Here is a 122,532-nt window from a genome sequence, read left to right as displayed (position 1 = left end):
ATAGACGAGAGACAAAAACTAACAAAAATAAATGAAAGATGTTTAAAAGCGATATAAAGTTGCCTCCTCGAAATAGCGAACGAATTTTCTCAAAGAGCCTCTGTCGAAATAAATATTTTTATGGAAAAAATTTCACAATAGTTAAATAGTTATTTCACAATAGTCAGTTTTAAGTTTTTTTAATAAAGCAAAAAGCACATACACATTGTAAAATTTGTCGCATTTGTCGATAAAACAGTTGTACGTTCTCACTTTGTGGTAAAGCAGTTTATCGACGGAATCAATGATTGCATGAACATTTTCGATCGAAAATCTTTATCGTATCGAAATCGAATTCGCTGCGGATTCAATGATTAGGCCCAATATATACAGTTATGTGAAGTTCGTGTTTATGTATGTATGTGATTGGCGTTGCAACCGTTTAGCCGGTTATAGCCGAATCGATGATAGCGCCCTACTTCTCTCCAAGTGTAACCAGGTCGCTCTCCACCTGGGTCCCTCCAACGGAGTGGAGGCCTTCCCTTTCCTCGGCTTCCTCCGGCGGGTACTGCATCGAACACTTTCAGAGCTGGAGTGTTTTCGTCCATTCGAACAACATGACCTAGGCAGCGTAGCCGCTGTCTTTTTATTCGCTGACGACCATCGCTGAACTATGTCAATGTCGTCGTATAACTCGTACAGCTCATAGTTCCTTCGTCTGCGGTATTCGCCGTTGCCAATGTTCTGAAGACCGTAAATCTTGCGCAAAATTTTCCTGTCGAGAACTTCTAGTGTCGTCTCATCTGATGTTGACATCGTCCAAGCTTCTGCACCATAAAGTAGGACGGGAATGATGAGGGACTTGTAGAATTTAGTTTTTGTTCGTCGAGAGAGGACTTTACTTTTCAATTGCCTACTCAGTTCATAGTAGTGATTGGCAAAAGTGATTCTGTGCTGGATTTCGATGCTGACATTGTTGGTGTTGTTGATGTTGGTTGCCAGATAGACGAAATTATTTACAACTTCAAAGTTATGACTGTTAACAGTGACGTGGGTGCCAACTCGCGAATGCTCTGACTATTTGTTTGATGACAGGAGATATTTCGTCTTGTCCTCATTCACCTCCAGACCCATTCGCTTCGCTTATCGCTTATCGCTTATCCAGTCGGGGAAAGTGAGAACTAACGGCGCGGTTGTTGCTTCCGATGATACCAATATCATCGGCGTACTCCAGTCGCTGTACACTCTTATAGAAGATTGTACCTTCGTGCTGTCGAAAGCAGCTTTAAAATCGACAAAAATGTGGTGTGTGTCGATCCTCTTTTCACGGGTCTTCTCCAAGAATTTGCGCATGGTGAATATTTGGTCAGTTGTGGATTTTTTAGGTCTAAAGCCACACTGATAAGGTCCAATCAGTTTGTTGACGGTAGGATTTAGTCTTTCACACAGTACGCTCGATAGATCGGAGAAATGTTCCCTCCATAGTCCCAGTATGCCTTGGACATCAGTTACCAGATTACCACCTTGGTCTCTACATGAGGATGCTCCGGTCTTGAAACCTTCGTTAAGTCCCCTCATTTTTTTTAAGCCATAAACTTATAGAAGAAATAAGGTATACCCTAATATATTATTCACATATGTACATGCATACTAAACTCACTCAAACAACTTGGCTAACGAATGAGTACTCTAGCTATGTACACTCGTACATGCATATTATACGCTTTATCAATGTTTGAAAATCGTTATTTCAAAACACTCTCTTTAGCAAAGTTTTCTATGTACGAGTACTTCCGCGCGGGTGAGAGAATTCAAAAGCACAAATTCTTAACAAAATATTCATTATTGCAACAGGCGGCTTTCCGTACAGTATTCGATTGAAAAAATAACGGATATACACCGGACTACCTTAGAATTTACCTACTTTTTTACTATGGGTGAACATAATAAGGGAGAAATATTTGAAACATCACAAGAATAAATAAATAAATAACTAACTTGAGAAGAATTCCTTTTTGTACTCGATAAAGACAGCAAGTTGTGGCAGGAAGGCAACATCTTACTTTAAGATCCGTGTATTACAGGTTAATTCACTTAAACGCTGGCGCTTGAAACGTTTGTGGATGTTTTCACGTAAGGCATGGGTTTTTTGGGTATGGGTTTCCCAGCAAAGGAAGAAGGGTTGATCACTGTGTGGGTTCGCTTCGAAATTTGATATTTCAGTGCACCGGCTACTGTTTTTTAGTTCTCACTTAGATGAGCCCCGAGCCGCACCAAGGTAGTTAGTGTGTGGCCAATTGGTACAGAAAGTGCATAGCAAACTCAAGGCGCAGATCAACGAATCATATTGAGGTTCGGCCGTCTACGGCACTCGTTGTATAAATGGATGTAAGTTTTGCCCACTTGTGGTCGTTACTTCTTTATAATTTATAATTTAGAGTAAGACGAGCCTTTGGCCAAAAAATATCTATAACTTCATACTGTTTAGAATACTTATTAAGAATTTTCCCTTCCGAGTCCATGGAGCATAACATAACCATACCTTTTTAAAACTATAGAAAGTTAAGATTGAAAATTAGAACTGGAAGAGTTCTAGTCGATGGAGTTATGTTCTGCTTTTTCCAGACTTGATCAAGAAGCGAAGCGAATGCGTCTGCCCTCTGAATGAGGCCAATATGACATTTCCTGTCATCAAACAGTCAGCGCATTCGCGTCTCGGTTCCCATGTCACTGTTGACAGTCATAACTTTAAAGTTGTAGATAATTTAATATACCTTGGAATCAGCATCAACAACACCAACAATGTCAGCCTCGAAACCAACAGGCAGGATCACTCTTGCCAACAGGTGCAACTTTGGACTGAGTAGACAATTGAAAAGTAAAGTCTTCTCTGGACGAAGCAAAACCAAACTCTACAAGTCGGTCATTATTCCCGTCCTAATGATTCGTGCATATGCGTGGAGAAAGGTTTCGGGTTAAATTTATGGACCTTTTAAAATTGCTAGCGGTGAATACCTCAGACGATGGAACAATGAGCTGTGCGAGTATAAAAAGAAACCGGCTTCGCTGGCTTGGACATATTGTTCGAGTGGACGAAAGCGCTCCAGCTTTGAAAGTGTTCGATGCAGTACCCGCTGTTGGTAGCCGAGAAATAGGAAGACCTCCACTCCGTTGGAAAGACCAGGTCTAGAAAGACATGGCAACACTTGGGACTTTAAACTGGCGCCAAACTGCTAAAAGGAGGAGCAATTAAATGCGCACTCTAATAGACGCCAACGCCAAATATATACATATGTATACCCGATTGCTTTTCAGCACTATATATCTATTAAATTGTGAAGTCACACTCATATGTATGTATGTATGTATAACGGATTGTATATAAGATTAGCTGAATTTTGATAATTTTTGTAATCGGTGTTAGATGCCAGTTCGTCACTGTTTACTTGCTCTGTAAGCTTTCAATTTGCCGAACAAAAACAAAAATTACAAATTTATGTACATATAACGGTACGTGTAAAGTGTAAACTGCATTTTGCCGCACTTTGAGTTTCTCAGAATTTTATTTCACGCACTGTTACATGCATATATAGACAGGAAGAGAGAACGCTTAAATATAAATGTGTGTATGTATGTCTAAATTTATGCATTAATCTGAAAAAAGAGAATTGCATCAGTAAGCTCATATAGGCATATACATATACATACATATGTACATATATGCCATATTTGTAATATTTGCAAATGCAAAATAGAAGTTCGAAGAACAGCAAATTCCCAGAATTGCACTGCGCTGTATTTTCAGCGTTCAGTTGCCGCTGTGGCGGCGAGAAAACTATTTCGTTTTGTTGTGAGTTCGTCACAGATACCCGTTAATTGTTCGCATATATGTACAAGTGTAATGTGTATATTATCTATTATTATTTAAAATAATATTGAGACAAAATATTCGCAGTATTACTATTACACTAGCCGGGAATATACAAAGTGAAAATTGTGAAATTTGTACAAGTGGACAAGTGGACAAATTTGTGTTTGAAAAATTGGTATTGAAATTAAAAGCCAGTAACGCTTGAAAATCTACGTACATACCTCCGATTTGTTTACAAAACGCAAAAAGAACAAAGTTTCAAGGTAAATGTCAATGATACAACGAAAATGTGGTGAATAAGAAATGTATGGACATAAATGTTAATCATACGCCTAGTACGCACAACAAGCGAGTGAGTGAATGCTTTGCAGAGCTAGTTAGTGCAGTTTTCCGAAAAGAAACTTCATTCAGTAAGAAGAAATATTGTAGCGTAAAAGAATTAGGTCACACATCTAATATACAGTGCGTAATTGTATTTTAGAAATTATCCGGGGTAATACTCGAATGGCTTAAAATAAAAAAATTACGAAGTTGCCACCTGTTTCAAAAATATGAAATATGAAATGCGTAAGGTTAATAAGTTTTCAGTTCAAAACAGTTTTTAAAGGGGTTTTTAAACATTTAAATTCAATAAAGTGGATATGATTAATAAATGCAACCTGTTTGCAATTTTTTATTAAATGTATAGGATTAAGATATTTTATAAATAAAATTTTTTAAATAACTAAATATGAACATTGACACGTTTGAGAAAATTAATGGTACATACAAGCGTCGAAACGACAACAGTTGTTTCATTTGCTTCCTGTTTGAAACTTTGAATATTTATATAATTCATGTTCAAAATAAAGAAAATAAATACACAATTAAAGACATTTAAGAAAACTTACATATGAAATCTTCCTTGGAGGGGTTGCCACTTGTTTAAGTTTTTTAATAAATATCCACATTCATATATTTGGTGTTGACATTAAATGGAACATATGCATAAATGTTACCAAAATAATCAGCTGTTTATATATCGACCTTCAGTGTGTCAAAAACCATTCCAATCATGCCTATAATATAAGGAAATAATTAATAAAATATATTATTAAACAATGGATTTGTGTAATAATCCTAGTATTATATTCATCCTACTCTTCATTGAATTCAGTTTTAACGTCACACTCAGGGAAGTGACACTTGCCGCGTTCAAGAATTCTATTGACTCTTGACGTAACAATTCAAATGTTTTCATATATGTAGAAACTCTCTTTCTTTAATGTTCACACTATTTGTGATCGTAAAAGCGATAATTATATATTATCTATGCCTATATGCTTGTTCCGCTTACCTTTTGGCAAATTGTGATTAGGTGTGAACCACCTTTGTATGGGAACTTATCACAAGTGAGGCTATGCGCGGAAGTGAGTCGAACATAGATAATATGCAGACATTAATATTAATATTTGTACATATGTATATTATTAAAATATAGATGAATACATGAAGAATATTGATAATTTAATATATTGTAACTAAAATCAGCTAATTTTTATGCGTCATTCTTGTTTTTTAGACATGTATGTACATATATAGATGGAACCATTTGTTTTTTAATCTTCAAGTGTTTGTATATTTTAACTAGTGGCAGTGAGTTTATTTTGAGGCATTAGGTTCTTTAGAATTTTGTGTATGAATATAGACACAAATGTATCTTTTTTTACTGTTGAGGTTGAGGAAGTCACCTCGAACTTCGGCACACACTGGAAATCCAGATCAAACCATTTCGAGTTTCAAAAAGTACTTTACAAACTGTTGGAGTTAAATCAGCAAAACTTAGTGAAAACACCATGCTTCACTATCCTATCTAATGGAAATGTGTCATATGTTTGAAAAAATTGTTTGAGAATATTTCGCTTAGCCAACAGAACCAAACTAGGTTAAATCGGTTCATAACTTCTCTAATTTTTATTGATCTTATTACAAAGTATATATGATAGATGGATAGATCTACGATAATTCAAAATTCTATTTTATTCTGTATACGATACATTAGCTGCCATCGATTGGTCACTTCTCTGCTCGCTATCTTTGGGCGCTGCTCGCCTATCAAAAATTTTACATGTGAAAGCAACAACAAAGATATCTAGTTGAATTCGTGCTGGAGAGTATGCGAATACCTCATTAAAATTCCAATCGTCGCTTGCTGAGTACTACCAAGTTTTGTTTTACTCATTTTGGAACAATTTTACTATTGTGAACGGCTCAAAGGACAAATTACTGTCAAAATAATAAAAATTGTTATACACAAATTGAAATTGTGGTTGAAGAGTTCAGTGCGAACAAGTATATACAATTCGATTTCAGTGCTGCCAGTTTATATGGAAATTTGGAAAGTTTGTTCGATTGGCTTGTCTATAGCAGTTAGCCAATCGATGACAGCTATTGTAATCGATAAATACATCAAGATATGCAGGAAACTCAATTCTGTCTTTTGTAGTTGTTAAAGATGTGCTACTATCGATCCGCAGTGCCAAACTTTTATCCAAATTTTCTGAAAACAATATAATAGTTTTAACCGTTGGGCGAAACAGTCGTTAGTACATAATGTCCATTAATTGCTTTATCTTTCACTGTATGTGTAGTAATTTCATAATATTTACGCACTTAATGTACTTTTGGTAATTTTAGTCTCGTCTCTTTGATGATACCATTGTTGATATTATATATGTACATATAAATATGTATATGTATATGTATATAACATTTCACATAAGAGTATGCACATATTATATGAAGGATGTCGATTTTGGCACCTACAGAACAAGAGTTTAATAAGTTCTGAAAATCCCGAACAGTTTGCAGAAATTGTTCGAATAAATTTTTAATATTTTTGTATCGAAATACTTCTAATTTGTATTAATATATATTTTAATTATATAGTTGGACCTCGATTACAAATAAAATTCAAATTTTTTTGCATCGAATTACCGTGTTTATTTCTATTATCTACAATTTTGTGTACTTACTTAACCTTCTGTTTTTTTTTTCATTTCTGTTTTTTGTTCGACTGCAAACTTTTTGTCTTTACATAATTTCCCCATGGACATAAAATGCATTTACATTATTATATCATTGAAAAAAAAAAAATAAACGTTGTATGTATAACTAAAATTAAATAAGTAAAAAAATACAAAAAAACTGATATCTCCATTAACTGGAAATATCGATTATACAGAGAGCTTCCGGCCCAGACCGTCCCGGATGATCGAGGTTCAACTTTATTTTATTTTTAATTACTTTTTTATATCTGTTTCACAATGATTTGTTGCAATATCAATGAAAATATAGATAATTTTATTATCCGGTTATGAAATTATTAATTAAATCCTGTAATATCCGGATGGGTATTAAAAAACATACACAGAAAGGAAGGACTAAGTTCGAGAGTAATCGAACATTTTATATTCTCGAAATTTATTGATATAATTATATTAAGGTAACACATTTGAGCCTTCGAGTTGTAGAAGGTTTCATTTTAACATACAATTTTTCAAAAAGCTGGAAAATATAGATTTATACGCATTTACTTCGCATAACGTTTTATTTAAATGCGTTAAAAATGTATTCTTTAATTTTGTTTGTTGTATTTTGCTATTGTTGCTTTTCTTAGAAGATGTATGCAATCCTTGAGTGTAATATCATATTTTTGTTCGCCTCCATACGATAAATAAATACTCTTTTAAAATACTGCCTCGATATAAAAGTTTTGAATTATGTCCTGGTCGAAAAGTTCGATTTATGGAAAGATATTTGTATGAAAGTTGCCTTCTATTGCCACTTCAAGAGTTCGACGGAGAACTTCGAGTTAGGGAAGTTTGAGTTATGGAAGGAAATTAGTATGAAATTTGATTTCTAAACGCTATGTTTCCAGCAGAAATGTTTTGAGTGTACCACCACTCTTAATGAAGTGTTAGTGCAAAGTTCCATTCCGATATCTTCGTTGGTTCTTAAGATATATATTGTAAAGTGAACGAATCAGATGGAATTAAAAATTTTGTTATATGGGAAGTAGGCGTGGTTGGTAACCGACTTCGCCCATTTTTCATCGGCAATATCAGGGTGTTAAGAAAATATTATGTACACAATTTCAATGAAAGCAGTCGAGCACTTCCTGCGATATGGATTTTTTTCACATTTTTTTTTTAATCTGAGTGCAGCACATTTTCGCCATTTCTTCTGTAAAATTTCATATTTCTGACGTTTTTTGTTAATAATTTTACGAAAATTTAATTTTTAGTTGTTTCCGATTTAACCCTCTATTATACTCTCTGTGCAACATGTTGCAAGAGTAAAAAAACTTGGCGACGCTAAAAAGCGTATTCCATATTTACTGTGTCTTTTGCGTCCTTGCGGAGTCATAGGATTCAATGTACATATTCATATTTCCAGTGTCAAGGTATTTAATAACATTGAGCTTACGCAGTCATATACTTACAGCTTTGCATTGCACATAAAGTCTTATTTATATACATACATAAATACATTAGCCATATACCAACTTATATGTACATATGTACATATGTATGTGTGTATGCTTTTATTGCATTTCTGCTATTATACACGAATGCAATTAAACGTCGAATATTTATTTCAGACAAATAAGCAAATATTTTTAAAAGCTCAAAAGCAGTAGTCATATACCATATGAATGTACACATGTTTATGTACACTTTACACCGCCCATAGTATGTACTGGTGCTTGTCTTGCGCTAGTAAGTAACCGTCCGAATTATGGTCCGTCTGAGCTTTTGAGAATTTCTTAGAAGTGCAGTAACCAGCTATTATGCAATGCGGAAGCTTTAGCAAAGCAGTTTCTTGAGAAATGTGGAATTTTCTGTACTACTTAGTTCACATTTATATGGTTTTCTAAATATGCATGCGTTTTTAGATAAAATCATAATGTTAGGCTTTTCCAAGCAAATACGACTCCTTGCACTAGATTTATAACACATTACTGCATTCGATATTAAGCAGCAACAGAATGTGTATTGTATGAGCTGCTTCTGAGAAAGTAGATAACAGAAATTACAAGAATATACGGATTTCCCTTTTATTATGCTTCATAAAAGTGATGTTTACCGTTTAGTAGAAGATTTTAATAGTTGTAAATGGTTATACGGCACGGCTCTGTACAGCTTGGTATCGGAGGTTGAGGATGCATTTGCGACCGGTGAGGTGGTCCTGTGTGCCTTTCTAGACATAGAGGGTGGGTTTGGTAACACCTCCCACGTAAGTGTCACTAGAGCCCTAAACAGGAGGCGGATCGATCCATCGATCGTAAGATGGGTTAGTGCAGTACAAGAATCGCAGAAACGCAGATAGGCTCACGCAGTATACGTCTAGGCACGACAAAAGGCTGTCCCCAGGGTGGGGTTATCTCACCGCTTCTGTGGAGTCTAGTCGTGGACGAGCTATTAGAGGTGCTATCAGAAAAAGGAATACGATGTCAGGGATATGCGGATGACATCGTAATCATCGTCAGAGGCAAATTTGAAAGCACTCTTGGAGACATTGTCCAAAGAGGACTAACCCTAGCGAGGAAATGGTGTATTAATGTTGGACTGAACATCAATCCATCAAAAACAGCCCAGCCCTGGGTTCCATTACACTCAATGGCGAACTGGTAGCTAGGGTAGAGGAAATAAAATATCTTGGAGTATTATTAGATACGAAACTGAGGTGGAAGAAGCATGTGGACTCCGTGATAGCGAAGGCCACCAAGGCACTAATGGTATGCAAACGCCTGGCAGGCAAATCTTGGCGCTGTAGCCCGCACATAATGCGATGGATGTACACCATGATTGTGAGGACTGTAACCACCTATGGAGCGGTGGTTTGGTCTTCAAGGATCTCCCTGGCCACAGCTGAAAAGCAACTGGTCAAACTGCAGCGGTTGGCTTGTATATGCATCACTGGTGCTATGCGCACGTGTCCAACTGCAGCTTTGGAGGCAATCCTAAACCTTACCCCACTTCATTTGGTGGTTGGCACTATGGCCAAGAAAACCTTACTGGCGCTAACAAGGCCAGGTTTAGGAAACAGCAGGATGTTAAGCGCCCGGCAACTGGATATCATCGGTAGGAAGCTTCCAATGACTCTCCTGCCGAGGGACGATATCACTAAAAGGGTTCATCTTGTGAGACGTTTCAAAACAGTAGTATCCAACAAAAGGGAATGGGAGGACTCAACTCTCAAGGAACACGTAAGTAGAAGCAACAACAATGGTACACTGACGAATCAAAGACAGCAGTTGGTATAGGCGCCGGGATAACGGGGCCACGCCTGAAGCTGTCCTTATCCATGGGCAATTTCCCCAGCATCTTCCAAGCTGAAGTCTATGCCATTACCAAGTGTGCAGAGGTAATATTGGACAGGGGATATCATAAGGAACGCATAGCCATTATCAGCGATAGCCAAGCAGCTCTTAAGGCACTATCATCCTTCGAGGTGGACTCGGGGCTGGTCATGGACTGCATAGATACTCTGAACAGGATTTGCAGAAATAACAGCATAACGAATTCGCGGACCAACAGGCAAGGAAGGCCGCGGCCACCAACCCAATCGGGCCAGAACCCTTTATTGCGGTTGGTCGGCATGTTCTTACAACCCGCCTGAAAGAGGAGGAGGCAGTAAGCAGGAATCGCTGTTGGTTGCACATGCAGGGACTTCGCCACTCAAAACTGTTCCTGGCAGGATACAATCTGAAAATATTCAAACAGTTAATGGCGCTCCCCAGGAACAAGCTGAGACAATTGGTGGCACTATATACCGGCCACTGCAGACTACGGTGTCATCTGCACAAAATGGGAATACACTCGTCGGACCTTTGCCGATTTTGTGACTTAGAGGCGGAGACACCAGAGCACCTACTCCTTGACTGCCCGGCGATCGCGAAGGATAGGGGACAGTCGATTGGGGATCTTTATCCCCAAAGAGGAAGTATCGCATGCATCAGCCCTGCAACACTGTTAAGATTTCTTAACGTGACGGGGTTGGAGGGGGTGCTGTGATAACTGGAGAGGGCACAATAGACCTTAGGTCGCGGTGCAATCCTCACAATATAATCTAATCTAATCTAAATGGTTATATGACAAAGGGTGTGAGAAAGACATTTGAAGTCTTACATACATACATATATACATATGTCGTCGTTATACTGTCTGCGGACGGTCGGAAATCAGTATATTCTATTTACAGTAGTTTTCCGAAATAACCAACACATTAATTGTCAGGCCTGTTCGTTACATCGAATTTTTCGTTAATTCGAGTACTCACTTAGAGGTAAGTATGTTTTTCAATAAAAATGAGTTAAATATCCGTAAATTGCGGTTTAATAAATTGTTTTATTAAGTATTTGTTAAAAAATGAGAAACATTAACAAAACAATTCAAATCAGCTAAATTCTTCAAAAATTGACCAATTCTGCCACTTATACTTCTATTTGGAGCTCATCAATAATTTTAAGCTTTTTGATAAAATTGCACATTTTTTTTCAATTTGCACATTTCTTTTCAATTGAGCCTTTGAATTTTTAATTCTGGTTCGATGTTAATTGATTCTTTTTCTCTTTCTTCATATGTTTTCTTCATGTTGTTTGTTAAACCGAGTACTTACAAATCTCCGATGTTCGTTATTTAAGGTACTCAATGTAACAAATTTGTTTGTTCGTTATAAGCTGCTTTCGTTAAAACCAATATTCTTTATTTCGGAAAACTACTGTATTTATAAATTTACCTAGTTCTTCTAAGAGACTAATTAATGAGAATAATATAATAAATTAAGCCTTTAATTAAATCTGTACATATGTACATTTGTATATTTATATTGACATCACAATTTCTCTATTTGAAATAATTTCGAGAAATAGTCAAGATTGTCCGAGTTATCTCGAAGTACTATATAAATAACTATATAAACTAAACTAAACTAAACTAAACTAAACTAAACTACTATATAAAAACTAAACTAAACTACTATATAAATAAATAAGTTAGCTGAGAACACCTGCAGAGCCGGTTTTAGATGCAATGATGCCCCAGATTTTTTTATGCAAAAGTTGTCAAAATTTTTAGATTTTTTAATTTTTATTATAATCAAATTTAAAAAAAAAAACTTATTTGCTTTAGATAAATCGAGCTCATTCACAATTTCGTTTTCGAACGATACGATTTCCAAAGAGTTTAATCTTTCTTGAACATTATAGATCTGAGGTACATAGGTACGTCTTGATTAGCTTCAATTTTGAAAACCTTCTCTCTCCACAGGCGATAGTCATTGGCAAAGTCAACATAATTTTGAGAGAAATCCAAACATTCATCTGTAACATATTTCTTGGTGATATATATATATTTCTGGCCTAATCCTCCATAATGGAAGATGGAGTCATATGAAGAAGTTCACGCAAGTGAGGAAAGTTTCTGACTGTCATTCACTTGGGAGTGGCCAGGAACGATTCTTTTACATGTGGCTCAAGCAGCTCACGACTTCTTAGACCAAGTATCCTCTGGGTAGCTAACAAACATCCGTTTGAAGGCGAGCTAAAGTGAGAAGGCGAAACCCGCTTATGCGGTTGTGCGTAGGGTTTGGGCCCCACCACATAAAAACACCCCCCCAATGAAAAGAACAAAACAGCCTCGGATGAGAGACCCCAGTTTTGATGACGACCACTGCAAACGTTTAAAGGACTACGAAATAGGGGCATGCACCTGGAATGTCCGGACCCTTAATTGGGAAGGTGCCTCTGCCCAGCTGGTTGATGTCCTCGTAAGAGTAAAGGCTGACATCACCGCAGTCCAAGAAATGCGATGGACGGGACAAGGACGGAAGAAGGTGGGTCCTTGTGACATCAAGCTACTTGGCTGTCCCCGGATCGAATCACTCGCAACCAGATCGATCATGTTGTGATAAATGGACGACATGTCTCCAGTGTTTTTGATGTGCGTACGCTTCGTGGTCCCAACATCGACTCGGACCACTATCTTGTAGCAGCTAAGATACGCACCCGCCTCTGTGTAGAAAAGCGCACACGTCAACAAACACAAGGAAGGTTCGACATCGAGAAGCTGCAATCACAACCGACAGCCGAACAATTTTCTACTCGACTTGCACTCCTGCTCTCTGAGAGCACTCATCAGCATCTCGGTGTAATGGAACTGTGGGACGGCATATCAAACTCCTTACGTACAGCTGCAACCGAAACCATTGGTTTTCGGAAAAGTCAAAAAAACAGCTGGTATGATGAGGATTGTCGTCTCGCAGTGGAGAGAAAACAGACTGCCTACCTCGCAATATTGCGATCGACCGCAACACGAGCGGGATGGGAAAGATACCGAGAGCTGAAGAGGGAAGCGAGACGCATTTGCAGACAAAAAAAGAAAGAGGCCGAAATGCGTGAGTATGAAGAGCTTGACAAGCTGGCCGACAGGGGTAATGCTCGAAAATTTTACGAAAAGATCCGGCGACTAACTGAAGGTTTCAAGACCGGAGCACACTCCTGTAGGACCCCCAGAGGTGATCTAGTTATTAATGACCAGAGTATACTGAGTTTGTGGAGGGAACACTTCTCCAGCCTGCTGAATGGCAGTGAAAGTACAACACCAGGAGATGGCAAACCCGATACCCCAATCGATGACGATGGAATAGATGTTCCATTACCCGACCATGAAGAAATTCGAATAGCAATTACCCGCTTGAAGAACAACAAACTGGCGGGGGGCGATGGATTACCGGCCGAGCTATTCAAATACGGCGGCGAAGAGCTGATAAGGTGCATGCATCAGCTTCTTTGCAGAATATGGTCGGAAGAAAGCATGCCTGACGATTGGAATCTCAGTGTACTCTGCCCAATACACAAAAAAGGAGACCCCACAATTTGCGCCAATTACCGTGGGATAAGCCTCCTCAACATCGCGGTTCTGTCGAGCGTATTGTGTGAAAAACTAAAGCCCACCGTCAACAAACTGATTGGACCTTATCAGTGTGGCTTTAGACCTGGAAAATCAACAACAGACCAGATATTCACCATGCGCCAAATTTTTGAGAAGACCCGTGAAAATAGGATCGACACACACCATCTCTTTGTCGACTTTAAAGCTGCTTTCGACAGCACGAAAAGGAGTTGCCTTTATGCCGCGATGTCTGAATTTGGTATCCCCGCAAAACTAATACGGCTGTGTCAGCTGACGTTGAGCAGCACCAAAAGCTCCGTCAGGATCGGGAAGGACCTCTCCGAGCCGTTCGATACCAGACGAGGTTTCAGACAAGGTGACTCACTATCGTGCGACTTCTTTACCTTGATGCTGGAGAAAATTATAAGAGCTGCAGAGCTAAATAGAGAAGGTACAATGTTCTTCAAGAGTGTACAGCTACTGGCGTACGCCGATGATATCGATATCATTGGAAACAACACCCGCGCCGTTAGTTCTGCTTTCTCCAGACTGGATAAGGAAGCGAAGCGTATGGGTTTGGTGGTGAACGAGGACAAGACGAAATATCTCCTGTCGTCAAACAAACAGTCAGCGCATTCGCGTCTTGGCTCCCATGTCACTGTTGACAGTCATAACTTTGAAGTTGTAGATAATTTCGTCTACCTGGGAACCAGCATTAATAGCAATAACAATGTCAGCCTGGAAATCCAACGCAGAATCACTCTTGCCAACAGGTGCTACTATGGACTAAGTAGGCAATTGAAAAGTAAAGTCCTCTCTCAACGAACAAAAACCAAACTCTACAAGTCTCTCATCATTCCCGTCCTACTTTACGGTGCAGAAGCGTGGACGATGTCAACATCCGATGAGACGGCACTAGGAGTTTTCGAGAGAAAGGTTTTGCGGAAGATTTATGGTCCCTTAAGAATTGGCAACGGCGAATACCGCAGACGATGGAACGATGAGCTGTATGTGTTATTCGACGACATAGACATAGTCCAGCGAATAAAAAAACAGCGGCTACGCTGGCTAGGTCATGTTGTTCGAATGGATGAAAGTGCTCCATCTCTGAAAGTATTCGATGCAGTACCCGCTGGTGGAAGCCGAGGAAGAGGGAGACCTCCACTCCGATGGAAGGACCAGATGGAGAGGGACCTGGCTTAGCTTGGAATAACCAATTGGCGCCAAACTGCCAGAAGGAGGGATACGTGGCGCGCTGTTTTGGACTCGGGTATAACCGCGTAAGCGGTGTCTACGCCAGTCAAGAAGAAGAAAAATAATGAAAATAGGAATATTTATCAACGAAAATGGTTTTATTGTTTTTCAAAATATTCTCCATCAAGATTTATACACTTTTGCATGCGCTCAAACCAATTTTCGAAGCACTTTTTTGAGCCTTTTTTTTAGGGGTTGTCAAATTGTGCGGGATCCAACGAGAACAAACCTTTCTTACGGCCAGGTGTTCATGCAATATCGAATGTATGCTGGTGGGAGAAATGCATAGGCATGCCTCTATCTGAAGGTATGTTACATGACGGTCTTGCATTATCAGTTCACGTACGGCATCGAAAAAAAAAAAGCTCCGTCAGGATCGGGAAGGACCTCTCCGAGCCGTTCGATACCAGACGAGGTTTCAGACAAGGTGACTCACTATCGTGCGACTTCTTTACCTTGATGCTGGAGAAAATTATAAGAGCTGCAGAGCTAAATAGAGAAGGTACAATGTTCTTCAAGAGTGTACAGCTACTGGCGTACGCCGATGATATCGATATCATTGGAAACAACACCCGCGCCGTTAGTTCTGCTTTCTCCAGACTGGATAAGGAAGCGAAGCGTATGGGTTTGGTGGTGAACGAGGACAAGACGAAATATCTCCTGTCGTCAAACAAACAGTCAGCGCATTCGCGTCTTGGCTCCCATGTCACTGTTGACAGTCATAACTTTGAAGTTGTAGATAATTTCGTCTACCTGGGAACCAGCATTAATAGCAATAACAATGTCAGCCTGGAAATCCAACGCAGAATCACTCTTGCCAACAGGTGCTACTATGGACTAAGTAGGCAATTGAAAAGTAAAGTCCTCTCTCAACGAACAAAAACCAAACTCTACAAGTCTCTCATCATTCCCGTCCTACTTTACGGTGCAGAAGCGTGGACGATGTCAACATCCGATGAGACGGCACTAGGAGTTTTCGAGAGAAAGGTTTTGCGGAAGATTTATGGTCCCTTAAGAATTGGCAACGGCGAATACCGCAGACGATGGAACGATGAGCTGTATGTGTTATTCGACGACATAGACATAGTCCAGCGAATAAAAAAACAGCGGCTACGCTGGCTAGGTCATGTTGTTCGAATGGATGAAAGTGCTCCATCTCTGAAAGTATTCGATGCAGTACCCGCTGGTGGAAGCCGAGGAAGAGGGAGACCTCCACTCCGATGGAAGGACCAGATGGAGAGGGACCTGGCTTAGCTTGGAATAACCAATTGGCGCCAAACTGCCAGAAGGAGGGATACGTGGCGCGCTGTTTTGGACTCGGGTATAACCGCGTAAGCGGTGTCTACGCCAGTCAAGAAGAAGAAAAATAATGAAAATAGGAATATTTATCAACGAAAATGGTTTTATTGTTTTTCAAAATATTCTCCATCAAGATTTATACACTTTTGCATGCGCTCAAACCAATTTTCGAAGCACTTTTTTGAGCCTTTTTTTTAGGGGTTGTCAAATTGTGCGGGATCCAACGAGAACAAACCTTTCTTACGGCCAGGTGTTCATGCAATATCGAATGTATGCTGGTGGGAGAAATGCATAGGCATGCCTCTATCTGAAGGTATGTTACATGACGGTCTTGCATTATCAGTTCACGTACGGCATCGATGTTTTCTGGCACAACGGCTGTTTTTGCACGACCTTCACGCAATTCGTCTTTGAGCGAGCGTCGGCCACGATTGAATTCGTTGTACCAGTTTTTCACAATGCTATAGGATGGTGCTTCCTAGCCATACAAAGATTTTAGTTCATCGATGCACTCTTGCACTTAGTGTTGCCTAGGCCAAAAATATATATAGCAGCCCTCGTATATTGATGTACTTTCAGCGGCCTTTTGATGGTTAAAGGTTCGATACGCCGTAATTGTTTCAACTATTCATACAGTTCCAATCCTTTATGTCCGAGTTGTCTTCAGTTGTGAAAGTGGACCTCAGTTTTCGACATTTTGTCAACAAGAAAGGGTTAGATCTGAGCAATATTGTGATTGCGAGAAACGTGATGTAAATAGTCCTTTGGTCGCAAGACATACTAATTTCTAATTTAATATGAAGACAAAAACAGCTCACTGGGGCAGTTCAAATTTTTATTAACGATTTTCAAGTTTTTTTGTGTAGTTTCTTTTAAATTCAATGGTCTTGGCCTTGCTCAAACTGTCATGCGAAACTATAACCTGTCACCCCGCCCGATCTGCCCTAAATCCGGACATGAACTCCTGATATGAGCATTCAATTTATTTTAGGCAAAGAAGAAGTGAAGAGTAAATTTTACACTCATGTAACGTGTGAATTCCAAACAATTGGCATCTATGTTGTATGAATTAAGTTAAACTTAACATACGAATAAAACAATGAAAAATATTTTTTTAAACCTTTTTGGATACTTGCAGATCACACAACACATCATCATGACATGAGTTCCATGTGTATTAAGAATATGCAAATTTTCTCCTTACACTAACATGAAGTAAGGAAATTTTAAAGACAAAGTGTTTTTAATGTTCTCTTGGTTACTTATTAACATGTATCTCTTGGTAACATATTTTCTTTGAAAATGTTCCCAAAAATTCACAAAATATTATAGGCAACTTGAGCTATTGTCTGAATTTTCATTTATCTAAACTATAACATAATATATACAAAAAAGCGGCTACAAATCGCGCTAATCGCCATACGTATACGTAATAGGGGTGTTGTCCTTTGACATTTAATCTATACATGTTCTAACTTGAGCGATAGCAAATTTTTCATCTCTTCAATACATGTTGCTATTTGTAAAGTAAAGTAAATTTGATTTAAGAATAAAATATGTATTTAATAAAAAAGTGCTGCATAACATTGATTTCAAGTATAAATTAGTTAGCACAGTGTTCTCTAATGTTGTCACCAAGAATCTTCACCAAAACCCAGCTTACTTTTACTTGTAAACAAATATTTTAATGACACATAGCCACTTTAAAACTATCGATTCAACTTTTCCCTGAACCCAGATTGTGCATCATAAGAAATTGCTAGTTAATTATCGTGAAACTCTTACTCATGGGTCTCGACATAAACGGCGGGAATAAACAAATCAATATGTGATTCATGATACACGTTTCTTTTTCTAGTTTTCTCGTTTATTTTGTTTAGTAGAATGATTACGTTTTTTATAATTTGTTTTATGTAATCGCTGTAGTTGTACATTATTTGCATCTTTTTGTTGGCAAGTGACGATTAAATTTACAAATTCTTAGGAAATGTGAACGATTACAAATACAAAACATCACAACAAAATAAAAAACAAACAAATGTCATCAATTAAAATGAATTCACGTGAATATACGCGACAGTTGTACGTATGTACGTATATAAATACATGTATGTAAATATGTATGTATGTGTGTAAAATTGCATTTAAATTCATATTATTAATTCGTTTGCATCGAGAGCATATTTGAGTGTACACATGTTCATAAATATATACAATGGAGAGATATATGCGCATATGTAGGTAATCATGGACTGATTCTAAACTCGCCTGGAACTCACTTTAGACAGAGCTGTCATACACCCATATTTTCATGACGTACTTACTACATATGTATATCTCCAACCAGACCGAATAGCTTTAAATTGGAAGTGAGTGTGGCTGTAACAAGCTTTCTACCAAATTATGTAACAGTGAAAAGAGAATGTTGCGATCAAGTTTCGTTCTAATCAGTCAAGTTTGTGATATATTTTGTAATTCTAATTATATTGAGGGCGATACCATAAATATTGTGTTCATTAAATATATTTATTTGAAAATAAACATACAAAAAAGTTTGGGTTCTAACCTGAGGGTCTTACTATGTGTACCTTATGTTTATGGGGTCGCTTATTCCGAATGCAAGGTTCATTTATCTCCATTAGATCAGTGTTTTGACATAACCTCGAAAATAATAAAAACAGATAAGGAAGGGATGTAACCGAACATTTTGAACTCTCGCAATTTATTTATTTAACTTTATTTATATTATATAATATACAATTTGACCCACATATTCGTCATATATATTGTATAAAGGCCATTGAAAGTTGGAAACCATAATATTAGGTTAGAAGCACCGAGGTCCTCGTGTTCGATATATGGGGCCTTAAGAACCTATGGTCCGATTTTGGTGAATTTAGAAGCGGGCTGACACACTATAAACATAGTATTTGTGCAAAGTTCTGCACCGATATCTTCACTAGTGCTTACTTTATATATTGTAAAGTAAACGATTCAGATCGTCTTCAAAGTTCTGGTATATAGGTATAGAAGTAGGCATGGTTGTGAAGCGATTTGGCATATTTTCACAACATATCATTGGGAAGTAAGGAAACCATTACAAACCAAGTTTCATTGAAATCGGTCGAGTAGTTCCTGAGATATGGTTTTTAATCCATAAGTGGGCGACGCCACGCCAATTTTCCATTTTGTAAAAAAATCTGAGTGCAGCTTCCATCTGCCATTTCTTATGTGAAATTTAGTGTTTCTGACGTTTTTCTTTAGTGAGTTAACCCACTTTTAGTAATTTTCAACCTAACCTTTGTATGGGAGGTGGGCGTGGTTATTATCTGATTTCTTTAGCAACTTTGTTGCGAGAGTATAAAAACATCGGATTTTTCAAAAAGGCGGATCCAATGTTGAGCGATTTTTTTTAAATGAATGAACGAATCCGAGTTTGAAACTCGTTGCATGGGGGTTTTCGTAGTACCTGATTACGAATTTGAAGTTTATTTTCAAAATGGCGGAACAATATGAATTTATTTTTAAAATGTGTCCGCTATATTGATACGACATGTTAAATTTTTCATTAATTTCTTTCTTATAAATAACTACCGGACCGGTCCGGCTTCGCACGGGTTTAAACCAACATTTCAAAAGTTATAAGTTTTTACACACTTAGGTGCTGAACACAAAGACGACGACACGACACGACGTAGCGACGGCTGACCACAAATGTCGCTTTGAAGCCTGCGTCTTGAACATTTTGAAGACGGCAGCAACATATCAAACATCAATTTCATTGTTGCCGTACTAACATTTTTCACTTCAATAAAATTTACATATTTAGTTTAAAGTGAAATTATTTACGCAAAAAATGTAAAAATTGGCGATTGTGGCTAAGGCATACATTAAATTAGGAAATCTTACAATGCAGAGGAAAAATTCTTACGCATAAAGACGAAAACGTTATAGCCGATAAATTTTAAAATGATTGATAGACATTATTGTAGATCTGTATTAAGCGTAAATCATCATAGTTTGTAAAACTTTGATTTTTTTAATCGTATATTGAAGAAAGTAACAAATGACCAAATTTCATAGTTGGCTTTATCTTGGCTTTGGTGACGATATTGATTACCTTCTTCACAGCCAATCTTGTTCTTTTGCAAAGTTTGATGTTGATTTATGTTACGCAGCATGATGACAACTCACACTACTTTTAATTGCATGTGAGTGGGGATAGTCCAGCAATTTAAAATAGTCTGTGGGATAATTGAATACGTCATCCTGGTTTGTAGCTGTGTCAATTCTCCTTTAACGAAATTCTAAATTGTCGCAATAAGATCAAAGAGATCCTTGTTTTTTTACCACCAATATAGGTCATTCAATCAGCCATTTATGTTTATTATATTATGGTTTCATGTCAGAAAAAACACGATGAATAAGCTCCTCTTTCGAGACCATGAAGTGACAGAAACCCGTTAAAAATGTTATTAATCCATCGAGGTGTCAACCATTTGCAACTATTTCTACAATCGCAGCAACAATATCATAGTTGGAAAAACACTCGTATGTTATTTGTTAATTGGCGATTCTTTATGTGTGCCACAAATTAGATGATTTTAGGAATGTGATTAGTTCGTCAGCAACAGTTGATCCAGGAATAGTCTGGCGAAAATCACCTGCCCACAGAATCATGGCTTCACCAAAAATATTTTCGTTGTCGCGTAAATCTTTTAAAGTCCTGTGCAGTACCTCCAGCGACTTGAATATCTGGAAAATCTTCTTTATAGCTCTGTTTTTTGGCGATTTTGCAGACTGGTGTTTCGATGATTTGCAATTTAGGAGTAGTTTCAAGGCCGAATTGCCGTTTTTCCCATTATAACCGTGCGTTGAAAATGGGTGAAATCGGTTCAGGAATTACCTCAACCCTCATATACTATATATGCTGATTTTCGGTATTCTATTGGACTTTATTTCAAATTGTGTGTAATAAAATTACATGAATAAATTGCAAGAGTATAAAATGATCGGTTGCCTTTCCCTACTTGTTACAAATTGTTTTGGGCTATCGACACAGCCTTATACAATTGAACAATGATAAAAATATTTTAACAAAGCAACAATGACAACTTTCAAAATATTATTATTTTTTGTTTTGTGTTTTTTTATAATTTTGTTGTCAATTCAAATAAAATCATTTTCTTGTTATCTTCCTCACAATTTTTCGATATATACTTACTTTCTAATCCTTCCCTGGCCTTCCATAAATATTTCAAAACTAAAATTAGCCAGAACGGTTTGACCCTTCTCGACTTTTTTCGAGACTAACGACACAAATTGTTTGTATGGGTGATTAGGGAAATTGTGGATTTAAGACTTTTTCAAGCAATTTTTCTAATTTTTCTCTCCGTAAGAACCATCCCGGTACCTCTAAAAACATTCTAAACAAAGAATTTGCGAAATCGGTTCAGCGGTTCTCGAGTTATGCGCTTAGCAACACATTTTGCGATTAATTTTTATATTATAGATGAGCTAAAACTTGATTACGACCTCTAGTCTTTGGTATCCATTGTCTTTCACTCTGATTATGAAGGCGTTGGGAACGCTCAGAGCTCGACGCCCTAGTGCGAGCTTGTATATTATTAACCGAAACCCTCACCTGTGAACTATTTCCAGAAAAATGAGATTCTAGCAATAAATATAGCCTATGTTACTCGGGGTGAGTGTATCTTTTCAATGGTGAAAGAATTTTTGAAATCGGCACAGTAGTTTTTGAGTTTATTCATTACAAACATACATACAAATCTTTCCTCTTTATAATAGTAGTATAGATATTATTTAATTTTTGGAAGGCATAAAACAAATAACAAGCTAATTTTAAGAGAGTTAGTTGTTGACAATTCTAAAGTGGGCACATTTCTAATTTTGAGAAACGCGGCAAGTTTCCTTTTCTATAAGTTTCTTTAATATTTTCATACTCATGAAACTATAATTGATAGGTTTGCCTCAATTAATTCCTTTATTTGGCTATACCTCGACAGCCAGACTGCCAATATACAGTTATATACACATATTTTATTTGCTTCCATATGCTTAATAACTGCAACTTTTGAAAAAAAAAACATTATATGATGCGTTTATTTATGAGATTGGCAATACGTTCGATACGTTTTATAAATATTGCAGTGAATAGCTAATCAAATAATTTTATTGTTTTATTTCTGCGGCGTACCACGTTTTATGTGTGTATGTATGGCTGTATGTGAATGCATATATGTACGTGCTATATTTTGATTTGAATATATAAGTCTGGAGAACAAAATGCAGTTTTCTACCACTTTTTAAAAGCTCCATTACGAATTGCAACTTTTATGATATGAATATTTATTAGCATGTTTATGAATAGTCTGCGATAAATAATCATAAATAATTAAAAAAAAAAAACAGTTTAATCTGTTTACAATCGGAGTAAATAAAAGACTATATACAAATATGTATATACATATGTGTAAAAAGTCTTTGGCCTAACTTTGATCTCGACGGCTAATCGACATAATGACATAAAAATAAGATTTTAGTCAATAAAAGAGTGTAGTATTAAACAATCTCACCGCATCTTATACTGTATGTACTGTACAAACGTATGTATATATTTTTGTCAGAACTTTTCCGACTAATATTCGTTTAATAAAATAGCGAACGTTTGATTGATTCTAAAATAAGTCTTTCAAGACCGAACTTTATTCGCTGGATTGACATTGATCGATGTCCGACTGCTACAATAAATAAAATATCGAATAATCAAGATTTCGTTATACAACGTTGAAAAAATGTAGGTGCAGATAATCGCTATAAACGGAATGACTAAAACTCTATAGCTGCTGGGTCTGTTCGTTGATTGATATGAGGAAACAGTATATCATGGAAATCGACTTTGTTCTTTTATTAATCCATATTAATATTATAAATGCGAAAGTAACTCTGTCTGTCTGTTACTCTTTCAAGCATAAACGGCTGAACGGACTTTGATGAAATTTGGTATGGTGATTTAGCTCTTGGTTGCGACTAAATGAGGCCAAATTTCGACCCAACCCAATCACATGAAAATTTTAACGAGAAATGGTTACCATTTCTCTGAATTTCTTCATCAGATACATAGAGCTCCACATATTGTGTTACTCAAAATAGGTAAACTGACTTTTTATTAACACCACTTTGACTTTGCTTAGAAATTAAGGAATAAAACGAAAGGTTTCGGCTCTTTTAGACTCTTCTGATAAAGAAGAAGCTTAGCTGTTCCATCGTACGAAAATTATGAGTTAGGAAAACTTTTTAGTTCTTATTGATTTGCTGTTGCTATTTGGAAACTGTCAATTAATTAAAACAGCGCTTAATTGTAGTTTAAATGTATGAATGAATGTACATATATACACACATGCATAAAAATATTATGAAATTCCATAGAACGCATGAATATGCCAAAACTGCATTCTCACTTAGCTACAAAAATACATATGTGTATGTATGTATCTACTATTTATAAAAATAATTTTTCTAATGCCGAAAGACGCACCCAATCCATTTCCTTCTATTACTTCAAACGTAAACAAATTGAGAGTCGCTGCGCAAAAGTGCACTCAAGGTTATTTTTATATAAATATACACATATCTATGTATGTATGTATGTACATAGAGACATATAAAATCACATAAATATTTCTAGAAATGCATATTGCATTTGAGTGACTAGCGCCACATACCAAACAATGCAATGTGTAGAGCGCCAAAAGTGCGGCGTGCAACTTTTCTCCAACAGCCTCGAAAGCTCTAGTCACCATATACGGGCCAAAAGAGTGTAACAATCAGCTGATTGGCTGACATACAACCATATGAAACTATCTCAATGTATGACGTACACGTGTGTCTCCACTAACATTGGCACTGATTCTCTCATAGCCGACCTTGGTAATGGCGCTCTCAAAGTTCTACAAGCACATGAGTACTTAGTAGTGTTTTGTCTCCGTTAGAGCTTATTTAGGTTTAAAAACGTCTGTATGTTAGCATATATTCACATATTGTACGTATGTATGGGATTTTCAAAATGACATCAGTTCGCCTTCAATTTTATGACCACGTTGGTTAGAACTTCTGCTAGGAAAATAGTTCAGTGCGCTTCCGAGTGTAGTGCCGGTCAGTTGTGCCGTCTTTCGGCAATCCGTCTACAAAAATAGTTGATCAAACTACTTGTGTAGCGACTGAATATTCATACAAGTGTTCATTTCAAAAATAATATACATAAATATATTATAAAAGTAATCTAAGTATCTAATTTATTTATACTTTGATTTCGTGTTGCAAGACTGATTCACAAGCATTTTGACATTTCGCGTTGCATTTCTACACCTCATACATAAATAAATAAATATATAAATACATACATACATATTTGTATAATATGTCGGGATTTTATTTTTCGCTTTGACAGTCTGACGTATTCATATTACCAAAACAAAATAAACACGAAGTGGAAAGTAAAAACAAACGTGTTGGCAGCGGCGAACATTAATTGCTGAATTGGCAAGAATTGTAAATAAAAGATAATATTGTGCTTAAAGTATATAGTCTTTAAGTAGTGAATTTACGAAGGAGTGTATGCAAAGCAAACGATAAAATAGTTGATTGAACTGATTGTCAAAAAAAGTTGGATTGGAAGAAAAACAGAAAAAGGTAATTACATTTGTGGAGCAAACCGAAAATTGGTAGACATACATATGTACGAAGTATGTCCTTGAAAATTGGCTGAAAACACTTCAAATAGGATAATTCACATCCTATACAGCCATAATTAATCTAATCTACACAGTAACTAATACTGTATATTAAAAGTATGTGTGGTTTATTAAATATTAAAAAAAAAGTATTTTTTGACAAATTTCGTATGAATAAAAAGTTGTTTTGATTTTAAAAGCTGTTTCTTTTTCGTAAGCTTTTGAAATATTGTTTTATGAAAGTGATGTGGACTAAGCTCTTCTATAGTGTGTATTAAAATTATTAAATTGTTAGAAATGCCGAGGAAGCTAAATAAGGTCCTTGAAAATATGTTACTAAAAGTTATAAGAAGAAAACGTTCTTAAAGTGTTAGGGAGTGCTAGAAATTGGCAAAAAAACGATTAAAACTTTTTTGTTTTGTTTGTTTCTCAAAAAATTTACTTAATTATATTGAAAGAAGGTTATTATTGCATATTAATTATGCAAAATTTTTAAAGCACATCCTTCATTTAAAAATAATATCTATATCCGCAATTTTACCCATAAGTGCTATAAAGAACATTTTTACTAGTTTCAAGTTTCAAGTCAACCATATGTACAATATGAGTTAGTGAAAAAATCAATTCAAGCTTTATATAAAATATGGAGAGGGATTATAAACCCTTTCCATAATTATCGGAAACTGTTTACCTCACATAAAATACTTTTTATATACATATGTACTTATCGTAATACTTTATTGTAATATATTAATAGTATTGAAGAAATCCGCTATATAGGAGATTATCAAGTCAAGTAAAGTTTTGATTTTACAAGTACGATAAACGTGTATATACATATGTACATACATTTATCTTTAAGAAACGTGACTAAGGAAATTTTTTTAGTATGAGTCAATATGTCGGCTTCAGAAATACAGCACTTTCAAATACGTGGCTGTAATGCTTATTAAATTTTCTACATATAATAACAACCTATCTTGTGGTTCAATTGTATATAGACAGACATACAATAATATTCGATTCGAATTTTTTTCGAAATCACAAATTTGATGTTTAAACTAGCACTAGGAAATGCAAGTTTATTCCTTTCTAACCAATTCAATTCAAACTAAAAAATTTAAAATGTTATTCATCCTGCTGCTCAATTCCATCAATATTGCTCAATTTGATACAAGATATCTCAATTCTTTCTGCAGATATCCGTGTTGCCTTCATACACTGGCTAAATTTATATTTCAGTATTTCTTGAGATCTTTATCTAATATATAAAATTCTCGTGTCACGGTGTACGTTATTGAACTCCTCAGAAACCGCTCGACCGATTTTCGTGAATCTTAGCGTGCATATCGGCTAGGGTGGAGAATCGGACAACATCTATTTTTCATCCTCCTAAATGTTAAGGGTGGTCCATCCCTAAATTTTTTTAATTTTCCGCGAAGAAAATTAAAATTTTTTTAAAATAGAGAAGTTATTGGTTGTTGAAGTTCAAACCGATCTGGCTAATTTTAGTCTTGAAATATTCGTGGAAGGCCAGAAAAAGATTATAAAGTGAGTAAATATGGAAAAATTGCGAGGAAGATATCAATAAGAGAATTTAATTCGAGTTGACAAGAAAAATATAAAAGGAGAAAACAAAAAAATAATATTTTGAAAGTTGTCATTGTTGCTTTGTTAAAATATTATTGTTATTGTTCAATTGTATAAGGTTGTGTCGATAGCCCAAAACAATTTGTAAAAAATAAGGGAAGGCTAAGTTCACGTCCAACCGAACATTTTACACTCTCGCAATTTATTGCTGTAATTTTATTAAGATAACACACAATATGACCTATATATTCGGCATAAAGTCCAATAGAAAATCATCATATATAGTATATGAGGGCTGATGTAATTCCAGAACCAATTTCACTCATTTTCACCAAGGTTGCAAGGTTTCCAAGGTTAACGGGAATAGGCACCTGTTAGTAGGCAAACAAACGGCACATTCGGCCTTGAAATTACTCCTAAATTGCAAATGAACGAAACACCAGTCGGCAAAATCGCTAAAAATAGCACTATAACGAAGATTTTCCAAATATTCAAGAAGTCGCTGCAGGTACTGCACAGGACTTTAAAAGATCTTGATTGTCGATAAATGTTTTTGGTGGAGCCAGGATTCTGTTAACAGGTGATTTACGCCGGACTCTTCCAATTATTCCTGGATCAACTGTTACTGACGGGCTAATCGCATGCCTAAAGTCATTTAATATGTGGCGATACATAAAGAATCGCCAATTAACAACTAACATATGAGTGTTTTTGCAACAATATCAAATTGCGATTGTAGAAGTAGTTGGCAGTTGACACCTCGATGGATTAATAGCATTTCCATCATATTTCTGTCACTTCATTGGCTTGGAAGAGAAGATTTCCTGACATGAAACCTCAATATGATAACCATAAATGAATGATTGAATGACCTATATTGGTGGTAAAAAAACAAAGATATCGATGATCTTAATGCGACAATTTAGAATTTCGGTCCAGGAGAGTTGACACAGCTACAAACCAGGATGACGTAGTCAATTATTCCAAACTATTTAAAATTGCCTGTACTATCACCACTCACTTTGCAATTAAAAATAGTGTGAGTTGTCATCATGCTGCGTAACATAAATCGACCTCGAGTAATCAATATCGTCGCCGAAGCCAAGATTGGACCAACTTAATTTAATGTATACCTTAGCCACAGCAACGTGTGGCCGGGTCTGCTAGTACATAATTATGTACCGTTATTTGAACAAAACTTGTATACTCTGTGTAACAATTACTTTCTAGTTATTTAAAATGGTATAAACTGATCGATAATTTCACTTACTCCTATAAAAAATGCTTAATTTAGTGGATTTCATAAGACTATTTTTTGGTTGGTTCTGATAGTAAGCTGCTGTAAAAGTAAAGAAATAAAGCTATAAACTAACGCGCTAATATATGTATAATATAACTGACAACTTTAAATTTTGCCATGTCATGCATGGGCGATATGATTACATTATGGTAGACAGCTAATCAGCCGGGAAGTTGGTATTTTGTTCGAAGTTGACGTCGAACAAGATATCTTTGTTCCACTTTGGGGAATAGATGAATTCTTATACAACTGAAGAACGGACACATGTGACTCAATTATTTGTTTATGTTTTTATTACATGCAAACCGTTGGACGAAAATAGGAATTATAAATTTGCGAAAATTCTACTTTGCCGATTCAGTATGTATTGAATAGCCAGCCACGGCGCGCGTTAGTTTTTAATATGCAGTGCGTTCGATAGTGTTTACATTTGTAGGTGTAGAGGCTTGTGTGTGTGAAAATAATTGTTATCCGATCAATGCATGTGTACAGAAGTTAGTAGTCTAAACGTGTGTATGTATTTTTTAACGACAGAATAAAAGCGCGTTAGACTTGTGTACATACATACATACGTACAAATAAATGTTGCAAGTATGCGATGGTATCGCACAATAATTAAATGAAATTTTATTATTTTCTCATGCTATATGCATGTGTGTACTGTCTAAGTCATACATATATATAATGTATGTTTGTAGAATTGATAGATGATGAATGTACAATGTTGATTACGGATTACATACATTTAATTCGAAGTTTGTGAAGGTATGACTAACCTGTAGGAAAATAAAATGTGTTAGGAATGGTGAAATTTGTACTTACAACAACAAATGTATTATTTTTCCAGTGAAATTAAAAAAAAAATAAAATTAAAAAAAAAATAACGGGAATTGCCAAATTTGAAATTTCACTGGTTTTTTGCTTGGTCAAAACTAATACTGTAATGATGCCCCAACTAAAATACGCGCCGAACATAACTCCGAGTGACTTTTTCCTTTTTCAAAAAAGAAAGAGAACCTGAGAGGACTATCGTTTTACAAGAATAAGAGAAATCGCTGCAAGAGCCAAAGCCTATCCCAAAAATCGTGTTTGAGAAGTATTTCCACGATTTCAAGAATTGCTGGCATAAGTGCATAATATCGAATGTGGAGAATTAAAGGCGAATATTACCGTTATTGTTGAACATATCGCATATGCATATGTATACCAAGTCGAGCTATTTCTTTCTGTTTCGGAAACATTTAAATTGATGCTAAAAACATTAGGAATCGAATGTTCGTACTTAGAAATCAAATTTAAAAACAATACAGATATGCATTGGAATTTATTCTTTTTTGCCGAAATATTTCGACTGTTCGAAATGCAGGAAACCCTATTTTGAATAAAAAATATTCCAAAAAGTGTAAAAGTTTTAAGGTATTTTGCTAATAAAATAATAACAAGTCTAAAAACATTAATGATATCATAGGGTTGATAATGTGAAATTAATATATTTGGTAAAACAATTTTTTCATGAAAAATTCTATAAATCATTTCATAACACTGTATAAACCTCGGCTGGGTATAAAAGCAAACTAACTTTTTCCGGGAGATTTAGTCATAAGTTAAAAGTGTGTGCTCTATGATTTTTTTGAAGTTAGCCTCCAATATCGAAATATTTGCCTTCGAAGTTCGAAAAATACCCTTTAAAAATATTATTAATTACAGGATATAGCGACTCAAAAATCCAAAATGTGGATATAAATTTTCGAAAAAATAAAAGCAAACTAGTCCAGATTTTGATTATATTTAATTTCAATATAAATCTTCCAGTAAAAAACACTTAAATGAGAAATTATATATCTTTGAATTATTTTTTTCAAAAATTGTGCCAGTAAGTTAACCACAATGGCACGCTTATTAACTAAAAATTTCCAGCAGGGTATTGTTTTTCGCACACGCAACTTATGCATGTTTTTGTATATACATACATATATATAATGTTGAACAGGCATATTAAGGTGGTTAGTAATAATTTTGTGAGGAAGGAAGCATATCTGCGAGATTCTAGAATCAACGTCAGTCGTAGAAGACATCGTCAAATGTCAATATATAAATCCTGGAAGAGAGAAATTTAAGTATTTTCTTCTTACTCCCAAAAATGGCAAAATTATGTCTATTTTGAGGGATATAAACTGGCCCAACCCCTTAAACAAGTTTTCTGGATACCTGTATTAATATTATTCAAAGTGCTTGCTACTCTCCGAAGATATAATTTGGTCTTAGAATCCAGGGTTTTTCCGTCCTTGTAAAAAAATAATAGACTGCAAGGCACATAAAATTATCCATAGTTAGTTCATAAAATAATATATTAAACCACCAATAATATTAATGATGAAGAGTGCACTTCAAAGTCATTTATTACTGTTATGTAACAAAATGTATATCTTTATTGCAATTTTTACGAGTCTTTGCAATTTGTACACTCTCTTTTTGGTATTCTTTGCATTCAACACTGTCCCTAATGTAGTATCTATATACTGGAAGGAAGGTCTTAATATCCACGTATTCATATACAGATATATGCATTTACTTTGTATATATGGTATTTACATATGTGTTGAAAGAAATTCTCATTATCTGTGAACTTGCACCTGAATGAACGTTTGCCAAGGATTCAATTGTAGTTGTTAGTCATAAATAATCTATAATCGACAAGTTCAAAGTTTCAGACTCAATCTATACACAAGAAACTGTCATATTGGGTTAGTGACTGGAATCCTGAAACAGTGTTAACACCATAACTTATTTTTAGGTTATCGAGATCTAAGAATATTGACATACAAAAAAATAATATTTTCCTATAAAACTAAAAGCAAAGATTTTCGAACGGAAGAAAATTCTTAAGTGAGCGGGATTTAATATATTACCGAGTTATGATTTCTTCACTGATCTGAAAAGTGTGTTGGACTTTTCAAATATTTCTCGTAGAATAACGTATTAGTGATGTTTAAACTTAAACGAAAATGACAAATCAGCTGATTTGCATAGTTAACCGCAGAAATATGAAAAAGAGGTCGGGAACACCAGCTTGACCTAAAGTTTTATACACCATTGAATTAAGAGGAAAATGTGGATATTTTGGATTTTTAAGTGGGTATATCCTGTAATTAATATTATTTTTTAAAGCCTTATTTCGAACGTCGAATCAAAATTTTTTGCTTGTGGAGGCTAACTTCGAACATCGAAGAATACACCCCTTTTATTTATGATTTAATCTCCTGAAAATATTTTTTGGTCATCTACCAAAAAAGAGTCGATTTTGTCGTGTAGTGTTATTAAGAGAGTTATCTTAAGAATTTCGATTATTAATTTTAAGTTAACAAATATTGCCGCATTGGCTTAAAAAAATGTGTAATCCCGAAATACCGTTATTCGCATCGCTGTTCAGTATACATACACATATTTGTAGTTACTCGTATATCGCCCACTTATCTGGCTATCACGTGTAGTCAACTGATATCGCAATGGTCGCTAAACGAAAAAGTCAAAGAACTTCCAAATAGCTCAGCAGACTCATATTGTATTTAAATATTAATCAATAATGTAGTTGGAGTATAATAAATAGCGTTATTATGTATTTATATGGACTTATTGATGAATGAAGAAAAGTAATAGTAGGTGTTTCGGACAAATTTTTAATTTGTACGATTAAAAACTGTTCCGTATGCGTGCACTTTTATAATACTTGTTATCGTTTATTTTGTAGGGTGATTATGTTAAAAGGATAATAGAGTCAAGAACTGAAGTTCCTATAGTACATAATTAAAAACCGAGTGGGGTTGCACTCCGGGAGTGCAGGCAGAAGTGAAAACTTGAACTTATGGCGCGTTGGGCACTTTTTTGGGTGAGAATTTTTAGGTGCGCTCGCGACATGAGAAATTGTACCAAAAAAATAAATTTTTTCAAAGCAATGTGTGCACTTTTTGAATGGACATGAAGTATAATAATATAGAAACTATATTCGAAGGAAGTGGTTTTATTTAAATGAGTAAATATTAGTAAATAGTAAATGCAAAATTGATCAATTCTCATCCATAATTTCAATGAGAATTGAGGTATATAAGGCACATCTCTGGTAGATGGACCAGCGATTTGAGGAGGTACACTTTGTTGTACAAACGTTTGGTCATTTGATAATAAATTTAACGTTCTTCGTTTATCTATATATCGTTTACAATAATCTTTGTTCGCTTGTTTCGCCAAGTCTGACTTATGTGGGTGTTTCTCTCTATAGCGATTATCATATTCTTTTCTTTTTTGTTTTCTTTTTTCTACTTCATCCTCATAAGTGGAGTCATCTATCGAGTATTTTCTTTTAATCAAAAATAAAAGTGTAAGGGTTTACCTGCTTTTCCGGCTTTCCCATAATTTTTAGCGATTTTCCTACCGTCGATTCACGTCCCTAGTGAAATTCTCTACTAAATTGAGTATATTTTCTATTTTTCGGGTTTACCTACTTTTCCGGCGTCCCATAATTTTTAGCGATTTTCCAATCATCGAATCACGTCCCTAGTGAAATTCTCTAGTAGAATGAGTATATTTTCGATTTTTCAGGTTTTCCTACTTTTCCGGCTTTCCGATAATTTTTAATTCTTAGCTGAAATGAGCATAGAGTTGATTTTCCTAATTTCCCAAAATTTCGAGATTTTCTGTAATTTAGTAAAAATTTATCAATTTCAAACTTTAAATGCAGCGCCTTTTAAAACGCTAGCGTAAGAAAAAACCGAAGAAAGAGACAGCTGATATATACCAATGCGTATACAATAGTATTGTACACTATTGTAAACATATATGTACCCCACGTGTTCTCATTTTTTAGATGATTTTATTTAATAACGTGTTGCATTTGTTTATGTATCATGTACGTAACAAAATTTACCAAATAAAATAATAATTTACTTATGTGATGACGAGCAGCAGTTGTAATAATGTATACAAAATATAATAACATTATAGTATACAAAAGCACTACAACATTTTTTTATTAATTCTATTAACATTTTAGATTTGTTTTTTAACACAATACCATAGCAACAACACAACTCAAATGAAAGGTTTAAATAAAGAAATTTTCCGTTTAATATTCATTTATAAAATAAATATAAACAAGTAAGGACGGGCTAAGTTCGGGTGTAACCGAACATTTTATACTCTCGGAAGTTAATTATTTAACTTTATTTATATTATATAATACACAATTTGACCCACATATTCGCCATATATATTGTATAAAGTCCATTGAAAGTTGGAAACCATAATATTAGGTTAGAAGCACCGAGGTCCTCGTGTTCGATATATGGGGCCTTAAAAACCTATGGTCCAATTTCGGCGATTTTTTAGAATGGGACTGCCACACTATAAACATAGTATTTGTGCAAAGTTCTGCACCGATATCTTCACTAGTGCTTACTTTATATATTGTAAAGTAAACGATTCAGATCGTCTTCAAAGTTCTGGTATATAGGAAGTAGGCGTGGTTGTGAAGCGATTTGGCTATTTTGACAACATATCATTGGAATGTAAGGAAACTATTACAAACCAAGTTTCATTGAAATCGGTCGAGTAGTTCATGAGATATGGGGCCTCATGCATAAAACGTGAGCTTGAGCTCGGACTCGATTTTTTGAGTAAAAGGTGCTTGTCGTATGCATAATAAAATTTGATGTGTTTGCTTTTTCTCGCTGCTTCGGTTTGATCTCATCTTGCTCAGTTTGAACGAAGTTAGATGAGCTAGTGCTCATTGTCATATGCATAAAAACAAGCTTTTGCTTTCTTTTGTGAGCTCTTGCTCAAATTTTGTTGAGGCTGCCTTATAGTTGACTCGCGTACACTCGGAGTCGCGTTTTTGAGGAGTCAGAAGAATAACATAGTGGTGCCCTCAGTAACATTGATAAAATTTGACTAAATTTAATATTTTGTGCAGATCCTGTATTCCAAACTGGTATAATCACAAAGTTGCTACGAGAGTATAATAGTTTTGTTCACAAACTAAACGAGTTAGATATAGAGTTATACATATATACCAAAGTGATCAGGGTGACGAGTAGAGTTCAAATCCGGATATCTGTCTTTCTGTCCGTCCGTCCGTCCGTCTAACTTGAGTAAAAATAGTCACATATCTTGTTTAAAATTGGTACACGTGTTTCTTGGCACCATAGGAAAGTTGTTTTCGAAGGTGGGCTAAATCGGACCACTGCCACGTCCACAAAATGGCGGACCCCGAAAAGGCAAAAAGTGCCATAACTAAGCCATAAATAAAGCTATGAAAGTAAATTAGGTTATTTTTGTACATATCTCGTAAACTACTAAAGCTATACCAACCAAATTTTCTACAACCATTTCTTTTAATCGGATTATAACCATGCCCACCTCCTATACAAAAGTTATGTTGAAAACTACTAAAAATGCTTTAATTCAGTAAGGAAAACCACCAGAAATTTCATTAAAAAGATGGCACAGAAGAGCTGCACTTAAAATGGTATACAAAATTTTAAATGGGTGTGGTACCACTTATGGGTCCAAAACCTTATCACAGAAACTAATCCTCCAATTCCAATGAAATTCGGTTCATATTAATTTCCTGCCATCCCAATAATATGTTGTGAAAATAGGCCAAATCGGTTGTGAAGTCAATCTGAATCGTTTACTATAAAGTAAACACTAGTGAAGATATCGGAACAGAACTTTGCACAATTACTACATATTTAGTGTGGCCCTTCTAAAAACCGAAATTGGACCATAAGTTTAAAATTTATAGGGAATATTTTTCTTCTAATAATATGTCTCCGTGACAAAAATGGGTTAAATCGGGTCATAACTTCACCTAGCTCCCATATATCTAATATTAAGGTTTCCAACTTTGAATGTACTTTATACCATATATATGTCGAATATGTGAGTCAAATTGTGTGTTATAGAATAACATTAAATGATTAATCGCAATTTAGAGAGTATAAAATGTTCGGTCACACCCGATCGTAGTGCTTTCCCTGTTAATTTAATTTTTGCTCAATTTCTTTTACACATGTTTATAGTATTTTTTTTTTTTTAATGCTTGGTAATTTACCCTTTTCTAGCAAATATTTAGTTTGTTTTAGTTTTTCTACTAATAATTTAGAAAGGTCGTAAGTTTCTATTTTATTATTATTATTTGATCCTACTTCTACTTCACTTTCACTTGACGACACGTTCGAACTTCTATAACAATTAGATGTTTGATCTCCTTTTGCTCAAGTAATTGCAATTTGTTTGAACTCATTTTTATGCATACGAAATTTAGAAAAAGCTGTTGCTGTTTGATCGAACTCGACTTACGAGCAATTGCTCACATGCCTCAACTCAGCGCTTTTACTCGTTTTTATGCATGAGGCCCATGGTTTTTGACCCATAAGTGGGCGACGCCACGCCCATTTTCCATTTTGTAAAAAAATCTGAGTGCAGCTTCCATCTGCCATTTCTCATGTAAAATTTAGTGTTTCTGACGTTTTTCTTTAGTGACTGCAGAAAGTTTGGTTTATATAGCTCTATATAGCTTTATTATAGGCTTAGTATCTGTCGCGAAAACGGCTGAAAATGCTCACCCACAAAAGTGCCCAACGCGCCATAAGAAGTTTTCACTTCAAAAATTTAAAAGGCACACTTGCGTATCGGATATTTACGGTTTAAGTCGGGGAAATTAACTATGTGTTTGAAATTGGACATAAAGAATAATATGAAACTAAAATCCGATTCGACATTAGTTGGAACCATAAATTCGCATACGTTTCTGTGAACATATCCAGTTCGCTCACACTCTTCATTCAAATTGTCGACTGGTAATGGTTCATTCTCTTATCGAGCAAAGCTAATAAATATCGTGATTGCGCTCATTTGACTATGAGCAAAGGCGTGTGTCCATTTCAAAATTATGGGAGTGTTTTCTATATGAATGTGCAGTAAAGAAGGTCAAGGTGATTCTGTCCGCCCACAATGTCAAGGAGAAGGTGATTTGCAATGCAAACGGTGTGAATTACTGGTAGCCTTCAAAAGGTCGAAAAGCGCGGCAAATATTATTTTTACACATGTCAAATTGTAACGACATTGTTAACGTATTGACGAGCTTGAAAAAACATATGTTCGAATTTTCTTGAGTCAAATTGAATGAGTTATTTATGTTGAGGTGCGGGAAAATGGAGAAAATATAGATTTTCTGTAGAGGTACATATGTAGCCATATTTATTTGGTATACGTCTTGCATAATACAATATCTAATCTGTAAAATCAGCTCAAGAACATAAAATATTACTAATAATTGTCAAAGAGGTTAGTCGTGACTACGATTTTAGTCCTTCAGCTCAACTGAAAGCATATAATCAAATAAATTTCGTTTCTGCAACCGGGGACGATTTTGTCAAAAATGCTACTTTTTTCAACTGATGAAGTGTATTGAAAAGCTCATAACATTGATATGAAAATTTGAAAAAAAAAAATTGAAATCGGTTGAAAATTCTTTCGGCAAACTAATAGCGTTTTCTTTTCTCGATGAAAATGCTGCCTTCTTATATTTCAACATTATACACATGCTACATTACCTCTTTGAATGTGTTCCATTTTTTACATGATAAAAGAACAATAAAATGACTTTCTATTAAGTAATAAGCCGAGTACAGGGCAGAAAAAATGTTACATTTTTTGAGAAAAGAAAACGCTATAAGTCACTGCAACGACGTTATCGGAAAAACTTGATTTCGAGATAATCGCGTTCAAAGATTCAAGTACACTTTTGTCTAGTGTAGCGAAGCAAGTTTTTTCATCATACGTAGGGATGGCAAAAAAAAATTTTTAATCGATTAAATAATCAAATTATTAATTGCAAGATATAAAAAAATAATTGCAATTAATTGCAATTAATGTAAAAAAATCGAATAATCGATTAATTCCAATGTTTGCAACTTTGCGTAAAAATAAAACCAATAAAATATAGGAGACTATATTCTTATTTCAGACATTCAAATTGTGTTCGTATATACACAAAAACAAAAACGGAAATAAAATTAAAATATCGTATTAAAAATTCATTTGTCTTAGCATAAAGGAAAATATATTCATTGAAGTCAAGCAAATTTAGAAGTCTGTTCAACCAAGTTTGAAGAAAAAGCAATTTCGATAAACGTTTTGTTGTCAAACGATTGCGTTTTTCGGTCGCAGTTGCACCCGCTTTTGAGAAAAGCCGCTCAGCTCGTTCTGAGGTACCAAGTAGATGACAATACTTTTTTGAAAGTCCATACAGTTTGGGTAAACGGTTTTCATTTCTTCCCAAGCCTAAATAGTGTTTCAACTTAGTTCTAATACCTGACAATTCAAATAAAAGCTCAATTCATCTTGTGGATATGTAAAATCGGTGTCCTTCCTCCTTCTTTTGTGCACTAGAGTGCACAAAATGGTGTCAGTGTCATCATCACTTAGGGAAACATTGCCTTTACTCCTAGATTGCAGAGTCTAATTTGTACACATATATTTATATATAACTAGAAGAAATTTAAAATGTAATACTGATTGCTCCAACTTACCACCAATTTGCAGGCTACAGTTGCATGCTTTAATTTTAAATGCTGCAACATATTTTATGTGTTATTAGAAAATTTTAAATTTTTACAGCAAAGTTGACATTTAACGTAGTTATTGCTTATTTTATTAAAAAAATGTCCACACTTCGCTTTTAACTGGCGCCATTGCTCTTTAAACAACTGAACGTAAAATGCGTTTGACTTAACTGTAAATGCAGTGTTACCAGACATTCATTTGTTGATATTAAACTACGTTGACATATTAGAATTTAACTATGTTTACACCGTTTGCAATTTCGACCCTTGTATCTAACTTAGATGAACATAAAATGTATTAAATTTCAAAATGCTGTTGGCGATTATTTTGCAATTACTCGAGTAATAGTCGAGTAATTAGAAAAGGTGTTTCGATGCAATTAAATCGTAAATTGAATGAAAATAATCGATTAATTTAATCAAATGATTAATCGTTGCCATCCCTAATCATACGATACTTGAATTTACTATGAGCTAACGTGTAGATCAAATACAAAATCAATTTATTGCTAATGGTTGCTTTTTTCATTCCTTTTGACATTTTCGGCTAAGAAGACCTATACATATTAAAATAATCCAAATAAAATATTTCAACTTTTTTGGAAATTAGAATTTAATTTTTTTTATTTTTTTTTTGAAGCAAGTATCAATAAATTCATAGTAAAATAGAGGCTAAATTTCACTATGACTTTGTTAAGATTTTATGAAGATCAAATGATTAATCTGGTATTATTTGAAAATAAAAATGAACTTTGAACAATAAGAGATCTATCTATGAAAATATCAATGAAAAAAACATTGTTACGAACTGTATAGGATATCAAGAACATAATTTAGAACTTAGTTCTATACATTTTAAATTGGTTGCTTGGTTTTACTATTTCTACATAGCGATTTTTGAAACAATAGAAAAATAGAGCGGTTTGAAATTTGTTTCAAAGTTTGTGCTGATTTTACCTATATATCAGAAGCTTTACTAAGCGTCAATTTTTTTCGATTACGATAATAAATAAGCTAATATTTTCGAAATTAATGTTCTCTTAAAATACTGTCACGATGAAATCACTCAATAAAGATTAATTTTGTAACGCGCAAACAGTTCCGCAAATATCAGTTGGCTATACATATATCAGTTATTAATAGCTTTATTACATTATGAATTTTATTGCCTTATTTATGATTGTGCGTGATACTCGTTGACGATGACTTTTATAACTAAAATTTTCACTTACTATTTTCAGTCTCAACGCTTAGAAATTAAAAGTTTCAAAATACTCAGCGGTTACAAGTCACCTCACTGCATTTACTGCCTCGGTTTATACTATAACCTTATATTTACTAGTGATTAGAATACCAAAGAGCTGTACGCAATGGATGCGTCCAGCAGTAACCTGAAAGTTACCAATTGGGAGAAGTTCAAACTATTATTATGGAAAAACTGGACGCTACAATGGAATCACAAACTAGAACTGGGCGTAGAACTTGTCTTACCCGCCGTTTTCTCACTGCTATTGGTGCTGGTGCGTGTGCTGGTGGAGGTGGATACAATGGATGTGACCACCTACCCGGCATTAAATATTTCTAATTTAGATGTTTTCGAGTGAGTAGCGTAGTAGTTTGTATTTTATATCTTTATAAAAAATTAATAATAATTTGCTTTGTGTGCGAAAATTGGTGGAAAATGTGACAGCGAAAAAAATTATATGCTATTTATTGTTTGTCCTGTACTTCATTGGCTTTCAAAACTACCGAAATTTATTTACAGTATTTATTTAAATCGTACGCAAGGAATTATTATATATTACATACCATTTACAAATCAAAGTGTGATTATAAACCATGTGCTTGGAATAAGTAAATGGGAACACTGGTGGCTATAAAAGAATTATGGATATTTTTAAATATTGTATTACATACATAAAATTTTTATATAGTACAAAAGTACCACGTATAAGATTATTCTAAAGCCACACAATATACATAAATGTAATAGTCGATTAATGAATATCAATCTATGATATAAATGTTCGTGAATATTTTATTTGTTGCTGAAAAAAAAACAGTGGCTACACCCTTTGGTTGTATGGATTTAAATATGAGACTACGCGGCTTTAAAAATGTGTACAAATAATGTGAAATAAAACGAAAAATTTATACATTTTTAAATTTCTTAAATTTTTCAAATCAGTTTTATTAAATTGTAAATTTAATATAGTTTTGTAATTAATTACTGCAATGACTACATTTCTTAAAAATCGATTTAATCCCATCTATTTATTTGCCGGCAATATAATAAACAGTTATTGTTAAAAAATTGTCGAAAAGATAGAATTATACTTCTAAGAAAACTTTAAACAAGAATTACAAGTTCAAGAAAAATAGAAAATTATGTTTTATATTACAATAGTTTATGAAACCTTTGCTTTAGAGTCATAATTAATTAGTACTTTAGTTTTTTTGATTCCATTTTTTTTTTAATTATTTTGTATATCATTATATGCACAATCTTTTTAGCCATCAGTGTATATTTGACTATATAAAGGCAAGTTTTCACGCATTGCAATGAAGGCTTTAAAGTTTTTAGTACATAAATTAGGAATATAAATTAAAATTAATATTGCATTTTTTGTTTTTATTTTCTTATTAGAGTTACCTGAATTTAAAAAAAACAACTACATTATAACGCTAATTATATTCATTGTTTATAAATATATTATTATTTCTTCTATTTTACTATTAAATTTTAACAGAGAAGAATTAGCAAACGCTCGACGATTGAAGCAAATTATGGGTTTATACAAAGGGGACAGGTAAATGTTCAAATAAATAAAAAAGTAACTAACCGATTATCACACCCAATTGGCAAAAACGCACATTAAACCACAGCTGCTTGCTCTTTAAAAGTTTTATTTTTAACCTGAATTAAGAAATTTAACCTATCCACACTTTCACTAAATATTTACTTATCTACATATGAATGAATGTCTTTACAGTAGTTTTGCTATATATATGTAGTATAAACAAGTAAGGAAAGGCTAAGTTCGGGTGCAACCGAACATTTTATACTGTCGCAATTTATTGATATAGTTTTATTAAGACAACACAAAATTTGATCCATATATTCGGCATAAAGTCCAATAGAATAACGAAAATCATCATATATAGTGTGTGAGGGCTGAGGTAATTCCTGAACCGATTTAACTCATTTTCACCACCAAGGTACACTATATCCAGGACTACAAGGTCACTTAATTTTGCTAAGATATCTCACATATTATCCAATATATGCGGAATTAAGCGCACTGTATTTTTGAAAACCCTATAATTGGGTATATGGGAGCTAGGAGAAGCTATGACCCGATTTTAATAATTTTTAACAGAGACACACTATTAGAAAGAAAATATACTCTTTGAATTACATTAAAATATTTGAGAGATTTACCCATATTCTCGGTTAAAAATTACCCTCAGGCGCTGAGTACAACATGTTCGATAAACGGGGCCTTGAAAAGTTATAGTCCGACAGTATTTGTGTAAAGTTTTATTCCGCTATCTTCGTTGGTTCCTTATGTATACATTATAAAGTGAAGGAATCAGATGGAATTCAAAATTGAGTTATATGGAAAGTAGTCGTAATTGTAAACCGAGTTCGACAATTTTCCATCCGTGTTATGTACCGAATTTCATTGTAATCGGTCGAGTAGTTCTTGAGATATGGTTTTTGACCCATAAGTGGTCTACGCCACGTCCATTTTCCATTTGGTAAAAAAATCTTAGAGCGGCTTTCTTCTGTAATTTCTTCTGTAAAATTTAGCGTTTCTGACGTTTTCCATTAATGATTTAACGCACTTTTAGTAATTTTCAACCTAACCTTTGTTTAGGAGGTGGGCGTGGCTATTATCCCATTATATCAATGTTTGGTTTATATAGCTTTATTGGTTTGCGAGATATTCACATAAAACTTACTTGGGGCCGGGGCCACGCTGATCATTATGATATATATAAACCTATATCTAACTCGATTAGTTTTATGACTTACAAACAAACAAAAAAAGCAAAAGAACCAACTTAAGTCTTCAAAACGTTGTACATACATACTTCACCTTCTTTGTCTTTTCTTAAACCTAACTAGAGAAAAATTAAACTACATGAGTAGCTTTGACTTCTGGTTTGACAACTAAACCTCTATGAAATCTTTTACATATATCTAAAATACATCCTATAATAAGCCTATACAGCCTTGACAAATGTTTTTTTGGTTTTGAGAATGGCTGACATCAGCAGTTTTCAGATACATCGGTGAGGTGGTGCAAACTTTGAACTTCTCATTTCAGCGGTGAGCTTTGGCATTGGATCTACTTTGTAAAATAAAAACCATCATTCAAATAGCTTAAAGTCATTAAAGTTATGGAGTATATAAATATTACTTAGGTCTGAACCTAACTATTTTTAAACTAAAAAGTGTATATATTCTAAAATGTGTTCTCTTCATAATATATCTGGATATCCATTCATTTATAATTTTATTAAATAAATTACCATAATTATATATTAATTAATGATATGGTCATAGGGCAGAACCACTTAAGTCGACTTAAATCTATGTAATCGGAATTGTCCGTTACAGTCATCTACATACAAATATGTTTTCTTCACTTAAATATGTCTTCACCTTTTCACTGGACTACTATCTAATACAGCTGTGCAAACTATTACAGTGTTCACCTCAAAATTTCACAAAATCGAATTTTTGTGGCCAAAGATCTGCATGTATCTATGTAGCTTGCTTATATCTGTATGTTATTGCGCGTGAAATAAAAATGTTTGTCCTTTTAAAAGTATATGTACATTCTCTAAGGGCTTTATGAACTAACAAATTTCGAATTATGTAAATTTTTTGTATAATAAAAACACATTATAATCCCACAGTGAAGCATTGAGCACCAAGAGTAGAGCCAATAAACCCATCTATAAATTGGCCTTCTCGCCCAACAACACATTTCTGGAGGCTATAATTATAGAGGCTACCGAAAGTTTGAATCTAGAAGGTTATGTGATGTATCCGAATGCAACCGCTTTGGAGACCTCCTTTACCACCAATAACTATTTGGCAGGCGTTCAGTTTGACGATTCTCTAAGCAACATCACCAGTTATCCACGTGACTTTGTGTTTTCTTTACGTTTTCCAAGTGAATTACGTACAGCGACACGTGCATTGGGTTGGACATGGTTGACTTCGAAGTTATTTCCGCTTATTGATATTGCCGGTCCGCGAAATCCGGATGCTGATGATGGCGGTCTGCCGGTGGGCTATCTAAGAGAGGGTTTTCTACCGGTTCAACAGGCACTTTCAATGGCTTACTTGAAGTTGGCTGGCAATAAGGAGACTTTGCCCTATGTGGAAATGCAACGTTATCCCTATCCGAAATATATCAGTGATCCATTAATAGAGGCTTTGGAGACAATATTGTCTTTGATAGTGGTTTTGAGTTTCATTTATCCATGCACCTCGATAACAAAGGTAAGTATTATATTTATACCGTAAAATACTTAATTTATGAGCTTAAGTAACTGCACTCTGTCACTTTGACACCATCCTAAATATATTCGGGAATTTACAATTAGCTGAAATTTCGTTCCATAGAACCGATGGGAACATATACATTTCCCTAGAGTTGTTATAAGGACATGATAGTAACTGTATCTATCATTTATTCCATGAAATCTGGAAACAAATTTTATAAAACCATGTAAAACTAACTCAATTTTACAGAACATCACAGTCGAAAAGGAGAAACAGCTGAAAGAAGTGATGAAGATTATGGGTCTGGACAACTGGTTACATTGGACTGCCTGGTTCTTAAAATCATTTGTAATGTTAGGCATATCCTCATTGCTGATCGTACTCTTGATTAAGGTATATTTAAAAAAAGTTAAATAAGATTACACCGTTAAGCGGTTTTAAGGGTTTGAGATACAAACATATATATATATATGTATATACATATCATTGCGTATTTAGATTCGATGGTTTGAAGGCGTTGCTGTGCTCACGTTTAGCAATTGGTCAGTGCTGTTGGTGTTCTTACTTATCTACACGATAGCCAGTATTTGTTTCTGCTTCATGATGGCGACCTTCTTCTCAAGTGCCAGCACAGCCGCGGCTGTCACTGGCTTGGTTTGGTTCATTACATACCTGCCATTATCGTTTACGGTAAAAACCTACGAACAAATGTCACTAGGCTCAAAGTTGGGCTGGTGTTTGATCTCAAATACCGCCATGGGCTTCGGTTTCAAAGAAATACTCGGTTTTGAGGGCAACGGCGAGGGTCTGCAATGGAGTAATTTGTTTAAAACTGTTTCTGTGGACTCTAATCTTACAGTCGGCGCCATTATGTTGATGATGTTGCTCTCTTCCGTCCTTTATATGATTATTTGTTTGTATGTGGAGCAAATTATGCCTGGCGACTTTGGTGTGCCGAAGAAGTGGAACTTTCCGTTCACCTACAGCTTTTGGTGTGGCCAAAAGGATTATGCTGGTATTGAGGATATGTCGAACGGTTCGATGGAGAATAAAAATCCTGATGCCTTTGAGCGGGAACCTGCTGGCAAACATGTGGGTTTACAAGTGAAAAATCTAAAGAAACGTTTCGGCGATAAATACGCCGTCAAAGGCTTGTCTGTAAATATGTATGAAGATGAGATAACAGTGCTGTTAGGACACAACGGTGCTGGTAAAACGACGACAATCTCTATGCTGACTGGTATGTTCCCACCAACGGCCGGTACGGCCATAATCAATGGCAGCGATATACGCACCAATATTGATGGCGCGCGTATGTCACTGGGCATTTGTCCACAGCACAATGTGCTGTTCGATGATATGAGTGTGGCGAATCACATAGTCTTCTACAGCCGTTTGAAAGGTCTGCGTGGTGATGAAATTAAGGATGAGATAGACAAGTACTTGCGCATGATCGAGTTGGAAGATAAAGCAAATGTGGCATCGTCGAAACTGTCTGGTGGCATGAAGCGCAAGCTATCGGTTTGCTGTGCGTTATGTGGCGGTACAAAAGTGGTGCTTTGCGATGAGCCAAGTTCGGGTATGGACCCCGCGGCCAGACGTCAATTGTGGGATCTATTGCAGGCGGAGAAAATCGGACGCACATTACTACTGACAACGCATTTTATGGATGAAGCCGATGTGTTGGGTGATCGCATTGCGATAATGTGTGATGGTGAACTCAAATGTCATGGCACATCGTTCTTCCTGAAGAAGAAATATGGTTCTGGCTATCGGCTGATTTGCGTTAAGCGTGAAGGCTGCAAGGCGAGTGAGGTAACCGCTTTGCTAAATCAGTATATACCCGGCATACGACCAGAAGCCGATATTGGCGCTGAGTTATCCTATCAGTTGCCGGATAACTACTCCGCGAAATTCGAAGAAATGTTTAGCGACTTGGAAACACAGTCCGATGATTTGATGCTTGGTGGTTACGGTGTCGGTATTACCTCAATGGAGGAGGTGTTTATGAAAGTGGGCGCCGAGAATTCCGGCAATGGCACAAAAAAAGAGCAAATGGCCATCATGAATGGTAGTTCCGGGCTCAATGAAGACGATGTCGAATCGATGAGCTGTAAGTACACATTTCCTTAATAATATTGACAATTTCTACTAATTCTATTCATTTATACACAGCTGATAACATGTTTTCGGAGAATACTCGTTTACTAAAAGGCAGAGATCTTTTCCTCAATCAATGGCACGCAATGTTGCTCAAAAAGTTTCTTTACACTTTTCGTAAAAAGTTTCTTTTCCTCATACAAAATTTGCTACCCATATTTTTCGTGATCATCACCATCTTGATATCGCGCAACGCCAGCACATTTCGTCAACTGCCTGCCATCAAGATTAGCTTGGCACAGTATCCCAAAACATTTACGGTGCTGGAGACGACCAGTAACATCGCACCGGGTTCCATCGAGCAGCGTATCGCAGCTGAATACAAAAACATTGTGAATTCTTATGGCGCCAATCATCAGTTACAACTCACAGGCGAAAGTAATTTCACCAAATATATTTTGAATTTGGGCGAAACCGAACAAGTGCGCATCAACTCGCGTTACATGGCTGCGGCGACAGTGAACGATAGCAAAATTACAGCTTGGTTGAATAATCAACCGCTTCACACGGCGCCGTTGACTGTCAATCTTGTGCACAATGCTATGGCAAAGTACGTTTTTGAGTTTATGTGCTAATAAAAAAGTATTAATTCAAATTTTACATCTTAGAGTACTTATTGGTCCAGAAGCATCGATAACCGTTATCAATGCACCTTTGCCGTATTCCATCGAAACAAAATTGGCACAATTGAATGCGGGCACAAATGTGGGCACCCAGTTAGCTACGAATGTTGGCTTTTGCATGTGTTTTGTGAGTGCCTTCTATATACTGTTCCTGATTAAGGAGCGTGAGACGCGCTCGAAACTGTTGCAATTTGTGGGTGGCGTGCGTGTTTGGACTTTCTGGATGACACAAATGCTCTGGGACATGACCACATATGCTATAACTGCCTTGATAGTGATTATAACGTTGGCTTGTTTCCAAGAGGAGGGCTATGCTAACTTCTCCGATTTGAGTAAGTCACACACATTTCGTAATTGTTTAATGTGCCAACAAATAAAAGTTGTTCATTTAAATTTTTATTACAGTACGCTATTTCTTCCTGCTAATAATGTTCGGGTTCTCCGTTCTACCGTTCACCTATTTGCTATCATTCTTATTCAGTGAGCCAGCTACTGGATTTTCTCGCGCCTCGACTATAAACATCTTTGCAGGTAAATATAAAAATTATTATAAGTAATCTCAATTGCAAAAACGTTTATTAAATACAATTTTTGATTGTTTTTATACTCTCGCAACATGTTGCAAATAGTGTCTGTATGTCTGTTTGTAAGTCGTTGAGTGAAAATGGAGAAATCTTAAAGAAACTTATTACACGTGTTCCTTGACACCATAAGAAGTTGCTTTCGTAAATAGGCGAAATCGCCCACAAAATGGCGAAAACCGAAAACGTATAAAATGCTATAACTAAACCATAAATAAAGTTACGAAAGTACAATTTGATACAGAGGATCACCCAAGAGGGGCATATTTTGATGAAATTTGAGGTGGTCCCGCCCCTATTAGTTTTTTTGTACATATCTCGTAAACTACTAAAGCTATGTTAACAAAACTTACTGGAGTAAATTCCATTAGGCTGTTTATTATGTAGAAGGAAAATAGATGAACTCGGATTATAAACACGCCTACCTATAAAGGTTTTGACTAATATCAACAAAATTCGGTTCTTATAGTTTTTTGATACCCCAATGCTATAGTTTGGAAATGGACAAAATCGGTTCACAACCACGCCTACTTTTACTATACCCCAAATTTAATAAAATTAAATAAACAATTGGCGAGAGTATAAAATATTCGGTTACACCCGAACTTAGCCCTTCTTTGTATATTTTGCTTGGGCAGAAATGTATTTTCTATTAATATAAACTAATGGCTTTCAATAACAAACCAGATCTAATAACTACTCCAGCAAGTAATCTACAAAAAAATATCAGAGAACATTATAATTAATTTTGATAATATTATTTTGAACATATCGAAATAAAAACTATTGAAGTTCGTATGATATTTCTTTTGATGTATAGGCAATATTGCTGTTAATTCGAAATTTATTGAGGTTTTGAAAACAGAAAGTTTGAACATACGATAATCTATACTTTAGAAAATATATTTGTTGAGTATTCTGAAGCTGTGAGGAAAATATTTTAATTTTTATAGCATTTACTACATTGCGTTTTAGAATTGGGAACTAAAATAACTAAATTTCTACGCTTACAGGTGTGGCGCTTTTCGTTGTTATTGTAATAATGTCATATGAGGTCTTCGATACCAAGGATGTTGCGGACGGTCTGCAATGGTTCTTTAGAATATTTCCACACTTTTCACTTGCAATGGGCTGGAATAAATTATATGTTAATTGGGCTACACGAAATACCTGCAACAGCGAGGTGCTACAAGTTCTACCCGATAAATTGCGTTGCACTTTATTGCCAAAGTGTTGCTGTAAGTCACCGTTAAAATATTTTTAAGTTAAAAATAATAATTTCATTTAAAATTTCTTTTATGCAGCCACAATTCCTTATTTTGCATACAAAGAACCAGGTATTTTGCTGGAAATCTTGTATCTGGCCGCCACTACGGTGGTGTTCTTCCTCATTATCATTACACGCGAATATGGCATCATAGATGAGATCATGTACATGATCAGAAAGCGTGCTTTGTAAGTCAAACATTGAATTATTTGTGTTAGAACCATTTCATTAGGTTTGATTTGAATTTACACATCTACAGTAAACCACCACCGCCACCCGAGGACGGTTACTTTGATGATGATGTTGACAACGAGAAGAATCGCATACTGAAAATGTCCAGTGAACAACTAGCTAATCAAAATCTGGTGCTTAATGGTGTCACTAAGTATTATGGCAATTTCTTGGCGGTCAATCAGGTCTCACTGTGTGTCCAAGAGTAAGCGAAAATATTTTTACTTTCTGGTTATAAAATATATAACTTTATAACAATTTTATTTGACATTTTAGAAACGAGTGCTTTGGGTTGCTGGGTGTTAATGGCGCCGGCAAGACGACAACATTTAAAATGATGACCGGTGACGAACGCATCACTTACGGTTCGGCTTATATTAAGGGCATGTCGCTGGAATCCGAAATGAGTAAAATTTATCAGGATATCGGTTACTGTCCACAATTCGATGCCTTACTAGACGATCTAACCGGCCGTGAGACGCTGCACATCTTTTGTCTACTACGTGGCGTACGCCGTGCGCGTATCAACCGTATTATTGAAGATTTAGCGAAATCATTCGGTTTTACAAAGCATTTGGACAAGCCTACCATGACGTACAGCGGTGGCAATAAACGTAAGTTAAGCACAGCGATTGCCGTAATTGGTAGTCCCAGCGTCATATATCTCGATGAACCGACAACCGGTATGGATCCGGCTGCTAGACGTCAACTCTGGAATATGGTTTGCCGCATACGCGATTCGGGCAAATCAATAGTGCTGACATCGCATAGTATGGAGGAGTGTGAGGCGTTATGCACACGGTTGGCAATCATGGTTAATGGCGAATTCAAGTGTATTGGCTCAACGCAGCATTTGAAGAATAAGTTTTCCAAGGGTTTGATACTGAAAATCAAAGTACGACGCGCACCAGAACAGTCTAGACAATCATTAAGAAGGTAAATAATAAGAGTTTTAGTATCTGCATGGAAAATTTAACCATTTTGTATTACTTTATGTAGTTCCAGAAGCGGTCGCGGAGATCTTTCACCTACCGCAGTGAAGATGCAACAGGACATTTTCTCGGTGAAGGAGTTTGTTGAGCGCATGTTCTCGCAGGCAATACTACAGTATGTATATTTTAAACGACTAGACAATATATTTTTAAGTGCTGGATGCAACTTCGAACTATAGACCGTCTCGTCCTTTAGTAATTGTATTAGCTTTATCATTTGTTTAAACTAAAAAAATACCTTCTAAGCCTCGTAAAAAGTCCATTCCTTCATATTCCCCTATTTTTGCAATATACACACAACGTTATAGACATAACGAAGACACTAGGTGTTGCCTAGCCTTAGATTCATTAGTCTTCTTAATTAAGGAGCCCAATGTAACGGTTGTTTCTGTCACCTAGAACTAATAGGTTATATATACCATAGTGATCAGGGTGACGAGTAGACTTGAAATCCAGATGCCTGTCCGTCCGTTTGTCCGCGCCAACGATAACTTGAGATATCTTGAGAAAGCTTAGTGTTCCTTGGCACCGTAAGAGTGAAAATATTGTTGATGGGTGAAATCCGACCACTTCCACGCCCACAAATTGGCGCAACCGCAATCTTATAAAGTGCTATAACTAAGCCAAATTGAATTTTATGAAAGTAAAATTTGGTATACAAAAAAAAAAAAATTGGATCAGACTATATTTTTATGATTTTTTGTATAGCAATGATTGACATAAATTCTCGGTAAAAAGTATCGGGGGCTTTGATCCAATAAGAACAGTTTTTAGAATAGAATATCCACACTTTGAAGCCACTACAACCTTATTACATGGTTTTATCCGACATATTAATGTGATTTTGATTTCTATATTGTAAAATTACAAAATCTGGTCGAATTCCGTACAATGAGAAATCTGGTCGAAAATCCGTATTATATGAGAAGTAGGTGTCGTTGTAATTAAATTTCCTGTTATATTTTATATTTTGTGGGGGTGGAAATGTTTCGATTTAGCACTTTCAAAATGGAACACATATACCAAGTATTATGAAGATATCTCAATTTTATAGCTTGAATGGTCGAAATGAGTCACGTCATTTTAATCATTTGCTGTATATAGGCATAACCTCATATCTATCTCCATTACTTTTAGCTGTTACATCCAATCGTTAGGTGACCAAAAAATATTACTCTGCGAAACATACTGACAGAGTATAACATACCATACACTCGGGCGCAACGAAAAACAATTAATTTTTCTCGTTTTTTTTTGATAGTTCTGCTGAATACAGTTTAACAAAATTGTATTTTTATTATCATTTATTAATGCATAAGTATTTCTTCAATTGCAGAGAGGAGTACCAGGGCATACTCACATTCTACATTCCACTCTCAAGTATTAAGTGGTCAAGCATATTCGGTCTAATGGAACAGAATCGCAATTCACTCAACATCGAAGATTACTCCATCAGCCAGACAACGCTGGAAGAGATCTTCTTGGAGTTTGCGAAGTATCAGCGTGAAGATCCACGCACGCTTAAGTGAGCAATACACTTAATAATATCGTAGTTGATACCTTCCGTATATTTGTCTGTCACCCTTAACGCCATAGTTAAAGTTGACTAATCATTAATTCACCTAAATTAATTGTTTTTAATTTAAGAACAAAATTTCTAGAACTTGTAGTAATACTCGTGATTGGCTTACTCATAACATACAAATGTACATATTTACTTACATATCAACATGAGATCCCTTAGTAAGCGCGAAAGCAAGCGAAATACCCATACTAACCAACCAAAACTGCGCTTTTTCGTACCCTCCCCCACAAACACCTAAAAGTACATAAATGCTCCTGTAAATATAACCACACATTTACCTTTGTATGTATTTTTTTCCCGCAAATCTTTGCATGTAGCTGTTATGCATGCCATCTTTTTGCATGTATGTATTTGAAAAAATAATTTGTAAATATGTATGCAAAAATTGTAATAATTTATTCTTCTTACAAAATTCATAATTTCGAAAAAAAAGCATTAAGAAAAAGCGTTTTCCGATCTGGCAAATAACGCGAAATTGGATAAGGGGACCCGATACGCATAAAAACGAATGTCGACTGCAGGAACGTGAGCTGCATGAGCTAACAAAAGGGCAATTTAGGGATAACGGAGTTGCAGTATAAATATACACACATACATACAATGAGTGTGTACCGTAGTTTTAGCTGATAGTGTTATGTGATGTGGAAAAATGTGAACCGAAGAGCTTTAGTGCACTTAAGTGCAGAAAAATAGCGCCCAAAGGGTAAACAATGTTGCAAAGCGTGACTACAACATACAAACGAACAAGTAAATTTACTAAAAATTAAATTAAAACTAAAAATCAATGTGCCTGTATATGTATATATGTGCATACATATACACAAATATACATATATACTTATATATGAACTATATAATTTTTAACAAAAATATTTATTTTTCTTTATATATAGTAATGTATGTATATATGCACAAACGTAATTAAAATACGAAAATATGTATGTGCATATGTCTTTTAGACGAAAATTCGCTTATTTACTGGCATAAGTATACATATGTATGTATTTATTATGTATTTTACTTATATATAGGTGTGTGCGCCCAAAAATATTGCACAAAAGCGCATTTTACTTGTGCAAAGCACTATTCGAAACGAAAATAGCTAGTTTAATTTAATTTATAAAAATATGCATTGCAAAACTAAAAATTTGTTTAACAAAAATATCATAATTTTTAAATAAAAAAAATATATTTAAAACTTTTTCAAAAATTTTGAATTTTTCATTAGTATTTTACATTAATTTATGTTAATGTATTACAAGTGAAACATGAAATCCGCACGATTTTAGTTTTAATTCTACAAGTATTATATAAAATAATATTTTGGTACTAGTTTCTTAACAAATGTATTTTCAATAAGTTAAGCCAGTAAAACTATTGCAAAATTAATCAACAATATGCAAAAAATAATGAATAAATATATATTAAAAAGCAGGCGATATTTGTATAAAAATATAGATGTGCAGTTAGCTTTGCATATACAATATAATTAATACTATTTTGAAACATTTTTACAAAATACCTGAGGTCAGTAATTGACAGTACTCTTTAACGACAAATTTTTACTTAAAAATTTACACGAAAAACGAATGTCAAAATAACTGTGTGATGTTGCTATTTATTCTAATAAAATTATGATTTGCTGATCCCAGCAAAAAGAGGCAGTTGTTTCATTTTTAATTTAAATATAAACGGTAATAACTCGAACTTTCACAAAGAAAGCATAAAAGGCACAGATTACCAAATTTCCGTAGGACAGAAAATATGTTTCTTTCGTTTTTTTTTTTAATTATTTGATTTGCCGTTATTTAGCAACTGAGAAAATAAATTGAAGAGGATAAGAAAATACAACGAAATCACTAGCTGCCTACGACAAAAATATAAACCTGACATAATTAAATACAAATCTTTTAGAATTGAAATTAATTTCACTAGTGGCGAATCGAATCTATGCTGGTACAAGTAAGTCTTAAACTACTGTAAACAAACTAGCATAATCAAATACAGAAGTCGTCTAAAATGTGCTCAACCTTGGCTAGAGGCGAATCTAACAAATAATGGGCACGAATTATGTGAACTGGCATACGTCAAATAAACTGACATAAATCGAATAAACTGTCATGTTTAAATGGAAGTCATCTGAGACTTGACCAACTTTTAAATAAAAGAGACATAAGGGCATTGAAACAAAGGACTGGCATAAACTAAACAGACTGAAATAATTTTAATAAATAACACTGGCCCACACAAAGCAAAAAAAAAATGGTGCAGGGATAGTGTCAACGGTTTTGGACTAAGTGCCAATTGGTAAAACTAAATTATTTTTAATTTTCTTTCCTACGTGTCGTTTGCTATATAAGCCCACTTTTGAATATTGGCTGTTTTTGCTAACTTATCGGAAGATTTGTGTAAATATATTTATTCTAACTTCATGTCTTCATCAGGAACAAGTTGTCTTAATGTTAATAGTTAAACAAGTAAGAAAAGGCTAAGTTCGGGTGCAACCGAACATTTTATACTCTCGCAATTTATTGAAGAAATTTTATTAAGACAACACACAAATTTACCTATAAATTCGGCACAAAGTTTAATAGAATAACGAAAATCGTCCTATATAGTGTATGAGGGCTGAGGTAATTCCTGAACCGATTTCATTCATTTTCACCAGCTAGGTACACTATATCCAAAACTATACACTCACTTAATTTCGCAAAGATACTATATCTCACATATGAACCAATACATATATGTAGATTAAAGCCCACCGTATTTTTGAAAAACCTATAATTAGGTATATGGGACCTATAAGATGTTATTATCCGATTTTAATAATTTTTGGAACAGAGAAACACTATTAGAAGAAAACAATTTTCTCTGAATTACATTAAATTATCTAAGAGATTACCCATATTTTCGGTTAAAATTTACCCTTAGGCGCAGAGTTCAACATGTCCGATATCTGGGATCTTGAAAAGTTATAGTCCGTTTTCGACAATTTTTTCTCAAGTGAAGCCAGAGATGATATGCACTACTGTGTAAAGTTTTATTCCGCTATCTTCATTGGTTCCTTATGTATACATTATAAAGTGAAGGAATCAGATGGAATTCACAATTGAGTTATATGGGAAGTTGTCGTGGTTATGAACCGATTTCATCCATTTTTCACATGTGTCATCAGGGTGTCAAGAAGGTATTATGTACCGAATTTCATTGAAATCTGTCGAGTAGTTCCTGAGATATGGTTTTTGACCCATAAGTGGGCGATGCCACGCCCATTTTTCATTTGTTAAAAAAATCTGAATGTAGCTTCCTTCTACTATTTCTTCTGTAAAATTTAGTGTTTCTGATGTTTCTCATTAGTGAGTTAACCTACTTTTAGTCATTTTCAACCTAACCTTTGTATGGGAGGTGGGCGCGGTTATTATCGATTTCTTTTATTTTTGGACTGTATAAGGAAATTGCTAAAAGAAACGACTGCAGAAAGTTTGGTTTATATAGCTTTATTGGTTTGCGAGTTCTATATAAAAAACCTATTTGAGGGCGGGGTCACGCCCACTTTTCCAAAAAAATTACATCCAAATGTGCCCCTCCCTAATTTGATCCTATGTTCCAAATTTTATTTTCATAACTTTATTTATGGCTTAGTTATGACACTTTATAGGTTTATGGTTTTCGCCATTTTGTGGGCGTGGCAATGGTCCGATTTTGTCTATTTTCGAAAGCAACCTCCTCAGGGAGCCAAGGAATACGTGCTCCAAGTTTCGTTAAGGTATCTCAATTTTTACCCAAGTTATCCGTTGCACGGACAGACAGACATCCGGATTTCAACTCGTCTCGTCATCCTGATCATTTTGGTATATATAAATCTATATCTAACTCGTTTAGTTTTATGACTTACAAACAACTGTTATGTGAACAAAACTATAATACTCTCTTAGCAACTTTTGTTGCGAGAGTATAAAAATTTAGAAAACCTATAACGGATTTTGTAAAAAGTGCCTATTTTTATACTCTCGAAACAAATGTTGCTAAAGAGAGTATTATAGTTTTGTTCACATAACGGTTGTTTGTAACACCCAAAACTAAACGAGTTAGATATTGGGTTATATATACCAAAGTAATCAGGGTGAAGAGTGGAGTTCAAATCCGAATGTCTGTCTGTCCGTCCGTCCGTCCGTCTGTGCAAGCTGTAACTTGAGTAAAAATAATAAGATATATTAATAAAACTTGGCACACTAATTTCTTGGCACCATAGGAAGGTTGCTTTCGAAAACGAGCAAAATCGGACCACTGCCACGCCCACAAAATGGCGAAAACCATAAACCTATAAAGTGTCATAACTAAGCCATAAATAAAGCTATGAAAATAAAATTTGTTATGAAGGATCGCACTATGAAGGGGCATATTTGGATGTAATTTTTTTGGGGAAGTGGGCGTGACCCCGCCCCCAAATAGGTTTTTTGTACATACCTCGGAAACCAATAGAGCTATATAAACCAAACTTTCTGCAGTCGTTTTTGTAGCCACACAGTTAATACAGTCCAAGAAATCCAGAAAGAAATCGGATAATAACCACGCCCACCTCCCATACAAAGGTTAGGTTGAAAATTACTAAAAGTGGGTTAACTCGCTAACGAAAAACGTCAGAAACACTAATGCCCGGTTTCACAGTTCGTACTTAAGTTGTACCCAAATAAAATCTTAGCTAAGCATTGTTGTTGACTGAGTAGTCATTTGCGTTTCACAGTCGATGCCTATTTTCTTTAAAATTCTATTATGATATATGGCAGCACAATGAAAAAGATTTGTTTACAAATACCATCTGACAATTGAAATTATTGTTGATGAAAAATAACTTTGCGATGAATAAATTTAGAATCTGGGAAATGGATGGAAACAATAAAAGGACACCGAATTTCACCGCAAGCGAGTGGGGGCACCTATTGCAACTCGCAGGAAAGCATATAACCGTCATTGAATGCAAGAAATTCCAAAAAAATTTTCAACAAATAATTTTTATTTTATTTTTTTGACAAATAAGTCAATATTCAAAACAAAAATCAGCTGTTACTTAAGCACTGCTTAAGTCTCCCATTTTCAGTACTTAAGCAGAACTTAAGTATGAACTGTAAAACGCAATATTTCTGTTTTATCTTAAGCACAACCTAAGCACTGACTGTTAAACCGGGCATAAATTTCACATAAGAAATGGCAGATGGAAGCTGCACTCAGATTTTTTTACAAAATGGAAAATGGGCGTAGTGTCGCCCACTTATGGGTCAAAAACCATATCTCAGGAACTACTCCACCGATGTCTATGAAACTTGGTTTGTAGTAATTTCCTTACATCCCAATGATATTTTGTGAAAATAGGCCAAATCGCTTCACAACCTCGCCTACTTCCTATATACCAGAACTTTGAAGACGATCTGAATCGTTTACTTTACAATATATAAAGTAAGCACTAGTGAAGATATCGGTGCAGAACTTTGCACAAATACTATGTTTATAGTGTATCAGCCCCATTCTAAAAATCGCCGAAATCGGACCATAGGTTTTTAAGGCCCCATATATCGAACATGAGGCGATTTACAGAAGGTTTCAAGACCGGAGCATTATCATGTAGGGACCGAGGAGGTAATCTGGTAACGGATGTCCAGAGCACACTGGGATTATGGACTTCTCCGACCTGCTCAATGGCAGTGAAAGTACAACACCAGGAGATGGCGAACCCGATTCCCCAATCGATGACGATCGAATAGATGTTCCATTACCCGACCATGAAGAAATTCGAATAGCAATTACCGGCTTGAAGAACAATAAAGCAGCGGGGGCCGGTGGATTACCGGCCGAGCTATTCAAATACGGCAGCGAAGAACTGATAAGGTGCATGCATCAGGTTCTTTGTCGAATATGGTCGGAAGAAAGCATGCCTGACGATTGGAATCTTTGTGTGCTCTGCCCAATCCATAAAAAGGGAGACCCCACAATCTGCGCCAACTACCGTGGTATAAGTCTCCTCAATATCGCATATAAGGTTTTGTCGAGGGTATTGTGTGAAAGACTAAAGCCCGCCGTCAACGAACTGATTGGACCTTATCAGTGTGGCTTTAGACCTGGAAAATCGACAACTGACCAGATATTCACAATGCGCCAAATCTTGGAAAAGACCCGAGAGAGAAGAATCGATACTCACCATCTTTTTATCGATTTTAAAGCTGCCTTCGATAGCACGAAAAGGAGCTGCCTTTTATGCCGCGATGTCTGAATTTGGTATCCCTGCAAAACTAATACGTCTATGTAAGCTGACGTTGAGCAACACCAAAAGCTCCGTCTGGATCGGGAAGGACCTCTCCGAGCCGTTCGATACCAAACGAGGTTTCAGACAGGGTGACTCACTATCGTGCGACTTCTTCAATCAATTGCTGGAAAAAATAATACGAGCTGCAGAACTAAATAGAGAGGGTACAATCTTCTACAAGAGTGTACAGCTCCTGGCGTATGCCGATGATATTGATATCATCGGAAGCAACAACCGCGCCGTTTGTTCTGCGTTTTCCAGACTAGATAAAGAAGCGAAGAGTATGGGTTTGGTAGTGAATGAGGACAAGACGAAATATCTCCTGTCATCAAACAAACAGTCAGCGCACTCGCGTCTTGGCTCCCACGTCACTGTTGACAGTCATAACTTTGAAGTTGTAGATAATTTCGTTTATCTGGGAACCAGCATTAACAACACCAACAATGTCAGCCTTGAAATCCAACGCAGAATCACTCTTGTCAACAGGTGCTACTTTGGACTGAGTAGGCAATTGAAAAGTAAAGTCCTCTCTCGACGAACCAAAATCAAACTCTATAAGTCGCTCATTATTCCCGTCCTGATGTATGGCGCTGAAGCGTGGACGATGATAATATCCGCTGAGACGACTCTTGGGGTTTTCGAGAGAAAGGTTTTGCGCAAGATTTATGGTCCTCTAAACATTGGCAACGGCGAATACCGCAGACGATGGAACGATGAGCTGTACGATTTATACGACGACATTGACATAGTTCAGCGAATAAAAAGACAGCGGCTACGCTGGCTAGGTCATGTTGTACGGATGGAAGAAAACACTCCAGCTCTGAAAGTATTCGATGCAGTACCCGCTGGAGGAAGCCGCGGAAGAGGACGACCTCCACTCCGGTGGAAAGACCAAGTGCAAAGTGACCTGGCTTCACTTGGTGTTTCCAGTTGGCGCCAAAAAGCAAAAAGGAGGAATGAGTGGCGCGCTCTGGTGGATTCGGCTATAATCGCTTAAAGCTGTTCCTACGCCAAATATATCTATATATATATTGAACACGAGGACCTCGGTGCTTTTAACCTAATATTATGGTTTCCAACTTTCAATGGACTTTATACAATATATATGACGAATTGTGTATTAGGGGCCATCCATAAATTACGTCACACGAATTTAAGGACTTTTTAACCCCTCCCTCCTCCTTGTCACAAGTTGTCACATTTTGAACTCACCCAAGTTTTCGGGAAAAAAATCGAGATGAGAATGCAGAAAATGGATTTTTAGAGACATTCTAGCTCCAATCTTTCGATAATTTTGCAACATATCGCCAATAATTTCCTTAAAATTAGGGGATTTGTGATTACCAAGAAAGTGGTGAACGATATTTTGAAAAGATGCCCATGCGGCTGCTTCATCGTGCGATAAACATTTTGGAAACTAGAATCAATCTTAAAAAAACTAAATGCATATTCGAATTCAGCATATCAAATATAGTTAAGAATCGTTCTTATCTGCTCAGATTCAGAAGTTGACCTTAAATTGTAAACTTGTGTTATTTTTCTCAGCATATGTATACAAAAAAAGAAAGAGGCCGAAATGCGTGAGTACGAAGAGCTTGAGAAGCTGGCAGACAGAGGGAATGATCGAAAATTTTATGAAAAAATTAAGCGACTTAACGAAGGTTTCAAGACCGGAGCATCCTCATGTAGAGACCAAGGTGGTAATCTGGTAACCGATGTCCAGGGCATACTGGGATTATGGAGGGAACACTTCTCCGACCTGCTGAATGGCAGTGAGAGTACAACACCAGGAGATGGCGAACCCGATCCCCCAATCGATGACGATGGAACAGATGTTCCATTACCCGACCATGAAGAAATTCGAATAGCAATTACATGCTTGAAGAACAACAAAGCAGCGGGGGCCGATAGATTACCGGCAGAACTATTCAAATACGGCGGCGAAGAACTGATAAGGTGCATGCATCAGCTTCTTTGCAGAATATGGTCGGAAGAAAGCATGCCTGACGATTGGAATCTCAGTGTGCTCTGCCCAATCCATAAAAAGGGAGATCCCACAATCTGCGCCAATTACCGTGGGATCAGCCTCCTAAATATCGCATACAAGGTTCTATCGAGCGTATTGTGTGAAAGACTAAAGCCCACCGTCAACAAACTGATTGGACCTTATCAGTGTGGCTTTAGACCTGGAAAATCGACAACTGACCAGATATTCACCATGCGCCAAATCTTGGAAAAGACCCGAGAAAAGAGGATCGACACACACCACCTTTTTGTCGATTTTAAAGCTGCTTTCGACAGCACGAAAAGGAGCTGCCTTTACGCCGCGATGTCTGAATTTGGTATCCCCGCAAAACTAATACGGCTGTGTAAATTGACGTTGAGCAACACCAAAAGCTCCGTCATGATTGGGAAGGACCTCTCCGAGCCGTTCGATACCAAACGAGGTTTCAGACAAGGTGACTCACTATCGTGCGACTTCTTTAACCTGATGCTGGAAAAAATTATAAGAGCTGCAGAGCTAAACCGAGAAGGTACAATCTTCTACAAGAGTGTACAGCTCCTGGCGTACGCCGATGATATTGATATCATCGGAAGCAACAACCGCGCCGTTTGTTCTGCTTTTTCCCGCATGGATAAGGAGGCGAAGCGAATGGGTCTGGAGGTGAATGAGGACAAGACGAAATATCTCCTGTCATCAAACAAACAGTCGGCGCATTCGCGTCTTGGCTCCCACGTCACTGTTGACAGTCATAACTTCGAGGTCGTAGATAATTTCGTATACCTGGGAACCAGCATCAACAACACGAACAATGTCAGCCTCGAAATCCAGCGCAGAATAACTCTTGCCAACAGGTGCTACTTTGGACTGAGTAGGCAATTGAACAGTAAAGTCCTCTCTCGACGAACCAAAATCAAGCTCTACAAGTCGCTTATCATTCCCGTCCTGCTTTACGGTGCAGAAGCTTGGACGATGTCAACATCAGATGAGACGACACTAGGAGTTTTCGAGAGGAAAATTTTGCGCAAGATTTATGGTCCTCAGAACATTGGCAACGGCGAATACCGCAGACGATGGAACGATGAGCTGTACGAGTTATACGACGACATTGACATAGTTCAGCGAATAAAAAGACAGCGGCTACGCTGGCTAGGTCATGTTGTCCGAATGGACGAAAACACTCCAGCCCTGAAAGTGTTCGATGCAGTACCCGCCGGAGGAAGCCGAGGAAGGGGAAGGCCTCCACTCCGTTGGAGGGACCAGGTGGAGAGCGACCTGGTTACACTTGGGATCTCCAACTGGCGCCGAACTGCGAAGGAGAGAGACAGGTGGCGCACTATCGTCGATTCGGCTATAACCGTCTAAACGGTTGCAACGCCAATCACATACATACATACATATGTATATTAAGAAACATTTTTAATTTTATATTATAGTTTGATGTGGTTTAAAATTGTGTTTTTTAAACTATATTTATTTTTAACTCTTTAGTTTGATGTTATGATGTAAACTAGACTTCTGCATGAATGCACCCATAGCGGCAAATGAATTACTTATTCTAGAAATGGGCACACTTCTTTTTCTGCACAGTATAATTGAATGTGAGTGAATATGGAAATATTGACTGTATTGACAGGCAGTGTTTCCACTCACTCCATAGTTGTACATCTGTTAATGAGTACAGCAAATTTGGTGTGCAGTTTACTTACTGTACAGAGAGAGAAACTTCATGACTGGTATGTCATATGCAAGAATAATATAAAAAACATTGGTTTTATGTTTTCGTTGAAAATGTATTTATTATAAAACATACATCTTAGCAAATAATAATATTTTAATTCAAAGAAATTATATCAATTATTTTATGCTACAAAAGATTCTATATTTAATCGATTAATATTGGAATGGAGAAACATTATTTTGTTTACCAAGTCTTCAGTGGTGGCAAGTTTTGAGCGTTTAAATTAAATTTTTTGCAACAGTAAAATCCCTTTCAGATGCTGCACTGCTCGCCGGAGCTGCTAATATCTTGCAGCTAATTTGGTAGAGCAACTGAAAACGGTCTTTGTTAATTGACCACCACTGCAGAACATCAAAATCCTCACTGTAAGCTTTATTAACATTTTTATACGTTTGAATTTCATCTTGAATATAGGATATAATGTTAGTACTCTGAATAGGTTGGGAATAATCTGCAAAAATATTATCTATTTCCTGTGTGGGCTTAATTAATTTTTCAATATCATCATTTTGGCTATTTACATATATTAATTGCTATCATCATTTCTTCAATGTCTTTGACAACTAAATCTGTGAATTTTTTTAATTTATTTGTGGGTGGATATAAAAATAGGGCAATATTATGTAATTTTTTTAAATTGGCATAAACTATGGAATCTAAATATTTTAGAAGTGAAAACTTGCATTTTTGTACAATTTCGATGTCATTGTCTATCGGAGTGGCTATTTTTTTAGGTTATTAATGTGTGGAATAGTCAAATGCAATGTTGGATAATTGCTACCCTCCAGCTTTTTCGAACAAGCTTCAAAAGGAGCAAGAAGTTTCACCAGTCCGCTAATGTTATATATATTAATATCTTGAATTCTAGATATTTCTTTTTTTCCCATCAAAATCTGAGAAATTTCCATCCAGTTTAACTCGACCGACTTAAATAGGTTAAAAATCGTATTCCAACGAGTTGGACAGTAGCTTTTTAGAGTGTTTTGACCAGATTTTTTAAAATACTTAACAAGCTTGCTGCAACGGTTAACTAGATCCAGCAATTCGGATACCTCATTTACAACGTTGCCAATCACATTGTGGACCAAGTGGTTTACACAGTGTAATGTGCTCAGTTCGTTGAAAGCGGCTTTCATATTGGCTCCCCGGTCAGTAACAATGATTGGATCGTCCATCAGCAAATCACATCCAAAGTCGCGTAAAATTCTATTAATTTTGTTTCTAATTTCATTGCCTAAGAAATGTTGATATAAAATACAGATTCCAATATAACCAATAACATTTTATAATTTTTACCAGTACACGAGACTCTACCCATTGATTTTAATGCTAGCAGGCGGTTTTTAAGTGTGCCTTCTTTGACGTAATGCATCGTCAGTGATATGTAGGATTCTTTGAAGAAGTCGGTCTGTACAGGTCTGTTAAGCTAGATTTGGGTACATTCATGCAGGAGTCTAATGTAAACAGTCCTTCTAAAAGGGGAAATCTCAAAATCGATAATTAGGCAGTATTCAGTTTTTACGCAGAACCTTCCTGTCACTAATTGGCTTTTATAGAGATGTTTTGGAACATATGAACATATGTATGTTATTCAAATAACTTATAGGTAGGCGTTACATACTTTTAGGTCACTTCCTTACAGTTTCGCTCAAATATTTTAAATACCACTAAAAAAAGTTAAGTGTTTAATGTAGGTCTTGTTTTGATGACCACCAAAATTTCTTCCTATTATAAGCCCAGCTTTGAAATTACAAAACTAAATTTTATTAAAAAAATAATTTTGAATATTTACAATTGTGATCCCTTGTGGTACAAATTTGAGCACGGCATATATATAGAAGTTCACGCAAGTGAGGAAAGTTTCTGATTGCCATTCACTTGGGAGTGGTCAGGAACGATTATTTTGCATATGACTCAAGCAGCGCACGACTTCCGGTTTTAGATCAAGTATCCTCTGGGAAGCCAACAGAAATCCGTTTGAAGGCGAGCTAAAGTGAGAAGGCGAAGCCCGCTTCTGTGGTTGTGCGTAGGGTTTGGAACCCACCACTTAAAAGAACCTCCCAATGAAAGACCGAACAGAGCCTCGGATGAGAAACCCCACAGGTGGGTCCTTGTGACGTTTACTACAGTGGCCATATAAAGGAGCGCAAATTTGGTGTTGGATTTGTGGTGGGAGAGAGACTCCGTCGCCGAGTCCTGGCATTCACCCCGGTGGATGAACGTCTTGATACAATCCGCATCAAAGCGAGGTTCTTCAACATATCGCTGATTTGCGCCCACGCCCCAACAGAAGAGAATGACGATGTGACCAAAGATGCTTTCTATGAGCGCCTAGAACGCACCTATGAGCGCTGCCCCGCCACGATGTCAAAATTGTGCTTGACGATCGCTTCACTTGGGAACGAAATATGGTTGTCTGTAGTACCAGATTCCAGCACAAGAAAATTCATCAAGCAACGTGGCTATCCCCTGATCGAAACACGCATAATCAAATCGAACACGTTGTGATAGACGGAAGACATGTCTCCTGTGTTTTAAATGTGCGCACGCTCCGAGGACCAAATATTGACTCAGACCATTATCTAGTAGCAGCAAAGATACGCACTCGCCTCTGTGCAGCAAAGAACGCCCGTCAATAAACACAAGGAAGGTTCGACGTCGAAGAGCTGCAATCACATCCGACAGTCGAACGATTTTCTACTCGACTTGAACTCCTGCTCTCTGAGAGCACTCAACAATTGGTCTTCGGCAACGACAAAAAACCAGTTGGTACGATGAGAATTGTCGTTCCGCAGTGGAGAGAAAACAGACTGCCTACCTCGCAACGTTGCGATCGACCACAACACGTTCAGGGTGGGATATACATCGTGAACTGAAGAAGGAAACGAGACGCATATGCAGAAGTAAAAAGAAAGAGGCGAAAATGCGTGAGTATGAAAAGCTTGAAAACTGGCTGACATGGGAACGCTCGAAAATTTTATGAAAAGATAATGCGATTTACATAAGGTTTCAAGACCGGAGCATTATCATGTAGGGACCGAGGAGGTAATATGGTAACGGATGTCCAGTGCATACTGGGATTATGGAGGGAACAGTTCTCCGAACTGCTGAAAGTGTATTGAAAGTACAACACCAGGAGATGGTGAACTCGATTCCCCAATCGATGACGATGGAATAGATGTTCCATTACCTGACCATGAAGAAATTCGAATAGCAATTACCCGCTTATAGAACAAAAAAAGCGGCGGGGGCCAATGGATTACCGGCCGAGCTATTCAAATACGACGGCGAAGAACTGATATTCTTTGTAGAATATGTTCGGAAGAAAGCATGGCTGACGATTGGAATCTCAGTGTGCTCTACCCAATACATAAAAAGGGATACCCCATAATCTGCGCCAATTACCTCCTCAACATTGCATACAAGGTCCTGTCGAGCGTATTGTGTGAAAGACTAAAGCCCACCGTCAACGAACTGATTGGATCTTATCAGTGTGGCTTTAGACCTGGAAAATCCACCATGTACCAGATATTCACCAAGCGCCAAATCTTGGAAAAGACCCGAGAGAGAAGAATCGACACTCACCACCTTTTCATCGATTTTAAAGCTACCTTCGACAGCATGAAAAGGAGGCTATGTAAACTGACGTTGAGCAACACCAACAGGATCGGGAAGGACCTCTCTGAGCCGTTCGATACCAAACGAGGTTTCAGACAAGGTGACTCACTATCGTACGACTTCTTCAATCTATTGCTGGAAAAAATAATACGAGCTGCAGAGCTAAATAGAGAAGGTACAATCTTCTATAAGAGTGTACAGCTGCTGGCGTACGCCGATGTTATTGATATCATCGGAAGTAACAACCGCGCCGTTTGTTCTGCTTTTTCCAGACTGGATAAGAAAGCGAAGCGTATGGGTCTGGTGGTAAATGAGGATAAGACGAAATATCTACTGTCATCAAACAAACAGTCAGCGCACTCGTGTCTTGGCTCCCTCGTCACTGTTGACAGTCATAACTTTGAAGTTGTAGATAATTTCGTTTATCTGGGATCCAGCATTAACAACACCAACAATGTCAGCCTCGAAATACAACGCAGAATCACTCTTGCCAGCAGGTGCTACTTTGGACTGAGTAGGCAATTGAAAAGTAAAGACCTCTCTCAATGAACCAAAATCAAACTCTACAAGTCGCTCATTATTCCCGTCCTGATGTATGGCGCTGAAGCGTGGACGATGACAACATCCGATGAGACGACTCTTGGGGTTTTCGAGAGAAAGGTTTTGCGCAAGATTTATGGTCCTCTAAACATTGGCAACGGCGAATACCGCAGACGATGGAAAGATGAGCTGTACGATTTATATGACGACATTGACATAGTTCAGCAAATAAAAAGATAGCGGCTACACTGGCTAGGTCATGTTGTACGGATGGAAGAAGCTCCACTCCGATGGAAGGATCAAGTGGAAAGTGACCTGGCTTCACTTGGTGTTTCCAGTTGGCGCCAAAAAGCAAAAGGGAGAAACGAGTGGCGCGGTCTGTTGGATTCGACTATAATCGCTTAAAGCGATTCCCACGCCAAATATATATATACATATATATATATATACAAGAAGGCAATAAGGTTCCCTCAGTACACATTGTGAGTAACAAATGGCGCCATGCCGGAATTTCTTCTTCAACAGGACAACACGCCTGTTTTTACTACATAAATTATCATCGAATATCAAAAAAATATAAATGTGAGTGTGTTGTTTGGTCTCCTCAAAGAACTGACGTGTCGAAAATGGAGAATGATTGGGCATTCCTGTAAATGAAGCTTGTTAATTTCTTGCAACAATGATTGGGTCAACTAGCAACGCAAAATTATGGGTTTTGTCCATATAAAACAGTAAGTTATCAATTACTATAAAATCAATGAATTTGTTTTTTGTTTTAAAAATACTTTAATTTGATACTGTGGAATATGGCCTTAATAAATTTTTTTTTTTTTTTAATATAAGCATTAACACATTATTCCCCTCGAAATTTTTTATTTCACTTTGATAATGCATGTAATGAGAATACAGTCATACAGACGAACGCAAAATTTAGACGATAATGATTACAGACTGTCGACATGGAACATAAGAACAATGTTACAATCTGGAAAAATTGCAGAAATTCCAGACGATGTCGTGAGATATAGAATAAATATTGAGGTACTGCAGGAAATAACATATACAAATCAAGGCGGAATAAGGGAGAAACACTACTCAATATTCTTCGTTAACAATACCATTCGAAAGAGCTTACTTGCTTCTCACCTTGTAAACGGGAGTTTATAAGCAAGTCATATTATGTAGGTTTAAAGCAAGTCATATTATGTAGGTAAGCAGTGCTCCCTTTCCCCATAAATGAATTCATATTGAAATACAGCAAATGCACGGTAAACGCGGCCAAATATACCATATTCTTATTGACAATAAACTGCGATTTGGCCGTAAGCGCCCTACCAACGGTAATGATAAGAAGAAAAACTAAGCAAAAAAGACCAGAAGCAATCAGTACGAGTACCAAGAAGATAGAAGCAAAATGGACAAAATTTTACGGATAAAGAGGAGAAATAGCACAAAACAAACGGTGGAAAAATCAAATCGTGGGGGAAAAAAAATCAGCAAAGAACAAATGAGTGTAAAGAAGAAGATAGCGCCATCAGAGAAAAAACAGAATACCACCAAGGTTGAAGAAACACTTCGACGAGTTCCTAAACAGACAGCGACATAGATTACGACTATTCAATGTATTATATTGTAGATGACAACATAGAAGCGCCAACAATAGACGAGGTACAATAAGCTCTAACGAAATTAGAGGACAATAAAAGCAACGGAGGCACCATACCGCAGAGTTCCTTAAATATGGTGACAAAGAACTGAATAACCAGTTATGACTTCTTGTTAAAATGATCTGACGTAACGAATGCATACCAGATGAGTGACTGTTGAAAATAATAATACCAATATCCAAAAAAGGAACTACAGAGGAATATCTCTTCTGAATTTCGCTATAAAGTATTTTCAAACATACTTTGAATCTTTGCAAGCTTAATGAATATGACACTTCACAACACAATCAGCAAAGTGCTTATTCAAAACGACTTGTCCGATCCATCTGAAGTAATCTTAGGTGTTAAGCCGAGAGCTGCATCATTGGTCTTCAACCTAGTGCTGAATGAAATAGCGAATACGTTGACTTAGGCATGTGAAAAGAATTCCAAGTGATAGAGCACCGATAAAAGCTTTCAAGAAACAACCAGTTGGGAAACGATGTAAAGACAGACTAGAGAAACGTTGGATATATACAGTGATTGATGACCTCAAAGGGATGAGCATGAGAAGTTGATAGCCCTTAGTAACGGATCGAGAAATCTGGACGAAGATAGTTGCGGGAGCAATAGTCCACCCAGGACTGTCTTGCTAAGGTCGAAGAAGAACAAGTTCGTGTACTTACTTCGCATTTTCACTAATAATATACATATGAAATTTAACATTTTTGTAAAGTTAGTAAACTTAACATGTTTCAACTTTATTAGACCACAGGTAATGTCGCACACATAACATATAATGCAATGTTTATAGGAAAAATAAATAATTTGACATGTTATTCTTAAGTCAAGAGTTATTAATTGAGTTTCAATTAATTTATAATTGTGTTAGCACAAACAGCAATTCAATTCAAAACATTACAATGGAATTGGAATAACGCTTTCAAAGCAGCGATTTTAAAACTATTTCCCCGATTTCCACACGCTATTCAGGCTTATTTGCGCTGCAGTGTGGCCATATCATCCACAATTTTAGCCGCCATAAAGCGTGAGTTGGAACGCGACGCTGGAGATGTGCTTGCGCTGCTCGTACGGCTACCACCCTCCGGTGAGATGGGTGCGTGGGTTGGCGAACGCGCTGGTACCAACAAAAATTCATTGAACAAGAAGTCGGCGTCCATGGACTGAGTTTTGCTGTGAAAACTGCGCGGTATACGTTTTGGCGGCTCTATGAAACGTTCTTTGACAATCAAAGCACCAGGTCGTGGTGGACCAACACTGTCTGCGTCGGCGGTAGCACCATGCGCCGTCACTGCGGGAGACGTTGTCGCACTAGCAAGAGGTTGTGTGACAATCGCCATCGGTGCGGCTTTATGAAGTGGCGATGCTGTAACGGAAATTGCGGGCGAACCGCACACAGAACTTTTCAGATTAATACACGATTGTGTGTGACTGACGTCGTCCAATTCGGAAGTATTGTGCTGGGCGCGCTTCAAGGTATTACTTGCAAATGGAAAGTTAGAATTGGAAGTAGATTGCGTGAGCGTCTCAAATTTGCGCAAACGTGCATCCTGCTTCAACGTGGAGGCCGACGGTATATTGATTGACGCATGTAGATTGTTGTACTCCTTTTGACGTTCATATTCGCCGCCCTCGAAGAGACTTATTTGCTTCTTGATTTTCGGCGATATAGGATCGGTTGCTTTTCGTGCACCACGTCGTAACGGATTTTCGCCGTAAAGTGGCAATGGCGGCAACGATGTCGGTTCGCCAAATATATGCGCCTCCGGTGAAGAACTGATAATTTTTGTATCTGGTATTTTAAGTGGTTCGTGGAGTACATCGAATGCGTCCTCGACATCGGGAGGTTCGGCCATCTCAGCGTGAGTGGGACAGCAATAGCAGGTCTCCAGTTTTGGCTCATCTACAGGTAGCGATGGTGTTGTGGCGGCTGAAAGCGTAGTTTCTTCGTCATCATCGAAGCCCTGTGTTTTAAAAGAGATAAAGTTAATGTTCATCCAACATTAAATAATCTACAATTTCTACTTACATCAACTGAAAGCGTCATCGATCCCTTGTTCGCAATCATGCTTATGTCCATGCCAAAGCTAACCGGCGTTAGACAAGCGCTTACATCACCACGACTGCTGCCTCCGCCGAATGTGAACACTCCATCAACATCGACATCCAAGGCGTCCGTATTCATGGGCGTATACACGGAAACCGCATTCAGGTCTTCATCCTCGATTTGTGGAAAGAATTTGACGAGCTCTTCGGCTACGGGCAGTATGTTAACGCTACTTTTTGTTGTTTTTGTTTATGTTTTTAAGAAATATTTTCACATTTTTTTACACAGTGTGCGCATATTCACAGTTGAGTGTACATCAACACAGTGTTTAAAAAAATAAAAAACAAAATGTGGAATTTGCAAAGAGAAAACAGTGAAATTACGAGAAGTAATTGGAATGAGCTTTGACATTCAAACATCAATATATATATGTACATGTGTATGTATGTATGAAAGTTTTAATTGTCATACTGACCCCTCGGCGCTGGTTATACTAATGGACATTTCGCCGCTGGGTGTTTCATGCGAGTAAGTGTCCGAAATGGCTGGGGATGAAGGTTCGGTGCTGCTAGCAACGCTCGACTGTTGGCTCCACACTAGCAATGATTGTTTTGTGTTTTACCGTTTATTAGTGGATTACAGACATTTTAGTTTTATAATTTATTTTATTTTTTGTTTAATCAATTGGAAACGCATTCATAAAATGTTGGTAAAAATGAAAGCATTCCATAGTAGAGAAAACGTGCGCAACAACAATACTGATTGCAGTAATTGGAGACAAATATTTTAAATACTTTATATGTATGTATATTACGAAATTATAGCAAAAAATACAAATAAATAAATTCAAAATACTGAGTCATTTTCCCTTGCATGTCTTGATAACTTGTTTATAATTTATTTATTCTTTCTAATGGTCCAGTATTTTTTGATGTACAAATGTTTTATTTTTTTCGAAGATCAAACTTTAGATATTCTTTATCTACATTTTAGATTTTTTAGTAGCTACATATATCCCGTAATTAATAATATTTTAAAAAGGTCCAACCGAATGAAACTCGAAATCTATTAAACATTTTCATTGATATTGTATGATCGATCTCCGATCCTATAAGTTTAGGTTGTTTTTTCTAGTTAATATTACTGAAGTAAAAAACATTACGGTTTTATATACATACAATTCAGATGGGCCAAATTTCAATATTTATATGTAAGGTTGAAGTCGAAGTGGAAGCGAGAAGGAAGAAGCGAGGATTAATGCTTTAGGATGCCACAGTAGATGCGACAAAACCAGGCGAACTGCATTTGGGAAATTCAGTGTGATCGATGGATTCAGAGGAAGAGTTTTATATTTTTATGGTTAGTTTAACTTTTAAGAAAAAATAGAAGGCAACCAAATAACCGACAAATAAACAAATTAAAATTGCAAAATTTTACATTCTGAAAAATTAATTCAGATGATCAGGTCCATTGATAATTAAACTTTAACAATTATGCGCGAAATTAAATTGGCAATACAAAACGATAAACATAAAGATAAATTTGAAAAAGTATATCAGAAAACTTAAATTCAAAGGCAGTTGAATCGAGACGTCGTTGAAAGTCGCTTTGCTCGCACACACTCTGACATCTTTGAGTGACTTACAAAAGCAGACACATATCTCTCATTCTCTCTCGCATCGCCTCTCATTCCCACTCTGAAATCAACCTCAGTTCCGCTAAGAAAATACGATTAATTAAAGAAAAATAGCTGCTATAGATATTTAGAAAGTGGCGAACTAAACAAACAATTGCATAAATCAAATAAGATTCTATGTACTCCCTCATCAGACCCAGACCCGCCTTCGTTACTTAATTAATCGTGTTTGGATAATAAATTTGCTCTATATCATCAAGTTAAATAGCACATCAAAGGAGGTATAAAACTGCATATAGGAGCGCTTACATATTCTATGTTTTATAATAATACTTTACTTAAAATATTTTCGTGTAAAAAATTAACTCTTTAAGACCGAACAGCGCTAGTAGTTTGGTATTAGAAGTCAATATCAATAGTATAGAAATCATCTCCTCCTAAAAAATCCCTAAAAAACAGGCTGTCACATGAGATGACCCCCTTAATCTTTAAAAACTATCATACTCTGTCTAAACGAAATTAAGTGATAAAAATAAAATAAAAATATTCAGTTAAATTGTCTTTACTAGTAGTAAACATCCGGTTTATTGATTACAATCAAATATACAAAGTGTGTTTACTGTTACCTGTATATTTTACTCTTCACGCTATATTTAATAACTGACAACTCTTAACCCAAAATAGTATTTTACCTAATTATTTAAAGATATGTGCTTGTGCAGAAAAGAAATTCAATTTTCATGTGATCATTTCAAGCAAACATAAATTGTAAAATGAAATAAATAAAATAGTAATTTTTTGTGCTTTAATACAGATTTTTCTGTTTGCATAGGCTAAAAAAATACATTCAGTTAGATGTAAACAATAATTTATAGAATTGAAAAGACGGTTTTAAAATACAAGTTTCTTCATAGTTAAATTTATTTTGCGCTGAATTTAATAAATTGGTTTTATAGTTTACTGATATTTGTGAAAGATTTTTAAGGCATGCTAATGCTGGGTTGAAAGTTTGATCTTTGAGGCCAAGTATATTTATACAGTAATATGAGCTCACTGAAATTACTTTATTTTACTTTATAAATTTCAAAAAGAAACTTGTATTTAGTTATTGAAAAATCTTAATGCTAAACAAAACAAATATAGATAGTATACTTTTCAAGGCCGTTTTGTGACATTTAAATAACTTTATGTTCCTCTTTTGTGTGCTTTGCGGGAAGCAAAAGTGTGTGAATAACGCTCAGCAACATCGAAAAACTTAAACGCACTAGAGCATACGCAATACGCAATCGCAAAATAGTGGAGAAAAACATTTCAATTTACAATTTAAGCGTCCAACTTACTTCCAACAGTTGGCTGTGCTGCTGTCGTTGCGTTTGCATCGGCATTATTGTATTTGTTAGCGCGTTCAGACGTTGTTGCTGCGGCTGTGGCGGCTGCTTCTGTCGTTGCAGCTTCGGTTGCACCCTGCTCCAATGCTATTCCGACTGTTGGATGTATGCATATTGCATTCTTCAACATTGGCTCACGTACCTTTTCGGCCTCCTGACATTGACACATGCTGTCACCGGACAAGTAACTTGTAGCCGCCTCCAAGGAGCACATAGATTGTAGCGCACCCTGCAGGCCTTGTTGTGGTGTTGATGGATGCTTGGGCGGCGACGATGCTGGCGTTTTGAAGAGTGGTGATGTGGTCATCTTATGTAGAAATTGATCGAGCTGCTTCAGTGAGAGTGCGTTGTGTAGCGTCTCTAGTGGTCGAATTGGTGGTACACCGCCGAAACCTTCAAGTACTACATGCGAAGGTGAGCGTCGATTGTTGGATGATGGCGTAAAAGGTAAATTAGGTTAGAAAATGTGGGTAGGTAAGTGGACTAATTTAAATAATATAATTAAAGTGTAAAATTATTTATATACAGTCTTCGGTGTTTAATAAAGCTATAATGACTGAATAATTCGATTTACATTAATAATAGAAATAACTTTCCGAGGACTAAAGTGGGCTGAACTAAACATACTGCATATGAGAGTAAAGTTATCACATCTCAACATATGAGGGTCATCTACTTAGAGACGATGTCATCAAGGATGCACATTTCTTCAATAGATTCGCAATAGGAATCTAAAGAAACTGCTACGGTTACTCTTCAAATATGGACCTCAGGGAAAACATCAATAATAAATGAAGCACCGAACTGCTCGAAAACAGCTGAGGGCATGGACGGACTTAGTGGGTATAAGAATCATAAGAATAAGTTCCAAACAAATGATTACCATCCCTAGAGATATATGAAGGAAACTGCAGGATTTCGACTTGTCAAAAGGAGATAATTGCAACAAAGACGACGCCTTTTTGATTAAAGGTTCGAGATAGATCGATGGATACAACTGATGTTTATAAAAATGGCTGGTATGAATGAGAACAAGACGATATATCTCCTGTCATCAAACAGTCAGTGCATTCGCGTCTTGGAACCCACGTCACTGTTGACAGTCATAACTTTGAAGTTGTAGATAATTTCGTCTATCTTGGAAGTTGGAACCAGCATTAAACCCAATAACAATGTCGGCATAGAAATCCAACGCAGAATCACTCTTGTCAACATATCCTACTTTTGACTGACTAGGCAATTCAAAAGTAAAGCCCTCTCTCGAGGAAAAAAACAAACTCTACAAATCCCTTAATATACCCACTTTATACTTTGTGATTTACGGTCTTAAACATTGGCAACGACGATTACAGAACAATGAGCTATATGAGTTATTCGAAGAGATTAACATAGCCCAGCGAATAAAAAGGCAGCGGCTACGCTAGTTTGGTCATGTTATTCGAATGAACGAAATCACTTCAGCTTTGAAAGTGTTTGAGTGGCGCGCTGTTGTAAACTCGGCTATAACCGTCTACTCCAGTTAGAAGGAAGAATATATTTATAAAGGCATATTTTGAGCATATTGTTAATGAGTAATGTGAATGTGTATAATTGATGTTATGAACTCTTATTTTTGCTTCGATATGTGCAAATGGCTTCGAGCTTTAAACTGAATCTAAAGACTGTCAATAGACAGATTTGTGATGATTATGATGACGGAATCGTTAAAAAACGGTCATAGTTTAAGAAAAATAAACAAGTGCTTTTTCATCAAGGCAAATCAAATTTAATGATGACAAAATTTCTTGAATTGGATTTCGAAACACTACCGCATCGTATTATTCGGATCTAGCGACATTTTCCCCTTCATAGTTAATGCTTTATGGGAACAATTTTATAAAAGAAGACGTAATCGGCTAGATTGAGATCTAATTTGAAGCAAAAAATCTTTCTAATGACATCAAAAAGTTGAAAGATGGCTGTAATTGGTATACAGCGCTTGATGGTTAAGAATGAAAATATCTGTGAGGTAGTTAGTGCGATATTTCTCTCAAAGAGAAATTCAGAATTGCTGCATAGCATCGACAGAGAATCCCTATATTGCTTTCAGAAGAAGAAGAGTACCAACCGTATTATATTTTTAAAATTTATCAATATAATATTGAATAATTTGCTTGGGAAGATTTTTATAATAAATTATATATAAATAACAGTACAGAAACACTCTTACTTATATGAGACAAAAATGGCTGATTTGTAAATCTCCAACGGTAGTGAGAACTGGGTAGTTTTGTGAAGCGTTTAAATGTAATCAAACTAAATCAAATTTTCTGTCGGAACATGGTATAAAGCTCTAAAGACATGGACTTTGTAACTTCTAATACTTCTTAATTAATACTTTAGTTTCCTTAAGTAAGTGTTCAAGTGTTTTTCCTTCTGACCAAAGTAGTAGTAGAATTTCGATTTTCACCGCTTACCTGATGAAGAAACTGCACATGGTATCATATCCCTTAGGTTGGGTGCCGATGAGCTGCCGCTTATAACTGCCGTGCTAAATAGACTACTTGAGCTGGTGGCCATCTTTTTGCTAAAACCACCGAATCCCAACATTTTCATATACGACATCTGGCCGGCAATACTGTGTCTTTGACGTCGAGACGATACCGACGATGAGGATGATACTGGCGTCGCATTGCCATCTGCGGCGGAAGTAGCGGTCGAGGTGCAGTTGGGGGCGACCACGGACGAGGGCATGGGTGTGGATTTGGATGTAGACATGGACGTAAACGTAGACATGGACGCGGACGCGGACATATTGTCATTGATATTGGGCGTAGTTGTTGTGTTCGTAGTGATTATGGTTGTTGTGGTAGTGATATTTGTTGGGTCGTAAGTTGTAGGAACGGTAGGAGTGAGTTTCGAATTGAATTGGTTAGTATCAGGCATTAGATTAGACAAATCATTTGAGGATGAGCTCAAAGTGACGATAACGTCCGGTATGCGCGCGGCATTTGCATGCAGTGCGTGTTTTTGTTGTGTTTGTTGTTGTGGTTGGTTAAATAATTTATTTTGGTGTTGGTGTTGTTGTTGTCGGCGTAAGCGTGAATTATGATGATAATTAGTGGCGCGTTTGTCAGCGTGTGTGTCCGGGTTTTTGTGTTGGGTTAATGTGTCAAAGTCGCAGGCAGACGAGGATTGAACGGTAGAAGAGAAAGCGGTGTTAGTAGCATGTGTATTATCAAATTCATTGATTGTAGTAAATTTATTTACAAATGGTTGTTGAGCTTGCTGCGTAAACTTGAAGGGATTTTCAACATCTATCATCACCGGCGCCGACTGTACGGTGGGCAAGCTGCTCAACGAGACGGTCTTCATATCAGGCACACGCTCAACGTCAGCGCTCACGCCACCGCACAGCTCTGTGGCGTATTTCTGTTGCGATTTTGCTTGCTGCTGCAGCTGTCTCTCATCGGACTCTTGACACAATTTCAATGTGGAAGCGGTCGGCGAATTTGACGGCAAATCAACACGCAGCTGATCGACTACCGTACACTGTTCCTGCTGCCGACGCAAACGGAACTCGCTGTTAAGTATGGTGGCAGGCGCCGAACAGGACAACTGAAAGTCATCAATAGAGGCCACGCGTGAAGCGGAAATCGGCGAACTGCCCAAAACAAAGTGCAACATTTCGCCCTCGTTGAGCGGACTGATGTCAGCCATGCTCTTCGAATGCGAGTGCGGCAAGTTATCGTCGAAAGCGCCACCGCCGCTAAGGCAATTGCACGAAAGCGGACGCTCATTGGTAGCACATGGCGATATTTTCGGTAAATACAATTCGTTAGCGGCGTCCGGCTCGTCAATGCTGGCGATGGCGCGCATAGTCAGTAGGCGCATATGACGCTTTTGACGCGTCGCATTCGACTTATGTTCATTGCAAGGGGATTCCGGTGTTAGCGGATTGAGTGAGAAATCAATATCGGACAATGGCAACTCGTTGGTGGACGAGTCGATTTTATAGAAAGTCAAGCTATCGGTAACACGTATGTGAAATGCGCCGCCGGCGCTTGCAGCGAAATTTGGATTTGAGCGCGTGTTCAGTATCTCCTTGAATTCATGCTTGTTATTAGTACCAGTTAGAGGGGACGTGTGCTGAGGCATAGATGCAACTGCATCTACGCGTTTTTTTTTTGTTTAAACAATTACAATTTATGAATGTACACAAAGCAATTTGTTAGCATGAGTTTATGCCAAAAAAGTTGTTAAATAAGCGCAAAGCACGAAGGTAAAAGTTGTACGTGTATTTTTTCATTTTTATTCATTTGCATTTGTTTGGTTACAAGTGACCAGAGTTCAGACATGGGAAGCGCGCAGACGCCGTGTGGAGTAAAATGACAGATTTAATGAGTAAATGCATTAAACATTTTGGTCATTCATGTACATTGTAATGTAAAATTTATGAAAATCGTCTTAAATATATAATTATGTTTAGCTTGGACAAGTCACATTGAGTACGACATTAAGGCATGGCAGCAAGCAGTTTGAATTCGAACAGAAACATTTTTTGGCAGAGTTAGGAGTTACATACATTCATATGTATATGTATACATATGTATATACATTATAATATATATGAGTATATATGTAGTTAAGTGTGTGGCATACATATTGACTGACTGTTTTTGTTATTATATTAAATCGTATCGATATCACAAAATACGAGTAGTAGGCATGCAAACGACGTTACATTAGTGAACCGTACAGAAGTTACGTATGTATTTGTTGTAAGTAGTACATATGAGGAAATTGTATTTGTAGAGAAATATGGCAGTTAACACAATCTACTTGCATAAGTACATAAATAAAATATACTTGAAAGCGAAAGTGCCAGGATTTGGGTAGGTGAAGGTACAATGAAATTTCTGCGCAAAAGTGTACGTTTTCAAGAACTTGTCATTTCAATTCGGGGTGGTAGTTAAAGAGAAATTGTATTTTGTAAACATTGCTGTTTAACAACATATGTGAGTTCCTATAGTAGTTTCATGTTTGTGGGAATACTTATTTGTAGTAGTGTACGCTTGTGAGCAGTTAATTAAGTCATAAAATCATAAATCAGATGGAAATTATGAGTAATACACTTATTATGTTTTTATATCATATGTTATCTTTGTCATTATATTTATATACACGTTTGTATTTATCTTATAATTATTTGCTGCTAAGTTTCATATAATTAAAGTTTTGTAATTTTATAATTTTGTAATTTATAATTTTTTAAAAACATTTAATTTTGAAACCAAGACAACTTTTTCCGCTTCACATAAGTATAAGTCAAAGTTCAAGTCAGTCAAAATTTGCATATGTATATGTTTATACTTTTATGTCCAAAAGATCTTTTTTTAAATAAGTTTAAATTTACAGTAATAATATTGTTGTGGCATTTTCGTACTTTTAATTAATTAGTAATTAGAGTTTTAACATTTGTATCCATCCATTTACTGTGAAACGGACGGACGGACACTCACCGTCGAGCGATTCTTGTGCGCCAAAGAAAGTGTTATTTGTTTCTAAAAATTTAACTTGGATGTAAAAATGTCCGCTCAAGGGGGGAGTCCGCCTAATACAGGTTTCTCTGTATGTAATTTTTTTTTAAACAGTAATTATATTAGAAGAAATACATATATAATTATATATTTAAATGTATTTCATGTATTTAGTTTTTAATATTATTAATAAAATTTCGTGTAATTTATTTCATTTTCGTTATTTTTATTAACCAAATTTTTTTTTCTATTTATACTTATTTTGTTTGATTTTCCACAATACTTTAGTTTATAAACCATTTTTTTATTTGTAGTATATGACTTTGTATTTTTTCATATTATTTTATTTTACATTTGACTAATCCAATTTTAGTTTGCTCCTTTATTTTATTTTCATGTTATCAAAATTTTTTTCATTTTGAAATAATTTTATTCTTGAATATATAATATTTATTTTTTATTTTTTACCGTAAACACGTTATTTTGTATTTTATTGTAAATAAATTAATTTAATAATATTTTAATAATTAATTTTCGAATTATATATGTTATATATTATTTTAATATATTATATTATGTCGAATTTTCTTTTCCACATTTTTCAATTTTTTTTTTATTTCTTAAACATTTTATTTCTTTCTTTCACATTGTTAGTCGTTTCAATTTATTTATTTATTTATTTTTTTTTTTCATTTCATAATATACAAATTTATATTTATATATTTTTTAAACTATTACTTCCTTCATATTAAATTATTTTTATTTTAGTTTGTATATATAATTTAATATTCTGTTTTATATCATTTTATTTCAGTTTGTTCAATCTACATCCATTTTAATAACTTTTTTACATTTATTCCACTATTTTATTTATTTTTTTCTTTGCATAAACAAATGCTTAAGTATCCTATCCTTTCTATTTCACTTCATTCTCTGTTCTAAAATTTCACTTAATTCTCAATTATATTATTTTATTTTAATTTAAAATTTAAAAAATTAAATTATTTTTAAGCTCCATTGCCATATTATTGCTTGTTATTAAAATTATTTTGGATAGAGTCTTTTTTATATCATTTCAAGGAACTACACATCTGCTTATGTTTTCAGATACACATAAATTTGTGAAATTTTTTTGTTTTACTATATTTTCGGTAATACAAATTTTTAATATTCTATTGTACTTTATTTAAATTTATATATTTTATTTAATATATTTAAAATGTAGAAGGTTTTATTTAAATTAATTTTAATTTGTTATTTCAATAAAAAATTAATCATCCACAATTATCTGCACAGCAGTATATCGGTTGTCTACTCACCCTATAAATGTTTGTTTATTTCTTTTTTTGACATTTAACACATTAGTAAAACATTTGAATAGTAAATAATAATTGCATTACCCTTTAAGTATTCTAAGTAATTCATGACTTCTTGAACTTAATTAACAGTCCGCAAGCGCACAAAGGGTTTAATAAAGAAACATATGTACAAAATAGTGTGCGTATGTGCGCAAAGAAAAACCACACGTACATCAGTAAACATTGCGATTTATGATGTGCACCTTGAGCTCGAAAATTTAGGAAAATCACATGGTTGTAAGTGTGAAAAACAAATCTCAAGACTTATTCGAGAAGTGTACATGTACATACACAACTGCATATAGAAAGTTGAAAGAAACCAAAATATTGAACTAACTTATATATTAAGTACATAGAACACAGAGAAAGGTCAAGCCATATAGAGCCAAAATCAAAAGACAAACGTTGTCAAATGTGCGCAATGACTACGTTGCTAACACAACGCAGTCATTTAACATTTTCCATGACTTCTGCTTTTCCACAAGCAGGAATCAGACAAAATGCTCTCGTTATATACAAAATTGCTTGCCATACGCTTGGAAGCTGAACAACATTTCACAGCGTCTAGCTTTGAGTTTCGCTCATTTGTATGGCGTTTGTAGAAATATTTATATATATTTATGACAGCAGTATTCAAAGACGACAGCAAAAGACGACACCGAATTTCAGCCAAATACACGGAAATTCCCAGCCAGATGCTTATACGAAAATTTTGTCATTGTGTTAAAAAGTTTAAACAAATGTATTGCATTGTTTTCATGTTAATATAGAGAGTAATTTAGTTAATTTAAATTTGTATTAAATATGATTAATGCGCATAAAAGAACAATGTAATAAGTAATAAAAAAACTTAATAAGCGGTAGGAGTTTTTGTGTTGAGCCTAAATATAACTTAAAACGCATTAATAAACAAAACATAATAATAGATAATAATTAAAAATATACAAACACTAACAGGGATTTTATGAACATTCGATGTGTGATAAATAAAATTATTTATTTTTTCACTAAAATATATGTATATGTATGTGGATTTTCCTTTAAATGTTTACAGCTGCGATCGAATTGTTTTTGTGTATAAAATGATTGAATTAATTTTAAAACGAAGTTTTTTTTAATTTTTCACTCATGAAGTGACTAGTCATTTGATACACTAAATTAAACGTCTTAAGTTATTACATTTTATTTGAAATGTATTTAACTAAAACTTTTCACTATTTTTTTTTTATAATTAATTTATGTAATTATTTTAACACGGCTATAATAAAACTTTGAAAAATTTTTATTTTTGGAGATTGAATTGATGTTTTAAGAGATTGAATTATAAAATTTCTCCAATTACAAATTCCATTAGCAAGAACTAGTAACTCTCATGCGATCAACTGATAGTTTCTTGAGTAAAGAAACGCTTTTCCTGCAGAAACTTTGCAAGCTGTCACTAGCTAGCAATACGGAATCACTCTTATTATTATTAATAGACAAATTAAAGCTAAAATTAGTTTACTTTTATGGCTGCAGATATGTGAAAAACCTAAATTCAAATACATAATGGATTTGGATAAGCAAGTGTCTACCCTCTAACAGCGGAGACTCTCTATAATCAATAGAGAACTATTTTCCTATTTACTAATTATCTTTATATATTTACCGTGTAAGACATACTGTTGGAAAATTTTAAGATTTTAAAGCCGCACTTCCTTTCTAAATCCTTATGCAGACTAATAATAGCTAACCAAAATTCCCTAATTTCATCTAATAATTAACATTCGATCGCAACTATTATGATCAATGTGAAAACTAATAAACTTGCAGCTAGTATAATGTACTGACTGCAACTAAAAGTGTACTTAGAAAATAAATAATAAAAAAATAGCATTTAATACATATTATATGACCAATGGAAGGTCACATAGATCGGCACATGCTAATTTAGGGACGTTAATGGACAAAAATATAATAAAAAGACAATTGTGTAAATGTGTGTGTGTGGGTGTGAAATAATAATCCGACCATAAAACTGAATGGTGGACAATAGTGTGTTAATTGTTACCAAAATAGAAACAAATTGTTGAAAAGCAAAACAGGAGACGTACTCAAACGCAGCAGCAACAACGTAAAATTCATTAAACACTAAACGACACATACCTTTAGCACGTTTTTGATCGCGTTGTTCATAGCTCCGTGAACGCGGCTCGGCATCGGGACTGATGGGGCGTTGTGATTCCAGTGAATGTTGTTGTGAAGCCAATTCTTCATTGAGACGTTTTGCCAAGTGCGCCGCTTCATGACCGCTTACCGTGTGATGTGCACCAATTGGTATTGGTTTGGATTTTTGATGTTTAGTGTGAGGTGGTGAGTCCTTATCATAACCCTAAAGTTGGTATGAATAAGTATTAAATCAAATTTATAAAAATTAACAATAAGATGGAATATTGTATTTGTTTATTGTAGCGTATCAATTACAATAAAATCAATTAAACTACGCATGCGTTCCACTACAGTTGCGTCTACGTGAGGAACGAAACTCGATTTTTATTTTTATACGGCCAAAGTTTATCATCTTGCAATTGTTTGTGGGTTGTTTTACTCACGCTACAAGAACAACAACATATTCCAACAAAATAACGGTAAAGAGTTGCTTACATCTGATTGGCTCCTCACAGGACTATCCTCCGAGTCGTTTTCCTCCTCTATACGCGGCGGATTTGCTTCATCTCCAGCGGAATTATTTTTTAGAAAAGAATTACTTGATCCCTTTAATAATAATACAAATTATAAAGCAATAAAATAATACAATCATAAAATAAAATGCTTTTCACCAACCAATTGCTTGGGATGGCCAGAATCATTGCGTGAGTGCGGTCGAAAGCCAGGACCGGGTGGCAAGTTTTTCTGCACACAACAATTGACACCCGGACTGAAGTGTAGTTCCACATGAAAACGTTCCTCTGATGTAGGATCTTTTGTGGGATCCTCGTACAGCATTATCACAACCTGTGACATGTAATTCAACTCCGACACCATGGAAATATAATCCATGGCACGTCGCCACTGTTCATCATTCAACACATTCAGCAAACCACCATAGCGCAAAACAGTTAACAATGAGTGCACATGACTTTCACTGGTGAAGTACAAGCGTGTTCGTACATGACGTCCCGGACTGGCGACACCATGACTGTAATGTGGATTTAGTCTATTTACCGACTCATCGCCGACTTCTTCGATGTTACGCTGCAAATCGGCTTTGATTTTCTTCAATAATGGCGTACAAATGCCCTGACCAATGGCCAACTTCTCTTGCACAGTTGAACCATACTCCTGTGGTATGACGATATCTGCTAGGTACTTGGCGTATATGTACAATTCTTCGGCCTGATCGTATTGCAGCGTGTGTTGATTGTGCTGCAAGTCGTATTTGATGCAATCGTAAATGTCGGGTACTTTTGAAATGTCGTACTGTTTAGATTTGGTGCTGAAATCCTTTTCAATTTTCTCCCAACGACGTGCCATCAAATCCCATGTTTCACCATGGTACAAAATAGCGTCTTTAGTTTTGGGATCTTCTTTCTTTACACTTATAATGGTTAACAATTCTTTGATTAGTTTGTGTACGTGATTGCAACATTCTACAGGATTCTTCACAAAATCGAGCGCTTGATTAATGGAAATACTATTGCACGGATTAATCACCTCACGATCGTCAGCGGAAAATTCACGGTCAACGCGCATCAAATCATGCAGACGTTGCTTGGCCCTGAAGCAAATATTGCAGATTAGCAATACATCAACATTTTTTGCCACTACCACTAAATACTTACAGATTTTGGTATTTACTAGAGTCACAATCATTATCCAGCAAACCATTTGTATTAGCACTCTTCACCATTTGCACCAATATCGGTGTGAGTTCACCCTCCAACGCCAGCAGCCCTTTAGCAAAAGCGGCGGCCGTCATTTGTACGCGTCCCTCGTCGGAAGCATATATTTTCAAGTCATGACGAAATGTGGAGTGTAAACTAGAAATATGACAATTTTTTTCGAGTACATAAAAATGAATAAATGCTTGTAAATTACCGCAACAGTCCCAAGCCTTGTGTGCCTGAATAGTCCTGTCGACCCTGACCACCAGGGTACATGCAACGGAAAATGCGTCCCAATTCCTCCGCTTGTATGCGACCAGCAGGCGTTAACTCACCACCCCATTTTAAGATCAGAACTAAAGACGGCTCTTTAGGTGCATCTACTTTAAATCATAAATGATTATAAAAAAAGTAAAGAAATAATTTAATTACAAGAAAAATAATAAAAATAAAAGGAGTACATATATAATATTAATGAAAAAGTATTAAAATTGAAATAAAAGAAACCAAAAAATCACTACAAATGTCTATATAATTTAGAGGTTATATAGTAATACAAAATGTATAAATTAAGAAATATGCTCCATAAAATAACTAGGAAAACGGTAACCACAAAGTCAATAGAGCCGGGGTCAATATTCGAAGTTGATCAACACAACATCAAAAAGGTTAGGTTAGGTTAGTAGGCAGATCACTGATATACATGAATATCTCACTTGGACAGTTTAGAGCTCTGTCCTTTATGATACCAATAAACTCCTAATGGATCAAAAAGACCCGTTATGATTCGGCAAAACTCTTGGAATCTTCAAACTCAGTCTGGAAAAAGGAGGACATTGGAGGAGGAAATGCTTAGATGATTCCACTTCGCCTATCGGACAAGGTCCAATAAGCACATCAATGATCGCGGCGAGATGACCCCTCCTGAGAGAAATCAGTTCGAGGGATCTTTCAATACACAGAAGTTCCACATAATTTGGGGAATGTTTTCTGTCGCGATCACAACAACATTAAAAGAAATATAAATTGGAAAGTTATCTGTAGTGGCTGCAAATGTCTCGGCTTATACAAACTGAAAAACTTCAGACAGGTTAGAAAATTAAGAAAGCTTGTCAGTGATGTCTGCAGACTGAGGTGATACATGCAGCTTTTGTGGATGAAAAACTTTCGATACTCCGAGCTTGCAGACACCGGTCTTTTTAGTTGTGGTAGCGGCAAAAACTTATTTGACTGTTCTTTGCCGAATACAAATTTAGGTACGTTCCGGTTGGATGTGATCTAGTGAGTGTGAGAAATGCGCAATAGGTGTCTATTTGCATTTAAGCTAAACTGAGTTGTTATTTTTGATGCTTAAGATATACGAATAACAAAATAAACAAAAAATTAACATAGAAAATAATTCATAGCAAAGCACTTGTTTTGTTAAGTATTACCGTCATCGGAGCTAGAGCCACGTGGACGACCTTTCGGTTGGTACTTCATTTGTACTTTACGATTTATGCCAGAGAAGTGTCCGTACCTAATTTATTAAGATGAAAGAGAGTAGTTAAATACTTACATACCCAAACACGCACACACTTACATTTCAAGCACATTTTTTAATTGTTCTAACTTGCTCTCCTTCTCTTGTATCTCGGCGTCGGCTGACTTGTTTTGTATTTCCGATAGCAGATATCTAGCAATATCCAATATTTCTTGCAGTTGTTTCGGACGCTTCAATTTCACGTGACCATCCTTATAGCCATCATACTTCTCAAATATCTCAAAAAATCTGCAAATAAAAGTTTAATATATAATTTACAACACAATAAAACGTCCAATCCAACACTCTATTACTTGGGATGCCGCACTTCGAGCTTCATTTTTTGTTTGGGCGTGCGATCGCCGTGTCTTATTACCGCCACCACGCAACGCAATTCCATCATCTTGCCAAAAGTGGTCGGCACAATGGGTGGATCGTCCAGCTGAAAGGGCACAAGCCATGGTATATGAAGGGTCGGTGTGAGCTCACGCAATATCATGTTGCCCAGTATCTTGGCGCAGTCATCGTAATATTTATTCGAATTCTTAACGAAACTGAAGCCATTCACATCACAAACATAGGATTTACCATTGGCGCTGTGTTAGTAGAAAAAGAAAGCATTCATGAAAGCAAAAGCCAGTAATGAAAAGATTAGAAGTAAATACACACCGTAACAAGTCGAAGCCGCACACGGTCTGCTTAAAAGCCAAACAAACTTTGCGTGAGATGAGCTTCTCAGCATTGTTTAATATGACTGGATAGCGTATTTCTTTACCCTCGCTATCACGCTCTACTTTGCCGTCCAATGCTGGGGACTTACGGGCCTCGGCATGTGCATAATCTGGTCCGACTGTGTACACCTTAACGTCCGTGCCTGAAAAGTATACTAAGTTTTAAAAGTAATGCTGGATTCTTAGTCGATCTTGTAGGTGCTATAAAGATTATAGAAGACGCCTGAGCTGATGAGCAATGAATAGCAACTGAAACGAATCACTCCAATTATTTTAATTAATAAATTCTTTGTAGTTCTTTAAAAAAATCAATTTTATGTACAGATATGACAGATGGTTTTTATTGGAATGAATGTGGCGTACGTAAAGAACTTTAGTATAACGGTATTTTGCAAAGCTGTAAAACAACTATGTTAGAGAGGTTACCACAGAAAAGTAAAACTTCGAGAACGACCTCATGTCATAAAAATACAAATGATCGAGGTAATTAAAACTTGATGCAGTATTTTTTTTGGTATTCTCTACAAACTCGTATAGTTTTAAATTGAACCACAGCTCACTTCACACATAAACTCATTTTGAGTTCAATTAGCTTATTAGACCTTCCTATGAATTATGAAGAAACCTGTCAAAACTGAAATTAACAAAACCGTTACATTAAAGATTTTATTAACTTGAAATGGAACCAACAGAGTATAATTTGGTATCAAAAATTAAAAAAAATTGGTGCAGATCTTCTTATAAACTCTATTCAAAGAGTGTTCGTTTTCGAACGTTAAAATTGTTTATGGTCAGACCAAAAAACTTTTTATTTTGAGCAAAAGAGAACTAAGCTGTAAAATAGGGGTTATCACGGGTCACCGACCTCTAAGAGAAAACCTGTAGAGACTTGGTATAGTAGAATCGACAGAATGCAGGGCGTGTGCGGGAGATCACGAGACACTAGAGTATTATCTTTACGAATGCCCAGCCTTCTGTCGGTTAAGAAGAGATACCTTCCAAGGCTCCTAATACTCAAATCTAAGAGAAATTGGGCAGCTGGGATGGAAAAAACTCAGAAGCTTCGTTAAATCGACCGAGTTATTAAGGTGATGCTTATCAGGGTACTCTCGGGAAGCCCAATGGGCCTAAGTGTGACCACTTGCTGTCAGGCAAAGCTAAATATGGTGGTTAAAGATAACTTTCAAGTAAAAGATAGAACGCAGTTGAAATTCTCAGGCAAATTTGTCGACAAACAAATATCTATATACTAGTGTTATAACTATACAGATAAACAAGTAAGGAAAGGCTAATTTCGGGCGCAACCGAACATTTTATACTCTCGCAATTTATTGAAGAAATTTTATTAAGATAACATTGCATGTTAACCATAAATTCGGCATAAAGTTTAATAGAATAACCAAAATCGTCATATATAGATATGAGGGCTGAGGTAATTCCTGAACCGATTTCATTCATTTTCACCAACAAGGTACACTATATCCAAGACTACACGCTCACTTTATTTTGCTAAGTTATCTCATATATTAACCAATACATATATCCGGAATAAAGCCCACCGTATTTTTGGAAAACCTATATGAAATTAGGGATGGGAGATAGGAGATGATATATATATATTTATATAACTCCATACCTAACTCGATTAGTTTTAGGTGTTACAAACAACCGTTAGGTGAACAAAATTATTATACTCTCTTAGCAACTTGAGAGCGTAAAAAAATGAAGTGTGAGGTTAGAAATGCAAAAAAGTGAAATCTGAAGTGGTTACCAAAAAAATGTGCTGTCATATTTACAAATATATGGAAAATAACTATCATGACACTTTATTTAAGCAGGCTGAGAAAAGTTCTAAAATGCATGTTACAATAATTTATGTTTTTCAAAAATCTTAGTAGTAATGAAGTTGAATTTCATGCAGCAAAAACATGGATATGCATATACATTGCTTTTACGGCAATCGACAATTGATGGATGTGGAAACATTTTTATGCGGAGTGATTGAAAACAAAATTTTGCTATAAACTTTTAACTCACCGGCGTTTTAGGAATACACATTATTTGAAACTTGTATGAACATACATGAGGTGCACATAATGAGTGTATCATACAAACAACAACATAATTGTTATGATGCAAAAAAGTATGTGTATATTAATTTTACTTATATAAGCGTATTTCAAAATAAAGTTAAGCAATCAAACCACTTACGAATGCCCGTGAAGATATACCAAATATAATTTCTCAAAAACCAAATTTAAATGCGTTGCTAAAACTCGCAAAATATAAACAAAATCAATTCAGTACAAATTTGTATGGTATTCGCAATCAAAATCAAATGCGAACGATGGGCTAAACGTATCAGAAGAAAATTAGTGCATTTTTTTGGTTTTTGGCGCAAGGTACGAATTTCGCTACAAGAAATTTGCAAAGGGAGTACGAATACATACCATCAGTGGGCATGAAATCTTCATAGATGAATGAACCGGTTTTACGCACACGCGATTCTGGCGAATAAACGCTGCTGCGACTGCCAATCTGTAAAGGATAGAGAATATGTAGTTAACTTGATACACGCATGTGTCAAATTGTCACAGCACCTTGCGGAAGAGACGCTGACTGCCGCCACCTGCCGATGTGGGATAGTAAATGTAGATATTATGATCCTCGGCCGAGACGGGCTTCTCCACAAAAGGTTTATTAAAAATAATACCGTTCACCTCAACGTGATCCTCAGACTCAATGAGCTCGTGTTCTAAAAATATTTAAAATTTACATATTTTTAACTGCGATTTAGCCCACAAGTTATTGTAACTTACGTTTCGGGTCTGGCGAGTCACGATCTAAAACCGCATAACGTGGTATTTCAATGCCTTCCTTTTCTAGTATAGCATAAACACGGCGCCGGTCTTGTATGTCATATTGCATGTGTAAGTTGTTGAGCACGTAGGGTTTGCGCAGTTGCGCATATTGTATGGCTTTCTCCAGTGGGAAGCCCTTCGAATGAAACGAAATGAGACAATCACACAGCGGCCAATTTTCTACCGGTTCCTAAAGTGTAAAAATTAAAATACTTATTATTCAGTAATAGTTTATCAGTTAATAGTTTACAGTTAACAGTTTAGAGTTAACAGTTTTCAGTTATCCCTTTACAATTACCATATTACAGTTACTCACCTTCAAAATGACATCTTCGGAAAATATAAGCATTTTAATGAATTCGAATTCTTGCAAGCGTGTTAAGATCTCTTTCATCGGTTTCGATTGCGTCTTCTTAGCCATGGCACAAATGCCCACAACCACTTGTTTGCCAGGATTCGAACAGGTGCTGCAATCCGAGTCCATGCCGTCATTGCTTTCGCCGTCTCCCTGTTGAAACAAACAATAAATTTTTTTATACAACATTTTAAATTTGTCTGCGACGCTTTTAAGTTGACGGCAACAATCGATGATTGCCAAGTTGATTTTTTAAATAAAATTTCTAATTTGTTAATACAAAAAAAAAAAAAATAAATACAATTTAACATTTTTTTAAATATATTTTTTCTTATTTAATTGCAATCGGCAAGCCATTAAGCTGAACATTTTGTTGCTTTCGAAATCTTTCACTAAGTTTATACCAATAAAAGCAAGCAGCGCTCAAGCCAATGCAATTAAAATATTTCTGAACTATTTGGTTATGCATATATGAAAACGCAATAAAAAATACCTTGGTGTCATTAAAAAAAGAAAAAACTATTATTATGATGTTTTTAGACAACATTTAACATATTTTTATGTCAATGTACCCCCAAGACATAAAATTGTACACAAGCGAATTCAGAAATAATACATTTTAAATTTTATTTATCTCGTAGCGTATATATTAAAAAAACTAGTTCACTTTTGCACTAAAAATAAAATATTTTGCCAAAATGTGTCAAGGACCAATAAATATGTATGTATATCTATTCGAGATATTTAAATAACTTAAATATTATCATCCACCTTCTATGTGCGCCTAGAACATACCTATGAGCGCTGCCCCCGCCACGATGTCAAAATCGTGCTTGGCGATTTCAACGCTAGGGTGGGTAAAGAAGGTGTCTTTGGCACAACAGTCGGAAAATTCAGCCCCCATGACGAAACATCACCAAACGGTCTGAGGCTGATCGACTTCGCCGGGGCCCGAAATATGGTCGTCTGTAGTACTAGATTCCAGCATAAGAAAATCCATCAAGCTACTGATGGATGGATAGGCCGAGCTATTCAAATATGGTGGCGAAGAGCTGATAAGGTGCTTGCATCAGCTTCTTTGCAGAATATGGTCGGAAGAAAGCATGCCTGACGATTGGAATCTCAGTGTACTCTGTCCAATACACAAAAAGGGAGACCCCACAATTTGCGCCAATTACCGTGGGATAAGCCTCCTCAACATCGCGTATAAGGTTCTGTCGAGCGTATTGTGTGAAAGACTAAAGCCCACCGTCAACAAACTGATTGGACCTTATCAGTGTGGCTTTAGACCTGGAAAATCAACAACCGACCAGATATTCACCATGCGCCAAATCTTGGAAAAGACCCGTGAAAATAGGATCGACACACATCACCTTTTTGTCGAGTTTATAGCTGCTTTCGACAGCACGAAAAGGAGTTGCCTTTATGCCGCGATGTCTGAATTTGGTATCCCCGCAAAACTAATACGGCTGTGTAAGCTGACGTTGAGCAACACCAAAAGCTCCGTCAGGATCGGGAAGGACCTCTCCGAGCCGATCGATACCAGACGAGGTTTCAGACAAGGTGACTCACTATCGTGCGACTTCTTTAACTTGATGCTGGAAAAAATTATAAGAGCTGCAGAGCTAAATAGAGAAGGTACAATCTTCTACAAGAGTGTACAGCTACTGGCGTACGCCGATGATATCGATATCATTGGAAACAACACCCGCACCGTTAGTTCTGCTTTTTCCAGACTGGATAAGGAAGCGAAGCGTATAGGTCTGGTGGTGAACGAGGACAAGACGAAATATCTCCTGTCGTCAAACAAACAGTCAGTGAATTCGCGTCTTGGCTCCCACGTCACTGTTGACAAACATAACTTTGTAGTTGTAGATAATTTCGTCTACCTGGGAACCAGCATTAACAGCAATAACAATGTCAGCCTGGAAATCCAACGCAGAATCACTCTTGCCAACAGGTGTTACTATGGACAGCGGCTACGCTGGTTTTGGACTCGGCTATAACCGCGTAAGCGATGTCTACGCCAGTCAAGAAGAAGAAGAAATATTATCATTTATCACTTATTAACAGGGTGGCTCAAAGCTTAATTAATGAAATGCATATAATCAAAATATTGATATTCAGTGTCTTATCAAAAGATTTTCGAGTATATGATCCCTTGGTTGCCTTTGCATCTATCCATTGGGTATATTTTTGATTATTTTTAAAATAACCGGTTTGATCTCTCCATAACGAACCGAATATTGGTTTCCAAGTGGTCAATCGCGCAAATAATTTTCCAGTAGCGCTCATCATTTACCTACCACAACTACGACTTCCATCTTCATTAAAAAAAAAGTGTTGAGCTTTACTATATTTAGCATTATAACATTTAGCGAATCATAACATGCTATAACTTTTAATGAATGACATGGGTACTGGAGAGCCTCTTCGGCGTTCTTTGCAATTCAAATATGACAGTTTAATTTTTAGTTTTTAATTTAATTCTTAAGCCAGTATTATAATTCATTACAAAAGATAACACTGGAGAAGCAGTTTATGGCACACGAACTTTTCATTAACAATATCTTAAAATTTTGTTTCAATCACGTTCATTTTTTTTACATTAATATGGGTTCCCGGCCACAGGAACATTTTCGAACATGAGAAAGCAGACGAGTGGGCAATGGTAGGAGCTTCTTAGGATGAATCCGAAGTGGATCAGATACCATGGCCGTCATACACTATCAAGCGAGATCATCACACACAGTATGAAAAGATTGCGCAGGAAAAATGGATATCGAGAATCAAATGCAAAATAGCAAAGGAGATTTGGCCAATAACGGGGCATTGGCCAATCGGATAACATGAGAAAATAGGTCCGCAAATTAGTAGGGAATGCCGAATGCCATTTTCTCTGCGAATGCCGAGCCCTATGATGAACCAGACATAAAACTCTTGGGATCCATATAGCACCAAACCTCGAATGGATGTTCACAAAAAGTATTACTGAAATAAGTAGTTTCATTGAAAGCACCAATGGTTTGACGATGAAACGAGAAAGCTAGATATAAAGGTCTCACAATAGTGCATCAAAAGGGCGCATCTTGCGTTAATGATTGGGAATGGCTGCATTTCTGACCTCATATACGTGACATTTTTTAAATTACTTCATTTATACGACTGTATTACTTTTGCATTCGACTAGCTTACATCATTTATATACTAATTTGTTACATTGTAAACATGCCACGAAAGTGTACTAACAATCCTAACAGTTGTTGTGTGTGTGGAGAATTAACTTTACACTGCAGCGTCGAAATTAATACTTTTTAAACTATTTTGGATTTTTTGTGAGGAATCACGATAAGTCCTAGTCTAAACCCAGACATATGGAATTTGCTATACCAATGATTTGGACAGAACCAAGGATCAGGGAAGTTTTTGTTTGATTCAAATAAAAGGCATTACAACCAGGTATAAACACACTACCCCTTATATGCAAAATTCTATTCGGCCACCAGCCCATCCTACTTAGTTCCGAACTGCTTGTGCCAAATCCGCCAAATTGATGAAAATAACAGGATGTAAGACTCAACGAGCCAAATATTATATTAAAGAGGGAATATTTGTAGGTCCAGGTGATATCCAAAATTTTCTATAAAACCTTAAATCGAAAAATTACAAAGACTTAATAAATGAACTTATAATGTCATATAAAGCTTTGGGGTGTAATATGTCCTTAAAAATACATATGTATGTTGAACTCTCATCCGGACATCTTTTCGGCAATGGAGCGCAGGAATGCTAAAAAATTATTGTTGGAGACTTAAAAAAGACCTTCCAGAAGCCAAATATTCTTGAAAAAAAAAAGTATTTTCTATATAAATAATTTCTCTAACAGCCGGTTTCCCGAAATTTTTTAATTGAAAATTAAGTTCCATTTAATTTTAATTTAACTTTGCACTTAAGTTTCCCGCGTTTCACCATTATTGACATTTGGCATCCAAAAAATTATAAATTAAATGAGCAAAATCGGGCCACTGCCACGCCCACAAAATGGCGAAAACCGAAAACACATAAAGTGCCATAAATAAAGCTATGGAAATAAAATTTGGTATGAAAGATCGCACTATGAAGGGGCATATTTGGATGTAATTTTTTTGGGGAGGTGGGCGTGGCCCCGCCCCCAAATACGTTTTTTGTACATCTCTCGCAAACCAATAGAGCTATATAAACCAAACTTTCTGCAGTCGTTTTTTTTTAGTTTACAGGTTGAAAATTACTATAAGTGTGTTAACTCACTAACGAAAAACGTCAGAAACAATAAATTTCACATAAGAAATGCCAGATGGAAGCTGCACTCAGTTTTTTTTTACAAAATGGAAAATGGGCGTGGAGTCGCCCACTTATGGGTCAAAAACCATATCTCCGGAACTACTCGACCGATTTCAATAAAACTTGGTTTGTAATAGTTTCCTTACATCCCAATGATATGTTGTCAAAATAGGCCAAATCGCTTCACAACCACGCCTACTTCCCATATACTAGAACTTTGAAGACGATCTGAATCGTTTACATTACAATATGTAAAGAAAGCACTAGTGAAGATATCGATGCAGAACTTTGCACAAATACTATGTTTATAGTGTGGCAGCCCCATTCTAAAAATCGCCGAAATCGGACCATAGGTTTTTAAGGCCCCATATATCGAACACGAGGACCTCGGTGCTTCTAACCTAATATTATCGTTTCCAACTTTGAATGGACTTTATACAATATATGGGGCATTCTCTGGAAAAAAAGCCACTTGAAAAAAAGTACTTTATTTTCTTTGGCAATTATATATCTTATAGTACATGTAAAACCTAAAATAAAACATATGGTTTTAGGTCTGTGTAACGAGGGGTTGCCATATTATAAGGGGCCAAAGTTTTTTGTAAAAAAATTTTCGAACCGCCATAACTTTAAAACTAATGAACAAAAAAAAAATTAAAAATTTGAAAAATACAAAAAAATTAAAAAAAACAAAAAGGGATTAAATGTCTGCTACGTCCACGTCGTTAATCCTGGGTTACGCTAAATTCTGATAATAATAGTGCATAAATCAATGATTTTTCATCATGTTCTGAGTTGGTTTTTTATTTGTAGCTCATACAAATATTGCTGTCCCAAAATTCCCTTTGGGGGGTAAAAAGGTGATGAAATAAGGAACATTTTAAGATATTTTCAAAAAAAATCGAAGGGGGCATAAGTTGTTAAAAATTCCAAAAAAATTTTTTTTTTTCATTTTTTGCTATGAAATATTAATTATAAAAATCTTTCCGATATACAGTTTCAAAGTTTGAGAAATTCTGTACAAAAAAGTCACATGGTGTTTTAAAATCTGTTCATTAGTTTTAAAGTTATGGCGGTTCGAAAATTTTTTTACAAAAAACTTTGGCCCCTTATAATATGGCAACCCCTCGTTACACAGACCTAAAACCATATGTTTTATTTTAGGTTTTACATGTACTATAAGATATATAATTGCCAAAGAAAATAAATAACTTTTTTTTTCAAGTGGCTTTTTTTCCAGAGAATGCCCCATATATGACGAATATGTGGGTCAAATTGTGTATTATATAATATTAATTAAGTTAAATAAATAAATTGCGAGAGTATAAAATGTTCGGTTACACCCGAACTTAGCCCTTCCTTACTTGTTTTTCACTCAAATTTGTTTCGTGAAACCGGCTGTAAATGTAGCTGATGTTTTTAACTTTTTAGAAAATATATCTTAGATCCCTCCAGGAAATTCATTACCTCTAATAAAACACCCTATACTTCGGGGTTCACTCCGTATTTGTTTTGAAATTTTTCATACTTTTGAACAGTGCTTAATATTTACTTCTCAGTGTACATATCTATACTCATACATATGTATGTTAAATAAATCTGTATACATATGCAAATGTTTAATCAATACAAAAAAAAAATTGTTTACTTAATAACAGCTGATGTGCACTTTAAACGTCATCATTTGGCATGTGAGCATAACAACAAAGATCATAATAATTCAATGATTTGAATACCCATAATTATTTCTTTGTTTTCGGCGCTTTCAACGAGAGATTCAGTGATACGACAAAGAAAGCATATAATGCGATTATTATTGAAGGCGTCAGAGTAAAAATAATGCCACTATCTACATAATTATCGTGCATACATGACGCTTGCACAAGACAAGCTAATTTTAAGTGCAAACAATTAAAAATTGCTTTATTCATTTACATAGTATGCACATATGTACATATGTTCTTCTGTATATGTATTTATAAATGTAAATATGTATAACACTTGGAAAACATTGTAAAACGTAACTGATATAAATTCAATTGTTTGCATTTCTAGTTCAAACTTAATTATTTTGCTAATAGCGGTACGTGAAAAAATATGTACATATGTATATACAGTTCTGTTAATAATAATAGCAGTACTAGTTGGAATATACATAAACACTGATAAATTTTTCAAATAATTTTAAACTAAAATAGTATTATCAGCTTCGAATAACGGTATAAAAATTGCATTAAGTTAGGTGACTTTCAAATTTAATAATTTGGAAAAAAGTTTCTTATTAATTATGTTAAAATATTATCAAAAAATATAAAATCGATCCGAGTAAAATTCTAAGAAATAGACCCTTTGGAAGTTCGGGTGGCCCCATCGGGCCACATCAGTTTGAATGTAAAACTTTAAACGCGTTTATTTCAAAACTCGAATTTGCAAATTTTACCAAAGAACTTAGAAATCTGCCAAAAATTAAAATTTTAATATTTCCATTTTTCCTTCGTTCATTAACTATATTTATTTTATTTGATGAGCAAATAATTAGTAATGCTGTCCACGTCAAGGGTCTTTTTTAAGACACATCATGGAAGATGAGGAAATTTCACAAAATACTGTTTAAATACATATGGATCTTTGATATGCTGAATTGTTCCTCCTGTTTTCAATCTCTGAAACGCACATAGCTCCTTAATTCGGATTTGCTTAAATAATAGTAGGACCATTCGTTGCTTAGAATGGCGTAAAATTCTAGTCATAATAGATCTAATATGTATCGAAATAACAAAATTGTTCTGTATTCCAAAGAAGAAATGTCTTTCGAAAGCAAATGAGTTTAATTTTTATTCAATTGCTTGCCCAATTTCACGATTTGAATCGATCGAGAATTTTTGGGCAAAAGGTATAATATATAATCGTATATTTTTACGAAATTTTTCATAAGAGTGTACAGCTACTGGCGTATGCCGATGATATCGATATCATTGGAAACAACATCCGCGCCGTTAGTTCTGCTTTTTCCCGCCTGGATAGGGAAGCGAAGCGAATGAGCCTGGTGGTGAACGAGGACAAGACGAAATATCTCCTGTTATCAAACAAAGTCAGCGCATTCGCGTCTTGGATCCCACGTCACTGTTGTCAGTCATAACTTTAAAGTTGTAGATAATTTCGTATACCTAGGCACCAGCATCAACACCGATAATAATGTCAGCCTTGAAATCCAACGCAGAATCACTCTTGCCAACAGGTGCTACTATGAACTGAGTAGGCAATTGAAAAGTAAAGTTCTCTCTCGACGGACAAAAACTAAACTCTACAAGTCCCTCATCATTCCCGTCCTACTTTATGGTGCAGAAGCGTGGACGGTGTCAACATCCGATAAGACGGCACTAGGAGTTTTCGAGAGAAAGGTTTTGTGGAAGATTTATGGTCTCTTAAACATTGGCAACGGCGAATACCGTATGTGTTATACGACGACATAGACATAGTCCAGCGAATAAAAAGACAGCGGCTATGCTGGCTAGGTCATGTTGTTCGAGTGGACGAAAGTACCCCAGCTCTGAAAGTTTTCGATGCAGTATCCGCTGGTGGAAGCCGAGGAAGAGGGAGACCTCCACGCCGATGGAAGGACCAGGTGGAGAGGGACCTGGCTTCGCTTGGCGCCAAACTGCCAAAAGGAGAGATGCGTGGCGCGCTGTTGTGGACTCGGCTATAACCGCTTAAGCGGCGTCTACGCCAGTCAATAAGAAGAAGATATTTTCGAAATATATAATTTCTTAATATAGAGCGACCAGCATTGGACATCGTTTTTTTAAATATAATACAAATACAAAAATAAACAAAAATGTATTTCTGCTCAATAGTTTCAACGTTTTATTGGACTCTTTGATGCCTGGACGATCTCCGTTCCGTTAAAAAAGGCTATCCGACATAAAAAATAGTGGAATATTTTTTTTAATTTAGTGAGCTATTGATTTTCTTTAATTGATTCAAAAAAGGTTTGTTGTGGGACCTTGGTTTTATGAGGGTGTATTTAAAGCAATTTGTTTTTCAGTCTTTCGGCATAATTTCGAAAATATTTTTGAATTTTTTTTAATTTATCGAATGAATTAAAAATAACAATTATATATTAAAAAAATATTTGATTGCACCTATTTATGAAAATTATTGTTGTTTACTCACTACTAAGAGAACAGAGCAATTATTATGCACACAACTGTATGTACATGCATACATATGTAAGTATATCAGATACAGTGGCGCGTTTACAAATTCATTGTTCATTACACTTGCATGTTCATGACAGTGAATTAAAAGTAAATTATATTTCAATGTTATCTAGTTACTTATACATACATACATTCATAATATTGATACATAGCTATCTGCACTTCAATTCATTCAGAAGTATATACTCGTATATTGCTAAATAAATACGTACATTCCAACACTCGTCGCAATAGCAAAAGTCATCGTCCGCTACATTATCATAGCCGACATCATCGTCCTCCCCATAATAATAATTAACGTCATCGAAGCCCACACCGAGCGGCACATCATTGTGCCCACCACACGCCTCATCTTCATCCTCCTCATCGGGATGATCTTCAAAGCAATAGCCATTATTCTCATAGTCATCTGGCTTATTGGCTGCTGCCGGCGTGCGTTCAACACCGCTGCCACCAGCCACAGCCGTATTGGCGGCGACATGTCTACGCCGACAACGACGACACGGGCGACCCGTCTCGTCCATGCAACTAATGTCCGGCAGTGCCTTATTACACGCGCGACAATGTTTGGTAGCTGATGTGCCTTCCGCGTTTTCAGCGGCTTCTTGTTGTTCGCGTGCATCAAAGGCATGCCGCAAACGTTTACGTAGCCGTTTGACGCGCCACCAATCCTTCCACCACACCCAATCCATATTGGACATTGCACTTTAATACAGTTTTATACGCACAATTGTAATGATTAATCAATAAAACGAAAATCAATAATGTTGCTGAGAATTCTAGGTCAATTGTTCACAACAACAATAACAAAATTTAAAAAACAAGAAATAAGAAAAACACGAAAACTTTGGTACGCGTTTCTTCTACTATAAAAATATGAAGCACTCGTTTGAGTATACTCAACGGTAATAACACAGCTTCAAAACTGAAAACCGACAGCTGTTTCGCACGCTCGATCAGTCATAATTCCGCATAGTACTTATCGCGGCGTACGGGCTGGCTCTCCACGCTGTTTCGAAAACCAACTGAGCAAATGTTTTTGTAAATAAGAAACGTATAAAGAAATTCGCGAGCGATATGCATATTTGGTTGTACTACGTAGTATATGTATATTTCTATATAATACTTGCTATGAGTGGGCTAATAAGAGTACAAGTGTTAAATGTGAAGAGCGTACGCTGTCGGCAAATGAGGCGTTATTTACATTTTGCCGCTCAAAATAATGTCATTTTCAACTTGAGATAAATATGGCATAAATAGGTGATAATGAAATCTGTGGCAATATATTAAAAGCGCTTAAGTCGATTTGAGTTAAGTAAGTAATTAGATTTCTACTAAAAAAGTGGACCCACACTTTCTCGTTATTTTATTGGAAACGAATCTATGGTTACTAGCGTATTGTTTGCGACAACAAGTAACAACGAGTACCGCAAAATTTAATCAAAATAAGTCAAAGTATCTAAATTGACATAAGTCAACTTAAGTAATTTTAACATTTGCTACAGAAATTATCAAGTCTTACACACAAGTGTAAACACATACGAGTTTCATTTAGAAACTGGTTCGAACGCACAGAATTTCGGTAAGTAGCATGAAAGTTCATAATTTTTGTTGATACAAATTCGTTATCAATAACAGAATTTGAAAGCACACAGCACTTGGTCCAAGCGAACTTCAACAAGTTCAGCAGCAAGGCGAAACAAGTGCGGTAAATCAAACTGGTCAATATACAATCTTATCTCCCTAATATAATGATTACTGTTTCGTAAATCACGCTATGATGTGTTTGATGGGAACGAATCTTCGAAATAAAAAGTTTCTTCTTGGGATTAAATCTTCGATCATACACTTTAAGATCCAACAGTGGATGCTAAGGATATGATATGAAAAAAATGTTTCGAATCCCCTTGAAAAACGAATTTAGTTTGATGGGCATTCGGCTGAATATTGGACTAAAGTAATATTTTCGATTTTTGAGGCTTTCGAAAATGAGATAATACCAATTTTAACTTATGACTTAATCTCCTGAAAAAATTAGTTTGGTCCAATACCCAGTAAAAATAGTCGATTTTGCCGTATAATGTTATTGGTCGATCGTTCCTAATAAAATATAAAACAGTGATGTTGATGTGACCCAAAACAAGTTCAACTGCTACTGTTCCAGTATCCCTAGTCTAAAGTTTAAAAGACCTATTACAAGTTTTCAACCAATAATAGGTCTAGGAAAAATAAATTCATTATTTTTGCTTCACATTGATGGTTTTATTTAGCATAATTAAAAAGATCCAATTTAGATCAATTGTGTTTGTTTTTGCGATCGCTGTCGGGGTCACGTTTTACGAATCCGGTGTCAGTTTTTCCAAAAATTCAAAATGGAACCAATCTGGCGCGCACATTTTCAAAATAAATGCATACTCGTCCACAATTTTGAATTTTTAAAAAGTAATGTCAAATTAGTATTCTTGCTGACCTACAATTTTTTTGTGTGATTGTGTTATACTCGTATACTGTTTTGTTCGATAACATGTTGCTATTTTTAAGGCCATTATTAAATGACGATCTCATAGAAATCCTTTTTCACAAATTTCTTTCGAGGAACCAGAAAAATCATTCGCAATAATTAGCAATCACTTAGTAACAGCTCTGGTCTATAAGGTGGATACATAAGAACCTGCCAATCATGCGCATGGAATTTCTAGCTAGTCCCTATCGATGTGTGTGGTCTGAGGTTATCCTGATGGAACAAAATGTCCCTCCTATTTGCACAAGCTGGTCACTTATGAGTGCTTCCTTCAAACGGTTAAATTGTTGACAATACACGACCGAATTAAGTCTTTTGTCGTAGGCGAGCAGCTCTTAGATATCTCTCTACCAAATCCAACACACACATAACAAAACTTTCCGGATCGTCAATTCCATCGTCAAATCCGCTACAGAAATGGAACGATTCTGTTACAATTCATCATCGATTCTCAGATAGAAATTCGGCCTATTAATTTTTATTGCATGAACTCGTGTCGATTACAGTATTTTTATTAAGCGTATGATGTTCGAATCTTCCCGAAATTATCACTACCTTAATTCGATTTTCAAATATTTGTATTTGTAATTCAATTGATTGTGTACGAGGTACTCGTATACGTTGTTTAAGTATACTTCTTGTAAAAAGTTGTAAGTGTAAGTGTATTGTATTGTAAACATTGAAGGTTTTCCTAAAAAGTGGAGTAAATACAAACACGACATTCAGTCGTCAACCACGCACTTTATGGGTATTCCTAAAATAGTACAAATACTGATAATATATATATATATTTTATTTGACAGTTGAAGAGGAGACAGATAATATTGATGACTTTTAATTTGATGACTTAATAAAAAATGTCAGAAAAAACAATCATTAATCACTTCTAGTTATACACTGCACGGAAGTCGACCAATCAGTAATAGATATACATACATATATATCACGAAGTATATACATATGTATATACGATAAATCAGAATTATTCATTTTATAAGACAGCTGTCGAGCCAACATACAACATAATTTCGATAAAAAATTATACATATCAGACATCGACATCCATCTAAATTAAGAGCTTAAGTTCTCTCCCGTTTTCGAGCCAACTTCCGTTCAGTGATGAGGCCCATTTCTGGTTCAATGGGTATGTAAACAAATAAAATTGCGCATCTCGTTTGGTGTGGTTTGCCGGCCGGTGGAATCATCGTTCCATATTTCTTCAAAAACGATGCCAGATTTAAGTTCGTGATCTCGTCGACAATTGGTTTCAAAAAGACGGCGCCACTACCCACACATCTCATCAATCCATGGATTAATTGAGAGGGTACTTCGGAGAACAGATAATTTCACTTTTTGGGGCGGTCGATTCACTACCAAGATCGTGTAATATCACACCGTTAGACTTTTTTCTGTGGGTATATGCAAAGTCTAATGTCTATGCAGATAATCCCACTTCGATTCAGGGCCTGGAGCAAAACATGAGGCGTGCCATTCACCAGTTACCAATCGAATTGGACCATCTGAGACGTAGCCGCGCCCAATATTTGAAAGAGATAATCTTTAAAAAATAAATGCTAAAGAATTCTTTTTTTCGAATGATAATAAATATTCCTCATTAAATTTGAATTTTCTATGTTGTTATTCTTAAAAAAAAGTAGAGAACCTCGAAATGGATCACCATTTACAAGATAACAGAAATATAATATTGGGCTGCATTTGAAATTCTTTAGTCGTTTGAAACACTTTTGTTGTCCAACAGTTGACAGTGGATATGAGATATTTATAATTTCTGTTACTTTTGTTCGATTTTCTTAATTTTTTGGAATATTTCTAGCTTAAAAAGATATATTTTTATATAACACTTCAATTGGTTTCACTTTCAGAAGAAAATATTTATAAATTATTAAATTTTAACCAGATTTTGTTAATGTCTTTAATTATTTCATATAGTTTATAAAATGGAATGAACAAGGTGTTATTATTCACATATTTTCTTATTAATTTCATATATTATCGAATTTATGACACCTCGAGTTATAGGTTTACATATGGTTTTGTTAGTATTATATTTTATATTTTCATTGAATAAATTCATATTTAACGCAAATGGTTTTTACGTTCTCCTTTGTTTTTTTTTTCGTTTGCAAAAACACTTGTGATAATAATACTTTTTTTATTTTTATTGTTTTTTTTCGAATTATTTTAACAATTTTCACCAATCAAATTCTTCACAGAAATGCCTTGAGCTTACATTGTAAAACATATTCCAACCGCAAAAAAGTTGTCGAAGGACCACTAAAATATATAAGTTCAACCACAAGAAATTCCAAGGGCGGAAATAAACTTTCAACGCGCACGCGAGCCACTACTTGACGCGAGCACAAATTAGGTGATACTACAAATTGAATTGGCGATTAACTTGATACAGAAATCCAACCACGTCTACAAATATAGATAACTGAAGCCAAAAGCGCGAAAATTGGTTTCCAATGTTAATCATATATAATTGACGCTAGCATTTTGGTGAGGTAGGAGGCCGTGTTTCCAACGCTATATATATGATACAGCTATCGTTATACGGCAACAACAACAAGAAGCTCTCTGCACACACTCGGCTATCTCAGGTTAGTGAGAATGTCGTTGGAAAAGCTATATAATATATAAGCTATTTTTGTTTTTGTCTAGGCCGATAAACGAACTTACAAATCACGATGTAATAGTCACGCACCTAAGGTACGCGATTACGACAGAGTACTAAGAAATGTTAATTAGAAAAAAAAAATAAAGTAAACATATTGGGAGCCGAGCGCTATGCGAGTATATTTGCATGCGAATTGTTGGTGTTTGTTAATCAATTTTGGAGCGCAAATAAACACTGAAATAAAAAAAAGCAGACGCATCTCGTAAGCAATTTTTATAGCTAGCAGATTAATTAAGTTAAGCAAATATGGAAGTTGTAATAGCTGTGAACACAACAAACAAAATAAAACTTTATTAAATTCGTAAACATATACATATAATTATTATACGGTTATCCATTTTGGCAAAAAGCATTATATTTTTTATAAAATAGTATTTTCTTCGAATTTAATGCTTTGGGAGAACCTTTAATCACTGTTCTAATCCGAAGAGTTCTTCATAGATTCAAGCTTTTGAAAAAGTATCGAACCAGAAACTATAAATCAGATTTTCGACAATTTCTTGATAACGGAACTATGGTTGTAGTTTTTGTTGTGGTAGCGGAAAACAAAATATTCCTCAAATAAATTTGAAAAAAAACAAACAAACAAACAACGGAAAAGACTAGATTGTTATCCAAATTGCTACTATATCAGCAGTTTGCGGTAACAACCTGAAGAATGTTTTATGATGCAATACAACAAGAACACAGCGCAGACGAGTTAAGATAAATATTTGCTTCCCTCAAATATTTGAATATACCTATTTAGAGGTGTAAGAGGTAAAAAAATAAACAAAATTCGGTATAAAGTTTAATAATAGTATCGAACGACATATTATGAATGGAATAAATCCAAGCCAGTAGATGTGTATTATACTTTTTAACCAGTTTTGATACTTAAAATTATTGTTGTTAGTATTGTAAATGCCATAAACACAAACAGGAAAACGGAAGTACTAAAATAAATATATAGCCACGCCATGCACATTTTCTACTGCTGGTGGACACGACGCGGCGTATGAGCAACATGCCAGCATTGCAAATACCAAACACATGCAAGCGCATATACATACATAGTTGCAAGCAGACTCACTGGTCCAATTGTAGTGTGTATAAGTTATTAAAAATTTAACATAAAAGAAAGAAAATTAAAGAAACTTATGAGAGTTCTTAAATTCACCCCGTAAGTGTAGGAGGAGGAACGAAAGTCCAATGGCTGTACAGTGGAGGCGACATCTGTATAGTTGATAGAGATGAAAAATAAGAAACAAACAAGAAAGACAAATTAAAGTAAGAAAACTAGCGGTGGGTGGAATTGAAAAACAATTTGTTTTAAAAACAAAAAGCGGTGTTTTTTGTTGAGTTTGTTTGTACATAAATTACAATAGTAGTGTAACAGCAAAAGTTATTTTTAGTTCGTAACATTTTATTTTTATCACTAGCACTTTAATTTTACTTTGCAATTTCGTCTTTAACTTATTATTGCTTTTTTCTTTTTTAAGTTTTATAATTTCCATAGGCACTGAATTTGCACTTTTTTTGAATCTTCACTAATTACTATTGTATTAATCCGATATTGCTTTTTAAATGATTCAAAAGCAAGGATCAAAATTCTAAAAATACAAAAAAATACAGAGATTACACCAGAAGGTCATAAGATCGATGATGGATATTGATTAAAAATTTGTTTATTAACTAAGTTATTGCGCAAAACTTCACTAATCACTTATCTGTCTTCTGCAACTTTTTTGAGTTTTATATTTATTTTTCCAATATATGATCGCACGAAAAAAATGTACTTATTTTTTGTCACTTAGCCACTTCATATACATATATTTATGTTCACTTCTCAATAATTCTTATTTCATAATTATAAATATTTGCAATTTTTACACCTCGTTTAACTGCTCTAGTTACAGAAAAATACGAACCACCAAGATTTGGCGTCGAATTGCCATGAGGTAAGGGTTTAGTTGTACACCCACATGTTGGCACTTTTCCTGTTTGCGAGTTGGCTGACTGTTGCTGGCGACAGTGATGATGTTCGCCATCACATTGTTGATGTTGGTTTTGCGGAGATGGCATGGTGCGATGGCGGTGGCGATCCCAAATGTGACCATGATTCCCTCCGTTGAAAACAAATTTGTCAAAACTGTTGCCCATACTGTTTTGCAAGCTACTTGTTTACATTCACTGTTATTTCTATTTTTATTTTTGTTTATTTTAAATACATATGTACATACATATGTACGTAAGCTTTTTATTTTATTTTATACTTTTAGTCATTTAACAAAATTTTATCAATTTTATTGAAAATGTGTGAGTGGATTAGACAAATCGAAAAAAATGTATTGGAGCCATATTTGCAATGCAATGCATGGATATATTAATTAAGCGACAGGCAAAAAAATTTAAATATTATAAATAATTGGAATGCATAAAAATGAGATTTTCGTGTTGCGAAATTTGTTGTCTCCACCAAAATTAGTTTCAAAACATAATGTGAGTAATGTAAGTTGTTTCTTGACTGTATAACTTCATAAACAATAAATTTCTAAATGAAAAGAAATATGCTACAAATAATCGGCACAACAAATAAATACCATTATCATTTTTTTAAATCAAAGTTCAACCACCTTTCGACTAAAATTGTTGCGTATGAACATATGAACAACCGCAATCATGTAAAATTTATTCGCATGATTTTTTTCAATAGTTACACATCTATACACATATCAGAGTCCCATAAACACATATATTAAGAATTATGCAAAACATAAATATGTTCCGCAATATCAGACATCGACAACTTGATTTTGTAAACTTATAAAACTTGTTGTAATTAAATGAGATAAAAATAAATTATGTCTACACATACATGAATAAATAAACAAATGTAAAAATTGTCCTTGAAAAATTAGCTGACGTAAAAAGTATAAATGGTGTAAAAAGCAAGGACAGCCAGTGTGTTGGCATTGCGCAGCTGATATACACCAGAACTGAATATTGATTTTATTTTGAAATATAAATTTATTAATCGCGAAATATACATCATTTGTTTTATTATCACCTAGCTACCAAATTGGTACTATTATCGTTATAAAGAAATTTAAAATATACGTGTAAATATTAAAAAAAGAAAGAATGCATTTTTTACATTGCCATCACTGCCAACAAAAAATCCAGGTCGTGTGCTGCGTTCGCTCGAAAACGACTGGGTTTGACATTGAGCCTGTTGTGACGACTGTCTCAAGTCCTGGTATCCTGATTCGAGTTCTGTGTAGGACATGCTACTTTTATCGATATGTACTAACAATGCATTTATCACTCAACGTATTTATTAATGTTTTTTCTCTGTAAGCGTTTAAAATGCTATGTGGAATTGGAAATGTCTGAAGCATTCACATGCAAAGTATAGAATGGGTAATTTTGCGAGGTTACAGCGAATGATTGTTGAGCTTAGTATTTGTTAATAATATTAAAAATATGATTGTTGATAAATTGGTAAAATTGAAAAGCACTGATCACTAAAACTTTCAACATTTCTCAATTTACTAAGAAAATTCTTCTTCGTTTTTTCACTTTGCATTGCCCATAACTATTGATTTTTATCTTCAGCAAATAGCACAAATACACTTTGATGCATTCAACACAGCACAAGCACTTTTTATCTGCAAATTATATAATTTTCTAATGGTAATTCTGCCAATTAGTTAATGTAGACAATTTTCACACTAAAGTTCTCAACACTTTCACACAAACTTTTCTGACATCCAAAATTAATTAAATAGACTAGTCAGAATTCGCAACAGTGTCGCCCAAAATCGCTGTGCTGTCAAAATGTACTCATAATGGATTTTTTGTTGTGGTTTGCAGCGCAACGTTTGACATTTCTGTTCGCGCTTCTGTTGGCTTGAGGTCGGCAGACACTTTGCAGAAATCAGCTGTGTAGAAATTTGTGCAGACGCGTTTTGTTGTTATTGTTTTGCAACAACTAGTCAGCTGTGCTTTGTTTACCAACACATAACGTAGCAACAACAATGTGCATTAAAGGTATATATACCATCTATATGACATGTGCTCCAATCTTCCTTTTTGTTTTGATTGTAATTACTTAAGTTATCCAATGACAGTTATTAAAAATATATATTAAAATATTGTTTATAGTATTGTGTGGCTCATATTTTGTGAGAGAAAGATGATTGGTATAATAAAATGTAAATTAATGATGTTTTACTTATATATATGTGTTATCGATTATCATATGTATCGATAACGCAATATGTTTTATTTGCCAACAAAGTGTGGCATTAACCAAACGGGTCGGCTTTAGTATACCGTCCCACGATTTCGGGGTTAAAATGGATATGGGCGGATAGAGGAGGATCTCCAGATCACGAATATATATAATTATTGCCGCCGCAAACTTATAGTTTCTGAGTTATTTGCAATTTAAGATTTAAAATTAATAATTTTTAACTCGTTATTTCTCACTGTATATTGAATTTTCCACATATATTTTGCACTTTAAATATATTTACACTTCACACATTTGTTTATAAATATTTATTTTTAACTAATTATATTAAAATATGCTGTAAATAAGCATTTTACTTTTTGCACAATTTTGTTTATTTTTACAATAAAAAAGGGTTGCATTCTGACACATAATAGGTGTTACCATATCACATATTTTGTAAACGAATTATAAGAATCACAATAATGAAAAAGAAAGATTATACCCCAAATACGATAAACATAATGCATGTAATGTGTAATGTAAATTATTTTATTATTTCCCATATTTTGATAATATCCGGTGTTGGTTCGACCAGGGTTATTTTTTTGAAGCGCGGCCAAAGGCCGCCAGTGCAGAAAATAGTTGTACGCGAAAAAACTTTCCATTTCCCTCTCTTTGATAACTCCCGGTGTTGGCTCGACCAGGGTTATTTTTTTGAAGCGCGGCCGAAGGCCGCCTCTTCAGAAAGTAGTTCTACGCGGAAGAACTTGTTATTCCACCTCTTTGATAACTCCCGGTGTTGGCTCGACCAGGGTTATTTTTTTGAAGCGCGGCCGAAGGCCGCCTCTGCAGACAGTAGTTCTACGCGGAAGAACTTGTTATTCCACCTCTTTGATAACTCCCGGTGTTGGCTCGACCAGGGTTATTTTTTTGAAGCGCGGCCGAAGGCCGCCTCTGCAGAAAGTAGTTCTACGCGGAAGAACTTGTTATTCCACCTCTTTGATAATCCCCGGTGTTGGCTCGACCAGGGTTATTTTTTTGAAGCGCGGCCGAAGGCCGCCTCTGCAGAAAATAGTTCTACGCGGAAGAACTTGTTATTCCACCTCTTTGATAATCCCCGGTGTTGGCTCGACCAGGGTTATTTTTTTGAAGCACTTATAAATTTTGAAACCTTGGTATTTTTTTGTAGTTAGAATGTTTACTTAATAACTATTTATTGGGTATTTGTTTTCTTCATTTTGGGAATTTTATTCATTTTGATTATTTTTAATCGATGCATGTGGCAACACTTATGTTCTGTCATCTTGCAACCGTTTTGTTATTTTACAAATAAACAGAATTCTGCATAAAATTAAATGTTTATTTACAGCAAATTTTGATATAATTTGTTAAAAATAAATATGTAGAAACAAATTAATGAAGTGTAAATATATTTAAAGTGCAAAATATATGTGAACAATTCAATATACAGTGAGAAATAACGTGTTGAAAATTGTTAATTTTAAATCTTAAATTGCAAATATTTCAGAAACTATAAGTTTGCGGCGGCAATAATTATATATATTCGTAATCTGGAGATCCTCCTCTATCCGCCCATATTCACTTTAACCCCGAAATCGTGGGACGGTATACTAAAGTTTTCCCAACCAAACATTTAGATTAGATTAATAAATACATACAATGAAAAACTATGCCTTTGATATTTAGAGTAATTTTAATAACTAAGAAGCTCATGCTAATCGAAAAGACGCGTCAGTAATGTATACGATCATGCTTTTACTTTCGATGTCCCACCGTTGCCGTTCAAGCAAATAATTCAAACATCTTCCTACAGTTGCACTTACACATATATATCTGTATATGTGTGTGTATGTATTGATATCTGAAGTGACAATAAACATAAATTCAAATCAAACAAAGTTGTTTCAACTTTTCTACTAAAAAATACTTCTATTGTTCGGAGGAGCCTTAAAACCAAAAACAACAATAAACAAACACTCAGCAAATACAGTGATCCCCGATTAAGTGACCATGTTTTGCGGCATGGTTGTTCTTTCTCTCAATTTACATATACAATTCCTCGCTTAAGAGCCTCTGCTTAAGTGCCTTTCCGGCTTAAATGACTGCAATATTTAGACCACAAAAACAAAATTGTTGGCAAATTTCCTATTTTAAGTGCCTTTTAATATTTTTGACATTGAATGCGCTAAAAGGAAAACATATGCATAGTTTTGTAATGTTTTTTTTTATATTTATTGTTATTAATAAGTATTTTTGTATTAATAAGAAATTAATGTGATTTTCATTCTAAAATAAAAAAAAATATTTGATCGAAGTATTTGGGAAAAGAGACACTTAAGCAGGATTCATTTAAGTGCCTTTCCGGCTTAAGTGTTTCAAAAGTCTTGTATTTTAAGAGGGGGCACTTAAGCGGGATTACTGTATTCATATTTTTTTAATGTATCTTTTTGTTGATAATTTCACAACTATATCTTTACTACCACTTGGTAGATCTTTTTGTTGTTGTTCTAATTTTATTATTTTTCAAAATATTCGGCTAAAAAATGCAATTGTGATCATGCAAAAATTCCTTTGACAGCAAAGGATGGTTGGGAAACTTTTTATAAAAATTTGCCTTCACAAGTTGTCCTTTCAAAAAAGAATAAACGGTTGTTATAAAATAACAAATAATTACTTAATCACAGAAGGTCGAAAAATTAACCTACCTAGTTAATATTTGTTACTTGGCGATATCACTAGGGCAACCGTAGCAACCTATTTGTTAAATATCATTTGGAACTTTCGAATTTTTTCATAATCAAAAATTCGTTTTTGGAAGCAAAAGAAATAAAGAAATCGCGTTTTGATTATTTTAAGATTGATTATATTAGATACCTTTAAATAATTTTTACAAAAACTAGACTAGATAAATCCACGATGATAAATTGTACAACACGAGGCAAAGAAGCTGCAATCGAACCGCCGAAAGTCAATAATAAAAAGCCTATAGTACTATCATCGCAGCGCTTTAATAAGTTGTTAAACAATGCTAACCAGACGGATAAGCTGCGGGCGCAGAAAGAACTAGAAGAGGAACAAAAGTACAAAGAATATTTGAAGGAGGGTTCCGATCAATTGGTTGCACATTTCAAGGGTAACATACAGCGTACGCAGGATGAGAAGTTGGCTGAAATCAAAGCGCATATGGAAGAGAAGTTTACAAAAAGTGAGACATGTCAATTATTGTATATAAAGAAACCGACAAAATTACTACCAGTTAAATACCAACAACTAAAAAACCCAAAAAGCCGCATATGTAACATACAATATAACACTTCCAAACCCAATTCTAGTATTTCAATCAAAATTTAAGTAATTACATTTTAGAAAAAAAATAAAAGGTATTTGTTATGTAAGCGATTTGCGTACACGTCATGCCAAATGTCAAATTTAAATAAAAACGTACGAAATTTTAATTTTCTGTTTTCAGTTTCACACAATTATTAAGATTTGAATTTTATTTCTTAATACAGTTGTATTTCATGTATTTATCGTATTCGGTGTACGTGTTATCTATTTAGTGCAGGAAAACTTCCATAAGACTAAAGAGAATGAGGAACGCAAACGGAGCGAGAAACTGGCAAAAGCACAAAACTTAATCGAGCAACTAAAGCAGGGTCCCAAGCAGTTGCACTCTGCTGCATTGCAAAGTGAGGTGCTACGAGCGCGCAACGTGCAAAGAAACATAAACAAGGAGTTCGAAAGGGCTATTAAACAACAGGAATGCATGGATAAGATGGCCTGCCAACAACAAGCATTGGGTTTCATGGAGGAGGACATACAGCGGCAAGTGGAACGAAATCAGGCCATGGACGTGTACAAAAAGGAAATGCTACAGACCATTAACGAGACGACCAAACAGCGGACGGAATATAAAAAGCAGCTAATTAAGGAGCAACAAGCAGCACGCGAAGCTATGGATCAGGAGATTAAAGCGCAAATCGAAAAGGAGAAAGCTATTATGGAGAAAAAACGTGCAGCTTTGCGTAAAAACGCCTTAGAGGCCATGAAAATGGTGGAACAACGAAGATTAAGTAAGTTATGCTAATTTTTTAGACTTAACTATAAACCTACTCCCTCGCTAATCTAGGAGAACGTATGACTGAGGAGATCGAAAATCGCCTCTGCTGTGTCTACAATTTGGGCAAACAAGACTTGGATGCTGCAAAGCAAGAAGAAGACAAGAAACCCACGCCTGAGGAAGAAAAGAAACAAGAGCAGCAAGTACAATTCTTACGTTGTATTCAAGCTAAGACCGAAGCAGAAGACGAAGATCGTGTGCGTCGTGATATCAGTCGTATGCAATTGAAGTTCACAGCTGAAGAACAAGAGAAGATTCGCAAAGACAAGGCAGCTAAACAAGCGCGTATTGAAGCTTACATGCGTGAGCTGCAGCAACAAAAGGAGGCAAGACGTCGTAGCGAGGAGGAGAAGCGTTATGATATGGCAACACGTTTTAAGAACTGTGAAGTAAATCGCCTGTTTGAAGAGGCGCAAAAGCAGCAGCGTTTCGTTAAAATTCAGGAGACGCGTAAGACTTTGAACGAACAAATGGAACAGAAAAAACGCCTCGAAAAGGAAGACAAAGAACTTATGCGCACCTGTGAGAGCAACCATGAAGAGCGCGAGGATAAGTTCTTCTTCGAATATGCACGCAATCTTATGGAGGATGCACACAAAAAAGATCGCCCACTATATCCGTTTGTCAAGGTGGTGCAACAGTATAAGCGTGATCGTGGCATTGATTGCGAGCGCAAAACGCCAAAACATCTGTTGTCACAAGTCAACATTGGCACGCGTCAACCGGGCGATAGCAAGCAAGATGCAGATGTAGTAGGAATTAAAACCTCGAAATCGAAGTTAATACCGAGTAGCTCGGGTGAGGGTTTGTATAGCGGTAAATTGACTACGACAAGTGCCGATAAGTTGTCGAAGGCAGAGAAAACTAACAGAGACAGCATACTTGAGAATTGCCTGAAGATATCTGAACTAATTGAGGCAGATAACAAAAATACTAGCGCTAACAAAGAAAAATGTGATAATAGAATAATAGACTGTTTGAAGCCAAGCAACCGTGTGGCCGAAATGAAGAAGGAGATCGACTGTGAATCACTAATCAAGAACAGCAAGGTGCGCTATACCATGTTGGAGCTGAAAGATTTGAATCAATTCACATAAACGTATACGCATGCGATAGAAGCTCTGAATAATTGCAGCTTTTGTTACAGCTTAATTTCATTATATTTTTGTTACTTGTTCGTGTGCAATAAATGATTTCTTGCAAATAATAATAAAGTAGTTAATTTATTCGAAAATGAGCTTAGCTCGCTTAAGTGCATAACAAATTCACAGTTCAGCTATTTAATAGGTTCTATGAAACTACTGGAACGTGCTGGCGGTTAGACGGCAGTTATGTATTAGGTTTGTATACGCGGTGACCTGCAAGTAGACAACAAAGTTATTTGTTAAGTATATATGTAAAAAAAAGCATGAATCGACTTAAGGGGCACACCTAGTGTGATGGCCTAAAAAAGTGATTTTTAGGAATTTTTATTGAAAAAAATACTATCAATTATTTCAAAATTTTAAGAATATATTTATATATGTTTCAAGAATATGTATACAGTGAAATTTTTGAAGAAAAAAATTTAATATTTTTTAAGTTATAGTCGATCTCCAACGGCGCGAAAAAAAGGTCATTCACTGCTGATGTGATTCCAACCTTCTCCGTGGATGAATTTAAAAAAATTCTCGTTAAACTAGATAATATTGTCTGTACAATGACCTACGTTAAAAAAGATCAATAATTGACAATATGGCGGCGTTTTAAAAAAAAATAGTCGATTTTTAGCCAAAATTTTGGTCGTTTTTAGCCTGCCAAAATTCGATTTTTTGATCAAATCAAAAATCGACAGGTCATTGTACGGAGAACTATATATAGAACATGTAAAAAAATTAGATAGTGATCGGATCATTTGTTTTTGAGTAATCATTGCAGCAAATTCGGAAAATGCTGTTTCGAGAAAAACACGTTTAAAGATAAAATGATCGTTTTCACTGTTACTGAGCGGCTGCTCTTTAAATTGCTATAGCTCAAAAACTATTTGAGATATCGATTTGAAATTTTAATATGTTATTTTTAAAGTGTAATCTACCGAAATATGAACAAAAAAATCGATGTTTTTTTTTTAAATTTCACTAGATGTGCCCCTTAAGTCAGATATAAACTTTGTATATGTATAATAAACATCAATATGGAGTCCGTTCGAAATGGCTCAGAAAAACTCAAATTGTTAACTTATGTCAAATTAAACTAATTTAAATTGCATATTAATAAAAAAATAGTATTTAATCACCTTTTCAAATTATTTGTCAACATTTTGGTTTTGATACGTTTGCGATCGCGACTAATAATTTCCATACGTTCCTTAGGCGTTGTTTGGAAGAGCACCAAATGCAGTGTGCGCATTGCAGAAAGCAACTAAAATACATATATTATAAGCACAAGATCTTAGCTACTATAATATAATAATAATAAAGACTCACTTGCTTTAGCAGTCGTGCCTTAAGTTTAATATTATCGGGCGCATTCGCTTCCACTGGATTCTCGCTGGTCTCCATGTGTAAGCTCAAAACGAATATTAACGTATCTTTGATGGTCTGTACGACACGTTGCACCTGCTCCGTTTGGAAGAGACGACGCACCAAATAACCACGTACATATGCATTGATCTTGGTCGCGGCAGACGCGCGTCGCGCATCTTCCTCGCATGTTTTCGTATTCAACGATTGGCGCTGCTTTTATTGGAAAACAAATATTTTCGAGTAGACAATGTGTGTTGTTGTTATTATAAATTTAAAGCAAAAGAGTTTGGTATGAGAATTTAAATTTTTATTTACTAATTTAGTCTTTAATTTTTTAACATTTCTCAATGTTTCTCAAGGTAATTCACTGAGTGATCGTCGCAAGTATGTATGTATGTATGTACATAGTGTAAAATTTAGTGGTTGTAATTTTAGAGTGAAAGTGTTAAATCGTTAGAAATATTAATAGAAATTAAAATTGAAGTTTTTTTTCAACATTTATAGGTAAATGTATGTTTATAATCTTGTTGTGTATGTAATGTAGATAAGAAAATACATGTGTATGAATAAATGGCAAATAATTCATAATTTTCAAATGCAAAAATTTCAAAATTCAAAAATGTTTCAATGGTCAACCATAAATATATGTACAAGTGCTTATTCCAACAAAACCTTTGTTGTTTCCAAACACTCCAGCACATGCTTGAATGACAGTACTGTTAGTTTGCAACTAGATTTGAGTGATTAGTTGATTGTTTACTAGTTAAGACACAGTTAGTGATCATCGTTATGGAGTTGGTTATTTAAAATTATTTTTATTCTCATCTAACGTTTTGGAAAAGCTTCTCCTTTCACTGAAATGTTATCAACTATTATTGTAAAGCTTTTTTCAGTTTATGAAAAGAGAAAACAGAGATACAGAAGATAATAATAGAGACAATAATCGAGAAATGTTAGTTTAAATATATTATCAAATACAAAGGGTCTTAAAAGTAGAAAATTGCATAAAATAATATAATACGATGTAAAGCAAAATTTTTGATTGAACACAAACTCTTTTGTACTACAATTACGATCTAAAGGTTAAATTAGAGGTGCTATAACCACAACCATAACTATAGCTGATCGAACCAACTTTCCAGACACCAAATATTCCAATTAGAGTTGCGGTACTATAACAACAAAACCATAACCATAAATCGAGTATAGTAAAAATTGTTACAGTTATAACAATAGTTATGAACTTGGCGTTATGGTATAGCACCCCTAATTTAACCTTAACGAGTTGAAATTTTAAAGAAATTTGAAAGAACTTTTTTTTTAAATTTAAAAGCCAATGCTATTTTGAATTTTAAGACACATTGTACAGTTAAATTTTAGTCATTACTTTTGTTATAAAATATTATATACATATACATACATAGAACTGGGAAGACCATACGGATTTTTTAGTTATACAATTAAAACAAATAATATCCAAAGTCCTCTACAAAAACATGGAACATTCGAATCTTATTCAAATATAGATTATTAACCGAAACTTCATTCAACCCAATAAGATAACATAAGCATATAGTCAGTCCCAGCCATTTATACTTAACCCTAATGCGCAAAGCTATTTCTATATATATGTTATAGTAAAAACTTACACGACTGTTGGACATGCCATTAGTTGCGCCATTCGCGCGTCCAACGCTATTAGTGAAACCACCGTGATTGCTACTAATTGATACGCTCCGGTTTGAGGTTGTGGGTGAGAGATCGTGCGAAAAGAGCCGACGTCGTGGCGTACAGTGACTGCTGCTTTGTGTGGTCGGCGGTAATGTGGATGAGCCCATAGACAGCTCCAGCGATGGTAGCTGGATGGCACCGGACGTCAAGTCCAAAGAATTTGTTACAATCGAACTGTTGGCACTCATTGTTGGTGACTGTAAAGTGTAGGACTCGGCACAGTCTGATCTGGCTGTTGGTGAATTTTCTACCGAGCCATGATAGCTGTCATCAACTCTTTTGTTGGTCATATGCTCTAAAGCATGTTTTTGTATTTGCACGTTGCTTACTTTATTTGTCAGCTGCTCTAGCAAAAATCGTTGTTGTTCTTCGAACACCTGTTGCATGCGTTGTTGTTCCCGCTTTTGCTGTGCCAATAACTCGAGAAACTTTTGACGGTGTTCATCCTCAATACCGTTATATTGTTGACTGCTCGTTGTGCGTTCGCGTGCACTTCCGCCCGTGTTTAATTTAGATGTTTGTATGCTTGGCATGGAGGGTGTGGTTTTCATTTGTTTAATAGTTGTTGTACCGGAGACAGATTTTTTCAGCTGACGTCCAATTTTCGGTTTATTGAGCCGTTGCTCATAAGGCGAACGTTTACTTTTAATGCCCGACGAATGTGTTGACGATGGACTTGTGATATTTGTGATAGAAGGCTTCAGTTGTAGGCGCATGGGTTGTGCGCGTGGTTTGAGATCGACTTTTTGTACACGCTTCGCCTTCGATTCGACAGTGTCACGTGTGGCACTCATGGAAAATAAATTGGAACGTTTCGTGGGATAGTTTTCATTAGGCACTTGTTGTTGGCGAATGTGTTCAATTAATGCTTTCGAGGGATAGTCTAGTGTGAAGGAGTTTGAACGCACTAAGCCATTTTCACTTTGTGTTGTTGGGCTTACGTCCAGCGATTTAATTTTGGCTTGTGTTCTTTCGGAGAGTAATGGTTTCAAGGATGGACTTGTTGCTGATCGCTGTGGTGGCTTAATGTTAGAACCCTTGGGTTTGTCCGTTTTCGTGTCTGTTACGGAAAAATTTTCAAATTTAAGTATTTTGCTGGTGATATTAGTTACTTTGTGATGAGTTTTCAAATCACGCTCAAGATTTGTGGTGGAGTCCATACAGTTGGAACTATCGTCAGAACTTATTTCCTCTTGCAATGACTTGTTTATATCTTTTTTTGGCGTGTCTTGTTTATTTACATTTATCGCGTCAACACTGTCTTGTGCTTTAACAGTATCGATAAATGAACGCGTACTAATTATTGGTGTTGGTGGATCAATACATATTGATGGTATTTTCTTTAAAAGCTTATCCGATTTCTGACGTGCGACGCAATCTATATTTGCGTTTTCATCGTCTTCTGGTAATTCAACTTTCTGTGCAATTGGCTTTTCATCTGAATGGTCCAAATTTATTTGCTGTTGTTGTTGTTGAAAAATTTGCTCTTCATCCTCTGTCAACGGGCTGATGATTGTATTAGAACTATGGTCGTAAATCAAAGTTTCTGATTTTTCTAGCTTTTGCATACGTTGCATTAGGTTTGTTTCCAAAGAGTTCGTCTGTTGCATTTCTAAATCAAGTTCACCAGATTCACCGGCGCTTTGACGCGCTATTTTACAGCGATTTTGACTAGACGGTGAGAATTTCGCTTCATTTTCATTTTGTGTTAGAATATCTGAAAGTAACATATACGATTTCTCAGCCTCTATACGTTGAGCATCGAGTTCTATTAAGTGCTCTGTTAGACTGCAGTTACTACTACTTTCGTTTTTATTATCTAGAACATCTGTGTCTTCCTTTAGTTCTTCCAGCACTGTGCTGTATTCTAAATTATATCGCTGCTTTCTAAGCCGATTTTCTTCTAAACGTTGCTCGATTTTTATTGCTTTTTCTTTCAATTTCTGCATTTGTCTGCGCTTTTCGGCGGTCATCTAGAAAATGTTGTAATATTATTGAATAAATAAATATACACATATATAAAAAAGAATCGCTTTAGTGCAATAGCGCGTGAAGCACACACCCATAGTATGCTTCCGCCAGTTGGCTTTAAAGCGTTCATATAAACTTACTAATGGCGGTATAATCGGCACTCCATCGATGCGGAACACCGAAACATACTTTGATGTAGCTATAGTAGGAGCGAAAAGCTGGTTTATGCGCGTAGCAGCTGCTGCGCTTATTATATCTGACTTAATATCTTCCATTATAATAACCATAGATATATGTAAAATTCTTTATTCACACGGCAAATTCTGATTCTTGGCTGTTAATTTAATTAGTAATATGAACGTAGAATTTGGAATTCAAATGTTCGTAGTACAATTACTTTAAATCTCATTAAAATTTATATCATACTGAAATTTAATTTTGGCAAAAAAGTCCAAAAAAATGTGAAAATAAATTTAAAAACATGAAGAAATTTTCAAATTTTGTAGCTTCTGTTTTCACTCTATATGTTTGTTTACGTTTCTATGACTACTACCTATTAGCGCATGCAGCCGAAACTGCATTTACAATTCACAAATTCTTTCACAAATATTGAGGTCAAAAATATTCGTTTTTAATTAAGACCAATAAATTATTCAAAAAATCTAAATGAATATAGCGCGCTTTAAACTAACTAAGTTAATGAACATAAATATACCAACAACTTTTACAAAATACAGCAAATGTCAGTTGGATGCACGTTCTTATTTGATACATGAACATATTCACAATAGTGTCTAACATTACAATTGGAATATTTTAATTAAATTAGTTAAATTAATGAAAAAACTAAAAAGTTGGTAACGAACATTAATTCATTTTAAATTGTCTATAAGTTAATTATTATTGGATTCGAAATTGATTTCACTATGCATTATTTGTTGTGTGGTGATTGTGAATAGTTTGTAAAAGCACTCACAAATCGAATGAGTGCAATAAACATTTATAAAGCCATAGAATTTTTTAAAAATGTTGGAAATGTTGTTTTTGAATTTAATTAGATTTAAAACTATGAAAATTGTTATGACTGTCCATTTCGTTGTTACCATTGAGTATAATCAAATCTGACGTGTATGACTAGCATAACTTTGTTATGAAATGGAAATATTTACATATTTATTTGGCGGATGTTTCAAAGTGGCGGGAAACTCATATACCTCTGCTGACGGCTGAATAGTGTTTTTATATTAAGATTAAACTATTTTGTTGTTAATAAGTGTAGACAGCATCATGAGTACATTAAAAAGAGTAACTTCGCCAATGAAGCAACAAAATGAAACACCAACAAAGAAGTTAAAAATTAGTACTAACGACATAAAACCAATTGATATCGATGGCTTTAGTTCTACAGAGTTTGACGACTTTTTTGATGGTCATGATGATTTTGAAGCAATTATAAATAGCAAAAATGTATTAATCCCGCAAGACAAGCGCTTAGATCTTAGCAAATGGCAGCGCTGTATTGTGCTAGAAGTGGAGCGCGAACGATCCACCTTCGATTTAATGTTGCAAGTGCGTTTAGCCAACACGGAGCAAGTGGAGGATTTCGACAAGGAAAATAACAATGCACTGACAAAATGCCGACTCCAACAGCAATGGAGTCACACAGATGTTAAAAGGGATGACATTATATCCTTAATATGCGTTTGGGATGAAAAATTGCAGTGCTATAAAGTGAATAATGAGCATGGATTCTGTGTAACTAACCCGGATACATTAATTTCCAGTACTAGTGTGGTTGGTTCACTTTTCTGTCGTAGAAAAGCAGTGCTGCAAGAGCGCTTCAAGGGAATTGATGCCAATAGTAAAATTGTATGTATGCACGCACACGAATATGTGTATATGTATTTAATAACGCATAATTGTTAATTTTCAGATGGTAGTGGGGTCAATGGTACATGAAATGTTGCAATTGGTATTGCAAAAAAATCTAAGAAATGCGAAAGGAATAGAGGCAACTGCTAAAGAATTATTGCACTCCAAGGAAACAGCTTACGAGCTTTATGCGAATTTAATGACACGCGATGAGTTAGACTTCGAACTACAAAAGTTCATACCAAACGTAATAAGCTTTGTAGAACAATACATTAAAGGCAATCCAGCAACTGTGGTAAAAACACGAAATCTTTTAAATAATATTTAAGTTATTTATGCTTGTTATTTACATTTTTAGCATATTAAGGACACTTTCCAAGGTACCATTGAGCACATACAGGACATCGAAGAGAATGTTTGGGTACCACAACTTGGTTTGAAAGGTAAAGTAGACGTATCGGTGCGTATCAAGCAACGAAAACATGAAAAGGCAACAAATGCCATACCGTTGGAATTGAAAACAGGACGCGCCACCTTCTCAATGGAACACAAGGGTCAGGTTATGTTGTACCAAATGATGTTAACCGCAATCGGACGTGAAACGAATTCCAGTTTACTGCTTTATTTACGTGAAGGCATAATGCGCGAATTGCGCGGCACACGTAATGAACAACGTGACCTTATAATGTTACGTAACGACTTGGCGCGTTATATATCATGTCATAGTGATACGACGGCTGCTAGTACAACAACCACGACAATTGAAGAGGACAACAAATTTTTACAGCCTTTAAAGTTACCCGAACCCATTTCACATCATAGCGCTTGTGGTAATTGCGAATATGCAACAGTTTGTTGCACTTTTGCCAAAACTGACGCAGAATTAAACTTAAGAAAAGGTCATCCCTTGCTAACGGTTATGCAGAATGTGACCGAACACTTACAAACAGACGTTTACAAGTATTTTATGCACTGGTGTCGTTTGCTTGCATTAGAAGAACAAGAAGTGAAGAAATCAAACAATCTGCGTGCTTTGTGGACCAACACACCAGAACAACGTAAGAAAATCGGACTCGCCATTGTGGATGTGCAACTGCAAAACGTTGACTGTGAGGGTACGCATTATCTCAACACTTTTGTTTTGGAAGCAACTGACGACAATAAAGACGCCGATTTGCTGTTGAGTGGTGTAATTATAACAACAAATACACGTTGATTTTGTAATTTTTGAATTTATTTAATTTAATTTAATTTAGTTTTCTATCGGCGAATATGTGATAATCAGCACACGCAAACGTTTGGCTGTTGCAGCTGGTTCCATTGTGGATATGACAAGTGCCGAAATTACCGTTAGTCTCGAACGAGATCTGAAGCAAAACTATGCCAAAGTTGCATTTATCATTGATAAACATGAATCGCAATCGGGCAACGCATTCAATTTCACGAATGTCAGTTTGTTGTTGGACAATAATGAGCGCGCAAAAAAATTGCGTGAAATTATAGTGCAACGCGTACAACCTACATACCACAAAGTGCTGCCGAAGATCGTTGCAACTGCGGGTGCCGCAATACTTAAACAACTGAATGCGGTGCAACGTTCAGCCGTACTCAAGGCTTTAACTGCAGAAAGCTATATGCTAATCAAAGGTTTGCCAGGCACAGGTGAGCAAATGGAAGCTTTCGAATGTGAATCGCAATAATCGCTTATAATTTTTTATTTTTTTGTTGTTGTTTTTTCGCTTTTCCTAGGCAAAACGCAAACACTAGTCGCGATTGTGCGCCTCTTACATTTGATGGGTAAATCTGTGCTCATCACGAGTCATACACACTCGGCGGTCGACAATTTATTAGTGCGCTTAAAGACGCACAAACTGCCGCTGTTACGTTTGGGCGCCGGTGCGCGTATTAACGCCGAATTGCAAGAGTTTGGCGAAAGCACTTTACTGCAAGACTGTGCAACGGTCGAGGAAATAACGCAAAAATATAATTCCTACAATATTGTGGGCGTTACTTGTCTTGGGTCGGCGCATGCACTGTTTCTACATCGAAAATTTGATTTTTGCATAGTGGACGAAGCAACACAGGTTACGCAACCGACGACGTTGCGCCCGCTTTTTTTTTGTGATAAATTCATATTAGTTGGTGATCCCGAACAGCTGCCACCGCTGATACGTTCAAAGGAGGCGCGTCAACTGGGTGCGGACGAATCACTCTTTCAGCGACTCGACACAGCAGCCGCCACAGCTGTGCTGACCCTACAATACCGCATGAATAAATCGATCACGCGACTGGCAAACGAACTTACCTACAAGGGTGCACTGCAATGCGCTTCGAAAGAGATCGAGCTTGATGCGCTGCAAGTGAATTTGTCGCAGGCTAATAAGGCGGCGAAATGGTTGCAGCGCGCCTTGCAAACGCATATCGATCAAGCGGTTTTCTTATTGGACACCAAGGACTGCACTGAACGACTCAGCGACTTTAACAAGGGCGAGCAAGGTGCGCTGTTCACAGCCGCTGCACGTTTTGTTGAAAGTGAGGAGTGTAAGGAGTCTCCACTATCATCAACTGCCAATGGAAAACAAAACAGAAGCGCCAAGCGTATTTCCAAGTACACAAATTACTGTGAAGCCGCAATTATTATGCATGTAGTAGAGCAATTACTGCTGGTGGGTTATGCGCCGTCGCGTATTGGTGTTATAGCGCCTTATCGTGCACAGGTGGAGCTGTTACGCAATCTAACCACTCATTTGCAGTTGCAACACAATAATAGAGCGTCACAGTTGAGTTTTGCCTCAGTCGAGGTCAACACAGTTGATCAATATCAAGGGCGCGACAAAGATATTATACTCTTTTCTGGCACGCGCACCGGCGCTGTGGATGCCAATGAGCGTGCGCGCGAAGCTGAAATTCTGGAGGACAAACGTCGCCTTACGGTGGCGATAACACGCGCTAAACGCAAGCTGCTGCTGGTTGGCGATGCTGCGTGCCTAGACAAATACACGCCCTTTCACATGCTGCTCGGCCATATACCGAGCTACTGCAAGTTGCAGCTGGAAGATGGTAAACTTGGTTTCGATTGGCAAGCATTACTGCATAATATATCGAGCATTATTAAAAGTTAGCGTTTTCGACTTAATTTAAGCATTATATTATTATTATATTATTTAGTTGCATTGTTTGTATATTGTGTCAGCACCATCAAATTATTAAAAAACAAAATCACGAAAATGCGGGTATTCTGTACTGATTTGTCCAACGTTGTGGGTTGCACGGCACGTATTTATGAATCTCCTTATTATTTTTAATCGCTTCATTGTTGTGATGAAGTTTGAATTTAGTTGTTGATGCGTGGAACTGTGAATATTACATTAAATTTTTTTTCAAACTATTCATAAATTTGCTTACATCTTCGCCTTTGCCACATAGCGCATCTATAATGCAGCCCATTTTCTGTTTGTATTTTTATTTGTTTTGTTTATTTTAAGGAAAAAATGTTCAATTTAAAAGAAAAGTCGTTTTGACATAATTTTTTTTAGCAATAAACGTCTCTGTCGAGAAGAAAAAGTTCTAAATAAATAACTTCATACATTAAGGCACTCGAGTTTTTCATTTTAAAACTATTTGATTCTATGTTATTAAGATTTTTCTTATGTGGGAACCGATAATTTCGTAAAAAATCCTGTACAACAGTTGACATCAAATGAGGTTTCTGACAAGGTGACTCACTATCATAATACGAGTCGCAGAGTTAAACATAAGATACAGTCTTCTATAACAGACACACAAGGAAGGTTCATCGTCGAAAAGATGCAATAGCAACAGTCAGCCACGAAATACTCTACTCGACTTGCACTCCTGCTCTCTGAGAGCAATCATCAGCATCTCGGTATAAGGGAACTGTGGAACGGCATCTCAAACTCACTGCGTACTGCTGCAGCCGAAACAATTGGATTTCGGCAACGACAAAAAACAAGCTGGTACGATGAGGATTGCCGTCTCGCAGCGGAGAGAAAACAGACTGCCTACCTCGCAACGTTGCAAACGACCACAACACGTGCGGGATGGGATAGATACCGAGAGCTGAAGAGAGAAGCGAGACGCATCTGCAGACAAAAAAAGAAAGAGGCCGAAATGCGTGAGTACGAAAAGCTTGAGAAGCTGGCAGACAGAGGGAATGCTCGAAAATTTTATGAAAAAATGAAGCGACTTAACGAAGGTTTCAAGACCGGAGCATCCTCATGTAGAGACCAAGGTGGTAATCTGGTAACCGAGGTCCAGGGCATACTGGGATTATGGAGGGAACACTTCTCCGACATGCTGAATGGCAGTGAGAGTACAACACCTGGAGATGGCGAACCCGATCCCCCAATCGATGACGATGGAACAGATGTTCCATTACCCGACTATGAAGAAATTCGAATAGCAATCACCCGCCTGAAGAACAACAAAATGGCGGGGGCCGATAGATTACCGGTCGAGCTATTCAAATACGGCGGCGAAGAACTAATAAGGTGCATGCATCAGCTTCTTTGCAAAATATGGTCGGAAGAAAGCATGCCTGACGATTGGAATCTCAGTGTGCCAATTACCATGGGATAAGCCTCCTAAATATCGCC

General features: G+C 35.7%; 5 protein-coding genes and 1 long non-coding RNA gene across 30 annotated transcripts; 3 read left to right on the top strand and 3 right to left on the bottom strand.

Moving 5' to 3' along the window:
• Positions 1-3,781: 3,781 nt before the first annotated feature.
• LOC105218935 (phospholipid-transporting ATPase ABCA3) lies at positions 3,782-52,227 on the top strand. 5 transcript variants are annotated; one of them, XM_054232213.1, is made up of 17 exons: positions 24,178-24,635; positions 24,809-25,050; positions 38,846-39,204; positions 40,355-40,414; positions 42,534-43,125; positions 43,378-43,521; positions 43,627-45,241; positions 45,304-45,838; positions 45,897-46,243; positions 46,317-46,442; positions 47,506-47,730; positions 47,797-47,947; positions 48,019-48,195; positions 48,267-48,926; positions 48,990-49,097; positions 50,319-50,507; positions 51,001-52,227. In XM_054232213.1, the coding sequence occupies exons 3-17, from the start codon at positions 38,975-38,977 to the stop codon at positions 51,146-51,148; spliced, it is 5,307 nt and encodes a 1,768-aa protein (XP_054088188.1). In that variant the 5' UTR covers positions 24,178-24,635; positions 24,809-25,050; positions 38,846-38,974; the 3' UTR covers positions 51,149-52,227. The 5 variants fall into 5 exon arrangements, with proteins under 5 accessions (XP_054088190.1, XP_011193111.2, XP_054088189.1 ...); XM_011194809.3 differs by lacking the exons at positions 24,178-24,635; positions 24,809-25,050 and adding an exon at positions 3,783-4,113; XM_011194808.3 differs by having other exon boundaries at positions 24,178-25,050.
• On the bottom strand, positions 48,752-50,312 carry LOC128922281 (uncharacterized). The gene is made up of 2 exons (XR_008471505.1): positions 49,221-50,312; positions 48,752-49,155 (listed from the first exon to the last, which is right to left on the bottom strand). It is a non-coding gene; the product is annotated as an uncharacterized LOC128922281 (long non-coding RNA).
• A 14,727-nt stretch (positions 52,228-66,954) lies between the features above and the next one.
• On the bottom strand, positions 66,955-105,308 carry LOC105218058 (inositol hexakisphosphate and diphosphoinositol-pentakisphosphate kinase). 16 transcript variants are annotated; one of them, XM_011193401.3, is made up of 21 exons: positions 105,013-105,307; positions 103,389-103,732; positions 102,638-102,693; positions 87,678-87,869; positions 87,320-87,551; positions 87,101-87,255; positions 86,951-87,038; positions 84,439-84,655; positions 84,084-84,365; positions 83,830-84,018; positions 83,681-83,766; positions 82,462-82,630; positions 82,206-82,403; positions 81,208-82,141; positions 81,028-81,138; positions 80,530-80,755; positions 73,964-75,658; positions 71,460-71,909; positions 68,959-69,079; positions 68,466-68,715; positions 66,959-68,400 (listed from the first exon to the last, which is right to left on the bottom strand). In XM_011193401.3, the coding sequence occupies exons 2-21, from the start codon at positions 103,618-103,620 to the stop codon at positions 67,411-67,413; spliced, it is 6,873 nt and encodes a 2,290-aa protein (XP_011191703.3). In that variant the 5' UTR covers positions 103,621-103,732; positions 105,013-105,307; the 3' UTR covers positions 66,959-67,410. The 16 variants fall into 16 exon arrangements, with proteins under 16 accessions (XP_011191701.3, XP_054088186.1, XP_054088187.1 ...); XM_011193399.3 differs by lacking the exons at positions 102,638-102,693; positions 103,389-103,732; positions 105,013-105,307 and adding an exon at positions 96,469-97,289 and having other exon boundaries at positions 66,955-68,400; positions 71,460-71,900; XM_054232211.1 differs by lacking the exons at positions 102,638-102,693; positions 103,389-103,732 and having other exon boundaries at positions 66,956-68,400; positions 71,460-71,900; positions 104,615-105,308.
• Positions 105,309-108,447: 3,139 nt separating this feature from the next.
• LOC105218057 (trichohyalin) lies at positions 108,448-111,052 on the top strand. Its single transcript, XM_011193396.3, has 3 exons — positions 108,448-108,923; positions 109,279-109,791; positions 109,848-111,052. The coding sequence occupies exons 1-3, from the start codon at positions 108,635-108,637 to the stop codon at positions 110,933-110,935; spliced, it is 1,890 nt and encodes a 629-aa protein (XP_011191698.2). The 5' UTR covers positions 108,448-108,634; the 3' UTR covers positions 110,936-111,052.
• Positions 111,043-116,766, bottom strand: LOC105218056 (uncharacterized). Of its 5 annotated transcripts, none has more exons than XM_011193390.3 (6): positions 116,598-116,766; positions 116,185-116,469; positions 113,992-116,046; positions 112,304-112,555; positions 112,114-112,238; positions 111,043-111,196 (listed from the first exon to the last, which is right to left on the bottom strand). In XM_011193390.3, the coding sequence occupies exons 2-6, from the start codon at positions 116,329-116,331 to the stop codon at positions 111,175-111,177; spliced, it is 2,601 nt and encodes an 866-aa protein (XP_011191692.2). In that variant the 5' UTR covers positions 116,332-116,469; positions 116,598-116,766; the 3' UTR covers positions 111,043-111,174. The 5 variants fall into 5 exon arrangements, with proteins under 5 accessions (XP_011191692.2, XP_028899770.2, XP_028899771.2 ...); XM_029043937.2 differs by having other exon boundaries at positions 116,185-116,378; XM_029043938.2 differs by lacking the exon at positions 116,598-116,766 and having other exon boundaries at positions 112,304-112,552; positions 116,185-116,575.
• Positions 116,767-117,088: 322 nt separating this feature from the next.
• Positions 117,089-121,512, top strand: LOC105218055 (DNA replication ATP-dependent helicase/nuclease DNA2). Of its 2 annotated transcripts, none has more exons than XM_054230970.1 (5): positions 117,089-117,913; positions 117,978-118,208; positions 118,275-119,105; positions 119,173-119,578; positions 119,666-121,512. In XM_054230970.1, the coding sequence occupies exons 1-5, from the start codon at positions 117,332-117,334 to the stop codon at positions 121,036-121,038; spliced, it is 3,423 nt and encodes a 1,140-aa protein (XP_054086945.1). In that variant the 5' UTR covers positions 117,089-117,331; the 3' UTR covers positions 121,039-121,512. The 2 variants fall into 2 exon arrangements, with proteins under 2 accessions (XP_054086945.1, XP_011191691.2); XM_011193389.3 differs by having other exon boundaries at positions 117,097-117,913; positions 117,978-118,211.
• Positions 121,513-122,532: the final 1,020 nt, after the last annotated feature.

This window comes from Zeugodacus cucurbitae, chromosome 5, assembly GCF_028554725.1.
Source record: "Zeugodacus cucurbitae isolate PBARC_wt_2022May chromosome 5, idZeuCucr1.2, whole genome shotgun sequence".
Classification (NCBI taxonomy): domain Eukaryota; kingdom Metazoa; phylum Arthropoda; class Insecta; order Diptera; family Tephritidae; genus Zeugodacus; species Zeugodacus cucurbitae.
The sequence above is the reverse complement of the archived record's forward strand: the minus strand, read 5'-3'. Positions and strand labels throughout refer to the sequence as shown.

Bases quoted from the DNA above. Each gene is read 5' to 3' on its own strand.
- LOC105218935 (XM_011194809.3), top strand. From the start codon at position 38,975: ATGGATGCGTCCAGCAGTAACCTGAAAGTTACCAATTGGGAGAAGTTC. The intron at 43,522-43,626 runs GTATATTTAAAA...TTGCGTATTTAG, and splicing joins TGATCGTACTCTTGATTAAG to ATTCGATGGTTTGAAGGCGT. The intron at 47,731-47,796 runs GTAAGTCACCGT...TCTTTTATGCAG, and splicing joins TTTATTGCCAAAGTGTTGCT to CCACAATTCCTTATTTTGCA.
- LOC105218058 (XM_029043929.2), bottom strand. From the start codon at position 96,957: ATGTCCAATATGGATTGGGTGTGGTGGAAGGATTGGTGGCGCGTCAAA. The intron at 82,142-82,205 runs GTAAGTATTTAG...TATTTGCTTCAG, and splicing joins TCTAGTAAATACCAAAATCT to GGCCAAGCAACGTCTGCATG. The intron at 75,659-80,529 runs GTATGTGTCGTT...AAAAACGCGTAG, and splicing joins CGATCAAAAACGTGCTAAAG to ATGCAGTTGCATCTATGCCT.
- LOC105218057 (XM_011193396.3), top strand. From the start codon at position 108,635: ATGATAAATTGTACAACACGAGGCAAAGAAGCTGCAATCGAACCGCCG. The intron at 108,924-109,278 runs GTGAGACATGTC...TTATCTATTTAG, and splicing joins GGAAGAGAAGTTTACAAAAA to TGCAGGAAAACTTCCATAAG. The intron at 109,792-109,847 runs GTAAGTTATGCT...TCGCTAATCTAG, and splicing joins GGTGGAACAACGAAGATTAA to GAGAACGTATGACTGAGGAG.
- LOC105218056 (XM_011193390.3), bottom strand. From the start codon at position 116,331: ATGGTTATTATAATGGAAGATATTAAGTCAGATATAATAAGCGCAGCA. The intron at 112,239-112,303 runs GTGAGTCTTTAT...TATGTATTTTAG, and splicing joins AGGCACGACTGCTAAAGCAA to TTGCTTTCTGCAATGCGCAC. The intron at 111,197-112,113 runs GTGATTAAATAC...GTCTACTTGCAG, and splicing joins TTGACAAATAATTTGAAAAG to GTCACCGCGTATACAAACCT.
- LOC105218055 (XM_011193389.3), top strand. From the start codon at position 117,332: ATGAGTACATTAAAAAGAGTAACTTCGCCAATGAAGCAACAAAATGAA. The intron at 118,212-118,274 runs GTAAAAACACGA...TTACATTTTTAG, and splicing joins AAGGCAATCCAGCAACTGTG to CATATTAAGGACACTTTCCA. The intron at 119,106-119,172 runs GTAATTATAACA...AATTTAATTTAG, and splicing joins CCGATTTGCTGTTGAGTGGT to TTTTCTATCGGCGAATATGT.